Here is a 137,696-nt window from a genome sequence, read left to right on the forward strand (position 1 = left end):
CTTAATTCTTCCTAAAGTTTCTAATAGCTTCTCATAATTCTTTGCTCCAAGAGGCCGACTAGCCCCCTGACCTTCCCTATTGCTACACACCTTCACCTAGAACCTCTGGTTATTGCTCTTCCAGGTGGGGGTCCCTTATTTCCTGCATCCCACATCCTCCTCTTTCTAGGCTTAGCCCCTCATTTTTGCTGCAGCATATCATCAAGTCACTCTTTAATAAAGAGACCTTCCTAAGAAGAAGGTAAGCTTTCTGATTAATCTTTCACTTAAATAGATCTTTATTTTATTCTTACACTTGCTTGATATAAAATGCTAGGCTAGGGGCATCTGGTTGGCTCAGTCAGTTACGAACACTAGGGTAAAAATTATTTCCTTAGAGTCTAGAAGAATTATCTTATTTTCTTCTAGGATCTGGATACTTGATTTTGCTGTAATAGTTTGATGCTAATCCAAGAGTTTTTCTCAAAAAAGAGGGAGGGACTTGAAAATTCAGCTTCTGAGTTAGAAAGCCCTACTCTAGTACCCAAAGTCCCAGTTAGTGCTTTATTAGCTTACTCTGAATGATGAAAGGACTTTAAAGAAGCCTTGCAAGGTGAAAAGAAAGCACCAAAATTAAACAGACTCAGCAACCATTCTGCCCCCCTCCTTCCTAACAGAACCCCAATTTGTTCAGAGGCCCGCTCTCCATGCACATCAGGGGTGCTGACCCTTCCTTCAGCTCTGGATTAAAGTCTGGTTAGAGGCGCCTGAATGGCTCAGTTGGTAGACTGTGCAATTCTTGATCTCGGGGTTATAAGTTTGAGCCCTATGTTGGGTATACAGACTACTTAAAAAAGAAATACATTAACTAATTAAGATTTTTAATTTTTTAATGTTCATTTATATTTTTGGGGGGAGAGAGAGAGAGAGGGAGACAGACCATGAGTGGGCCAAGGGCATAAAGAGAGGGAGACACAGAATTCGAAGTAGGCTCCAAGCTCTGAGCTGTTAGCACAGAGCCTGACGCAGAGCTCGAACTCACAACCCATGATAAGATCATGGCCTGAGCTAAAGTTGGACACTTAACTGACTGAGCCACCCAAGCACCCCTAATTAAGATTTTAAAAAAAGAAAGTCTGATTAATCTACAGGAATACCCTCATTTTTGCCCATGATTGGAAAGAGAAATGTGACCCAATTCTAGTCCACTAAAATGAAAGAAGAGAAGCTTCTTGGGAAGTTCTTCCTTCCTTTCCTTTTTCAACTTAAAAAAAAAAAAATGTTTATTTTAAGAGAGAGAGAGAGGATGCAAGCAGGCCCCACACTGTCAGTGCACAGAGCCCAACACAAGGCTTGATCCCACAAATGGTGAGATCATGACCTGAGCTGAAGCCAAGAGTTGGACGCTTAATAGACTGAGCCGCCCACGTGCCCCAGAAAGTTCTTCCTTACTTTTAAAAGAAAACCAGGGCGCTGACTTCTCTCTCCCATTAGACATGATTAAGGACACATCCAACAACTCTGAAAGGAACCAACCCTAAGGTGATGAGTGTTGTGAGTGGCAGGGCAGGGAGACAAAGAGCATGGGGTCCCTGAGGCATTGTAAGAGTTGGATCAGTGGGCCCTGAATACCACCTGTCTCCTTCCGTGGTCTTCCTGGGAGTTGGATCTTTAGTTATTTGTAGTTTAGAGCATCATAAGTATATAAACAAAATGAAAAATAATCTTTGAGGAAACAGTAGAAGTTATATAGGAAGAAGAAAGAAAGAAACAAAGAAAGATCTGATATTCTTGGAGAATTTTGAGAAGATATTGCTTCCTTAAAATAAGAACAAGATGCTATTAAAAATAAATAATTAGAGTACAAGACTGAATTCTTAGAAATTAAAACTGTGAGAGGCGCCTGGGTGGCTCAGTTGGTTAGGTGACCAATTGGTCTGTGAGTTCGAGCCCCACATCAGGCTCTGTGCTGACAGCTCAGAACATGGAGCCTCCTTTGGATTCTGTGTCTCCCTTTCTCTCTGCCTCTCACCTGCTTGCACTCTGTCTCCTCTCAAAAATAAATAAACATTAAAAAATTTTTTAAAGAAATTAAAACTGTGATACTGAATAATAAAAGTGTTAGAATATAAAATCAAGAAGCGCACCTGACTGGCTCACTCAGTAGAGTATGTGACTTTTGATCTCAGTTGTGAGTACAAGCTCCACACTGGGTGTAGAAATTACTTAAAAATAAAAACTCTTAAAAATAAATAAATAAATAAATAAAATACAATCAAGAAACTATCCTAGGGGAGCCTGTGTGGCTTGGTCTGTTGAGCATCAGACTCTTTTTTTTTTTTTTTAACTTTTTAAAACATGTTTTATTTATTTCTGAGAGAGAGAGAGAGAGAGACAGCATGAACAGGGGAGGGTCAGAGAGAGAGGGAGATACAGAATCTGAAACAAGGCCCAGGCTCTGAGCCAGCTGTCCGCACAGAGCCTGACGCAGGCTCGAACTCACGAACCATAAGATCATGACCTGAGCCGAAGTAGGACACTTAACCGACTGAGCCACCCAGGTGCCCTGAGCATCAGACTCTTGATTTCTGCTCAGGTCATGATCCCACAGTCGTGGGATCGAGCCCCGCATCAGGCCCCACACTGAACATGGACCCTGCTTAAGATTCTCTCTCTCTCTCCCCCTGCTCTTCCTTTCTACTCATACTCTCACTCTCTCTCTCTCTAAAATTAAAAAAAAAAAAAAAAAGATTAAAAAAAGAAACTATCCCAGAAAATAGAAGCCCCTCAAAGTGGAAGGTAGGGGAGAAGATATGAGAGACAACATATGAGATCACATTATTTCAGGTAAATCTACCGGCTCTAATAAAGAGATCCAGTAATGTAGCCAAAAGAACAAAGTAGTTTATTTCTCTTTAATGAAACAAGTCCAAGTTAAGTGGTGGTGGTTGGTGATATAGCTCTGTACCTTGCATCATTCAGGAACCCAACTCCTTCCTAGTCATTTTTCTGCTGTCCACTGTTGCCTAGATTATTCTGCTGGCTTGATGAAAAGAGAGTATGGAGGAGGCATGCTTTGCCCACCTTCTTAGACTTATGCCTAGAAGTCTTAAACATCAGGGCGCCTGGGTGGCTCTGTCAGTTGAGTGTCTGACTTCAATTCAGGTCACGATCTCACAGTTCGTGAGTTTGAGGCCCGCGTCAGACTTTGTGCTGATGGCTGGGAGCCTGCTTCAGATTCTGTGTCTCCCTCTCTCTCTGCTTCTCCCCCACTCACACTCTGTCTCTCTTTCTCTCAAAAATCAACAAAACATAAAAATATTTTTAAAAGACCATCAAAATATTTTTTTAAAAAAGGTCTTAAACATCAATTTCAAAATATTCTGTTGGTGAAAACTCAGTTGAATGAGCATACCTAATGAGCAGTGCTCACCACAGAGACACAGTCGATCAATCCAAGAGGCTCAAGCCAACCAAACCAGGAAGAACAAAAAAAAAAAAAAAAAGGAAGGGGGATGATTATTCAAGAAATAACGTAAGACACTCATTCAGCTGAAAAACATGCATCTTCAGACTGATATGCCCATCCTGATAAAAGACTACTTGGTTAAATTTATTCCTATGTATTTTACTCCTTTTGATTCAATTTATTTATTTATTTATTTTGAGGCAGGGGGAGAGAGAGGGAGAGAGACAGCAAGCAAGGGAGAGAGAATTTTAATCAGGCTCCAACCCCAGTGCAGAGCCTGACACAGGGCTTGCTCTCACACTGTGAGATTATGACCTGAGCCGAAATCAAGAGTCAGACCCTTAACTAATTGAGCCACCCAGCCACCCAATAAAAGAAGACTCATGCCCAGACATTTCACAGTCCCAAAGATACCACTGATGGCTTACAGCTTTCCTAAGGAATGAGAGGAGGCAGTTGAGTCCCAAAAACATAGATGAAACCAGAAATGAAAAAGGAGACATTAAAACTGATACTACAGAAATACAAGACATCTTGAAAGACAACTATGAAAAATTATATGCCAGCAAATTGAACAACCTAGAGGAAAGAGATAAATTCCTAGAAATATACAAACTATCAAGATTGAATTGTGAAGAAATAAAAAATCTGATCAGACTGATCACAAGAATGAGATTGAATCAGTAATTAAAAACCTCCCAACAAACAAAAGTCCAGGATCAGATGCCTCCACTCCTGAATTCTACCAAGCATTTAAAGAAGAATTAATACCAATCACTCTCAAACTCTTCCAAAAAATAGAAGAGGAAAGAATACTTCCAAACTCATTTTACAAGGCCATCATTACCCCAATACCAAAATCAGACAAGGACACTACAAGAAAAGAAAATTATGGGTCAATATCCCTGATGAACATAGACACAAAAATCCACAACAAAGTATTAGCAAACTGAATTCAATAATACAATAAAAGGATCATATACCATCAACAAGTGGGATTTATTCCAGAGATACAAGGATGGTTTAACATACACAAATCAGTCAATATGATACACCGCATTAACAAAATGAAGCATAAAATTTTTTGATCATCTCATTAAATGTGGCAAAAGCATTCAACAAAATTCAACATCCATTTATGATAAAAACTCTCAATAAAGTGAATATGGAACACAATATCTCCACACAGTAAAGGCCATAGATGACAAGCTCACAGCTAATATCATACTCAATGGTGATAAGCTGAAAGCTTTCCTTCTAAGATCAGGAACAAGGTAAGAGTGCTCATTCTCACCACTTTTATTTAACATACTATTGGAAATTCTATACAGAGAAGTTAGGCAAGAAAACTAAATTAAAGCCATTCAAATTGTAAAGGAAGAGATAAAACTCTCTATTTGCAGATGACGTGATAATATGTCACATATGGTCACACATATGGTCACACATATGGTCACACATATGGTCAATTCACTTATGAAAAAGAAGCCAGACTATGCAAATGAGGAAAGGATAGTCTCCCAATAAATGGTATTGGGGAAACTGGACAATCATATTAAAAAGAAAAAATAGGGACACGCAGGTGGTTCAGTCAGGTTGAGCATCCAACTATTGATTTCAGCTCAGATCATGATCCCAGAGTCATGGGCTTAAGCCCCGTGTCAGGTTCTTCACTGAGCATGGAGCCTCTCCTCTTGATTTCAGCTCAGGTCATGATCTCACAGTTAGTGAGATGGAGCCCCATGTCTGCCGCTGTGCTGACAGCGTGGAGCCTGCTTGGGATTCTCTCTTTCCCTCTCTCTCTGCCCCTTCGCCACTCATGCGTGTAGGTGCGCGCTCTCTCCGTCTCTCTCTCTCTCCCTCTCTCAAAATAAATACATAAACATAAAAAAAGATTCTCTCTCTCTCCCTTTGCCCCCCCTCACAAGCTCTCTTTCTCTCTCTAAAATAAAAATTCTAAAATAAAAATGAAAGAAAGAAAATAGACCCTGATCTTATACCATACACAAAAATCAACTCAAGGGGCACCTGGGTGGCTGAGTTGGTTAAGCTTCTGACTTTGGCTCAGGTCACAATCTCATGGCTCTGCTTGTGGGTTTGAGCCCTGCATCAGGCTATCTGTTGTCAGCACATAGCCTGCTTTGGATCTGCTGTTCCCTCTCTCTCTGACCTGCTCTCTCTCTTTCCCTCCTTCTTTCTCTTGCTATCAAAAATAAACAAACATTTTTAAAAATTAAAAATTTTTAAAAATAAAGAACTCATACAACTCAATAGCAAAAACAAAACAAAAACAATTCAGCTAAAAATGTATAGAGGAGCACCTGGCTGGCTCAGTCTGTAGAGCATGCAACTCTTAATCTCAGGGTCATGAGTTCGAGCCCCACATTGGGTACGGAGCCTGCTTTAAAAAAATGGACAGAGGATCTGAATAGACATTTTTCCAAAGAACATATACAGATGGCCAATAGATTCATGAAAAAGTGTTCAACATCACTAATTGTCAAGGAAATACAAGTCAAACCCACAATGAGATATCACCTTGCACCTGTTAGAATGGCTATTATAAAAAAAAAAAACAAGACAAAGCAAAACACCAAGAATTAACAAGTGTTGGTAAGGATGTTAAGAAAAGAGAATACTTGTGTGCCATTGGTGAGAACATAAATTGGTGAAGCCACTATGGAAAACAGTACAGAGATTTTTCAAAAACCTAAAAACAGAATTATCATGTGATTCACCAACTCTTCTTCTGGGTATTTATCTGAAGGAAATGAAGACACTAATTTTAAAAGACATCTGCACTGCCATGTTTATTGGAGCATTATTTACAATAGGCAAGACATGAAACCAACCTAAGTGTCTGTCCATTAATGGATGAGTGGGGAAAAAAAGTATTACATGTATCACACACACACACACACACACACACACACACACGAATATTATTTAGCCATAAAACAAGAAGGAAATCTTACAATTTGTGGCAACACGGTTGGACCTTGAGGGCATTATGCTAAGTGAAATAAGTCAGACAGAAGACAAATACTATATGGTCTCACTTATAGGTGGACTCTAAAACAAAACAAAATAAAACAATGAATTCATTGATACAGAGAACAGATGGGTGGTTGCCCAGAGGTGGGGGAAGGAGGCAGCAGACTTGTGGTAGTTTCACAATATATAAAAATATTGATTGACACATTATATTGATACAACTATGCTGTACACCTCAAACTAACATAATATTGTATGTCAATTTTGTTTCAACTAAAAAAAAGAATAGATGATGAGGTTAATGAGAGAAAAAAAAACTGAGCCTAATAAAGCACTAATAGAAAGACCAACAGCGCATTTGACTAGCAGCTTCCTGGGGCTAACCCAGGAAGGGACAATTTACATGATGAGATGGTTAATCAGAAAGGGGGAAACACAGTAGTTAGTTCCTCAGAAGAGTCCAGTGTTTTCCTGGTACTCACTTTTAAAATTAGTTTTCTGGGTGCCTGAGTGGCTCAGTTGGTTGAGTGTCAGACTCGACTTTGGCTCAGGTCACAATTTCACAATTTGTGGGTTTGAGCCCCATATAAGGCTCTGTGCTGACAGCATGAAGCCTGCTTGGGATTCTCTCCCTTTCTCTGCCCCTCTCCCACGTGCTCTCTCTCTCTCTCTCTTTCTGAAATTAATTAATTAATTCAAAAAATAAAAATAGTTTTCATGTGAGAACATACTTCATGCCAGTTGATGTCATGGTTGTAATGGCCAATGGACGATGCATCAGTCATGAGTAAGGGCCTGGGTTTTGGAGTCAGACAAACTAGCTCAAAGGCGACTCCGCCAGCCAAAACTGTGTGCACCAGGCACGTTTCTGGGTCTAAGTCTTCCTGTCCTTTAAAGCGGAAATAAAGGATCTATGTCACAATATTTGTTCATTTATTTCACAAATATTTGTTGAATACTAACCATGTGTCAGACATAGGGTATAGTAATGAACTAAATAAAGTGCAACTCACGTGTCTTCCTGGAGGTGACCTTCTCCTGAGGTGAGACTGACTCTAGAAAAATCCATACTGTTAGGTATTATGGAGGAACATAAAGCAGTAAAGGGGTGATAGGAATCACTTGTTTCTATAGGAAAGCCTCTCTGGGAGGATGACATCTAAGAAGAGACCTGTGGGCAGTGGGGGTCCCAACCATGTGATCCCTGGGGAAGGGAATTCCAGGGAAAGGCAATGCCAAGTCAAAGGCCTTTTTTTTAAATATATATATAGTTTATTGTCAAGTTGGTTTCCATATAACACCCAGTGCTCACCCCAACAAGTGCCCTCCTCCATACCCATCACCCATTTCCCCCTCTCCCCCACCCCCCATCAACCCTCAGTTTGTTCTCAGTATTTAAGAGTCTCTCATGGTTTGCCTCCCTCCCTCTCCTTAACTATTTTTCCCCTTCCCTTCCCCTATGGTCCTCTGTTAAGTTTATCTTGTTCTACATATGTGTGAAATATATGGTATCTGTCCTTCTCTGCCTGACTTATTTCACTCAGCATAACACCCTCAAGGTCCATCCACGTTGCTACACATGGCCAGATTTCATTCTTTCTCATTGCCATGGAGTATTCCATCGTATAGATAAACCACATCTTCTTTTTTTTATTTTTTATTTTTACAAATAGTTTATTGTCAAATTAGTTTCCACATAACACCCAGTGCTAATCCCCTCAAGTGGCCTCCTCCATGCCCTTCCCCCCTCCTCCCCACATCTATCAGTCCTCAGTTTTTGTCAGCATTCAAGACTCTCTCATGGTTTGCCTCTCTCCCTTTCCCCCACCATTTCCCCCCTTGTTCCTCAGTTAAGTTCCTCCTAATCCTCCTATACGTGCAAACATATGATATTTGTCCTTCTCTGCCTGACTTATTTCACTCAGCATAACACCCTCAAGGTCCATCATGTTACTACACGTGGCCAGATTTTATTCTTTCTCATTGCCATGGAGTATTCCATGGCATAGATAAACCACATCTTCTTGATCCATTCGTCTGTTGATGGACGCTTAGGCTCTTTCCATGTTTTAGCTATTGTGGAGAGTGCTGCTATGAACATTGGGGTACATGTGCTCCTATGCCTCAGCATTTCTGTATCCCTTGGGTAAATTCCTAGCAGTGCTATTGCTGGGTTATAGGAGAGTTCTATTTTTAATTTTTTGAGGAACGTCCACACTGTTTTCCAGAGGGGCTGCACCAGTTTACATTCCCACCAACAGTGTAGGAGGGTGCCCATATCTCCACATCCTTGCCAGCATCTATAGTCTCCTGATTTGTTCATTTTAGCCCTCTGACCAGCATGAGGTGGTATCTCAGTGTGGTTTTGATTTGTATTTCCCTGAAGATGAATGACGTTGAGCATCGTTTCATGTGTCTGTTGGCCATCTGGATGTCCTCTTTGGAGAAGGTCTGTTTGTGTCTTCTCAAAAGGCTTTTTTAAAACTGGGTCATGCTTTGTATCCTCTGAGAACCCAGAGGAGGCCAGTGTGGCTTGAGCAGGGCACACCACAGATGGAGGTTAGGAGGGGAAGCCAGAGAGGAAACAGGGCCATATCCTGTGAGGTTATCTTTTTCTTTTCATTTTATTTACTTATTTTGAGGAGAGAGAGAGCATGCACACAGGCATGAGCAGGGAAGAAGCAGAGAGAGAATCCCAAGTAGGCTCTGCACCGACTCTAGGCTCGACCTCATGAAACATGAGATGAAATCAAGAGCCAGCGGTTTAACAGACTGAGCTGACCAGGCGCCCCCTGTCAGGTGATCTTAAGGACTTTGCTCTGAGTCAAAGGAGAGATGTTGACAGGCTCCATCTTTGAAAAGGCCTCCTCTGGGGCGCCTGGGTGGCTTAGTCGGTTAAGCGTCTGATCTCGCGGTTCATGGGTTCGTGCCCCGCGTCGGGCTCTGTGCTGACTGCCAGCTCAGAGCCTGGAGCCTGTTTCGGTCTGTGACTCCCTCTCTCCCTGACCTTCCCCTGCTCACGCTGTCTCTCTCTCTCTCCTAGAAATAAATAAAACATTAAAAAAAAAAAAAGGCCTCCTCTGGCTACCTCGCGATGTGGGGTCAGGAGGGCTGTGGGAGCACAGACTGCCAGGTCCAAACCAGGATGATGGGGGATGTGGAGATAAGTGGTCATTGCCGAATATCTTTTGAGTTAGAAGCAACAGAGTTATTTTTAACATGATGGATACGGGGGTGCAAGAGAGCGGATCAAGAACAACATCAGGGTTTTTTGGCCTGACAAACTGTAGGAATGGAATTGCATTTTCTGATATGGGAAGCCTAGGGTGGAGCAGGTTTGGAGGAGAAGATAAAGAGTTTATCCGGGAACATATTAAGTTTGAGAAGCCCATTAGATATCCAAGTGGGGGGTATCAAGTAAGCAGTTCCAAAGCTCATAGAAGAGGCCTACACCGCAGATGTAAATTTGATGAACATAAGCATTTGTGTGGTGTTTAAAGTCATGATCCTGAACGAGTCCACCTTAAAAGTGAGTGTGGCTTAAGAGAAGGCCCAGCATTGACATGTGAGATGGGTACTGCTCCAATTACAGAGAGGATCATAGGGGCTCAGAGAGCTCATGTGATTTGTCTAAGGACACACAGCTTGGAAGGGGTAGAAGCTTTGGGGCTTGTTGCCCTAGGCTGGTTGTCAGGTACCTTCCACCCCCCAGATGCGTCCTCTGCTCTATTCCATGCCTCCAGGTTCTTTGGCGCTCTGGCTTCCATTTGAGTTTGGCTAATGGTAGGATGGGCTGGAGATTAGAGGGATAGCAGAGCAAAGACAGGACATTTCTTCCCTGCTTCCTTCCTAATTGAGTCACATCTCTGGCACTGGCTTCATCACCAACCCATGTCTAGCATCTGTCAGGTGGCCTCCTGTGATATTGGGAATTGTAATAAGGAATATATATGTAGTCTCCATCCCCATTTCTGGCACAAAACTCCCCAAACCACACACACACACACACACACACACACACACGTGCGCGTGCACACACACACTGGAGTTGATGATCAGGATTTTACCCTCTCCTCTGCATCTCCAGCTTTCATGATTTCCACCCTTCCCAGACAGCCCTGGGGATAGTAACGGCTCTCCATTGTGACTAATCCCCGAATGCTTCCACATTCCTTGTAGGTTCTTCTAACTATCCCCACCTCTACATAGAGTCCTAATATTAAAGCCTCTAAGAACTGTGTTGCCCAATATGATAACCTCTAGCCACATGTGGGTATTTGAATTCAAAGGACTTAAAATTAAATACAATTTAGAATGTGTTTCCTCCATTGCACTAGCCACATTTCAAGTGTTCAATAACCAATGTGGCTAGTGGCTACCATTTTGTTTAGTGCAGATATAGACATTGCAGTCATTACAGAAGGTTCCGTTGGATGGCACTGCTCTAAAAACCATAGGAATTGGATTCTGTCTCCTTCTGGAACTAACTGGTACATGCCTCACGTCTGTCAAAACCAAGGCATTTTTATCCAGTTTACATATTTGCAAATCCACTTTCAATTGTCATTGACCCTCAACCATTCTAAGAGCTATTCAAGGCATAGTGTTTAACCCTCATACACTGCAGAAGGAACCTGTAATTGTCCAGCTGCTCAAAATGGTAAAATGTGCTTTCCTGTATGGTCATGACCATATATGACCCAAAAACTCCACTCCTAGGCATGCACCCATGAGAACTGAAAACATAGCAACTTATACACATATGCAAACTTGTTCACAAAGCAGCATTATTTATCATTGCAAAAAAAGTGGAAACAATCTACGTGGCCATCAACTTATGAATGGATAAACAAAATGCAGTGTTGCCATACAGTGGGACATTATTCTGCTTTAAAAGGGATGAGGGGCGCCTGGGTGGCTCAGTCAGTTAAGTGTTTCACTCTTGATCTCTGCTCGGGTCTCTATCCCAGGGTCATGAGTTCAAGCCTTGTGTTGGGCTCCACAATGGGCATTAAGTCTACTTATAAATAAACAAACAAACAAACAAACAGATAAACAAACTATAAAAGGAATGAAACACTGATACCTGCTACAGCATGTATAAACCATAAAAATATCATGACAAGTGAAACAGGCCAGGCACAAAAGACCACGTATTGTATAATTCATTCATTTGAAATGTCTCAAAAGGGCAAATCCATAAAAACCAGGAGTAGACTGGTGGTTGCCAGTGACTGGGGAGGTAGGAGAGAAATGGGGTACAGGATTTCTTTTTGCAGGGATGGAAATGCTGTAAAATTATTTGGTAATGACTGAACAGCTCTGTGAATGTATAAGATAATCATCGAGTATACACTTTAAATGTGTGAATTACATGGTATGTGACTTTAGCTCCATAACGTAATTATAAGAAAAAGGCACAATGTCTAAAAGCAATGAAGTAAAAACCAGTATATTATTAGAAAACATGGAGGTGTGGGGCCCCTGGCTAACTCAGTCTGTGGAGCATGCAACTCTTGAACTCAAGGTTGTGAGTTCAAGCTCCACATTGGGTATAGAGATTACTGAAAAAAAAAATTGAAAGAAAGGAAGGAAGGAAGAAACATGGAGGTAAATACCAGTAGAAACAGCTCGAGAGAGTTTTGAGTAGTTGTACAGGAGGGAGATTGGTGGGAGAAAGTGCAAAGAATTGCTTTTTTCAACGTAAGCCTTGGAACGCTATTTGAATTCTTAAAACTATATGTATTATTATTTAGATAGAAAAACAAACCTCTTATTATTTTATTTTATTTTATTTTATTTTATTTTATTTTATTTTATTTTATTTTTAGAGAAAGAGTGAGCACTCAAGCAGGGTGAGGGGCAGAGGGAGGAGAGAGAGAATCTCAAGCAGGCTCCACACTCAGCGCAGAGCCTGACAATGGGGCTCAGTCCCACAACCCTGGAATCATGACCTGAGCTGAAATGAAGAGTCAGATGCTCAACCAACTGAGCCACCCAGGTGCCTCAAAAACCATAATTTTAAAATAAAACAAGACTTTTAAAAGAGGAGTTTGCATCAAAAACAACTCCTTTAAGGAGTTAGCTCAGAAAACAGTATGGAGGTTACTCAAGAACTTAAAAATAGAATTACCATATAATCCAGTAATTGCACTCTTCAGTATTTATCCAAAGAAAATGAGGACACTAACTGAAAAAGACATATGTACCCCTATGTTTACTGCAGTATAATTTACAATAGCCAAGATATGTAAGTAACCCAAGTGTCTATCGATAGATAAATGGATAAAGAAGATATACATATATTTTGCTGCCAATGGCAAGATTTCATTTTTTTTAGCCATAAAAAGCAATGAAATCTAGCCATTAGCAGCAACATGGATGGATCTGGAGGGCATTATGCTAAAAGAAATAAGTCAATCAGAGAAAGACAAATACCATGATTTCTTTCACTCATATGTGGAATTTAAGAAACAAAACAAGTGAGTCTGAGTGGCTCAGCTGGTGGAGCATCTGACTTTGGCTCAGGTCATGATCTCACGGTTCGTGGGTTCAAGCCCTGTGTCGGGCTCTGTACTGATGCCTCAGAGCCTGGAGCCTGCCTTGGATTTTCTGTGTGTGTGTCTCTCTCTGTCCCTCCCCTGTTCATGCTCTGTCTCTCTTTGAAAAAACAAAACATTTTTTTAAAAAATTTAAAAAAAGCAAAGCAAATGAACAAGAAAAAAAGAGGCAAACAAAAACAGAGAACAAACAGATGGTTACCAGAAGGGAGGTGGGTGGGGGATGGGTGAAATAGGTGAAGAGGATTAAGAGTACACTTACTGCTATGAGCACCGAGTCATGTACAGAATTGTTGAAGCACTATATTGTACATCTGAAACTAATATAACTCTGTGTGTTCATTACACTTGACTTAAAAAAAGAAGAGCTTAGTTCATATCAACGCCCACCCCTCCTTGCCGGGTTTAGATATCTATGTACCCAGAACAGTGGTTTTCACACAAATAACCTAATGTGAGTCAGTAGCCTGCCTTGTTTCCACTGAGGGACAAAACCATGCTCCATGAGCCTAAGAAAAGGTCAAATAAGTCTTCATCAGACAGGGCAGAAGGACAGTACGTGGGAGGGCTCCGTGGGAGAGCCTGGAGTGGGTGTTCCAGAGAAGGAAAGAAGCCTGAACACAGCAGAGGCAGAAAGGGGCCAGGGCTGGCTGGGCTGTAGCATGGGGTAAGGAAGGGGTATAAAGAACAGGTTGGAAACAGGCTGAGCTCAGAGCTCATGACATTTGGAACAAGAAGAGGCTTATTGAGATCCCTTGTATCCCAAATCTCAATTTGTCCGGTCCCTTTGACACCAGTCCTCAATTCCCTCCTTGGGGCTACTGAGATTCTGGGGCTCTAAGCAAGTGTGGTCTCCACTTCAAACCACCCTTCCAAGCTCTTTCAAAGAATACTTTTTGGGGGCGCCTGGGTGGCTTAGTCGGTTAGGCGTCCGACTTTCGCTTAGGTCATGATCTCGCGGTTTGTGGGTTCGAGCCCTGCGTCGGGCTCTGTGCTGACTGCCAGCTCAGAGCCTGGAGCCTGTTTCAGTCTGTGACTCCTTCTCTCTCTGACCTTCCCCTGCTCACGCTGTCTCTCTCTCTCTCTTAGAAATAAATAAAACATTAAAAAAAAATAATACTTTTTTTTTTTTAATGTTTACTTATTTTTTACATAGAGAGCATGAGCAGAGGAGAGGGACAGTCTGAAGCAGGTTCTGTGCTCACAGCAGACAGCCTGATGCGGGGCTTGAACCCACAAACTGTGAGATCATAATCTGAGCTGAAGTCAGATGCTTAACCAACTGAGCCACCCAGGCGCCTTCAAAGAATAAGTATTGAGCACGTACTGTGTGTGCCAGGTACAACACTCAGTACTGGGGACACACGGGCCCCCAGTTCTCACGGAACCTACTGTAGCCATTGATAAGGTTATGAAGGAGGAGCAAGGACCTATGGGACACATGACAGAAGCCTCTACTCAAATCCGGAGAAAGTCTTCCTAGGGGCACCTGGCTGTCTCAGTCAGTGGAGCATGCAGCTCTTGATCTCAGGTTGTGCGTTCGAGCCCCACCTTGGGTGTAGAGATTGCTCAAGAAATAATAATAATAAAATCTTTTTTTTTTTTTTTAAGGAAGAAAGAAAGTCTTCCTAGAGGAAGAGAAGCCTATGCTGTTGCCTGAAGTTTAAATAGTAGAATAACTTCTACTATCCAGGCAGAGAGAAGAGGGAAGAGGAGTCAAGAAGGTGAGAAGAGCTTTCGTAAAGGCCTAGAGGCAAAAAGAGCCTCTGATGTGGAAAGTGCTGGAAGGAGCTCAATGTGGCTGAAGTTTGGGGGCTTGGGAAGTGGTGAAAGACGGAAACACAAGCCTGGAGACCCTTGTTGGGAAAGGTGAGAGCCAACCCGCCAGACATCCTGTTCTATGTCAGGCTCAGGGCCCACACGCAGGCTTGTCAGTAATGACACCCCAGGCATTATCGTGCTGGTGCCTTCCTGCCTACTGCCCATGCTAGAACTTGCATAGCCCAGAGTCTTCCTGATGTCCCTACAGGAGTCAAGTTCATTTGGCATATACTCGTCTTGTTAAGATATGAAATAGTTCTGTGAAGAGCTCCTGGCCCAAGACATCCCTCCAGTATTCCCTGTGCCAGTCACTCTGGAGTTTCCTTTGGGAAATTCCAGAAAGCCTCACTTTCCAGGTACTGACAGGTTTATACCTGGAGAACAATAGTATACCTCATCCCATGATATCATGTAAGAAGCATGTATATTATGAATACATCTTGTATATAAAACTTAGCGAGGGTCACCTGGGTGGCTCAGTTGGTTAAGCATCCAACGCTTGATTTTGGCTCAAGTCATGATCTCCTGGCTTGTGAGTTTGAATACCACGGCAGGCTCTGTGCCGACAGTGTGGAGCCTGCTTGGGATTCTCATTCACTCCCTTGATCTCTGCCCCTCCCCTGCTCAAGCTCTCTCACTAAATAAACAAACATTTTAAAGAATAAATAACCAAGACTCAGCCTAGAGTCTAAGTGCACATCATTAGTGTTTAATAAATTTGGAAGTTTGGACATCTCCAGTGGGCTCCAGGTAGATGCCACGTGACCAGTCTCCTCGTGGATCCTAGATTAGCTGGTAGCAAGTTCACAGGAAGCCCATGGCTGTGACATTGACAACCGGGTTCTTGCTGCCTCTCACCCACACTGCTCATAAACACAGAGAGTAGTGCCCTCTGCTGACCTCCCTGGAAGACATCAGGTACCAGAGGCTGCTCACTTTCTCTACTGCCACTAATATGGGGGCACAAGATGAGGTTGGGTTGGGGCACAGCATCAAGTAATCAAAAAGCCTCAATGGCTTCTGACCAGAATGAAGTAATAGGTAGGTATACCTACCTACCTTAAACAAGAAAAAATAACTGGACAGCAAGCAGTGCGGGTTGGAAAGCCTTACAGCACCAGAAGAGGGGGCTCAGATAGACCCCAGCAGTCTCCCTGAAGTGAGGAAGCAGAGTTCTACAGGCAGGGTCCACAGGCCCAAGATGAGAGGAGAGAACTCTAGCCACACATCTTCATCTGAGTATTGAACAGAAGAAACAACCCCCAGAGCTCACACACGGTGGAAATAGCTCATGGCCCCACCAGCCAACGTGAAAAGATCACCAAACGCACAGACATCTAGTAGAGGACTCAGAAGGGCATAGCCTCAGCAGTGGGGCCAAGTTAACCCCAGGCTGAAGACTATTTGGGTCCCGCTTAACATGTAAAGCCAAGCCTAGAGAGGCTCAAAGTGTTTTCAAGGCATTCCGACCCTCCAAACTTCTTGGCCAAGTGGTAGAACTATTTCCTAAAACAAAGTTCAAAGCATTTAAAAAAGGAGAGTTCCACCCATGGTTGAGTGAGGAGGTCAGCAAGTCCTCTCCCCAAAAGCCCCTATAAAGCTGCACAAGATAAACAAAACAGCCACTTCTCTGAGATCCGCCAGAGGCATACTACAATCTGAGAACCGCGCTCAACTTGGAGTTTGAACAGGAATCGGTGATGTATTCATTGGGGCTGCTCTCTCTCTCTTTCTCCATTTCCAGCTTGGGAGGTGCAGGAGTTCTGCCCAGGTGGGGGCGGGGCTTGAGGACAAGCAGCTTCACTGTTGAAGGGGGTTTATTTGATTGGGACACCTGGATGATGCTGGTGCCCAGGATCTTGCCACCAGCTCAGTGGCAAGTGAGTGGGGAGAGCAAGGGCTCTATTAGCCTGATGGTGTGGCTGTGGTTGAAGGGAGCGCTTTCTTAGCTAAGGCTGTGTGCATTTGCAGCAGAGAGTCCACGTCAGCCGTACGTTCTTGACTAAAACCCTTGGGCTGCATACACAGAGAAGGTCCAGAAGGGCCCAGGGAAAGCAAAGCTGCGGTCAACTTGAAAACAGCCAGAACTTTGTACTCTCCGACCCACCCATATATCCCCTGGCAGAGGACAGAATTCGCACTGGCTCAGTGTGACTGAGTACAACCTCTGTCCAATAATTAGCTGGCCATTAAGCTACACACACAGGGGTATTGTTAGGAATCCAAGCTTAAAAATAAAAGCAAGTATTATTTTTAAAAATTTTAAGGTTTATTTATTTTTGAGAGAAAGAGAGAGAGATCGTGAGTGGCAGGGGACGGGGGGGAGCAGAGAGAGAGGAAGACACAGAATCGGAAACTGGCTCCAGGCTCCAAGCTATCAGCACAGAGCCTTATGCAGGGCTCGAACTCACAAACTGCGAGATCATGACCTGAGCTGAAGTCGGACACTTAACTGACTGAACCAGCCAGATGCCCCAAAGCAAGAATTATTTTAAATGAGGCAGAGACATCAATGGCATCCACCATGAGTGAGGCAGATTTCACAGATTAAGCAGAAGCAAATTATTAAAGAAAAACAAACAAAAAACAATGATAGCACTGACCTGTAGGGGGCATCAGAATCCAATCTAAACTCTGGGAAAACAAGTAGACCCTCCGAGTGTCCCCAGATATTGCATTTAGCAGACAAAGACTTTGAAGCAGCCGTTACAAATATGGTCAAAGAGGGGCGCCTGGGTGGCTTAGTCGGTTAAGCGTCCGACTTTCGCTTAGGTCATTATCTCGCGGTTCGTGGGTTCGAGCCCCGCGTCGGGCTCTGTGCTGACTGCCAGCTCAGAGCCTAGAGCCTGTTTCAGAGTCTGTGACTAACTCTCTCTCTGACCCTCCCCTGATCACGCTGTCTCTCTCTCTCTCCTAGAAATAAATAAAAATATTAAAAAAAAAACAAATATGGTCAAAGAATTAAAATTAAAAAAACTCAAAGGAAAGTGTGACAGAGAAATAGATCACCTTGATAAGAGGATAGAAATTGTTTAGTTTATTGTTTTTTAATGTTTATTTACTTTGACAGAGAGAAAAAAGGAGGCAGTGAGCTGAGGAGGGGCAGAGAGAAAGAATCCTAAGCAGACTCCATGCTGTCAGCACAGAGCCTGACACAGGGCTCGAACTCATGAACCATGATGTGGGTCGAAATCTAGAGTCTGTCCTTAATCAACTGAGCCACCCAGGCGCACTAAAATTATGTTTTTAAACTTATTTTTATGTTTTAAGTTTATTTATTTTATTTGAGAGTGAGAGAAAGTGCGAGTCAGGTAGGGGTGGAGAGAGAATCCCAAGCAGGCTTTGTAAATCAGTGCAGAGCCCAATGTGGGGCTCCAATCCACAACTCATGAGATCATGACCTGAGCTAAAGTCGGATGCTTAACCAACTGAGCCGCCCAGGTGCCCCTGAGCTGCCATCTTTGATATCCAGGTCTGGACTGGGACATGAGCAACCTTTCTCATTCGATCTGTGATCTCCTTTATGACTTTTTCTTCATCATCTATCTGTAGGCAGCATTGCTAGAGTTAAATTTTCCACAAACACCTCCCTCAGAAGCAAGCAGGTCATCTAAGGGCAAGCGATTTTGATAGATGGCATTGCGCATTTTGGTTTACTACTTGGCTGGTAAGTTAAGAACTCTGGCAGCTTCACTGGTTATAATTTCTACAACTGCTTGCAGTCTGATTATGTGGTTTAGCGTGTAAATGGGAGTATGGTAGCCCCAGGACCCATCCTTTGCCCAGGAGGCAGGGCCATAATATTGGATTATACACTCGGGCGGCCACTCTTCATCTTTCCATTTGCCAATTTGCAAGGCACTACAGCTTTCTTTGAGCCTCTCTATCTCTGTACATTGAACTCTCAGCTGCTCTCCTCTTGCTATGGGAGTAGGAGGAAAGATGGATGGATAGTCCCCAGCACACACGACCCTGACCAGCCCCTGACCAGCCTGAAAGAAATACTGTATAGGCTGGTCTCCCAAATATCCAGTATAATCCACCTGGGGCCTGCCATTAGATGGCTGCATCAATGCTGTCCCAGACGTCTCGGAGATGAGAAGTTAAACAAGGGCTGAGGGTCTGGCTCAGGGTGACCTGGGAAACCCCACCATTGGGTTTCCCAGGTGGCTGAATTCTAAAACATTCGCCCTAAGCACGTTAAGTTTCCAACAGGGATGGTAAACCTTTTTCCTCATCAGGCAAGACAGTTCTTCCCAATGACTGAGGCTTTGAGGGGCCAAACCCCAGTAGTGGAACTGGGGTATTTTGTTCCATTAGAAGACTCGAGGGGATCTAATTCCCTGGCCTCCCATGACCATTGATCCCCCATGTTGGCTCATCCCCCACATACATAGCAAGAAGAGATCTTTAGGGTCAGGGCTATAGCCTCTGCCAGGGCCAGAAACAAATTCCTTGCTGGGACTGAGACAGGAAGGGAACTACTTATTTCTTCATAGAAGGAGTGGAAGACTTCATAGGATGTGGTTGGCTGGGTGGTAGTGACCCTCTTGAAATATGGCACAGTCCCTGGGTCTGTGCCTTGCCCATAGATTTGGATGTCAATTCGGGTGCCCCATGGCCACTTGCAGCCTTCTTAGTTCATGATGTTGAAATTAACAGGGTTACAGGCTTTTGCTTGACAACCTGACGTGGCAGCCCCCTTCTGAAGGAGCGCTGCTGTGCCTTTTTTTTTCTAGGTAGCCCATGAAACACAGCTCCAACTGGGGCATAAAAACTCAGGTGTATAGACACATAAACCATTTTCCTCACACAGGTATTTGTCACTGAGTCAGTACTTTAACTCCCAATCTAAGCCTCCACATGGTATATCAAGAGTCCTCGCGTCCTCCGTGACAAGTGCCCGCTCTTCTCATATGACAAATGCCTCTAGGTCTATACCTATAACTGCACATACATCAAATGGTATTGGCACCGGACGCTTAGGGTTAGTGATTTGTGTCCGGCTGATCAAGGCCCCTGCCTCCTGGTAGGATCGGACTTCTAACCAGTCTTCATTTGGGGAGTATTGGGGTCAAATCAAGTGTATGGACTCCCCCATTGGCAGATGGAATAGGTGGTCTTATTGTGCATGCATGTCTCCAGGGTCTTTCCCTGGTATAAGAAGTGGGTATGGTACAGTAACTCCCCCAACGTGACTCCCTGGCCTGACCTGGTTATGTGAATACATGGGTCACATGACGAAAGATCTAGATTTACAAACGGGGTCCAGATTAAAAGTAACCAATACCGGGGCACCTGGGTGGCTCAGTTGGTTAAGCGTCTGACTTTGGCTCAGGTTTTGATCTCACGGTTCGTGGGTTCGAGCCCCGCATTTGAGCCCCGCATCGGGCTCTGTGCTGACAGCTAGCTCAGAGCCTGGAGCCGGTTTCGGATTCTGTGTCTCCCTCTCTCTCTGACCCTCCCCTGCTCACACTGTCTCTCTCTCTCTCAAATAAATAAAATATTTTAAAACTTAAAAAAAAAAGCAACCGATACCAACAAAACATCCTACCCACAAGAGGAAAGTGAGTGCTAACAGCAACCTCTCCTCACATTTCCAGCTGCCTGGGGCAATTTCCGCCAATCTGATAGCTAGAAGTAGGGCAAAAATTACAATGACAGTGAGAGACAAGGTGTGGCAGTGCATCGCAGTAAGAAGACAGATACAGAAAACAAGGACAGTCTGTTTATTTCACCAGCCCGGTGATTCCTCAAGCTTCTGCCTTGTGGTGTGTAGATTAGTCAGCTTCCCGAGTGACTAATGCAGGGCTGCATCTCCCAGAGTCTCTGGCATTGCAGAGTGCTTCTTCCGTATGGTCAGCTTGCACGACGTGGATGGATCAGGAATGTACTCCCAGTCCCGGGATGCTGGCTTAACTCTGCTATGGTGAATTCAGGGACCCACTTTGGCTACTTCTACTGCAGTAGGGGTGGACAAAACTCAAAGGGGTTTAAGTGGTTGGATATTTCACCCCTTTACTCATACAGCATCTCCTGGCTCAAAGGAGTGAGCATCTGTGGTCAGACTCACAGGCAATCACTCTTTAACCCATCAATGTAGGGTGGTTAGAGTAGAGCCCAGAGCCAGCATCTCCTGCCTTAGGGTTACATTGCCTATCTCATTTATTTTTTTTTAATGTTTATTTATTCTTGAGAGAGACAGAGTATGAGAAGGGGAGGGACAGAGAGAGAGGGAGGCACAGAATTCAAAGCAGGCTCCGGGTTCTGAGATGTCAGCACAGAGCCAGATGCGGGGCTTGAACTCACGAGCTCAAACGACTGAGCCACCCAGGTGCCCCGAGATTGCCTATGTCACTTAAATCCCCCCTATGCCCTTGATTATTGGGGGAGGGTACCCATAAAGGAATTTCATAAGGGGAAAGCCCTGTTTGCTTATTGGGGCTACACCTGATTCTTAACAAGGCTATTGGCTATTCTTAACCTGGTTCCGGTGCAGGTGGGGTTCTTGGCACAGTTTGCTTAATTGTAGCTTCAGGAATTGTTCATTCATTCCAACTTCCTGGAGCCCTGGGATCGGTGTGCCGCGAGTAACTTCCCGGTGATCTTTAGCCCTTTTGCGACCAGCTGCACCACCTCAGCCCAAATGCTGGCCCATTAATCTGAACCCATAATGATAGGAATCCCAAATCGTGGGATAATTTCTTTTAGAAGAAGTCAGGTCACTCCATCCACCTTTTCTGTTAGAGTAGGGAAAGCTTGCACCCAGCCTGGGAAAGTACACACAAAGACCAACAGATATTTACAGCCCCAAGCCCGAGGGAGGTCAGTGAAGTCCACCATCACATTTTCAAATGGGGCTCCCCTGACACTCTGTACCCCAGGAGTGGCCTTGGGTCCCTGACATGGTTTCGGGCACAGGTTTCACATGGCTCACATACCGCCCGGGGCCATGCTGGAGAGTCAAGGGAGGTAGAAATACCGGCTTAACATCATCTCAAGGGCTGTCCGGCCAGTGTGAGTTTCCTGATGGAACTGCTTAACAAAGACTGGCTCCAGGGTCTCAGGAGTGGCTACTCGGCCATCTTCAAATTTTCCCCGTCCACCTGGAAGGTAGTTTCCATTTTCAGTGTTAAACCAAGTACTTTCATGGTGTGAGTAACTAAGGTCCCATTGTGCGAGTGGGTTAGGGAACAGTCCAGCAGTTAAAGCCACTGATTCCGCTGCTCCTTTGGAAGCTGCTAGCTTTGCCTCTCTGTCTGCCTTACGGTTTCCCTGTGCAGCCATGGTGTCTCCCCTTTGATGCCCCAGCAAGGCATGACTGCCACACTTTTTAGGGGCCCACACAGCGTCTAAGAGTTCAAGGATTTCCTTACCATATTTTATGTCCTTTCCTCCTGAGTTTATTAGAGCCTCCTCTTTGTATAAGGCCCCACGTACGTGCAGGGTGGTGAAGGCATATTTAGCATCTGTGTATATATTAACACGTATCCCTGCTGCCATTTGGAGGGCTCCGGTTGGAGCAATTAGCTCTGCCTTTTGTGCCAAAGTCCCCTTCAGCGGGGGCTCCACTTCAGTGACAGAGTTCAGGGTCACCACGGCATAACCTGCAAGATTCTCTCCCCTCTTTACAAACTGCTACTGTCAGTGAAATATTCTGACATCCTGGCGCTGGTGAGCCAGTATTGTCCCTTGTAATCCATTAATGTCCCTTGTAATCCATTAATGTCAATACCGAATGTGGCACTCGGACTGTCAATTCCTGTCCCATAGTTAATTTGTCAGCCTCAGACACGAAGAGGACTTGTGGCTGCCAGTGCCCACAGGCAGGGGCCCAAACTTGGGCCAGCGTCAAGTAGCTTGGAGAGATATGCCACCGGGTGATGCCACGATCCCAACATATGAGTCAGGACTCCCACCGCAATATCAATGCCCTCATGGACATACGGAAAGAAAAGCTTGGTTGTGTCTAGGAGTCCCTAAACCAGGCAGACTAGTAAGGGCTCGTTTTATTTCCTCGAAGGCTTTTTGCTGTACTGAGTCTCACATCAGGGGTTCCCTCTCTCCTCACTTTGTAGCCTCATAGAGGGGTTTTGCCAGGACTGAAAAGTTAGGTATCCAGATCCTACAGAAACCTGCGGCCCCAAGAAACTCCTGAACCCGGCGTCTGGTTGTTGGGGTCGAGATCAAGCAAACGGCCTGCTTCCTCTCTGGGCCAAGCTGACGCTGCCCCTGAGACAGGTGGAAGCCAAGATATTTAACCTTCTTTTTTTTTTTTTTTTTAATTTGCACTTTTTTTTTTAATGTTTTTATTTATTTCTAGGAGAGAGAGAGAGAAACAGCGTGAGCAGGGGAGGGTCAGAGAGAGAGGAAGTCACAGACTGAAACAGGCTCCAGGCTCTGAGCTGGCAGTCAGCACAGAGCCCGATGCGGGGCTCGAACCCACGAACCGTGAGATCATGACCTAAGCGAAAGTCGGACGCTTAACCGACTAAGCCACCCACGCGCCCCTATTTAACCTTCTCCTGACAGATTTGGGCCTTTTTCCTCAAGACCTTCTAACTAGTTTTCCCTAGGAGGGTAAGGAGCTGCCGAGTCCCTTCCATGCAACCCTCCCAGGACCTCCCAGCTAATAGCAAGTCATCCACGTACTGAAGCAGGACACAGTCATATTGATCCTCTGGGAAGACTTTTAAGTCAGAGGCTAATGCAGTGCCGAAGACCCTTTGGGAGTTTTTGAACCCCTGAGGCAACCTGGTCCAGGTTAATTGGCCCTTGTCACCATTTTCAGGATCCTCCTATTGGAAGGCAAAATCCTATTGGCTCTGGGGGGCCAGGCGGATGCAGAAAAAGGCATCCTTAAGGTCCAAACAGATGAAGAAGGTGGCTTCAGCAGGAATGAGTCCCAAAAGTGTATAGAGGTTCGGGACCACTGGGTGTATGGTGACAGTCACCTGGTTTACTGCTCACAGGTCCTGAACTGGCTGGTAGTCATCTGTGCCCAGTTTTCGGACAGGCCAGAGGGGCGTGTTCCACGGCGACTGGCTCGGCCGGAGGACCCCATACTTTAAGTCTCTCCAGGTGTTTTTGGATCCCGACCTGTGCCTTGCGAGGAAGTAGTGTGTCTGGTGGGTGGGCCCTGCCCCGGGCTTCAGTTCCACAGACACAGGGGCTATGTTTCGACCAGTCCCGGTGGGTTATCTTCAGCCCACACTTAACAGGGACCTTAAAGGGAAGCTCAGACACCGGTTGTGGTTTCTCCTGGAGACGACAGAGATGCCCCTCCTCCCCCTGGGGAATCGTGAGAGTCATAATCCTTGCTTCTGGTTTCCGTAGGGTCAGAGCAGCCTGTTCCTGAGAACTGAAAGTTTTCTGGGCTGCAGCTTTCCCAATAGGTCATGGCCCATTAGAGCCACGGGGCAGTTAGGAAGGTACAGGAATTCATGGATGACTTCACGGCCCCCTAAATTGCATCACCAAGGCACCAGGAAGGGACAGTGTGCCTGACTGCCTGTGGCCCCCACCATGGTGGCTTGTCTCCGTGAGAGGGGGCCAACGGGTTGGGTCGCTGCTGAGTGTTGTGCTCCAGTATCTACCATAAAGGCAATGGGTCGGCCTCCCACATTCATTAGGACCATGGGCTCCTGGGAGCCTAACAAAATAGAGCCCGGTCTGTCCTAGTCTTCCTCATAGTCCTCCATGGCGGCTAGCCCCACAAAATTGTCTTTGGGGGCCCATGAGACCGTGCGGCCCTGGACCACATGGCCCCCCCTTTTTTTTTTCCTGCCTGGGGCCTTACTGAGAATTATCCAGTCGCTGGGGGCACTCACTCTTCCAGTGGCCCCCCTGACGGCGGGATGCACACTGATTCCAGCCTATTTTTGGTCTAGGGTGAGACCTTCCTCCCCACCGCTCCTCTTTCGGGCCTTGGTCCTTTCCCTGAGGGGCACTCTTATGGGGGTGTCTTGACTGCCCCACCAAGGTGACAGCTAACAAGACTGCCTGTTTTTGCATCCTTCGGCGTTCTTCCTTCTGTGCCGCCTGGTCACGGTTAATGAACACCTGCGTCGCTACTTCTAGCAACTGACTGGTATTCATGCTAGTGAAACCTTCTAGTTTCTGCAGCTTGCGCCGAATACCTCCCTGGGCCTGACCTACGAAAGCCACATTAATCATCCGCTGGTTAGCGGGTGCTTCTGGATCAAAGGGAATGCAGAGACGAAATGCCTCACATAGTCTCTCATAAAACGGGCTCGGGCTTTCTTTGGGTCCCTGGAGCACTTCTGATGTTTTACTCATATTTATGGCACTCCCCACCCCCACCCCCGGCTTTCTTTATGCTATTCAGAAGGGCTTCTTGATATCGTTCAGTCCTTGCAAAGCCTCACCAATACATGAGTCATTTGGATCCCATTTGGGGTCCTCCCCAGGGAAGTGAGCCCGAGCGTAGGTCTGTGGGGTCTAGTGTCCCAGCCGGGGCATTTTCCTCTAACTGTTTTAGGGCTGCCTGAGCAATTTGGCAACACTCCTCCTAACTGAAGAGAGTCAGAAGAAGTTGGTGGCAGTCTGCCCAGGTAGGTTTGTGGGTTTGAATTATGAACTGCAATTAGGTCAATCATAGCCTGGGGTTTCTCCGTATAGGAGGGGGTATAGTGCTTCCAGTTTAGGAGATTCACAGTGATAAAAGATGGGTACATAAAAACATGCTGGCCTTCTTGGATCTGGCCTTCCTTTTTTTTTTTAATTTAATTTTTTAAATTTATTTCAGAGAGAGAGAGAGAGAGAGAGACAGCGTGAACAGGGGAGGGTCAGAGAAAAAAGGAGACACAGAATCTGAAGCAGGCTCCAGGCTCTGAGCTGGCAGTCAGCACAGAGCCCAACGCAGGACTCAAACCCACAAACCATGAGATCATGACCTGAGCCGAAGTCGGACGCTTAACCAACAGAGCCACCCAGGCATCCCTGGATCTGGCCTTCCTGATCATAATAGATGAGTCGCCTGGTTTCCCTCACTGGCATCTATAGGGCTCGCTGGTGTGGCTGCAGGGAGGCGCTGCCTCTGCTGCCCTGATTCTCTAGTCCCCATTCAGGAGGCATGTTCAGGAGGCATGTGCGGAGTTAGGACTCGTGTTCCGGGGGAGTCAGTCACATTCGGGGAGGCCCATGGTGCTAGGGGTGGTGAGGCCTCAGGGCTGGGGGCAGATTCTGATGAAGTTTCCGCAGTTAGGGCTGCTGGGGACACAGGTGGCAGTGAGGCGTACAGTGGGACATATGGTGGGGTTTCTTCAGGTTCTCCGGACAGCATGGGCTTTTTAATTTCCAGCCGGTATTTGGAGGAAGCCGTAATGCAAGCCTTCATAACGTTACGGCTGTCTTAGCCACAGCGGCCAGGATAGGACCAATGTAAGGAAATTGGTCAGGGTGGCTTGAGTCCCCCACAATGACCCTGAACACTCAGCCAACTAGTTCCTTACCAAGTGAGCCCTTGGAGGGCCAGGCCACGCCAAATGATGGCCAATCATCTTCCCAGAATGTTGGGAGCTTTTCAGGAGTTAATTTCACACCATAATTTCCTGAATATCCCTTTTGGAAATTTCTCAACATACACTCTAGGGGAGTCAGTTTACTCTGCTTTCCACCCATTTCCTCCCCCTAACAGATGACTTTCACGCACACGAGGTGGGGTAAAAAAGGAAGGAGAGTGACTAGTTTGGAGAAGACTCACACTCGCTTTGTCCATTTCCAGCTGCTCTCCTCTCAGAGATATTTCAGGTGCCTCTTAGCATTGGTGGGTTCCGTTTCAATCCTTGACCCGGATCAGACTCTCAAGGAAGTCTGATGCCACCTTAGGCTGTATGAGGTCACCACAGAACCGCGGATCAGGACTCAACACTCGCCTCGTCCCGTGGCCAGGTTGGAACCTTCCCGAGGCTCGTACCCAGAGGCAAAGGAGGTGGAAACGCATCATCTCTGAATCTCAGACGTGAGCCCCCAAGCAATGTAGCAGGATTCTCTCACAGAGAGTCGTGACACTGAGGCTTTTTCATTTCCAGGAAGCAACTTTATTCCTGCCGGCACCGCTCAGTTGGGTTCATACCCGAAGAACTGAGCACCGAACATCACGTGGCATCGTTTTTTATACACTTTCTATTTCTTCATCTCCTTTATATGGTAACACACACAAACATGTAATCTGATAAAGTAGTCTCAGTTTACAAGATCATGAGGGATGTTGTCATGTAGGCGCATTGCCAGGTTACCTTGAAGTTTTCTCTCCCTTTTTTCTCTCTCCTTAGGGAGGGGACCCTACCATAGGTTAAGCGTCCAACTCTTGATTTCAGCTCAGGCCATGACCTTGGGGTTCCATGGGTTCAAGGCCCGCGTCAGGTTCTGTGCTCACAGTTCGAAACCTGCTTGGGATTCTCTCTCTCTCTCTCCCTTTTTCTGCCTCTCCCTCTGTCTCTCTCTGTCTCTGTCTGTCTGCCTTTCTCTCAAAATAAAGATAAATAAGCTTAATTTTTAAAAAGTGTCTAATTCTTGATCTTGCTTCAGGTCATGAACCAGTGGTTCATGAGATGGAGCCCCAAGGCAGGCTCTGTGCTGACACCATGAAGCCTGCTTAGGATTCTCTCTCTCCCTCTCTCTGCTCCTCCCCAGCTCATGCTCTCTCTCTCAAAATAAACAAACAGAGTTTAAAATGACAATAAATAAGGGTGCCTGGGTGGCTTAGTCGGTTAAGCATCTGACTTCAGTTCAGATCATGATCTCACAGATTCTGAGTTCAAGCCCCACGTCGGGCTCTATGCTGACAGCTCAGAGCCTGGAGCCTGCTTCGGATTCTGTGTCTCCCTCTCTTTCTGCCCCTCCCCCGCTCATGCTCTCTCTCTCTCTCTTTCTCAAAAATAAACATTAAAAATAAATAAATAAACATTTTTAAAAATTTCTTAAAAAGGACTCAAAGCATGAAATGACTTGTCCAGGCTCACGCAACTAATAAGTGATAGAGCTGGAATCCAAACCTGGGACTCTGACTAATAAACCAAAATCTTAAGCATTTTGTCACAGAATATGTCACCAGAGGCATTCATAGAGTACTTTCTCAGGGGAAAAGGAAAATATAAAGAGAAACAATGGCCCAAAACTTCCCAGATTTGTTGAAAAAATAATCTACACGTCCAAGAAGCTCGGGGAATACCAGGTAGGATCACCGGAAAGGGATTCACGGTCAGACACATCATAGCCAAACCACTGAAAGACAAAGAGAAAATAATAAAAGCAGCAGTGAAAAAAGACTCATCACGTGCAGAGAAGCCTCAACACGGATCCATACAAGCTTCTCACCTGAAACAATGGAGGCCAGAAGTCAGTGAGTAGAATGACACATTCGAAGTGCAACAGACCAAAAATGAAATTAAGGAAGTAATTCCACGAACAACTTTGGGCCTGCGAATTCAATCACATGGATGAAATGGACAAATTCCTTACAAATAACAAACTGCCAAAGCACACTCAAGAAGAAACGGAAAACTTAAATAGCCTCACATATAATTAATGAAATTGAATTTGTAGTTAAATCTTCTCATAAAGTTAATTGCAGCTCTGTGCCTAAAACAAAAACATTCTCTTTGGAGCCAGCACAGACCTCTAGGCACTAAGAGACAAGGTTTTTCTCTTTCAATCCCAGAAATGCTTTCTCATCACACAATTTTATTTTATTTTATTTTTTTACAATTTCTTTTTAGATTTTATTTATTTATTTCTAACTAAACTCTACACCTAACGTAGGGCTTGAACTCATGACCCTGAGATCAAGAGTCGCCCGCTCCACCGACTGAACTAGCCAGGCGCCCCATACAAAGGTGTTGTTGTTTTTCAGGAACCAACTTTCCAAACATTTGGAAGCAGAAAGAATTCACTCTCAGGTTTCTCATTGTTGCTTTGCTGGTGAACTTTTTTTTTTTTTTTGCTTTGCTGGTGAACTTGATAAAACCAATAGAATTCCCCATAAGCTGGGAATAATGGAAAAATTCAGGGGGAAAAATTTCCCACAAAGAAAATTCCAGGTACAGAGATGGCTCCATTGATAAATTCCACCAAACATTTAATGAAGAAATAATATCAATTCTACACAGATTTAACATTGTTCATTTCAAATCCCAACGAGGTTTTTTGAGACAATGACAAACTGATTCTAAAATTTATTTAGAGTTGTCAAGAACATAGACTAGTCAAAACAATTTTTTTTATTTTTTTATGTCTTTATTTTATTTTGAGAGACAGACAGAGAGCGAGTGGGGGAGGGGCAGAGAGCGAGGGAGACACAGAATCTGAAGCAGGCTCCAGGCTCTGAGCTGTCATCACAGAGCCCGACGCAGGACTCGAACCCACGAACAATGAGATCATGACCTGAGCCGAAGTCGATGCTTAACCGACTGAGCCACCCAGGCACCCCAAAACAATTTTTAAAGAGAAAAAAGTTAGAAAATATTCACTACTTGATGTCAAGACTCACTATAAAGTTACACAGTTATTAGGGTGCCTGGGTCGCTCAGTCGGTTAAGCATCTGACTCGATTTCAGCTCAGGTCATGATCCTAGGGTCGTGAGATTGAGCCCTGCATCAGGCTCTGCATGCCTGTTTAGGATTCTCTCTCCCTCACTCTCTCTGCCCCTCCCCCTCGAGCATGAGCACACGTGCACTCTCTCTCTCTCTCTCTCAAAATAAATAAATAAACTAGAAAAAAGAAAAAAATAAAGTTACAGTTTTCAAGACAGTATGGTATTGGGGGGCACCTACCTGGCTTAGTCAATGAAACATGCAACTCTTGATATCAGGGTCGTGAGTTCAAGCCCCATGATGGGCTGATTTAGAGGTTACTTTTTAAAAATGAGAAGAAAAAAGGGGACACCTGGGTGGCTCAGTCCATTGAGCATCCGACTTTGGCTCAGGTCATGATCTCGTGGTTGGTGGGTTCAAGCCCCACGTCGCGTTCTGTGCTGACAGCTCAGAGCCTGGAGCCTGCTTCGGATTCTGTGTCTCCATCTCTCTTTCTGCCCCTCCCCCTCCCACACTCTGTCTGTCTCTGTCTCTCAAAAAATAAATAAAATGTTAAAAAAAACAACTTGTTGGGGCGCCTGGGTGGCTTAGTCGGTTAAGCGTCCGACTTTCGCTTGGGTCATGATCTCGCGGTTCGTGGGTTCGAGCCCCGCGTCGGGCTCTGTGCTGACTGCCAGCTCAGAGCCTGGAGCCTGTTTCAGAGTCTGTGACTCCCTCTCTCTCTGACCCTCCCCCTGCTCATGCTGTCTCTCTCTCTCTCTCCTAGAAATAAATAAAACATTTAAAAAAAAAAAAACAACTTGTTTTAAAAACAAAAATATAAAAATGAGAAAAAAAGACAGTATAGTATTAGTATAGAGATAAATATAGAAATCAATGAAACAAAATGTGTAACTCAGAAATAGATAGATGAACATATATATGGTCAACTGATGTTTTGGAAAGGTGCCAAGACAATTTTTCAATGGCGGAAAGGGGAATCTTCTCAACAAATGTACTCACACAACTGGCTAGCCACACACAAAAAAAGTGAAGGTCATACAAAAGTTAACACAAAGGTATCATAGACCTAAATGTTCAAGCTGAAACTATAAGACTTCTAGAGGAAACAGAAAATGTTGGTGACTGCATATGATGAAGATTTCTTAAGTAGGACACAAAAAGGCACAAACTGTAAGAGAAAAAAATCCAAAATTGAACTTTATCAAAATTTAAAACTCTCACTCTTCAAAAGATACTGATTAAAAAGAAGTTAAAAAACAAGCCACAGACCGAGAGAAAAGGTCGCAAAATATGTATCTGACAAAGGACTTGTATCTGGGATGTGTAACTGTCTATTACAAACTCAATAATAATAAGACAAATAATCCGATTGTATAATAGACAAAAAATAGGAACGGGATGCCTGGCTGGCTCAGTCAGTGGACCATGTGACTCTCGATCTCGGGGCTGTGAGTTTGAGCCCCAGGTTGAGTATATAGGTTACTTAAAAACTACATCTTAAAAAAGCCCCCACTTGGGGCGCCTGGGTGGCTTAGTCGGTTAAGCGTCCGACTTTCACTTGGGTCATGATCTCCCCGTTTGTGGGTTCGAGCCCCGCGTCGGGCTCTGTGCTGACTGCCAGCTCAGAGCCTGGAGTCTGTTTCAGTCTGTGACTCCCTCTCTCTCTGACCCTCCCCTGCTCACGCTGTCTCTCTCTCTCTCCTAGAAATAAATAAAACATTAAAAAAAATTAAAAAAAAAAAAAAGCCCCCACTTGGCCAGAGGGAGATGTGTGCTGGGATGGCCCCCTGGCGGGGTCTAAAGGAAGTCTGGTGGCTGCTGAACCTCCCACAGAAAAGCATACCCTTGAACCTGGGGGATGGCCGAAAAGGACCAAGGGGCAAGCCTGGCCTCCGTGTGGAGTTCAGAAGTGGCTACTGACCTGAAGAAACATATCCATCCTTGGGCCTCGTCCAAAACATCCGCAAATCCACCCTTGAAAGAAATTCCTCTTGGGTCTCAGTGTCAGGAAGAGCCGGGTGTCTCCAGGACTTCAACTTGGTTCTGGCCGGGAGCGGAATGGAAGGCAAGCCGCTCAGTCTCAGGCCTCCCCGCTGCCTGGGAGCCTGGCATTCAGCAACCCTGCAAAGAGGCATCAAACCAGCCAGGTGGGTCTGGAAGGGGTGACAGACGTGTCAAAGGCATCTGTCCCCCTTATGTGGAGCCTGACTCTGCTTATTTTAACTCCTTTTTCAAGTCCTCCACGGTTCTTGACTCCCCCAAGATCCTACCAGATGCCCAGGGCAGAGTGTGACAGCCTAAGCCTGGACTCGCCTTCGCCCACTCTTGCTAGTCTTCTGGAAAATGGCCTGCCAAAGGCAAAAGGCTGCATTTCAGAGGCTCTGGTGTCCCGGATATAGTGATGACATCTGCAGCTTTGACCTTGAGCCCCCCTGTAAATTTGCCCATGGCCTCAGTAAGAACAACCCTACTCCTTCAGCCCTGCTCCCTGAGAGATCATTGGGTCTAGACAACTGTACACTGCCCATCCAGGTCAGACCTCACCCCTTCTGGGACAGCAAGGACAAATAGTCCCACCAGCCCCCCCAGTTTCTGGTCTTGTTCAAGAGTTGGGGGTGCCTGACACACAGGACCAGGAAAGACTTGGCTCATTCCCTATTCATTCATCAGAACTGAACCCGCCTCAGGCTTCCTGGTGGAGACAGACCAGCAAAAACTGCTCTGGGTATGGAGCCAGACATCTGTGCTATTGGGCACAGGGGAAGAAACAATGACCAACCAGGGGAGTGGGGAGTGGGTTAGGAAGCCTGTAGGAAAAGGAGACCTCAGGGCGCCTGGGTGGCTCAGTCGGTTAAGTGTCCAACTTCAGCTCAGGTCATGATCTTGTGGTTCATGAGTTCGAGCCCTGCATCATGCTCTGTACTGACAGCTCAGAGCCTGGAGCCTGCTTTGGATTCTGTGTCTCCCTCTCTCTCTGCCCCTCCCCTGCTTGTGTGCATGTTCTCTCTCTCTCTCTCTCTCTCTCTAAATAAGCAAATAAATATTTTTTTAAAAAAAAGATGCCAACAGATCTATTAATTGGCCTTTCCTGGACAGAGAAGAGAAAGGCATCGCTGGCCAGACCTGGAGAAATTAAATTGCCCTGTTCTGGGAGAAGGCTGGAGCTTGGAGTCAGGGAAGAAAACAGAGTAGAAAAGCAACGGCAGATGTGTAGCTGGAGGGGTTGGTCAAGCCAGGCCCTGGAAGACCTTCTTAGTCAGCTTCAAGCTTTTGAACTTTATCTCAAGGGAAATGAAGCCATTAAAAGTTTTCAGTAAAAGGGAAGGGACTTCACCTCCATGGCCTTCCTTCCCAAAACCATAACTCAAATCTAATCATGAGAAAAATATCAGACCCAAAAAAGCACCGAAATTTGAGGAATATTTTTACAAAATACCAAACCAATTCTCCTCAAACTGTCAAAGTCAGCAAAAACAACTCTGAGGAACTGTCAGACCAGAGATTAAGGAGACATGATAATTAAATGTGAAAGGGTGTCCCAGAAGAGATTCTGGAACAGACAAGGGACATAAGGGAAAAATTAGTAAAATCCAAAGAAAGTGTGAGGTTTAGTGAATGGTAATATACCATACATTCATATGGTGGAATATTACTCACAATAAAGATTACTATTACATGTTACATGGCTGAATCTCAAAAACTAAGTAGACACAAGGAGACACAAAAGACCACATATCTTATGAGTCTATTTGTACGAAACGGCCAGAATAGGCAACTCTACAGAGACAGGAAGTGAATTAGTGGTTACCAGGGACTGGAGGACACAGAGGGTGGGGAGTAAAGGGAGCAGTTTCTTCTATGGTGGACAGAAATGTTCTAAAATTGGATTGTAGTGATAGCTCCACAGCCTTATGAATATTCTAAAAAAAACTATTGAACTGTACAAACGGGTGCACTACATCTCAGTAAAGTTTTTGGTAAAAATAGTAATTGTATGTACACGCCCAACAGTTTTAAGAAAGGCAAAGGGGTGAAGTGCTGATAGGGGCTTGAAACAGGGGCATGGCCAGAGACAGAGAACTTAAGTCATGTTTGTGGGAGAGGAAAGGCATTCAGCTAGGTGGGGTATGTGTTAGTTTCCTATTGGGGCCATAATAAATACCCACAACTTGGTGGCTTGAAACACTTTATTACATTCTAGAGGGCAGAAGTCCACAATGGTTTTCACTGGGTTCAAATCCTCAGTAGGGCTTTTTTCTGTAGCAGCTCTGGGAGGGCTGTTTGCTTGCCTTTTCCAGTTTCTATAGGCCACCGCATTCCTTGGCATATGACCTGGTCTTCCATCTTCAAAGCCAGTAACTGTGTTTGACCCTCCTTTCACTTTATAGGATCTTTGTGATGACACTGGGCCCACCCACCTCCATACTCCAGGATAGCACGGCCCCCTGCCCATCTCAGTCATTAATCACATCTGCAGTCTCTTTTGCCACGTAAGGTCCCATATTCACAGATTTTGTTGAGGACATGGACATCTCTGGGGGACCATTCATCAGGGAGGTGACCACAGGAGGCGGCTGTGAGGGGTAGATGGGGTGGGACCTGGATAGGTGGAGCCTGAGATGCCAGTGGTACATCCAAGGGAACTGCCCCCTTGGCTTTCATCTATTCACCCAACAGTACACACCTCCCATGAGTCCGTCTGTCACTGGGATTATAAAGGTGACCAGCTGTATTGCTTTTCACTTCTGAAATCCAGACGAACCATTTAATCAATGACATCTTACAAATGCAATTAGCAGGGTTTTCTTAATGATACCTGAAGACTTACAACTGAAGACATCTTGGAATCAACGACTACCGAGTCTGGGCTGGCACCGGCACGGACCCAACTAATACAGAAGTTGGAGGCCTCGCTAGAGCATCAAGTGTCCCCACTCTGCTGTCGTTCCTACTTCCAAGCCTGGCTCCTTCCACCTGCAGCCCTGGTGCCCAGCAATCCTGTAACAGACCGGCAGAGCCCTGGCCACCACATGCTCAGCTCTGCCACCACAGCAGGATCTGGGAAGTGGACCCTCCAGGTGTAACCTCAGTCCTGAGTCATGCCCAGTGGTTCTCCACCTGTCCACACACTGGAATCACCTGGGAGCTTTCAAAAAGCCCCAACCACTGAGCCACTCTCTAAACTAACTCACTTGGAATTTGAGTAATTTTATAGCTCCCCTGGGACTCCAAAGGACAGCCAAAGTAGAAAAGTGGAGGGTTCAACCTAATTTGGTACAAGAGGCATAAGGCAGCACTGGTGAGAGGTGGGAGGTGCTAGGTGCAGACAATACAATTATACCTGTCCCCTCCCAACCATACTCCCCCCAAAATCTGAATTCCTGGAAGAAGACTAATCCAGTTATCCGGTTCCTTCACGGCACCAGCCTTTGCACACCGGGAGCTCAGGAAATGTGAATTTCAGAGAACTTCAAGGGTGCCAAGAAAGGTCTGGGAAAAAAGCCCGCTGGGTCTGGGCCAGCTCTCCAATTCACTGTGTGAGCTCCAAGGAGGCACTGCCCTTTTGTGCCAGTTCAGTGGCTGCCCAGATGGCCTTGAAGGGCCATCACTGTTCCCCGAAGAAGCCTGAGACAGTGGGGAGTCTGCGGATAGCAGGCTTCCTCCTCCCTCCAAACAGATGTCCCAGCCCCCAAGCCCTAAACTCTCCACTTCTGGTGCTCTACCTACACTGGCTGTGAAGACAGAGGCTCTGAGGTTCCAAAGCCCCCTCCGAGAATACTGGAGGACAGCATGTGAGTGAAAGGGAGTTTTAGATGGTGAGCAGACTCGAGGCCACCTGACAGCTCTGGTTCCACCCCAGGAATGATAAACAAAGGTGAAATGGTTTAGGTAACCAGAAACTTCCACTCATGAGAGGAGTTCGAAGGGGTTATGAAGGTCCTTGGCTTCTGGCCATTAGCACAGCCAAAGCCCTAAATATACAACCAAAGGCTTTTATTGGGAAAGGGAAATTGACTGAAAAATGGCCCCTAAAGTCCTCAATGCCTGAGGCAGCTGGGGCCTCCTCCACAGAGTTCAGGAAAGAAGGGGCCACCAAAACAGGGCCCTGAGCAGGCTCAGGTATAGAGGTCAAAGTCAATGCGTTTGGAGTTGTAGAACTGTCCGCCAGGAGGGTCCAGCTTCCGGCAATAAACACCATCTGCGAAGTAGCCTTCATTCACCCAGGTCTGTAGGAAAAGAGAGCAGAGCTGGGAAAGGACTGATACGGGTGCGGGGAGGGAGAGAAGCGGCAGAAGAAGTAGAAAGGGACTTACCTGCATCTGGGTGCTGGTGAAGGGCCCGTACAGCTCAGCATCCCCCGTGTTCTCCCACTTATATTCCCACATCACGTCCACCAGTCCATCTCCTGGCAACTCTGCTTCTAAAACAACATGCAAAGCCATCTGGGCCTCAAGTTCCCCGGCCCCTGCCCACAGCACTCCTCCTCTGCCTCCAGTCTTACCTCCCCTCTGCGTAGGGGTTGGGGTCTCCAGCTCCCCCTCTGCCACTTCTTCAGCAAACATGTCCAGAGAGGGTGGCGGTGTGGGCTCAGGGGGTCCCTGGGTCCGGGAACCCAACCCCTTCAGCCGCATGGCCAACCGTTCCCTTGTCTCCTGATACACACCAAGGTTGCCCCGGGCCACCATCTGGTCGGCCAACCCAGAGAGCCGATCCAAGCGTTGCGGGGAACTGGGCCGCCCACCCCCTTTGCTGCCCCCTTTGCCTCCTCCTCTGGCTCCCAGACGCCTCAGCGCGCCAGCCACTGTCTCTCTTGGCAACAGCAGCTCCAGAAGGCCCTCCAGGAGGGCTTGGGCACTCATTGGTGTCTGGCCCAGGCTGTCCTCTTCCTCTGAGTCTGACGGTGGGCGCTGATCAGGAGGCCGCTCCCTGATCTTCACCTGTGATGTGAAAACAGGGACGGGTTATCTCCTCCAAACTGCGGGAGGGCCCAGGCCCAGCACCTGCTGCCTCCAGGCCGCCCGCCATGTCAGCCCCTCGGCCACACCCAGTCAATGTTGTCCAGCCAGCTGTCTCGGATCTGAGCATCCCGGTTCAGGAAGTAGTTGCCATCAGCATCAAAGTGGCCTTCCTCCATCTCTTCCTGTAGGTTGAAGGGTGTGATCCGCACACCTCCCTCACTGGGGAGTGTGGCTGCTTCCTGACCTGCACGAAAGACACAGGCATCCCATGCTGGGTGCGCGCACACACACGCAAAAGACAAAGAGCTTCCTTGCCCCACGTTCCTAAAAGCTCGATCTGTTCGTCCAGCTGCATCAATTCTTGGGTTTAGCTCACCTTCCACATCCTCTGAGGCCAGGATATCATATTTGCTGGACCCCTCCTCCTCCTCATCATCATCCTCGTCACTGTCCAGAGAGTGTTTGCCTTTGAATCGGCTCCCAGGACCCCCTGCCCCAGCTACAGGATCCACCAGCTGTGAGGAAGGGCCGGCAAGTTGAGAGATGCAGATTACTGGCTATTCCTCAAGATACTTGACGTAGATTTTTCTTCAAAACCTTCCCCAACTGAAAATTCTAGGTAGGTTCTTCTTCAAAACCCTCTCAAACTGAACCTTCTCCAAACCCATTTCCCAGAGCACATGGAAAAGCCAGCCCTCTCTCTGCTTTCTTTGCCACCTTCCCTCCCCTCCCGCCCCTCTCTTTTTCTCTTCTGGCTTCTAGTTCTTTCCCTCCCCTCCCTCCTCCTCAGAATGCATGGGTCTGGCCCCCTCACCTTCTTCTTGGGAACACTGATTTCATCCTCATCATCTTCATCTCCCACACCTTGGAAGGTCACTTTCCTCTTCGGCATGACTGGACTGAGGAGCCTTCCCCAGGCTGGGTCGAGAGAGGATGCAGATTAAGGGAAGCGGGCGCGGCTACTCACCGCGGAAGTGCCCCAGCACAACAAGCCATCACCTGGTACGCACTAGATCCAGCTTGGGAGGAGAGGGAGCACACAGTGAGGGGCCGCGAGGGAAGCTGGCAGCCAGAAGGCCCCCGGGACTTGGCTCGGCCTCCAACAGAGTTGCTGGAGCGGGGGCGGACAGGCGGTCGCGCGTAGGGGCTCCCCACGGGCAACCCCCATCCTTGACGTAAAGAGACAGGCTCCCCTCCCCCATACCTCCCCATTCCTGGCCCCAACAGTTCTGGCTGCGACGGGGATCTGCGGGCTGACACCCTCTCCTCCACCCCCAGTCCCCTCAGAGCCCGCAGGGCCTGGGTGGACCCAGGACCTGGCTTGCTGGCCACTCCCCTCCGGCCCGCGCTGAACTCTCAACTCCGCGGGGTGACCGCCAACTGTCCCGGGCTAAGTGTACAAATCTAAGTGTACAAAGAGAGGCGGCAGAGCCGCGGGGATTCGAGCAGCCCCACTGGCGCGCGCTCACCTCAGGATCCACGGGAGGCCGTGGGGGAAGAAAAAGAGAAAGACGCTCACGAGGACTACATCCGGGGCACCGGCCGCCATCACCCGGAAGAGAACTGCGGAAGGCGCCAGAGAAGGCCGGAAGTGGCTTCACTCGGGTTAGACGACTAACTGGAAAACCGGGCGGAAGTACGCAGAGAGCTGGGAAGACAACCCCGCCCTCCCCTGAGTGACGTGACCAGTGTGGGGCGACAATGGCGAGAACAGGCGACGTATAAATGCCTAGACCCTGATCAAACGATAGGGATGGCCGGATACAGTTTAGATTCCCTCCTACAGCAGTTAGAGGCTCTGAAGAGAAAGTGAAGCACACTACTTAAAAGGGCGCCCAGGATCATGATGGAGGGGCAAAGTGGGACAGCGGGTTTCGGCCCGTTTCCCTTTACAGAGTTAAGCCACCATTCCCCAGGGTTGGCCAAGGGCTTTGCGCCCCTCACCGTCTCCTTAGGAATCCTGCCTTCCCACTCAGCGTCCAGTCCTGTCCTCTCCTAGTCCGAGGTGCGACCTTGCTCTTCTCCCTGAGGAGAGACCCAGTTCTGATGATGGCCCGCTTGGAGCCCCCAGCAGGCTTTGGGGGCACTTTACGAATCCGGCTCTCTTTAGGACCCAGGGGAAGTCATTCACCCCACGCCTATCACCTGGTTGAGTTCCCGGTTTCAGAGGTGGGAAGAGCCATCCCCGCAGAGGTGACAGTGGTACCTGTGCCCAGTATCCAGGCCAGAAGCTTCCTGTGCCCCGATCTCAGGTAGGCTGGAAAGGAGCAACAATGCCTCTCTCTCAGACCACAGCCTCAGGATAAAGCCCCTCTCAGCAAGTAGGGCCCCAGTCCAGCGGCCCCAGACTAGAATCTGTAAGTTGGCCCAAGGAATAGAGCTAAAGCGGGGGAGGTATGGGTCACTGTGGTATAGGGACAAGACCTTTAGCTCTTCAGGACAGTCTTGAATCCCACTAGACTAAGGCTGTGCCCAGGAAGAACCTACTGGAGTCACTGGAGGGCGGCATGGGGTGCCCAGCAGAACAAGGAGATCACCCCTCCTCTCTCCTGCCTGCCCCCAGGGTTCACGCTCGGATTGGACTACCATGAAACTGCACCGAAAGTCCGTGCTCAGTTTCTTCCACGGATACAGAACACAGGCTCCAGACCGGGAGGGCATCTTGCTAAAGAAGGGAGCCCGAAATACCAGCTATCAACGCCGCTGGTTTGTCCTCCGGGGAAACCTCCTCTTCTACCTGGGGCACCAGGCTGACCGCACACCCCTGGGCCTCATCCTCTTAGAAAACTGCCAGGTGGAGCCACGCCTTGGGGCCACAGAACCCTATGCTTTTACCATCTTGACCCCCGGGGTTGAGGGCACAGAAGGTGGGCGGGCCTACAAGCTGGCAGCAGAAAACCAGGAAGAGCTGGGAGCGTGGTTGAGGGCACTGGCTGGGGCGAGCTGGAGGCCGCTGGTGGTGCTACTACCCCCACTGGAAGCCCAGTACCGGGAGCTGTGCCAGGCAGCTGGCCAAGAACCCAGCTCACCCCCAGAAGACTGTGGCTTCCTAGCCACCCTCGGCCCCCCCTCCAGCTTCCAGGAGTTGCACGAGCGCTTTGGGAAAGAGATCCGGGTGCTGCAGGTGGTGTGTAGAGGACTCCAGTCCAGTGACGACAGAGGCGGCAGATCCCAGGCAAAGGGGGCGCAGGCGCTCAACAGTTGTTGATGAGCGACTGAAAGATGGACCAAAGGCCAAAAGGTACCTCCCTGCCAAGACCAGCTGAGTGCTTCAGCAGACACCCAGGCAGATCCTGGCCTGCTCCATTGTTTTCCCCCCACCCCCACCCGGCCTAGCTTTTATTCTAACTTCCTTTATCAAATAACAAGGCAGGAGACAGGCCCAGGTACAACAGCAGGTTCTCTTCCGATTCCGTGAAGCGCCGCACAGGGTGGGAGCAAAGACAAGAGAATGTAAACATTGGGTTCCACCCCCTGGAGCTCAGGGGAAGACCCCTTACCCAGATAGGGGCTGGAGGGGAAACAAGGTGACAGGCGGGGGCCCTGGTGAGACAAAGCAGGAGAGGCCTGAGAACATAGAGGAAGGTAGGTGAAGAGGAAAGAGAACAAGGAGAATGGCAGGTGGGGCAGGGGGAGACATTTCCTGTTCCAGTGCATGTCCCCTTAAATAAACAGGTGCAAGAACATTATGGAAGGAGAACCAAAGGACAGAAGATAGAGCGAGCACCCCCACCCTGGGCCGACCAGGTCCTCTGTACATAATTACAACACAGAGATGTCCAGAAGTAGAGCAAGGAGAGCCCTGGCCCCCGACCAGGAAGTGGGGGAGACCAGCAGGTCTGAAGAAGGGAAAAAGGAACCCAGCTCCACTCATGGATAAAGGGAGCAACTGGAGTGTAAGAATCTGAAAACTGCTGATTCCCATTGCCAAGTCACCCCTGAAGTGACAAAGGCCAATCAGGACTGCACCTGGGAAAGAACCCCAAAGGGAACTGGGGCAGGAGTGACAGAGACCCCCGGTGGGCCTAACTGGAGGCGAAGGGGCTCCAGACTTGTTCACACCTGCCCCGAGGAAAGGCAGCTGCCCCATGCACTGTCACTGTCCCAGCCGTGTAGGGATCAGCAGCTGGCAAGGAGATGGGGGAAGTCAAACCACGTTCCCCCGAAGGACAGTCTGTCCAGGAAGCTCGCGGCAGCACCCCAGGCCAGGCCTGCTCCCGACTGAGGGGAAAAAAAGGGAGGCCGTGCAGTCCAGCCCCGGGGACAGAGGTCAGAAGTAGGCATCCTGCCGGGCCTCAGATGCCGAGGGCCCGTCCCCACCATCCTGGGGCGCTGGGGGCCCGTCTGCCTTCCGACGCAGCGAGAGCTTCCTGCCTTGGGCCTTCTTTTCCTGCTTCTGCCGTTCCTTCTCCTGCTTCTGTTGCTCCTTCTCCTGCTCTTTTTCCCATTTATGCCGCTCCTTCTCCTGCTTCTCCCGTTCTCTCTCCTGTTTCTGCCGCTCCTTCTCACGTTCCTTCTCCTGTTTCTGCCGTTCTTTCTCCTGCTTCCGAGTCTCCTTGGTGGGACCCAGTGGGGTGCTGTTGCCAGTAGGCGAAGGAAGGGATGGATGCAGTCCCTCAGCGGTGACCACAGGCCCTGGGGCAGGCCCAGCACTGGCCCTGCGGGCAGGAGGGGGTGGGGAGGGGGCCCCTCCGGCTGCCCGGGAGCCTCGGCTCTTGAGGCCAGGGAGGCTAAGGAGGCTGGAGGAGGGGCCCAGGGGTGGCTGCTGCCGCCGCCGCTCCTCATGGATGGCCCGGGAGCCATGGAGTCGCCGAGAGGGCCGATACTGCAGCTCCCCCCGGGTTTCTCGCCACTTCTTGAGCTGGGCTGTGTTCTCTCGCTCAATCAGTGCTTCTGTCACTGGGAGGTTGGTCACCTAGACAGAGAAGCAATGGGTACCAGAATGAAGGTGAGGGCGGGTATGGCCTGAAGCAGGTGTGGGTGTGCTCAGGCCACAGCCTACCTCATGCACCAGGAAGTCCTCCTGCATGCACTGCTGGGGCAGGTTGCGCAGCTGCTCCATGGTCTCATACATGCCCTGGCAGGAACGAAGCTTCTCCACCGAGCCCAGTGTGTGACGCAGCAGCACCAGGGCCACCCGGAAAATGATCTTGACGCCTGCAAGGTCAGAAAGAAGAGAGCATGGGTGATCAGGGCTGGGATCTCAGTGTGTCCCATTCAGAAGGGACTCATAGGCTCCATCCCTGTCTTACTGCCACCCATACAGATAAGGAAACTGAGGCCCCATGAAGGGAAATGAGCTGCCATGGGTTTCAGGTTCCTGAGAGGAAGAGTAAGCTCTGGATTAATAGCAGAGTCACGACTAGGCCCCAGTTTCTCCAGCCCCCAGACTGCTTACAGGGAAGCCTAGGCCCCAGAGGTACCTTCTGGCAGCAGGCCACTCTCTGGCAGCCACCATGGAAACCCTGGCCCCCTCGCGGCCTGAATGGCTACAGAAGTACCTTCACAGAAGAACATATCCCAGACACGTAGCACTGAAGCCCAGGGCAGGGTGCGGGCAAAGATGCACATGAACCATTCTGTCATGTAGAGCACGGGGTCAATGCGTTGCCGCCGCAGGTGCCGGTGTGCCAGCGGGGAGGCCCGGCGCAACAGCGCAAAAAAGATTTCTCCGTCCAGCTGAATGGCCTCCTGGAAGTGGGATGAGCCATGAGAAGAGGCCTACTGTGGCCCCCGTCAGGCAGGACTATCCCTAGTGGGGGATCCTCACCTCCGGGGGAGAGGCCCAGAGCAGAGGGACTAAAGGGCAGAGGGTGGGGCAGGACAAGGACCTCCCTGCAGCCTCAGGGGAAAGTCACAACCTTGGGTGCACCCAGCTCCCAGACACTCACCAGCCCTGCACTGTAGTAACCGGGGAGGTACTTGTCGCAGATCTGCACCAGGCACCAAAAAGCTTGCTGAGAAGAGCGAGAACAAGGAGGGAGGGATGGGGCCTGAGAAACCGAGAACAGAGAGCTCCCCCATCACCACTGTAGGCCAAGGTCCTCCCAGTCCCTCCCCAACCAGGACCAGCGTATGCTGACCTCAGCAGGCATGTGCATGAGCAGCACGGCGGCCACTGGGGCCTGGGCCTGGCAGTAGCCCTCATCGGGCCGGTAGATAGTGTAAGCCTTCAGGATTCGATACAGGTCCTGTTGCCTGTGGGTATTGGGAAAGACCATGAGGGCAATCACAGGAGTTGGGGGCTCGTTGCCCCAAACTAAGCCTGCCCCCACAACCAGCCCCAGCCCAGACCCCTCCTAGATCCAGTTCCAGGTTAACCTCAGAGGTTCACCACCACACACCTCCACCGACCTTCCTAGCGCTGCCCATCAAGGTTAAGCCAACAACTCAGACCATAATCAAAGCATTCCAGGCTCCAGCCTGAGCTCCCTACCCATTCCCCAGCACAGGCTGTGTGTTCTCTCCCTCCTTCATCTGCCACCATCCCATAGACCTTCAAGGTCACCTTCTTCAGAAAGCTTTCACTGTCCACAACATCGGATCTCCTGTAGCACTGTCTGAGTGCTCTGATCACCCCAGAGCAGGGCCTGCCTTATCGGCCTCAGGGGATTCCATCAGTTCTCTGCCAGCATGTCCACTGGGCCCTGGTTCTTGGTGAAGGCCTGGGAAGCCAGCTGTGCCTCAGACCTTTCTCTTGTCTCTGTATCCAAAAGAATAAAATCTCTGCCCTAGACCTGCTCCTCTTTCTTAAGGGTGCCCATCGCTCTGTCTGAGAATTCCATTCACTTAGCCCCACACTGGAAAGGCTCCTCCTCATGGCTAATCGCCAAGTTATCAACACTACATCTTGAATTTCATTCATGCCTGTTCCTTCTCTCTACCTCCACAGCCATTCTGTAGCTCAGACATTCATTTCTTACCCAGAAAAAAGTAAAAAGTAATAATCTCTCACATCCCCAAATTCAGTCATTGAAGTGTGATCTTGTCCTGTACCTGCATACCTCCCCACTATTATTTACTGAATATTTTTCCCTACTTTGCAATAGCATCCATCAAATGACAGCTTTGCTATATATATTAGTTATTTTATCTAATACCTATGAAACATACAACTCCCACAAGCTCCCATGCTATTTTTACCTCCCTACCTGCATCTGTGTCCCTGCTTTCTCCCTGTTGCTGTCGGTGAACTGTCTGTGGTCCTGGCCAAACAAAGCTTTTCCACTTGAGTACTGCATCCCATCCCCTCTGCCCTACACAGGCCATCACTCCAGCAAGCCACCCACCTCTCCTGCATCATCAGTTTTTCTCTCCCTACTAGATCATTCTCATTGGCATACCAACATCTGTTATTTCCTCTAGCTTACAAAAAGTCTCTTCACTACCCCCCTTCCCCTCCAAACACTATGCCATTTCTCTCCTTACCTAGTCAGAAAAACTTCAGAATACAGACTTGCTGTCTTTAATCTCTTTCCTTCCATTCTCCAGTCAGGCTTAACCCTACTGCCCCTCACAAACTGCCTTTATCAAGGTCACCAATGACCTCCACTGTGCTGAGTCCAGAGGTCAATTTGCAGACTTGACTTTACTTGACCCATCAGCAGCATTTCATACAACTGGTCCTGAAACCCCTTTGCTTCCAGAAATCACACTGCCCTGGTTTTCCTTCTGCCTCTCTAGTTTCTCCTTCCTGAGCTGGTTCGTTCTCATCTTCCCATTCTTGAAATGTTAGAGCTGCAAGGCTCAATCTGAGTTTCCTTTTGTATCTACACTTGCTGCCTTGATGATCTCATCCAATCCCACAGGTGAAATTCAGTCCCATCTAGAGGCTGATAACTCTCAATCTCTAGCTTACCTCCAATTTAAACTTCTCCCCAAATTCCAGATTTATAAAGGTCGTACATTCAACTTTCTTGACATCTCCATCTGGATGTCCAATTAGCATTTCAAATTTCACATTCCAAAACTGATCTATTAACATACCCCTCTAACCTCCTTTTCCCATCCAAAACAGTATACAATATATAAACAACTCCATTCTTTTAGTTTCTCAGGCTCAAAACCTTCAGAATCAGCCTTGATTCCAATCTCTGTCTCTGTCTCTCTCTCTTTCTCTCTCATACACACACACACACAGTTCACATCTAACCTGTTGGCAAATCCTTTTGGCTCTACCTTCAAAATATAGCTAGAACCCAACCATTTTCCCCCATAGTTCCACAGCTACCATTCTATGGATAGCTATCATCGTCTCTCTCCTCAATTATGGAAATAGTCTCCTAACAGGTCTCTCTGCTTCTGTCCTGGTCTCCTTATACTATCCTCAGCACAGCAACCAGAATGATCCCTTTAAAACACAAATCAGTTCACTGTAACCCCATCCCCATTCACATTCTCTATTCCCCTTTCTGGCTTTAAACTCCTCTTTAATACTTACCACCTCTTCACATACAACACACTTTCCTTCTTTGTCTTATTTACTTATTGTCTACCTCCACTAAAATATACTAAGCCCCACAAGGGCAGGAGTTTTTGTCTTGTTAAGTGCTGTCATCTGTGACTAGGCCAGTTCCTGGCAGATAGCAGTGTTCAGTTAAATATTTGCTGAAAAGATGAACTGATGAAAAATGTGCATCTGAGAGCCACCTAATACCATCTTTCATGTTACTAAGGAGTGATATATATATATATACATCTTGGGGAAGCCTAGCATACAGAACAAAAGTACAAGTGCTTGGAACAATTTTTAAGGGCCTCTGGTGATCTGGCTCTAAATTGCTTTTCTAGCCTCAGCCACACCACCCCACACCCCAGAGACGGCTTCCATAAACCCCCAGCCAGGAAAAACCTGCCCCCAGCTCTGCTCCCATCTATCCTTCAAGACCCAATTCAAATGCGGCCTCTTCAGTAAGTCCTTGTTGTGCCTCTTGTCTCCCCTCTAACACCACCCGGCCCCAAGTCAGAATCTCCCTCCCGGGACAAGTCCTTCAATACGGCTTGACACTTAATCCATTAAGGACCACTCTCCTAGGAACCCTGGACGGTAAGAACAGATTCCAACCCAGCTCTGTATCTACCTGGAGCCTTCTACAGACTGACCCACATGATCAGGCCATCTTACCCATGCCCTCCTCGAGCAGCAAACATCTCATGGAAAGGGAACTGGCGGTGCAGGTCCTTCTCAATCACATCCAGCCACTTGGGGTCCCCAGGAGCCCGTTCCAGCTCCTGTAGTGGGACAGCAGGAATTATCTCAGGATCTAGGGGGACTGATGATAACCTTCACACAATATCACATGTCCCCATACCCTGGACACACCTCAAACTTGCCAGGGTTCTGCTCCAGGAGTTCCTTGCTATTGGACAGGTACTGCCAAGCCTTGGCTCTGAGGGAGGAGGGGATCCCCTTCCGACAGCGCAGCTTCACCTAAGGCAGGGTGGCAGGCGGGACGACAGCTTCAGGGGCTGGCAGAGCCTCCAGGCCTTCCCTAAGCAGTCCTCAGGCTTCCTGAGACAGCCCTCCCACATCCCTTGGCTTTATTCCACTGGACCTGGTGTGGCCTTCTATCTCTTTTTTTTTTTTTTTTTTTTAATTTTTTTAATGTTTTTTATTTATTTCTAGGAGAGAGAGAGAGACAGCGTGAGCAGGGGAGGGTCAGAGAGAGGGGGTCACAGACTGAAACAGGCTCCAGGCTCTGAGCTGGCAGTCAGCACAGAGCCCGACGCGGGGCTCGAACCCACGAACCACGAGATCATGACCTGAGCCAGAGTCGGACGCTTAACGGACTAAGCCACCCAGGCGCCCCTGTGGCCTTCTATCTTTAAAGCTACTCCTCCCCACCGGCCCCCCTGGCCCAAGACCCACCCCCCCATCTCCCCCAATGTGGTCTAGAGAACAAATACTATCGTGGCTTCCCTGGAGCATATGAGCCCACCCTAAGCCCCTCCCAACTTGTCCATTGCCCTGCCCACCACTCAGCCTTCCAAACCTTCTGGAAACGCCGTGACAGCCACTTATCCCAGTTACTGAACATCTCCAGCCATTTGAGTTCACGCTGCCGAGCCACATCTACAGGAATGGAGCTCTCTCTGCAGGATGAAGAGAGCATGGAAGGGGTCAGTAGCAGTAGTATAAAACATGGATTACTGACAGAATCCACCTCCCCAGGCTCAAATGAGAGACTGGCTGTAAAAGCATTTTGTGAGCTACCAAATATCAGGATATCTGGCCACTTAGGCATCAAAGGGCCTAGTTCACCACACTGAAAGGACATCTTCCCCTTGGAAGGAATCTCTGCCACAGAGATGGTGTTCTCATGTTCAACCTCTATACATGTTGGGTGTGTTCAAATCCTGCTTATGGCGCTTACAAGTTTGGGGAGAGGGTACAGAATATTTAAAAGCCATATTCTGCATTAGACCTGGGTCCAAGTTCTAACTTTACCACTTATTCATTGTGTGACCTTGTGCAAGTCATAAAATTCCTCTCAGCTTCAATTTCCTCATTTGTAAGATGGAGAGAAAATAGTATCTACTTGAGAGATTATATAACAAATAGCACTTGCTATTAAAAAAAATACAAAACAAATAAAAATATACTTCTCTGCCTCCTTAGAAACAACTGAGTTTCCTCCTATCAGACTCTTGAGATCCCCTGAGCCACCTGCAATTCCCTCTACCTCCTCTTCCCTGAAGTCACCCTAGATTCCCAAGCAAATGAAGTTTTCCTTGTACTGTTTGCCCATTGTTCCGTCGCACCTTCACACTCAAGATACCCCAAGAGTCTTGAAAAGTGTAGGAACCAGTACCGGGAAATGAATGGAAGAATGAGATTGAATTTCCAGACAGACCTGAACTCAAATTCCAGTTCTGTCCATTAGAAATGGAGGGATCTTGGCAAGTGATAACCTGAATCTCTTTCTCATCTGTTAAAAAGGGATGCCACCACCTACATCACAAAGGTATGAGAGGACTACTGAGAAACTGCATATAAAGGACTGGCAAATGGATGGGCTCATTAACTATTAGCTTCTTTTGTCTTAGAACCACTTAATCATTGCTCATTAGTTTTTTTTAACGTTTATTTATCTTTGGGATAGAGAGTCAGAGCACAGGTAAGGGAGAAGCAAAGAGAGAGGGAGACACAGAATACAAAGCAGGCTTCAGACTCTGAGCTGTCAGCACCGAGCCTAAATCAGGACTCAAACCCAAGGACTGCGAGATCATGACCCAAGCCAAAGTTGGACGCTTAACCAAATGAGCCACCCAGGCGCCCATAAAAATATTTATTATTTTATTTTTGAGAGAGAGAGACAGAGAGTTAGCAGGGGAGGGGCAGAGAGAGAGAGGGACAGAGAATCTGAAGCAGGCTCCCGGCTCCAAGCTGTCAGCACAGGGCCCGACATGGGGCTCGAACTCACAAACTGCAAGAGCATGGCCTGAGCTAAAGTCAGACGCTTAACTGACCAAGCAACCCAGGCGACCCATCACTGTTCATTAATTTCTACCATAAGTCACTTTCAAACTCTAAGGATCAGGAAGAATAAGATAATCCCTTTCCTGCCATCAAGAAGGTCACAAGCTTGCAAGGGAGAGGACTGCAATGTGGTGTGGGAAATGCAATACCAAAAATGCACAGGAGAGGCACAGACTGGAGTAGGGGCAGTGGATATCAGGAAAGGCTTCCTGGAGGAGGAGACATCTGCATTATAAGCCAGGAAGGACTGAGTAGAACATACCAAGACAGGAGGAGGAGAAAGGCATTCCTGGCAGGTGGAACAACCGGAGTATGAAGGAAGAGAGACTACAATCAGTTCAACAGGACCACAGAACTAAGTGCATGATGAGGAATGGTGGGACAGAAGACCAGAAAGGCCAGCAAAGCCAGATAATGAGTCTATGTGCAAAATAAAGCACGTGGGACTTTATCCGGTGGCCAGTGGGGAGCTACTATAAGCTTTTAAGGTAACATGGGCCCCAGTCAGCCTTGCCTCAGAAGTATATTCTTCCAGCATGGAAGACAGATTTTAGAGGGACAAAATTACAAAACAGAGAAACAGCATCGACCACAGTGCCTGGCACACAAGAGGGGCTCCCTGAAATCCAATTCAATCCAAGTTCCTTGGAGACAGCAGAGTATTGAGAGGAAGCCACTGGTGGCACAGATACATGTGGAGTGTGGCAATTCATTCAGCTGCTCTAATCCTGTTTCTTCGCCTATACGTTGGGTACAAAAATGCAACCTTCTGGCATGGGAAAACACCAAGGTCAAACTTCAGTTGCCTTCCTAGGACCATGAACGTTGGTGCTCAATCAAAGGTTTTCTGTCTTTTGTTGGATTATAAAACACCTAGACTACCTTCCCATAGTGCTTCCCCCAACCCCAGGCAGGCGCCCCCACCCCAACACACACATACACTATTAGACAAAACCCTACTCATTCTTCAGGTTTTGGACCAGACTCAGTTGAATTCTAAGCGGGCAAAAGATCCCCTCCCTGGGTACTCACAAAATCCTGTGCTGATCTCTAGGCTAAACCTAACATATATGGAAACCAACTGGTTAAGTGTTTGTTTCTCCCTCTAGATGACAAGCACCTTGAAACAACTACTTTATCCCTAGTACCCAGCACAGGGTCTGGCACTTGGGTGCTCAGGTGATGCTGCAGGTTGAACTGACCAGCAGGTTAAAGGGGTACAGGAACAATGGACAGGATCCTTCCCAGAGAGAGGGAAGGAAGAAGTCAGAGGCAATCACACCCCCACATCAGGAGTGACTCAGGCCCCTGGAGGGAACTAGGAAAGAGTAAGCCCGGCTGGGGAGATGAGGAAATGGGGAAGAGGCCTCCCCCAACCCCTTCCTTCAGTAAAAACACAAGACTGCCCTTCTCTGTTTTGCAAAGGAGCCTCACCTGCAGGGTCTCTCCTCCATTGACCAGCCCCCCCCCCCCCCCCCCCCCCCCCCCCCCCCCCCCCCCCAGGTCATCACCCCATCAGACCTAGGGCTATAGGGGAAGGAAGATGACTGTCTCCCTCCCAGACTCCTCCTTCAGGGACCAAATATCTCTACCAGAATCCCTCCCAGCCAACCTTCCAGAACATCTGGCCCACAGTTGAAGTTTTTCACATTAAGGAGCTGGGACGACCTTACTATCACCTCATTCAACCTTTCACTGTGTAGAGAAGGAAACTGACACGGAAATAGGGAAAACACTAGAGCAAGGGCACACAACACACTAAGAGCAAAGCTCAAACCCAGAACTCCTGACACCTGGTCTGCACCTGGTTAGAGTAACATGCAAGTGCCACCAAAACCTCAGGATGCTCTAGGCCTGACAGGGATCAGCAAGTGTCTCACTCCTGCTGGAGCCACTCCCCTGGAGCCTCAGAGGAGGATGAACTGCCAGGATCTGGGCAAGGTGTGTCATTTCCTCCTCCCCAACCTCTGCTTCCCTGAAGCCCCACTGGGTGCCCACTGGGTACTCACAGACTGCCCGAATACTGGCTGCCCCCAAGGAAGCCATACTTGTCCGTCTTGCGCAGGGCCAGCCCATTTATCTCCGAGTCTGAACCCATGGAGCTCACATCATCTGCCAGGGACTCCAAGGTCCCAGACATGAGGCTTACAGAGTCCAAGTAGCTCAGAGTGTCCGGGGCCTGCCCTCGAGGCCCAGAGATGCCAGGTCCCAGGCTGGACGTGGAGCCTAGGTCCTGAGAGTTTTCAGCAGGCTCCGGAGCTGGGGTGACCGTCACGACAGTTACCAGAGCCTCACATGTCCCTGAAGGGCCTGTGCCAGACCCCGAGGGGTCCTCTGGAGCCTGTGCGGTTGATGCTGATGTTGCTGCTGCAGCTTCATGTCCATCTGTCACCTGTCCTGATGTCATTGCTGCAACCCGCGCGGTCACTCCTGAGGCAACTGTGGTTCCCGGCTTGGGGGCAAGCGGGGGTTTGGCGGTCAGAGCCCCAGGAGCTGTTCTGGAAGGGGTCCTGGTGGGGGTACCTGGTCCAGGGGGGGGTGAGGTTCTAGCCTCCTCCGTCTTCGGAGAATCTGTTCCTGGGCCCAAAGCCATGGACATCTCGGTTCCTGCCACTGCCGCGGGCACCAGGGGGTCTGGGTCAGCGGAGACCTGCGCCCTCGGGGCTTCGGGTGAGGCCTCCAGAGTCAGTACCACCACGGTGCTGCCCGTGACAGCCGAGGCCGGGGCCGAGGTCTGGGTGGGCCCCGGGACCCAGGCGGGCTTCGCCTCCCCGGGGGCCACCAGGGTGACCGGGGCCGAAGTGGCCGTGGTCACTGGCGGCCCCGGAGCCACCACCACGACGGGCCCGGCCCGGGAGCCGCGGGGCGGCGGCGAGGGGGCCGCGGGGGCGCCATGACGGCGCGGCGGGGCCACTAAGGGCGCCGGGCCCGTCTCCATGGCCGCGAGCCACCCCTCACATCCCCCCGCCGGGGCGGCCGCAGAAGGCGCCGCCCCTCAGGCCGCTCCGCGCCGCCCGCCAAGGAAGAGGAGAAGACTAAGGGCGCGGCCCGGAGCGCGTCGCAGATGAGGGTGGCGCGCGGGCCGCCGCCGGGCGCGCGGAGGCGTGGCAAGGGTCCTGGGGTGCCAGGCGCTGGGGTCTCGCTCGCGCCCTCTCACCCCTGGCGCTCTCTCGCCGCCGCCCCCTCCCTCCAGCTTCGGGCTAGCGGCCGACCTCGCGCCTGCGCACACGCCCCAGTGCCGGCAAAGCGGCCAGCGTTTCGGCCTTTCACGCCTGCGCGGAGACAGGCTCGTCGCGCTCCTTTTTTTTCTCCCGCCTCTTCAGAGTGTTTGAGCGAATAATAGGAGAGAGGGAACTGGGTTTCTGCCAATCGTTGGAAGGGTGGGTGGGGTTGGAGGTGGGAAGGGGCTGGGTAATTTGGAAAGAGGAAATGGAGCAGGCGGAGGGCTATAAGACGACCAATGAAAGGGGGGAGTGAAGGCAGGAGGAGGTGGAACGAAAGAAGTACCTAATAGAAAAACGGGAGGCTGAAGTCCCTGCCCAATAAAAATGGCTACAGAGCGAATGACCGCGGAAGGAGGAGGGTGCTGTGCGAGCCTGGCCAGTAGGAATAGTAAAATGGGAGCCAATGAAAAGGGTGAGTAGGTGGAGGGCAACTTGACAGACAGTGGTGTCTATTTGGGCAGTGACAGACAGCATCCGCAGTCAATAGGAATCGCTGAGGAATTCTTAAAGTCTCCCAAGAAGGTCACGAAGGAATGACAGCTGGGGAGGGCGGGACAAATTTGCGATTAATTTGCATTGTCAGCCAATGAACGCCTTTCCTCGCTTAAGCAACTGGGGAGGAAGATAGACGGCTGTCTCAGCCAATGGAAGCATCCAAAGGGTAGGGGTGCTGCCAGCAGGCGGTGCCAGCCCCGGGATATCGGTGACAACCAGAGACAAGCGCAGAAGTGGGGTGACAGTTGGGGATAGCGCTGTGAGGGGGCGGGAGCCAGGGACATTAATGCAGCCCTTAGCCAATAAAAGTGCGGCGCTGCTTTGCTTGAGTCCTTTCTGGGCTCCCATTCTGCCTGTCTCTCTCTCTCTTTTTTAAGAAGGCTCCACACCCAACGTGGGGCTTGAACCCACGACCCTGAGATCAAGAGTCGCATGCTTTACCAACTGAGCCAGCCAAGCTTCTCCTAGGCTCCCATTCTCCATCCAGCTCCAGAGCCACCTCACTCTCGTGGTCTGTGAGATCCCACCACAGATCCAATGCCTTGATCAAGTACTCTCAACCTCCACTCCGTCTCTAATTCTCATCTCGGTCTCACAACCAACTTCAACACTCAACGCCCAGAGCTCCAAAATCCTCTAAACGACCCATTTCTCTGGATCCTCCATTTCCTATGAAAATCCCAAGCCCTAAGTCCCTCTCATCAGCTCCCCATCTATCCGAGCTCCTCCCCAAAATCTAGGCTCTAACTCCTTGGACCTCATCCTCTGTGTACCCCTCCCATTCTAGTGGGCATCCTAGACCCCAAACTATGAATTCTCAGTAACAGGAACTCCCATATCTGTGTTCTTATTATTTTGGGGATCCAGGACCCTCACTGCCACACCTCTCTGTACTCCTCATTTTCTAAGAAACCAGACCCCAATCTCCTGAGTCCCCCCTGAGCTACCCTAGACCACAAACACAAAGCCCTGACTTTAAGAGCCTCTCCTCTCCCTGACCCCCATTCTTCTGAGCCTCCGAGTTAGAAAGCCCCAATTTCCATACAAGAGTCCACCATCCTGAAATTTCAGTCAGGCCTCGCTCCCAATGCCCAGGTCCTCCTTGGTTTCTGAGTTCTCTTAGGCTACTCACTCCCAGCTCAGACTGAGATCCTGTGTATTCTCACTCAGTGTGTGAGTTAGACATACAGCTCCTGATCTCCTCCTCGACTTCCCCACTTTTCATTTGACCCAAGCTACCTGAGCACTTTATCCTCTTCCCCTCTTTGGAGTTTTCCACCCCTCCCAGAATCCAAGAATAAGGTTCCTCCCTGGGCCTAGACCCCCATGGTAACCTTATAAGGTGAGGCAGCTGTCGATTGAGGCAGGGAGGGGCCCGTGCAGGAGGCCAAGGGCAGCTGCTAAGTTTAGGGTGGCTCCTTCTCTCTTCTTAGAGACAACAGGTGGCTGGGCCCCAGTGCCCAGAAAAGAAAATGTCTTAGAGGCATTGGCATGAGGCTGGAGGAGGGAGAAGGGAGGAGGCATCTTCCTCAGGACACTGGGTCCTAGAGGGAGCAGGAGAAGAAGGAGATGGGTGTCCTTGCCAACCATGGCCTCCTGGGGCTTCCTCGGCCACTATTTCCCCAGGAGAACATACCTCAAAGTCACACAGTCAGCCAAGCTGGTTCTTGCCCGGAATGGAGAAAGGGGCCACTGGCCATCCCCGCCCCCCAGGAGGAGGTGACCAACTAGCATCCCTCTTGGTGCTTTGACTCCCCTTCTCTTGGTTCCAACTTTCACAATAGGATCCAAAGAAGAAATGATTACAGACTCACATTCCATTATGTTTTTCCTGTTTCAAACCTTTCCAAGGCTCCCAAGTTCTCAACCCTCAGCCTGGCATTGAAGACTCTCCAGTCTCTGGTCTCCAGCCCCTTGCACCCTCTGCTCAAACCCCATTACCAATCTGGCAACCTGATCTTTCACTTCTCCAGGCCTTTGCCCATCTGTGTTCTCTGCTTAGCATACCTGCCCCTCCATGTCCACCTGACCCACATCTCCTGGCCTTCATAAAGTCATCCCCATACTTCCAGACATGGCTGCTATGCTCTCTACTTCTGTGCTCCTAACCAGCTGTGAAGTCATTCTCTACATTTATCCTGTCTCCACAGCTAGACTGTAAGTCCACCAAGACAGGGCCTAACTATTAATTGTAATGATTATATTTCCCTAAACTGTTTCCAAATCGTGTTCATATCCACAAGTTGCCCATTTTATAGAAGGGGAAAACAAGGCCCAGGGAGCACAAAGCCCAAGATCACAGAGCAGGCTTTCTGTCTAGTGTCTTTATACCTGGTCATTCCATGCTTGGCATCTTTTCTTGAACCACCTCCCCACCCCCATGAAGGGGATGTAGAAGACTTTCTTGATTCTTCAGCTTCCCGCCTTTCAACTCTGCCACTACCCGACATGCATACGTACACTTGACTATGAACTCCAAAATGGGAGTGGGGGAGGGGCACCTGGGCGGCCCAGTTGGTGAAGCATCCGACTTCGGCTCAGGTCATGATCTCACGGTTTGTGGGTTCGAGCCCCACGTCGGGCTCTGTGCTGACAGCTAGCTCAGAGCTTGGAGCCTGTTTCAGATTCTGCATCTCCCTCTCTCTCTGACCCTCCCCTGCTCTCTCTCTCTCTCTCTCTCAGAAATAAATAAAAACATCTTTTAAAAAAACCAAAATGGGACTGAGGGATTGTGCTTACCAAAATGAACCCATGAAGCACACAGCCCAGTGCCTGGCACACTGTAAGTGCTCAATAATTTTACTGGGTTTAAATCTGGAGGGGTGCCTGGCTGGCTCAGTCGGTAGACCATGAGACTCTTGATCTCTGGGTTAAATTCAAGCCCAACATTGGGTGTAAAGATTACTTAAAAATAAAAAATATTTTTAAAAAAATAAGTAAAACCATAAAAAATTAATTTCAAAATATGGAATGTTTTAAAAGTAAATAAATCTGGACCCACCCACTCAGGGGTACAGGGCCCTGGTTCATATATTTCCCAGTACTGTCCCTCGGTTTGGGTCCTCTCTGAACTCTGGCACATTCCAGCCCCCTTTGGGGAAAAAGAACATCCCTTCCTGCCCAGGTCCTAGTGAGACATGCATCCCAAGACCCACTCCCTCCTCCCTCCCTGGGCTCCAGCTGCTGCTTGGCCCTCCAAGAAAGGAGAGGCCCTGAGCTGGGCTATTTTGGTATCTGGGGTGGGCACCGACAGGGCTAAGGTTACCTTGGTATGTTGAGGGCTCCCTGGGGCAGGACTATATAACCCCAGAGGGACCGCCCCAGGCTGACTCTGCTCCTCTCCAGCCAGAGCCACTGCCTTGCCCCCAGGAGACCGAAGACATGGTGAGTGAGAATCCCCAGACCCCCCAGACCTCAGGGCAGCTTCACTTTTTAAAAGAAAGTAGCTGATTCCCAGTCCAGTAAGAGAAAAAAGATGAATCCTCCCTTTCTCGTCATTACTAATGGGGATCATACAGAATGATGGCCTAAAGGACCCAACCAAGGATAATCTGCCCAGACTCTCCACTCACAGACCTGTCCCTCTCAAAGCATGTTCTGTACCTTTCTGCGCTCCCTCTTCCTAAAACCCTCTGGGACCAGCCAGGCAAGAATTCCAACTCCCATTTTATAAATGAGGAAGTAGAGGTTCAGATAATCTACTGTCAGAGTAGATTAGGGTCACAAAGCAAGTCTAGGACTCAGAGGAGGCAGGCTCAGGGCACCAAGAAGGGACTTGCCGAGAAGTCCCACTTGTTGCGTAGGATGGAGGACAGGAATTTGGGGATACAGCTTTAACTAAGTCCTCTCAGCAGAGGTCATAAGGAAGGGCAAGCCTAGAGCCAGAACAGTTGCTTTAGAAAAATGACCCAAAGAACCCTGAATCTAATCCACTGTCTCCAGAGAGGAGTAGGGATTGACCCATAGACCCCTTTGCCCATCCCTCACACCCCCCCCCCCCCAACAGGCACCCAAGAAGGCCAGGAGAAGGGCAGCTGCAGAGGGCGGAAGCTCCAATGTCTTCTCCATGTTTGACCAAACTCAGATCCAAGAGTTCAAGGAGGTGAGAGGAGAAGGGAGACTGAAGGCTGACCAAAGGCACTCCCTGCTGCTCCTCTCCCTGCCATAGCCCCTCCCTGGAATGTGCACCTGTTTGGGTGGGGGAGGGGAAGGGTTTAGAATTCCTTGCTCCCCTCCCTGCTTGGCATGTAAGAAGACAGCTGGCTGGGGGCCAGAATCTCCTCTGCCTGGGGTAGGGATGCTGAAACCTGGCCATAAGGGACCTAACCCCTCCCTGCTACTACCTTTCACAGGCCTTCACGGTAATCGACCAGAACCGTGATGGCATTATCGACAAGGAAGACCTCCGGGACACCTTCGCAGCCATGGGTGAGCCCTTTATCCTACCCATAAAGATTCAAGGCTGAGGAGTCCTAGGAATTCAGAAGCCTTGGGTTTCAGCCCTGCTGGCCCCACCCTGGGCGGCCTCAGTCTGCCCAGATGAAAAATGGGTGGGATGATCTGAACTTATGGGAAGGATCAACCGTTGGCCCCAGGACCCCACTCCAGCTTCCCCCACCCTGCTCCAGGGCGCCTCAATGTGAAGAATGAGGAGCTAGATGCCATGATGAAGGAAGCCAGTGGTCCCATCAACTTCACCGTCTTCCTGACCATGTTTGGAGAGAAGCTCAAAGGTGAGTGAAGTGTCTTGGGTCTAAGCCCCCAGCTGCTCCTCCCCACATCTTTCAAGGACAGACCCTTCAAGGCCCCTTCCACTTCACATGCCCTCTGACCCTGCAGGTGCCGACCCTGAGGACGTGATCACCGGAGCCTTCAAGGTCCTGGACCCTGAGGGGAAGGGCACCATCAAGAAGCAGTTGTAAGTGACCCTCTCCAGCTGCTCACACACAGAAAGCCTCCTTAAATTCTTACCAAGGGTTAGGTGTAAGGGAGAGAATAAGGGAAAAATTAGGACTATGGAAATGGGCAATAGGAGTACATTTTCATAGCACGTATGGGAGGGGAAAAGCAAAAGCAGGGAGACCAGACTGGGAGACCAGTGACGGATCTACAGTGACTTGGGTTTTGAAGATGATACTAGGAATGGAAACAAGGATGAGGTGGAAGGGAGTGGAAAGGAACCACGAAGCCCAATCTCAACTCCCCATATGTCACCTCTCTCCAGCCTGGAGGAGCTGCTCACCACGCAGTGCGACCGCTTCTCCCAGGAAGAGGTGGGTTGGGGAGGGGCCCGGGAGACGCAGAGGGAAGGGGGAGGGGAGAGTACGCAACCGGTAGGAGACGCCCTTGAATCTTTCCCCAGATCAGAAACATGTGGGCAGCGTTCCCCCCCGACGTGGGAGGCAACGTAGACTACAAGAACATCTGCTACGTCATCACGCACGGCGACGCCAAGGACCAGGAGTAGGAGACCCTCTTAGGCCTCTGCTGGCCAATGCCTCCTACCAGTCCGACCCCCCACCCCGACTCCTAATAAAACTCAACTGGTCTTTGTTTCTTAGTTGCTGCGCCTTCGGTGCATTTGTGGGAGAGGGACTCAGGTGGGATGCCCCGGTGAAACACGGCCTGGCACCAAGGCAGCGTCCAACAAATGAATGAGTAAATAGTGGCCCGGAGGCGTAGGTGGGGCGGTTTCACCCGCTTACACCGCTACTTATTCCCGCTGGGAAAGCGAAGACTCGAGTGGCTTCAGGGGAACTTTTTATTGAAGTTACAACTTGGGTGAAGAGGGGCGGAGGTGGGAGTCATGGGGCGGGGCGGGGCGGGGCCAAAGGCGGGGCTACAAACTCAGTGTGCAGGAACCTGTTAGCCTTCGAACCCCGTGCCCGGGCGGACTTCTCAGGCTGGGGCTCCGGGATTAAGCGCCCGGCGGCCAGAGGCTTGGGGATTGGACAAAAGACGGACTGAAGGCGGAGCCGAGGTAAAGCAGGGCCCGGGCAGGGGCCTCAGAGAGCGTCCGACTGCTCGCCCTGAGTCTGGCCCTGTTGCATCTGGGCCTGCATCTTCTCCAGCATCTCTTGCATGCGGCGAAGCTGTGAGGGGCAAGATTGCAGGCGGTGGGACCGGACGAGGCCAGAGAGGGACTTCGAAGAAGACTTGGGGCCTTGGTCGGGGGGGAAGCGAGGTACTTGCTCACCTCTTCATCTTTCTCGCGGATCAACTTCTCGGTCTCGGCCAGAGGCAGCATTGGCAGCGGGATCTCTGTAGCGCTCTGGCGGGAGAGCTTACTAGAGGGCGGGGGGATAAAGGGACAGGGAATCAGGGACGCGACCTTTGGTTGTGGGTTACAGCCGCAAAGCAGGGCGTGGGGCGAGGTTGGGGTCTAGGAGGCGGGGCCGTGTCTTTCGTTGCGATCAGCAAAGTGGGTGGGGAAAGATTCTGGGGGAGCGGTCTGGATGGTGAAGGCGGGGTCCGGGATAGGGAGGGCGGGGCCTTGGGAGCACCTAGGACAGAGCTCGGGCTCTCACCTGCGGCTGGCTCGATCACGCGCCCCAGGCCGGGCCAGGCTCTGTAGGCAGCTGGCCCTGTAGCCCTCATAGAGAATATCGTGGGTCACCTCCTTCAAGTCCTGCAGGTGTGTCTGCACCAGCATCCGTCGCAGGTTCAGGAAATCGCAGTGATGTGGGTTCTCCACTAAGGGGCGGACCGGCGAGCGTCAGGGGGCTTCTTGGCCGGGTCGGGTCTGCCAGGAGTCCTGCGCCCTCTCTGAGTGAGGGTCTGCAGTTCAAGGACCCCTCTTTTGACTTTAAAACCCGCGGGACCAGAGATCGCCCCAACTTCCTATGTTGGGTGCTGTTAACTCAGCGGCGTTCTGGGCTCCCTGTTGGCCTCAGAAAGCGTGCCCCACCTTACTCACCCTCCACAGTACCCCAGGAGTAGCGGCGCCCCCTCACGGGACGGGTCCCGCCGTCCCTCACTACCTCGCAGGAACCGACGACTGCGAAAGGGATGCTTTCCTGGAGGGCAGGAGTCAGGGATCACCACCGTTGGCCCCTCCTTGCCAGAAACCTCGTTGTCAGCCTCCACCTCCATATCCGCCTCCCCTGCTTCTCTGCCCCTTCCTCCTTTGCCTTTGCACCTTCATCTCTGCATCCTGCCTCTTGAAGTCCTCATCCTCATCAGAGTCACAGTCAGGAAACTGGTAGATGTTGATCTCCTCCTCCTTCAACTGGTCCCGGATCTGGGAGCAGACACAGAGAGAAACACAGAGGCTGTGAGCAGCAGATATTGCATGGTGGGAGACGGTGAGATACAGGTACCAGGTGGTCAGAGACAGAGAGGAAGACATGAAAGACAGAGATGGTGAGAGGTGGACATACAGGAAACCCCAAACCAAAATGTCGGAGGGGTGCCTGGCTGCCTCAGTCAGGGGAGCGTGTGACTCTTATTCTTGGGGTTGTGAGTTCCAGCCCCATGGTGGGTGTAGAGATTACTTAAGTCACTGGAGTGGAGGTCATTATCCTGGGGCTGGAGGGCTATCAAGAGTCATCACAGCTTTGCTGCCACTCGTATCCAGCCCAGGGATTCTATTCTGAGCCTCCAGAGACATGGCTCCTTCCTCCAGCTTACTACCCATCTTTCTCAGAAACTTTCTCCCACAGACTAACCTGAAACTAGCCAAAAAGGTACCCCAAGATCAAAGAAGTTAAACCTGAGTTCAGGTTTGATGACAACTTGTGGTTTCATGTAGAGCCAAAGATCAGAGGTCACCAAACATACCCTCTGCTTGAGGGCCTGGGTTTCCTTGGGCATTAGGGCATCTGCTTTGCCAATGACTGGGATGATGTTGACCTTTTCGTGCACTGCCCGGAGAAAGGCCACATCTAGGGGCCGGAGCCTGCACAAAGGGATTGGTCAGGGTTCAATCTTAGGCCACAGAAACCCTCCCACTCCCCTCCCCAAATACCCCAACCCCCCAGGGTATCCCCCAGACCCTCGGCCAAAGGGTGAGATGAAGTAGAGGCAGCAGTGGACACGGGAATCCTGAATGTTCTTCCGGTTCAGGCCACTCTCATCCCTAAGATACTGCTCAAATTGCTCCTCAATAAAGCGCACCACAGGCAGCCAGCTGGGATGTGGGAGGAGAGAGTACGGTCAGAGATGAGGGGCCACAGCATAGGGAAGGCCACAGCATAGGGAAGGGGCCAAGGCTAGCCAGGACTGAGGGTAGGGACTGGTTTCTTTGGCTCCAATCAAAGACATCAGAAGAGATGGGCAGTGTGTAGGTCAGGTGTCCGGGAAGCACAGGGCACTTTGGGCTACATGGACACCAGAAACAGGCCCCACCTTTTGGAGAGGGCAGGGGCAGAGCAGACCAGCCCTGTAACTGATCCCTCCGTCTTCATAGATTAGCCACATCGGGAAGCTTAGCCCCCGTTCCTTCCCCTGCTCCTCACCAGTCTGAGCAATCCACGGAGTCCCCAAAGCCAGGTGTGTCCACCAGGGTCAGTTTCACCTTTATACCCCCCTCCTCGATCTCCACGCCCCTGCGCTCAATGGTCAGCGTTTGTGTCAAGCGAGCTGTGGGGACAGGGAGAGGTCAGGGAGCTGGGTAGGGGTCTGAGACAGGACTGATAACCATTCTCAGAATCACAGTTGCCCCACCCGTTTTTCAGGGGAGTCTCAGAAAAGCAGCAAGCTGCCTGAGTTCCCCAGAAAGTCATGGGAGACCCAGATGAAAAGAAAGAGAGGGCAGGCCGGGGATCGGACAGACAGAGCACCTGAAGAGGAGGGGGTTGGGAGAGTGGGGGGGGGGGGATGGGTCTTACCACTGGCCTCTGGCAATTGCCGGTCCTCATAGAGATTCGTCAGAAACAGGCTGTTGATGAGCGTGGATTTTCCCAGGCCTGACTCCCCTGTAGGCAGGACAGACCCTCCTGGTCAGGTGAGGAGACAATCACGGTCTCTTGAGGACCCCCCTCACCCCCTATACAAAACCCCTCAGACCTGCCACCATGAGTGTGAAGTCAAAGCCCTTCTTGACGGACTTGCGGTGCAGCTGGTTGGGGAGGGCGGCGAAACCCACATACTCCTTGTCCTGCTGGTGGGGGGTGGACAGTATGAGGCTGCTGGGAGCAGCAGGCAGGGCCCTCCAGTATAATCTGACTTCAGGAGCGAGGAGAAGGCAGCCTACTGTGGGTTGGCCTGGGCCTGGCTACTCTGGGGGCTGGGGGCTGACGGCAGAGATGCCTGTATTCCCGGGCATAAGGACTCACCATGGCCCTGCTAGCTGTTGCCGCACCTGCCGTCTCTCCCCACTTCCTCTGGTGAGGCAGGAAGTTGAGTGTGGCAAATAAGGGGGCGGGCAATGTAGGAAGCTGAGATGCTCTAACTGGGCCAGAGAGGTGGGGAAAGCCAAGACCAAGAATACCTGGAGTTCTCACTTACGGGATTCCTTTGGCAATCCCTTCTCGCCGCCCCCCCCCCCCACCATGGGAAGCTTCAACCCTTCAGTTCTCTGCACACCCTTTCCCAAGCCCCCACTGTAGCCCCATCACCTTGGTAGGAGGTGGGGTGTAGGCAGAGAGGAAGGAAGCAGGTTGGTGTCTCTAGTAAGTGACATGAAGGCTTTGACTGGTATGGGTAAAATTAAAAATAATGTTCCCACGGTCTAAGTGGACCAAAAGTCATAACAGGGTTAGAGGTGGGAGGGGCCATCAATCTTCCTTACCAGCTTATACAATTGATTCTCAAAAGGACTTCAAGTCTTTGGATACTATTACCAGAGATACCTTCCTTTAGAATCCTGGCCAAGGCACCCCTCCCTCCTCTAGCCCCTTCAGGGGCTTCCCAGTGACCTCAGAATTAAGTCTGAGTTCTGGCCTGGTAGTCAGAGCCTTCCACATCTGGCCTCATCACCCCATCTCTCACTCGCCCTTGGAGAGTGCCCACATCCTTTGTTCTGCCCACGTTGAGTTCCTTCTGCTCTTCTTGATCCTTCAAGGGTTTGATTCAAAGATCTCTTCTTCCTCCTCTAAGAAATCTTACGCAACTATCCCAGGTGGAGTCATTTTCCCTCCTCCAGACTCTAACCCCTTTCACTGGCCTTTCCAGTGCTCGCATTTGTTTATCTGGCTATCTTTTCTACCGGCTGAACTTTCTCAGCCATGAGAAATGACTATGTCCTCTTCATTTCTATGTCCTTGGTGTCTTACACAGGGTCTGGCACAGAGAAGGTGCCGATAAATAATATACTAGATGAATGAGTGCTTAAAATAATGAGTGAATGAGGTTGGTCAGGGCCAAAGGCTGGGAGGCTGTGGAACATGCAAAAAGAGCCTTGCTTTGGAGGCAGAAAGAACTCCGCAAACCTCAGTTCTACCACCTACTATATGACCCTTAGGCAAGTCGTTTGACCTCTCTAAGCTCCATTTTCCTCATGGTAAAATGAAATACATCCATTTCCACTTAGTTATCAGGACTCCAAGTAGTTTCAGATGACATGTGCGTTGGAGTCAATCAGCTAGATACACAAACCCTGGCGTTAGCCTTTATGAACAGAGTGACCTCTCTGAGCCTTTACAACTAATCTCCTTCCTATTGGGCCCTGCTTCATATGGATCCTGTCTACTGCTCCGGCCTCATTTTCTTTTTCCATTCCTTGGGGTTCTATTTATTATTTCCCTGTGAACTCAATTGTTACCCCCCACCACTCCAAATTCATGTGACGGAGCCCTAACCCCCAATGTGACTGTATTTGGAGATAGGGCCTTTAAGAAGGTAATTAAGGTTAAATGGAGTCATAAGGGTGGGACTTTAATCCAATAGTTGGTCTGGAGTCCTTATATGAAGAGACACCTATGATCTCTGCGCAGGCCCAGAGGAGAGGCCATGTGACCATGTGAGGACACAGTGAGAAGGTGGCTCTCTGCAACCCAAGGAGACCAGAAATCAACCTCGCCAGAAACCAACTCTACTGGCACCTTGATATTGGACTTCCAGTCTCCAGAACTATGAGAAAATCAATGTCTTTTGTTTAAGCCTGCTAGTTCATGGTATTCTGTTATGGCTGCCGGAGCAGACTAATGCAACCTCCTAGCTCACTCCTAACCTGCGCCCTAAGGCAACCACCCTAATGTGGTTCGTGTGGAAATTTTTGGTTTGTATACATTTTGAAAAATGTGTAGTATGCAGTGCATGTTTACACAGATGGTTATATATCTATGAATACATATCTGTTAGCTTTCTCATTTAGCACTATTTAAAAAAAAATTTTTAGCTTTTTTTGTTTACACCCAACATGGGGCTCCAACCCATGACTCCGAGATCAAGACTCGCATGCTCTTCTGACTGGACCAGCCAGGCGCCCCCCGTTCAGCATTATTTTTAAGATCCATCCATGTTGCCATGTGTATAGCTGATCCTTACTTCAAACTCGTTTCTATTACTGTCCCCTTCATGTAACCTTGGAGAAAACCTCTCTGCACTTTATCTATCAGATGGGATGGAAGCTCCTGCCACACTAAACTCAGATGTCATGCAAGAGTCCTAAGATTATAGGGAAATTATGATTAAGAGATGTGTGATCTTGCTGTGTGATTTTGGCCACCTTCCTTTAATTTCTCTGTGACTTAGTTTATCAGTTAAGGTGAAATTAATAATTCTATTATTAATGGGAATTAATGGGAATTCTATGGCCTAATCCACATTAAGCTCTTAGTTGAGTGGCCAGTATATGAGACGCGCTCACGCAGAATGCTAGTTATTGCTAGCATTGCTGAGCGCAGGGGTGTGACATGCCACCATCTCAAATCTGCTCCTTGCTGAGGATCCAGACGGTGAATCAGTCAGGGTTTTGGCCCTCTGGGGAGACAGGACAGTCATAAGTAAGTGTGTCACAGAGCACTGGTGCTAAAAATGTAGTGTAACAAGGAGATAAACAGGGTACTTTGAGAAGCCAAGGGAAGGGATAATTATACCCCTCCTCACACCACCCCAACTCTTCCTCCTACATTTCTTAGCCACCACAACTCTTCCTCCTACATTTCTTATCGCTCGGAGCAGCCTTAAGGTCTTAATTAAACTCTGAGCTCCTCCCCCCTGCTCTCCACAAGTGCAGCCGACCCTTGAACAATGCAGGTTTAAACTGCGCAGGGCCACTTATATGCAGATTCTTTTCAATAAGTACAGCACAGTACTATAAAGGTATTTTCTCATGATTTTCCTTTTTAATTTTTTTTTTTTTTATTTTGGAGAGAGAAAGAGAGTGTGAGGGTGAGGGAGGGGGCAGAGGGAGAGAGAGAGAATCCCAAGCAGGCTCTATGCCCAGTGTAGAGTGTGATGTGGGGCTTGACCTGAGCCAATATTGAGTCAGAAGCTCAACCTACTGAGCCACCCAGGTGCCCCTCTTATGATTTTTTTTTTTAATGTTTTATTTATTTCTAGGAGAGAGAGAGAGAGAGAGACAGCGTGAGCAGGGGAGGGTCAGAGAGAGAGGGAGTCACAGACTGAAACAGGCTCCAGGCTCTGAGCTGGCAGTCAGCACAGAGCCCGATGCGGGGCTCGAACCCACGAACCGTGAGATCATGACCTAAGCGAAAGTCGGACGCTTAACCGACTAAGCCACCCAGGCGCCCCTGATTTTCTTAATAACATTCTCCAACTTACTTTATTGTAAAAACACTGTATATATACAAAATGTAGATTAACTGTTTATGTTGTCATTGAGGCTTCTGGTCAGCAGTATTAGTAGTTAAGTTTTGGAGGAGTCAAAAGTTGTATATGGATTTTCAAACTGTGCAGAAAGTTGGCATCCCTAATCTCTGCATTGTTCAAGAGTCAACTGAATATCCAACTGGTTTCCAAGACTTTCCTATCACTTAGAGAAATTCGTCTCCCTCCCTCTATACCTTCCACCCCCCCTTTAACCCCCCTTCAACCCCTGCCCTGGGTTCAAAATGATCAGGTCTTCCCTGAGTGATTCAACAACCTTTAAGAAAATAACATGGATATTCATTTATTTGCTGTATAATCAACACATTCTCACAGAAAAAAAAAAAAGAAAATGCAAATAGAATAGAAATATATGCATTTAGGGACACCTGAGCGGCTCAGTTGTTTAAGCATCCAACTTTGGCTCAGGTTATGATCTCACGGTTCATGAGTTCGAGCCCCACATTTGGCTCTGTGCTGATAGCTTAGAGCCTGAAGCCTGCTTTAGATTCCATGTCTCCCTCTCTCCACTGCTCACCTGTTCACACTCTGTCTCTCTCTCTCTCAAAAGTAAACCTTAAAAAATTTTTTTTAAAGAAATATATACATCTAATATCACTACCATGATATAACCCCATTTTGATGTTGATCCTTCTGGATTTTCTCCTATCTATATAAATGTGAGTAAACATATTTACAAAACTATGATCATACTATAACTTTGGAACCCTGTTTTTGTCACTTCATATGTTTTGTACATTGTTCTATAGTAAATACACATTTATATTATTTCTTGACATGTTCATTTATTTTTAGAATGACATTTAACAATTTGATGAGTGCTTTTTCTTTTTTTAAAGTTTTTATTTTAATTCCAGTTAACACAGTGTTATATTAGCTTTAGGTGTACATAGTAATGACCCAACAGTGCTACACATCAGCCAGTACTCATCACGACTCCTCCATCCCATCACCTGTTTAGTCAAATTCTCCACACTCCTCCCCTCTATTAACCATCAATTTGTTCTCCATAATTAAGGGTATGTTTTTTGGTTTGTCTCTCCCCCACCTCCCCACCTTTGCTTGTCTGTTTCTTAAATTCCACATATGAGTCAAATCATACAGTTTTTATCTTTGTTTTGACTTCTTTTAGCATCATACTCTAGCTTCATTCATGTCATTGCAAATGGCAAGATTTTCTTTTTTATGAGTGAGTAACATTCCATTGCATAGACATACCACATCTTTATCCATTCATCAGTTGATGGACATTTGGGGTCTTTCCATAGTTTGGCCAATGTTGATGATGCTGCTATAATGTTGGGGTGCAAATATCCCTTTAAATTAGTGGTTTTGTACTCTTTGAGTAAATACCCAGTAGTGCGATTGCTGCATCCTAGGGTTTTTTGAGGAAACTCCATACTGTTTTCCACAGTGGCTGTACCCATTTGGATTCCCACCAACAGCTCACAAGAGCTCCTTTTTCTCCATATCTTAGCTACCCCTGTTTCTTGGGTTGTTGATTTTAGAGCTGACAAGTGTGAGGTGAAATCTCATTGTAGTTTTGATTTGCATTTTCCTGATCAGTGATGTTGAGCATCTTTTCATGTGTCTATTTATAGATATTTGGTATTTAGGTTGATTCCCACTCTTCCCAGTGATAAACAATGCTGAGCTGGGATGGACATGTTTGTGGTGCCATCACTGTGTACTTGTCCCATTTCCTTAGGGGAAGGGGAATTATTGAATCAAAGGAAGTCACATATCTAAGGCATTTATGCATATTAACAAATTGCCCTGCGGGAAAGCCTCTTGACTTGTCTAGTATAGAGATGACATGAGTTACTAGTGACGTAATATTCCATTTACATGCTTATTATTCAAACAAATTTGACTAATCATTCATGTCATATGGTTTGGGGCCTGTTCTGAGGAAGGAAGATCTTGCCTTGAGATTCCTATGGGGCAATATATGATGGACGGTTTTCCCATTTAATTATCTAGGTTAGTTCTTTTTCACCTTGCCATCAAACCTGCATAGCTACCTATGGCCCTACCTGGTGACCCTAGAAGGGCTTCTGTATCTTTAGACCCGAGTTCAGGTTCAGACTTAGTAACTCCAGGCTTTCTCTTCTCAGTCAAAGCTAGCTCTGAGAGCGAGTATGATGTGTGGGCTTGGCCACCTTTCAGGGGAAGGTTCCACCAAGAAGGGCTAGCTCTTTGCCACGTGGTACCCTCTTACCTCTGTTTCCCAGTACAAGTGCCTGGCACATGGGGGACCCTCAGGAAATGTTGGTGGAGGAAATGAATAAACATACCACTCTAGCTTCCACTGCTTTCCTATTATGTAAACTCATGACACATTAAAACAGAACTATTCTCTATTCTCCCTTTAAGGGTAGGTCTTAGCCATCTTTAGATCTCCAGCTTCGAGCACATAGGTTTTCAATTAGTGTATAGGCAATTGTTCATTTCATTCCCTCTGCCTGGAGTTCTTCATTCAGCTCCCACCTCAGCCAGCTCTGGACTTTGCCAAAATCTTAGCTGTTCTGTCAGGACTAGCTCAAAAATGCTACCTTCTTTCTTGGTTACTCCAGCCAAAAGAGTAAAAGCTGATATTTTTGGCTAAGTGCTTTACACATATTACATGTATTAATCCTCAACCATTCAATTTCGGTATCATAATCCCCATTTTACAGTTTAGGAAACAGAAGTAATTTCTGCAGGCTCAAGCACTAATAAGTGACAAGGTCAGGAATCAGATTCTGCATAAATGGCCTTAAAGACAAAGTCCACAGTCACTAAACTCTACAGAAGATATCTCTCTGCACTACATTTTTTAAAAAATGTTTTATTTCTGAGAGAGAGAGAGAGAGCGTGAGCAGGGGAGGGTCAGAGAGAGAGACACACACACAGAATCCGAAACAGGCTCCAGGCTCTGAGCTGTCAGCACAGAGCCCGACATGGGGCTCGAACCCATGAACCGTGAGACCATGACCTGAGCCAAAGTCAGACGCTTAACCGACTGAGCCACCCAGGCGCCCCAGTGCACTGCATTTCTATTATATTTTATCGAATTGGTATAGATCTGTCTCATCATCTGCACATCTCCATACTCTACTGGATCAAGAACTCCCTGAAGAGTTTAAGTCTAGGGCCTAGACGGTGTCTAGATACTGATTCGTGATCGGTAAGTATATGCTGATTGATCTGTGGTCCTAGTTTCTGTCAGCGTCTAATATCTATGCATACTAGGCATCTAGAACCATGCAGTCTCACTCCCACAGTTTAGAATTCTTCCTGCTCTCCCACACTATCTTGAACTGGTGCATGTAACTCATGCTCTTACAACTCTTTTTCATGGTTTGTGTACTTGTCCCTTAAAACTGGTAGCATCATGGGTAAATTTTACACGTGTTTCATCTCTTTATCCCAAACCCTTGACTTAGCATTGAGCTAAGTGAATATACAAACCTCAGTCACCCCTCCCTTATCATCAGATAATAAACAATACCCTTCCAAGAACTACCCCTCTTCCCCAAAGGCAAGCTTGCCCAGAGTACAGATACTGGGGATCATGGCCCAGGTCCACTTGAATGGCCCCACCAAGCTGGGAACCAGAGTTTACTGTTTTAGCCTCTCCCTGGGTGTGGCCTTTGTAGGGTTGTCGACCTGTCCCTAGTCTCCTTATGGCCTATTTCTTTATGTTTCTTTGTCTCTGCCAGTTTCTCTGTCTTTTGTTCCTTTGCCTCTGGACCTGATTCTCTCCAGATTCCGTTCCTTTTCTTTTAGCTCCGGTCATATCTGTCTGTTTCTACATCTCTTTGTCTCTGGAAGCCAATCTTTTGCTCCTGTATTTTTGGTCTGCCGCTGTCTCTCAGTCTCTCTCGGCTTTTGCGTTCTGACTCAGTTCTTGGGTTACGATTTTGCGTCTGGTTCAGGGTCTCCGCCCCGGGGCCTGATTTCAACGGCTGCCTCTCCGCAGCATTTCCCCGGCGTCCGCCTCTAGCCTCTAGCTGCTGCTCTGGCCTCGGTCTCCCGCAGCCCAGCCCCCATCCCCACCCCATCCCCACCCCATCCCCGGCCCCAGGCCTCTCGGACCCGCCGCGCTTTGTTTCCTGTGTCTGGGCGCCCCGCCCCCGCCCCGTCTGGGGTCTCCGCCGCCCTTTGTTTGCCTTGGTCTCTCCCCCAACCCTCTCCCTGGGTCAGTCTTCCATCTCTCTTTGTCTCTCCCGGCCAGGGTGGCTGGCGCAGTCGGCCAGCCCCGGGGGGTCGGCGCAGGTGGCCCGACACAGCGACAATTAGGAAGCGTCTTCGGCCCTCATCACCCGGCTCCAGCCCAGGAGGTACACGGTTAATACCACCGAGTTCGGGCAACTGTCCTCGGCTTAGAGTAGCCCTCTCCGCGGCACGGGGCCTTCCGCTGGCCACCGAGCGCCGGAGGACGCGGGCGGCCTCCACAGGTTTGCAGCTCCTCCTAAGTCCTAGAGCGGCTTGGTGCGGCCTAGCGCTTCCGCTTCCCGTCCCCGCCCCCGGCGGCCGCCCCCGGGACGCCTGGGTCCGAGCCCCCTCCCCATTTGGCGCGGAGCCCGCAACCCCCGGCCGCCTGCGGCTCCGGCAGCAAAACCCCGCCAAGGAGCTCGTGAGGGCGCCGGTGTGGCACAGCAGGAGGCGGCTGGGAGGAGAAGGGGGCGCTCCGGGCCGGAAGGAGCAGCAGGTGCAGGGACCGCTGGCGGCGCGGGCGGGGGTCACCGGGAACCGCGCCCCGCACCTCGGACCCGGCCGCTGCCCGGTGCCGGCGCTGGCCGGCAGAGGGCAGCGACAGGGCGCCGCGGGCCGCACATGGCCGGGTGACCGTGGGATTGTGTCTGTCCCCTTGCTCAGGGCGGCGTGCGGGCGATGGAGCGCGCGGTGGAGCCCTGGGGCCCGGATCTCCAGGGCGCAGAGGAGAGGGAGCAGCTGAGAGGCGCCCGCACAGGTGAGGGCCGGGGCGGCGCCCCGCCACGGGCAGGTAAAGGCTGGGTGGGGACTCCGGTGCTGGGCTGTGTCTGGCCAGAACCAGAAAAATCGGACGTGAACCTTGCTTCCAGGGGGAGGGGGAGGGGAGCAAAAACCGAGGGAGGGAGCCAACGTTTCTGAGCACCTACTGTGCGTCAGGCCGTGAGGGGCATCAAGGCTAGGACTCTTCCCCCCCGCTCCTGGACTCTGCCCTACTTCAGGCCTCGTTCTGTCTCATCTTGAGAATTGCAAAAGCCTCCCCACAGCCCTTTTCTCTTCAGCGCTGCACCCCGCAGCCCCATTGATCCAAGTCCAGATGTAATCCTGTTTGCCTTCTCAAAAACCTTCCCTAGTTCCCTTCTGCCTACTAATTAAAAGCTTTAACGTAGTGTTCCATGTAGGCCTTACATGCATAATCTAGTCCCCACATCCCTTTCCAGCTTTATCTCCCATTCCTCTCCATGTTTTCCTCTTTTCTGTGCTGTGAAAGCTTGGCCGTATCCCCTTATTTCCACTACACTTATTCTGAGCCCACAATTATAATTATTTGTGCTTGATCTTATCTCTCCTACTAACCCTAAGCATTTTGAGGAACAGGTGCACGTCTGGGTCCTCTCAGATACATTCAAGGTAATTGAAGTAATACATTACACGATGGGCTAAAATAAGAACATTAATAGAAATAGTAAATACTAGGCTTTCCAAATAGAGACAGTATAATGTAGTGGTTAACACAGGCTTTGGGAATCAGACAGACCTGAGTGAGAAACGTGGCTTTAATACCTTCTAACCCCATCCCTTCTTGGCCTTTTGGTTAAGATCAAGTGTAGTATCTGTTCTTATCAGTGTAATACTTCATAACCTTAAGCAAGTGATGTAAATCCTCGGAATCACCATGTCTGTAAAATGGGAATAATAATAATATTGTATCGATAGGATTGTGTGCAAGGATTCAGGGATGCTTAGTTCAGTGACCAGCACGTATTAAGGGCATGTTAAAAGGAAGTAACATTGTTGATGAGAGGCAGCAATAATAAGTGTTTCAAAAATTCAGAGGAGAGAGCGGGAGAGACATCCTTGTGACCACAGATTGTCAAGGAAGCCTTCCTGGGGAAGTTGCCATCCAAGATAGGAGCTGAGCCAAAGGGCAGGGTCTACTACTCCCTTTTGTTTCCCCAGGTATAGGGAGTGAGAATGTGGAGATTTCTCAGCCGGATGAGTTTGAACATACCCCCCGGGAGGATGACTTGGGGTTCAAGGAAGAGGAAGATTTGGCTCCAGGTCATGAAGTAGGAAATGCCTCTCTCAAACCTGAAGGCATCCAGACCTGGGATGACTTGTGGGTCCAGAGAGAGGGACCAGGAAAACCTCAGGCTCGGGACAGAGGTCCCCGGCTCCTGGGAGAGCCACGCTGGGGCCAGGCTAGTGATCGGGCTGCTGTGTGTGGTGAGTGTGGCAAGAGCTTTCGGCAGATGTCAGATCTCGTAAAACACCAGCGGACCCACACGGGGGAGAAACCCTACAAGTGTGGGGTCTGCGGCAAGGGCTTTGGGGATAGCTCTGCCCGTATCAAACACCAGCGAACTCATAGTGGCGAAAAGCCCTACAGAGCCCGACCACCAGTCCAGGGTCCCCCAAAGATTCCTCGGGCCAGGATCCCGGCTGGTGAGCGTCCCACTATCTGCGGCGAATGTGGCAAAAGCTTCCGGCAGAGTTCTGACCTGGTGAAACACCAGCGGACACACACGGGTGAGAAGCCCTACAAATGTGGCATCTGCGGCAAGGGCTTTGGTGACAGTTCTGCTCGCATAAAGCACCAGCGGACACACCGGGGGGAGCAGCCGCCCCGGCCGGTGGTGCCTAGACGGCAGCCTTCTCGAGCAGCCACAGCAGCCCCCCAGGGACCCAAGGCCCAGGACAAGCCATACATCTGCACCGATTGTGGCAAAAGATTTGTGCTCAGCTGCAGCCTTCTGAGCCACCAGCGCAGTCACCTGGGGCCCAAACCTTTTGGCTGTGACGTGTGTGGAAAGGAGTTTGCCCGGGGCTCAGACCTGGTGAAGCACCTGCGGGTGCACACAGGGGAGAAGCCCTACCTGTGCCCTGAGTGTGGCAAGGGCTTTGCCGACAGCTCTGCCCGGGTCAAACACCTCCGCACTCATAGTGGCGAGAGGCCTCACGCCTGTCCGGAATGTGACCGTACCTTCAGCCTCAGCTCCACCCTTCTCCGCCACCGCCTCACTCACATGGAGCCCCAGGACTTCAGCTTCCCAGGCTACCCCTTGGCCCCCCTGATCCCCAGCCCACCCCCCAGCTCAAGCCCACCCCCACCTCCTCTTGGCACGAGCCCCCCACTGACACCTCGAAGCCCTTCACACTCAGGTGATGGGCCTTTTGGCCTGCCTGGCTTAGAGCCAGAGCCTGGGGGCCCTCAGGCGGGGGAACCACCCCCACCACTGGCGGGTGACAAGCCCCACAAGTGCCCTGAGTGTGGCAAGGGCTTCCGCCGAAGCTCGGACCTGGTGAAACACCATCGTGTGCACACAGGGGAAAAACCCTACCTCTGCCCTGAATGCGGCAAGGGTTTTGCTGACAGCTCCGCCCGAGTCAAGCACCTCCGCACCCACCGAGGTGAACGGGCTCGGCCACCACCACCGTCCACTCTCCTGAGGCCACATAACCCCCCTGGCCCAGCACCCATGGCCCCTCGACCCCGAGTCCGAGCCCAGCCCTCCGGACCCAGCCAGCCCCATGTTTGTGGCTTCTGTGGGAAGGAGTTTCCCCGGAGCTCAGATCTGGTCAAACATAGGCGAACACACACTGGGGAGAAGCCATATAAGTGTGCAGAGTGTGGCAAAGGCTTTGGTGACAGTTCTGCCCGAATCAAGCACCAGCGTGGGCACTTGGTCCTGAGGCCCTTTGGGACAGGGGATGGTCGGGCAAGGCCCCTCAAAGAGGAACCGCCAGCAGGACTGGAATGATGGGGTCCAGGGAAGGTGGAGGCCCAGGAGACCAAAGGGAGGGTATCTGCTGCTTAAGCAGAGAAGAAAGGGCCGGGGAGGTGGTGGGAGGGAGAAGAAGGGGAAGAAATGGGAGAAAGGAGTGAATAGATAGAAATAGAGAATGGAGACAATGACCTTGAAGCTCAGGAAACTGTCCTGGCTGGGCTCAGTCGGGATCTTGACAGTGTGGTCTATACCCCCAGCTTCTAAGAACACTGCCTTGTACTCTGAATAGTGTAGGCACTCAATAAATACTTGTTGAATGAATAAACAAACTGGCCTTAGCCTGAGGGCCCTTAAAGAACTCTAAATTCCTGCTGCCTCTTACCCCATTAAGAATTGCTCTACCTACCCCAACCTTGCCCCCAGGAGACCAGCACCCTGGCCAGCACCAAACAGGGTTTGACTTTGAGTTTACAACAGTGAGACTTCCGGAGTTTTGGGTGGTAGAGAGGCAGGAGCATCTTGAACCTTCTGAAGGGGAGAGTGTTGCTGTGCGGACTGCAGTACGCAGGCTCAGGCCCTTGGACACGGTCTTAGCCAGGAAGGGCGTTCTTGGACAGCCCAGACCCATCTGCCCTGAAGAGCCCCAACCTGCCCCGACACACCTGGACACTGGCAGAATAGACCACAGACAGCAGAAGGAGCTCTCATACACTCGATGCCAAGCCCACGTCCTGGTGGACGTCAGCAGGGACAAACTGGCTGGGAGAAGGGCAAGACTGGAGTGAGGGGAGGCCAGGGAAGCTCCAAGGCAGGACAGCCACATTTCCATGTATCTCCTTGCCAATAAACTTTCTTGTCTGCTTGGACTCTGCTTGTGTGCGCGTGCAGGGTGAGGGGTGGAAAAGATGTCAAAGCCTCACCGCAGGTGAAGCCCTATGTAACCTTGTGAGGGTCTCTTACCCTCTTTGAGCCCATCCAATGAAGAAGTTGGGATAGCCTGCCGCTATCTAGCTGTGACATCGGGGTGATAGAACCACCACCAGGTTTGTCAGCTGATGCCCCCCGCCCTCCCCAGATCTGAGTTCTGGCTGCCCGCAGGCTCCACCTACACCACAATGTCGAGCGCGGCCCCTAAAAGGAAAAACACTTGGCGCCACAGGGTGGGCTGGGGTAGGGGTGGAGGTGGGGTTCGGTGAGCGCCGTTGCTATGGCGACAGGTAACCAGGAGGAAGGTGGCCGTCTGTCCAGTACAGGCACAGAAGTCCTTGGCACTGATGCTCTGCCTACTGGGAAACCCCGCCTTCCGAAGCCTTTTTTTTATTTGTCGGGAAGCCGGTCATTTGACCGCATAGTCCAAACGGAGGGTGGGGCGCCTGGGTGGCTCAATCGGTTAAGCGTCCGACTTCGGCTCAGGTCATGATCTCAGGGTTCGTGGGTTCGAGGTTCGCGTCGGGCTCTGTGCTGACAGCTAGCTCAGAGCCTGGAGCCTACTTCAGATTCTGTGTCTCCCCCTGTCTCTGACCCTCCGCTGCTCATGCTGTCTCTCTCTCTCAGAAATAAATAAAACATTAAAATAGTAATAATAACAAAGGGAGGGCAAAGGGGGTGCCTCTTTATCCCCTGTAAAAAAACAACCGTATTTTTCTCAGCGACCCATGCGTCATTAGGAGCAGGACTACAATTCCTAGCTTTTTCCGAGGAGGGCGCCAATGGGGAGGAAAAGTGGAACTGACCTGATTGGCCAGGGACAAAGAACCCGAGGGCAGTTAACCCATCTGAGAAATGAAGTACAAGATTGCTTTGCAACTTCGCGGGTTGGGCGGCTCCGCTATTCTGCTTGGGGGAACGGTGCCCCGAATAGAAGCTCTCGCGAGATCATATCCATCCGCCAGGCTTCCCTAGAAACCAATTAAAGCTTGCTAGAGCGCCCTTCCTCCCACTCTTCCCACCTCTGCCAAGTCGTTAAATACAGTCTTGAAACCCCAGAATGTTGCATTCAGGCCTGGGGTTCTTGGAGACTTCGGTCCTTAGTGCACACACACCCAAAGGTCTGAATGAAGGCCTTTGGGGGCTTTCGGAAGATCGCCCCTGCTGGTTTTGTGTTTCCCCTCCCAACCAGTCGACCTCCAAGCCGGCCTGCAGTGAACTTTGTAAAATTATATCTGTGTCGCTCCCCTATTAAAATCCCTGCCGTATTTCCACATTTCTCCTCTGTAAAACGTAACTCCCTGGCATTCAAGGTCTTCCATTTGTGTGGTTTCAGCCCTGTGCCTCTCAAATATTACTTGTTTTTTTAAAATATTTTTAAAATGTTTTATTTATTTCTGAGAGAGAGAGAGAGAGGGAGATACAGAATCTGAAGCAGGCTCCAAGCTCTGAGCTAGCTGTTAGCACAGAGCCGGGCGCGGGGCTTGAACCCACGAACTGTGAGATCATGACCTGAGCTGAAGTTGGACGCTTAACCGACTAAGCCACCCAGGCGCCCCTCAAATATTACTTGGAATGCTCATCCCCACCCCCACTCCCTCTCACTTGTTAACCTCTCCAAGTCAGAACACTTCAAGCATCACTTTCCCCCACAAGCCTTCCCTGAACCTCCGGCCTGGGTTAGAATCTACTTATTCTCAATACTTAACACATCGAGAACTTCTTGAGGACAATTAGTCACTCAACAGTATTACCTACTGTGTGCTGAGTATGGGGGATGGGAGGATAAAAAAGACAAAGTCTCTGCTCTCAGTTTCATTGCAGAAGATGGGCGTTGGACAAATAATTGCAAGTGTAGTAAGGACTATGCAGGAAACATACGTACAGAAGAGAATCCTACCCGATTCAAAGGCCTCTCCAAAGAAGTGGCAACTATGTTATGACCTGGAGAAGGACTGACCTGGAGTAAGCTAAGAAAATGAGTGGGGATGGGATAGGAGGTGGAGTCTTCTAGGCAGAAAGAAGAGTATGCACCAAGTCCTTGGGCGCTCAGGAATGGAAGCAAAGTTCTAGTGAGTCTGAAGGCAAACAGTGAAATACAGAGTGGGGAGGCGTGAGATGAAGACTTTTCCACATTCAACTTTCTACCTCCCAATCCTAACAGCAGCCTGGTGCACAACAGGCCTCACTAAATACTTCGGTACAGTGTCCTTGGAACACGATGGGCTCTTCACAAGAGTTTACAATCCCATAAACTGCTACTTCCTTGTCAATATGGCAAACTCCCACTCATCTCTGAAGGTCCTTCACATTTACGTCTTCAGCGAGGGCTGCACCCAATAATCCAAGGGGGGTTATTCAGTGATCCACCCATTTTACTATGCTGCTAAAACACTTAAACACCTATTGTTTTCCCTTTCATATGTGTATATTTATATTCGTTCATATATATCTCACAATCTCTTTTTACTAGACTATGAGATTCTCAAGAACAGAAACTAGATCTGAGTTCAGGTATATGTTCGTACATATTTGTAGAGCAAATGGACAGAAGTCTTCTCCTTTTTGCAAGCATCTATTCCAAAGCCTTCCCACAGCAGGAGACCCTTCCGGTGGTGACTTCCACTGTTCCCGGCAGAGTCTCCCCACTGACTGAATCAGGGCAAACAGGACTTGCCTTTTGCTAGAAGTGGGGTGTCAGCCATAACCTCCCTACCTCTTCTCCATCACCCATGTTAAATTTACCCTTGCTAACTCACTTGGCTCCAGTCACATGAACCTTCTTTCTTCCTCAAATATGCCAAGCTTATGCTCACCTTAGACCTCTGCAGTTCTGTCTAGAACACTTTTCCTCTGGATTTTCTTTTTTTTTTTTTTTTAATATTTTTATTTATTTCTAGGAGAGAGAGAGAGACAGCGTGAGCAGGGGAGAGTCAGAGAGAGAGGGAGTCACAGACTGAAACAGGCTCCAGGCTCTGAGCTGGCAGTCAGCACAGAGCCTGACGCGGGGCTCGAACCCACAAACCGCGAGATCATGACCCAAGCGAAAGTCAGACGCTTAACCGACTAAGCCACCCAGGCGCCTCCTTCCTCTGGATTTTCAAATGGCTAATCTTTTCTCCTCATTCAAGATTCATCTCAAGTATTATTTCCTCAGAGATGCTTCCCCTATCCACATGAAAGAAACCCCCAACCACAGCGACTCTCTATGGATCACCTTGCCCTATTTACTTCATTAACTGAAATTCTCTTGTTGACTTACTTGTTTACATTTTTTGTACTCTTACAAATTCCCTAGCAGCCAAGATTTTTGTCCGTTTTGTTCACTACTGCACCTCCAATACCCAGAATGGTGCCAGGCACGTAGTAGACCCCAAGAAATACTTGGTAAGAGAATGACCACAGCCAAAGTGGGTCTTGGTGATCTTGAGTGTGAGTATCCAGGCATTTGCCCCCTTTCCCTTGCTCTGAGGAAGAGCAAAAGCTTGACCAGATGTAATCCCAGCATCCAAATTATGCCCTGGCCTCTGAAGACTGAGACTCAGGTTTGAGTCCTACCTCTGCCACCAGTTTCCTCATGTAACTTCATTTCTGAAAGTAAATTTGGTGCAGGAGAAAGGACAGAGAGCTTTGGAATCTGCTACTTACCAGCTCTGTGACTTTGAGCAAATTATTTAAGCTCTCTAAGCTTTGGTTCCTTCGTTTGTCAGAGGGAGACATTATTATTGATTCCCACTGGGCTGTTATAAAGAGACAAAGATTAGAAGCAATTACTGAATGTTATTTTTTTCTTTCCTTTCTGAATCTTAGTTCCCCCATTCATAAAAGGGGGGAAATAAGTATCTTTTTCAGGAGAAGTGGGAAATACAGCTCTTTCTACGAAGTATCTTAGTTTTTAAAAATTTTATTAGTTTTTTTAAGTAGGCTTCACACCCAGCAGAGAGCTTGAACTCAAGATCATGAGAAGCTGAGATCAAGCGTCGGAGGCCTAACCAACAGCCACCCGTGGCCCCATAAAACATCTGAATTCTTAAATGTAGCAAATTAAAATGTGTAAAAGCTCTCTATTTTTTTAAAACTAATAATAAAAAAAAAAAGTAAAAACACCCTGAGGGTCAGACAAGATACTTCTGTGGACTGGGTTTGACCCGTGGGACTACTAATTTCCCACTTAGGCTATTAGTAGTCAGGGATGCTATGAGAACTCTTACTGTATAACTTAGGCAAATCAGTTTTGTCTCTCTCAAGTCCAGTTAGCTGATCTGTAAAATGGACCCACCTTTGTGTGGATCAAAGATCATGTGTGTAAAACACTTAGCATAATGCTGGCGCATAGTAGGCACGCCGCACCCCAAGTGGCAGCGGTTGCTTTGGTGGCTGTTGGTTTGGGAAGTACATACTCAAGGGGCAAGATATCCCAGATACCAGGAGACTCGTAAGGCGACTCTGGGAAAGGAGAAAAAATAGGAGAGAAGGAAAAAAGAGGGAAGGGAAGAGGTGAGCAGGCAACCGGGTCCGCCCTCCAGGCGGGGCGCCAGCGAGAGGCCCAGGCCGGGGCGGGAGCGCACGTGGCCTATTTTGGGCGGAGCAGACGCGCTTGGCCGCAGCGGAGACCTCCGAGGCGGCCACAGGAGACGATCCTTGAAGGTAGGTAACAACTGGACTGCGAAGACCTTGGACGCTGGGATGGGGCGGCCAGGGGTTCCTGCGAGTTGGGGTACAGCGGGGGGCACCACATCTGGGCTCGCCATCCTCCCGGGGCAGTTCTGGCCGGACGCCTGGGTCCTCTGGGCCCCTCCTCCTCGAGGGAGGGGTTAGGTGACCTGACCAATGACTGGCCGTCTGCGAGGCCCCGCCCCACCCCGCCCCCGGAGCCGCGGCCTCGCAGAGTGCCCAACCGCCCGGCGCCCTGGCCAGGGGCTGCGCGAGCGCCGAATCTGCGGCTGGTGAGTGCGCACCCCCCGAGGGTCTCCGCCCCGATCCCGCCCCCAGACCATGCCCTAAAGCTCAGGGCCTCTGGCCCAGGCGCCGGGGAGTGACTCAGCGTGGGGAGGGTGGCGACTTGCTGGGGCTGGAGATTTAAACTGTACAGGGCCTTGAATGCCAGGATGAGTGGGGAGAACGAGTGCCTTCGGAGCTGGTCCTGGAGCGTGGGGCTGGGCTGGGGTGGAGGGAAGAGAGTAGACCCAGAGACCAGGGCAGGGTGGGAGAAGCCAAGGCTTCACCGCCTTGCTGGGGTCAGGGCCCTGGCGCGGGGTGGGGGTGGGTGGGAGTGGGTGCACGTCCTGAGCTTTTGACCCAGCTCCTCGCCCCAGAACACCAAGATGCCTGGTGAACAGCAGACAGAGGAGGAGGAGGAGGAAGAGATGCAAGAGGAGATGGTGCTGCTGGTGAAGGGTGAGGAAGATGAGGGTGAGGAGAAATATGAGGTGGTGAAACTCAAGATCCCCATGGACAACAAGGAGGTACGTGTCCCACACCAGGGGGCCTGGTTGCTTTTATGTCTGGGCAGGTCCAGCCACCCTCAGACAAACCATCAATCCAACCTCAACTTTTCTCTGCATCTTAGACCTAGAATCTGAAGTTGGTGGCCCATCCTTCTGTTCTACTGCTCATGCTGCCATCAGACAGATGTCACACCTGCTGTGCCAGCCTCTGCTGGGTGCTGGACAGTGAATGGTATCCTTGCTTCCCTTGGCTCCCCGTGGAGCTTGATGTCTCCATGGGATTAGACTGACAAGTAACCACGCAGCTACAGTCTCGTGTGATGGGTGCAGGCACAGGGGGTGTGGACGCCCAGAGCTGGGAACTTAATGCACACTAAGGGGTGAGGAGAGGGTGGTTAGGTAGGCGACAGCAATAGGAACACCTGACACTTAGTAGCATTTGCTATGCACCAGACACTGTTGCAAGTACTGAAATCTATACAGTAGTTAGGATTTGGTCCATTTTACAGGCAGGGAAACTGAGGCCCAGGAAACTGGACAGTTTGGTGACTGGCCCAAAGTCTCAAAGTTAGTAAAGGGATGGTTTAGCTGAGGCCAGTGAGGGTCTGAGATTTAAAAGGAATGGCCCCTTACGTGGCTCAGGGGAGCGGGCGGGGCACCAGGAGAAGTGAAGGCACTGGAAGTAGTTCAGTCATGCTGTAGCACGGATGAGAGTAGGGTGGTTGGCAGGCTGGGGCCGGGGAACCTCTGGGTTTTATCCCGAGGGTTTTGAAGGTTTAAAGAAAGGAATTTTAAGGTGATCTCAGTATGAGTTAGATTTCCCCATTGGAGATCCTAACTGCCACCAGGTATATTTCCACTTTCCAGAACCCTAAAGGACTCACCCCAAGCCAGAGGAGCCCTGGGCCCAGGCTCCCTCTCATTTCTTCCTGCTAGGGGCCAGTTCTCTGGGAAAGACAGTTCTGCTGCCCCCTAGTGGGGGTAGTGGGCCCTGGGGGGGGTGCTGGCTCCTTTGGCAATTGCTTCCAGTCAAAATAACTGTTTAGTTCCGTTTTCCTCAGGCCTCCTTGGCCTGTCATCCTAGTTCAGCCTGTGTCTTCTGGCCCTGTGGATCCCCTGATATCCACCTTTGGCCTATAATTTAAGAACCCAGACTCCAGAGCCTAGAGTGGACTCCCAACTCTACCATTTTCCAGCTGTGTGACCTTGGGCAAGTTTCTTAACCTCTTTGTGGCTCAGTTTCCTCATTTGTAAAAAGGAAATCATAACAGCACCCACTTCTTGAGGTCGTGGGGACTAAGTGAGTTAATACATGTAAAAAGTTAGAACTGTGTCTGGTGCATAATAAACACTGCGTATATATTTGCTGCTGATATTCATTCTTCTCCCTAGGGTTCAGGACCTTACACTAGGTCATCTTTTTGGAGGTTTTTTCAAGTCATTTCTATCAAAGAACTTTGTGGGCTGAAACCTGGGGCTAGAAGTGAACAGGGAAGCCAGTGTGGAGGCCTAGACAGAGGATTGCGGGCAGGCAACTCAAGGCAATGGGGAAGGTTTCAGGGAGATGACTTGGTCCTTGAAGACTTGGTGATTGGTAAATGGAGGAGGAGAAAGGGCATCCCAGAAGGACATAGCTAACGCAGAGGCTCGGAGGAGATGAGGCCAGAGAAGTAGGTGGAGCCATAGTGTAAAAGGCATTGGAAGCCAACATAGAAATTTACATAGTCTCAAATCGGAGGAGGGACATGATTGATTTTCTGTTTAGAAGAAACATTGGCTGCTTGGGGTACCAAGCCAGGTAAGGCTGGTAGCCTGCTCTAAGGTTTTGATAGCAGTGGAGAAAAGATGGAGAGAAGGGGACATTTGTGAATCCTATTGGACTGGCGGGAGGTAAGGATGAGGATGTGGGGAGTGGGCATGTCCAGTCATCAAAGGTATATAGCACTAGATTCTAAATGGTATCATGTAGCAGTGAAAAGCATTGGTTCAAATCCTAACTGTACCAGTTACCACCTTTGCCTTGGCTTTCTCATCTGTATAGAGGAGTAATGAGAGTTAAAATCTTTGATTGCCAGCCTGAAAAGTATCATCTGGGTTACTGGATTTGGGGGAGGAGGTTGGAATTGAGGATTACACACAAACATCCCATGAACTGTGCCCACAGCATAGCTCATTAACTTGCTGTGTGGTCTCCCTGAGTCTCAGTTTCTGTGAAATACTGACCTTAAAAGCTCTTTCCAGTGCTAACATTCTGTGACTTTTAGCTGTCACCCAGTCCTATGGCCAGTCATTGTCCAGAAGAGGCCTTAATTGTGCTGCACTCAGGGGCTGGAGTATCCTGTCACTGCCCATCAAAATCCAATCTATCTTTAATGAATAGAAAAGATTTTCTCAGCTCTATGCACATCCAATCCTGCGTCTCTTTGCTTAAACCCTTGAGTGGTTTTCTGTTTCCTCCAGGATAAAGTCTCAGCTCCTAAGCCTGGCATTCAGAGCTCCTCACCATCTGACCTCATGTCCTGGCTTATCTCTAATCACTCCGCTCCTATCCCATGCCCTGGCTTCAAACACACCTGACCCTTTCTCATCTCTAAGACTTTGCCCATGTGGTCTTTCAGCCTGTAAAACCCTCTTCACCTTTTCTACCTGCTTTCTCCAGGAGCAGCTCTTGTCTCTTCTAGGCCAGATTTCCTAACTTTTAACATGCATACAAATCACCTGGTGATCTTGTTAAAATGAAGATTTTGATTCTGCAGGTCTGGGTTGGGACTTGAGATTCTGCATTTCTTTCTTTCTTCTTTTTTTAAAAAATTTTTTTACCACTTATTTACTTTTGAGAGAGAGACACACACACACAGAGTAAGAGCGGGAGAGGGGCAGAGAGAGGGGGACACAGAATCTGAAGCAGGCTCCAGACTCTGAGCTGTCAGCACAGAGCCTGACATGGGGCTTGAACCCAAGAACTATGAGGTCATGATCTGAGCTGAAGTCGGACACCCAACTGACTGAGCCACCCAGGCACCCCATCTTTTTTTATTTTTTAAGGTTTATTTATTTGAGAGACAGAGACAGAGTCAGAGGGTGAGCAGGGGAGGGGCAGAGAGGGAGACACAGATTGAGAAGCCGGCTCCAGGCTCTGAGCTGTCTGCGGAGCCCAGTGCGGGGCTCAGACTCACGATATGGGAGATCATGACCTGAGCCAAATTCGGATGCTTAGCCACCGAGCCACCCAGGCGCCCCGAGATTTTGCATGTCTAACAAGGTCCTACAGATGCTGATGTTGATCTGCGGACCACAGTTCCTGTAGCTAGGAGCAAGAGGGTAGGGTCGTATTTTATACTTTCTACCAAAAAGAGGGGAGATTCTGACTGCTGAAAGAGTCCAGGGGAGGGGGACAAGCTGTGTAGGTGATCTCAGACTTGTCAGTGAGATAGAATTGCATCATGGCAGAGAATGGGTATTTTGGACAATGACAGACTTTCAGTTCAAATCCTGGCTCTGCCTTTGATTAGCTGTAGGGCCTTGGGTAATCACTTTACTGCCAAGTCTTACTTCCTTATTCAGAAATGGAGCAGTTGATACCCAACCCAAAGGGTTGTGAGAGTTTAAAATGAGAATGTGGATGGAAAGCACTTAGCACAATTCCTGGCATATAGGGAATGCTCAATGAATGGTAGTTCCGGTTGCTGTTATTGTTAATTAGGAAAGAAATGTCTGAGGAGAAAGTGGAGATGTTTGCCCTGATTTCAAAAAAAATTCTTACACAGGAAGACAAATCATAAACTTCAGATACCTGGATTTTCATATTATTATATTTATATCCTTATCATACCCTCTTATTATAGTGCAAATACCGTTCTAATGTCTAAGTCTACTAGTTGTCGAATTAAAGGCATGGAAAGGCCTTTAATGATCCCCTAGTCTGGTATTTGCCAAGTTTCAAGTGACCTGTGTATCGCTCACCTGTCGTGCTCATTTATTTACTCTTTTCTTCAGATAGATTCACATCATTTTGTTAAATAAATCTGCCTTCATCTAAGTAATAATATTGATGGAATTGTGGATTTCATGTGATCTATTGTTTTCTAATGTCCATGAAAATAAATACATAATGATTATAATACATAATAATAGAAAATACAAAATAAATACATAGTTTCCCTACATAACACCTAGCGTACTCTTTGCATCTTGGGGCGTGCAAGCCTCAGGTTGGGAAAATATCTCATGTAGCCTGTCTCACCTTCCTTGGGACACTGAGGCAGGGGAAGGGAGTGACTTGCTTGGGGTCTTAATGAGCTAGACCCTGCCCGTCTTAACCAAGATTCTTCCTGGAGGGTTCCTGGCTGGCTCTGTCGGTAGAGCGTGCAACTCTTGATCCCAGGGTCATGAGTTTGAGCCCCACGTTGGAGGCAGAGATTACTTTAAAAAAAAAAAAAATTCTTCCTGGGGCCCTGCGTCCTGAAGCTGGAGATACTAAGGGCACTCACGTGAAGATTTTCTTTCACCTAAGTCAGTGAACCCAGCATAAGAAAGCCCTCAGGCTGGTCAAAGTCATCCTATAGAAGGGTGCCAAAAAAAAACGGGCCAGAAAAATGTAAATATGATGAGAAGAAATTCTTTCCACAATGGCTGATGTGTTTAAATCAACACAACAGATGTCAAAACCAGGGCGAGACTGGAGAGTATGACCTTGAATTCAGACTGTGCCAAATCTGCTGTGGGGAGTTTCTTGATTTAAAGTTATCAAGTTGTATTTTAACCTTGAATCCCTCTTGGAGAGCACCAGAGGCCCGGAGTCCAGCCTCTGTCACATCTTGGCTATTCTAGTGCAGGGAAGCAATATAGCTACTGGTTAAGGGCGAGTGCTCTAGAGTCAGTCCTGACTCCCTCTGGCTTTGTGAATCTTATCTCAATGAGCCTCTGTTTTCTCAGCTATCAAAAGATAAGCTTTGCGCTGTGGCAGTATCGTAGGAGGTTTATCCAAGGCGCAGTTATTGCTAATCCACTATCAAAAGATAACACCCAATTCAAGGGGATGACAGGAAGATGTAATACAATAATGTACATAAAGTAGCACTGTCAAAGCCTTACACTGTATTGTTATCACTGTTATCATTACATGTACTATTTACACCAGAATTCCCGTGGCTGATCACTAATTTCCCAAACTGCCCTGTTTTCCAGTTTCTGAGTTGGTTACAGAAAAGCTACTGACTTTTTATAAAGGATCTTGAAGGACTTGAAGTTGTCATCCTTGCAACTTCAGAGAGAAAAGAGCCTCACTGTTCTCGTCACTCACTCTCTTAAGAGAGTTTCTTTATGTATAAAATGAGAATAGTAATAACTACCTTGTGAAAATTGAATATGGGGAGAAGCTAACGCTTCCTTGTCCTTACTGTGTGCCAGGTATTTCATTTGGTCATGAATTAATGTGCCTGTTTGGGTCACGGTAGGTGCTCAAGACCACTTTTATTGGGATGAGCATTCTCTTTTCTAAGGAGGGAGCACTGTGCCCCCCAAATTCCTCTTCACTCGGCTGTTAGTACAAAGTTTTCTCTTCACCTGCCTCTTACAAAGCATTTCTTCTTATTCTGATTTTATCTCTAGAGGCTCAGACCTCATGAAACTGGCTCATTGTCACAGTTTTCTGCTTCAGGCCTTGCCTTCACACCTTCAAAAATGATCGGTGCTTGCTCTGAAAGGTTTATGAGAGAGCCTGGACTTGGTCTTGGCCTGGCTTCTGAGATGCCACGCTCTCCCGCCTCACTGACTGACTGCCTCACTCACTGCCTGCCTTCTTTGCTCGCTGCTCATCTTGCCCCAGGTTCTCTCTTCCTATTTCTGGGGTGATCACCTCCAAACTCGGCTTTAAAAACCACCTGTAGGCTGACAGCTTCCCAATTAACATCTCCAAGCACAGGCTTCTTTCTTGAGCTCCAGATGTGTCAAGGAGGACCGAAAATACGCTCCAGAACGGATTTCACCTACCACCCTGCTCTTCCTATCGCCCTCATCTCTGTAGATGGCCACTCCGCCTTTGCAGTGGCCCAACTCAAAATCTTTGTGGAGCCGTTTTGACCCCTCTCTTTCATTACACCCTCCCGGCCCAATCGTAGTCAAATCTGTTGTCTCAAACTGCAGAATCTACCCAGAAGCAGACCGCTTCCGCGTTCCACCTGTCACCTGGGTCTGAGCCACTGTCCTCAGAGATGGCTGCGGTATAGTAGCCCCCTCACTGCGCTCCTGCTTCTGCCCTCTCCCCTCCTCCGTTCTGTTCTCAACCCCAGCAACCTGAGTCCTATCTGTTCCAGGTCCCTGCTCCCAGTCACCTGACATCTCTATTGGTTCCCCATCTCATTCGTATTACTTGGCCCTAAACTGAGCGATTCCCAGCGAGACCATCCCATCCATCACTGCCCCACCCCCCACCCCCAAGCATTCTGCCCTAAGCACTTTTTCTTGCCCTTCTGGGAACTCAAGTGGCAGACTCGCTGCAGGGCCTTGCTGTTGCTTGCAGAGCCTCGTCTCTCACCTTCTTTAGGTCTTTCCTCCCGTTTTATCAGTAAGGTTCCTTAACAGTCCTATTTACATTAAGCGTCCGCCTCCCTGCCCCAGCACTTCTTAGCCATTCTTCCTGAAGCGGGAATTTTCCAAAATTAATGTGTAATCCCCAGAGCCTAAACAGAGTCCGGCACATTGTACGCGCTCAATAAATATTTGTCGAATTAATAACGAGGAGCTAGAGCACCGCTAGGCCTTGTGATACGGGCGTTAATACTGCCTCGTTTCAAGCGCACCACCGTCCTGGGGCGGGCGCCGTTGCTTTTTCGGTTTTACAACGGGGAACTGGAAGGCTGCAGCTTGCGGAGACCCGGCGCTCGGGCTCCCGCGCCCGGCAGTCAGGGCTGACGTGTCCCCCCCCACCCCCTCTCCCCGCAGGTCCCGAGCGAGGCGCCAGCGCCGTCGGCCGACCCGGCGCGCCCACACGCGTGCCCGGACTGCGGCCGCGCCTTCGCGCGCCGCTCCACGCTGGCCAAGCACGCACGCACGCACACGGGCGAGCGGCCCTTCGCGTGCACCGAGTGCGGCCGGCGCTTCTCACAGAAGTCGGCACTGACCAAACACGGCCGCACGCACACGGGCGAGCGGCCCTACGAGTGCCCCGAGTGCGACAAGCGCTTCTCGGCCGCCTCGAACCTGCGGCAGCATCGGCGGCGCCACACAGGCGAGAAGCCGTACGCATGCGCGCACTGCGGCCGCCGCTTCGCGCAGAGCTCCAACTACGCACAGCACCTGCGCGTGCACACGGGCGAGAAGCCGTACGCGTGCCCGGACTGTGGACGCGCCTTCGGCGGCAGCTCGTGCCTGGCGCGCCACCGACGCACGCACACGGGCGAGAGGCCGTACGCATGCGCCGACTGCGGCACGCGCTTCGCCCAGAGTTCGGCTCTGGCCAAGCACCGGCGCGTGCACACCGGCGAGAAGCCGCACCGCTGCGCCGTGTGCGGCCGCCGCTTCGGCCACCGCTCCAACCTGGCGGAGCATGCGCGCACGCACACGGGGGAGCGGCCCTACCCGTGCGCGGAGTGCGGCCGGCGCTTCCGCCTCAGCTCGCACTTCATCCGCCACCGTCGCGCGCACATGCGGCGTCGTCTCTATATATGCGCTGGTTGCGGCCGGGACTTCAAGCTCCCCCCTGGCGCCACGGCCGCCACTGCCACCGAGCGCTGCCCAGAGTGCGAGGGCAGCTGAGGGCAGCCGTTCTCGTCGCTGTGGTGCTGCTAGCGTCCGGCTGGGGGCAGGGGCACGCCGGGACCCCAACCTGGGGGCTGGATTGACCTGGACCTCCCCGCCCCACTGGGAAAGGGGCGGGACAGCAGGCCTACCTGCGTTGGAACTGGGAGGCCAGGAGAATCCCCTGCTGCGATCCCAGGAAGCAGTGCCCACTTCCCCTCACTACAACCCCTTGGCCCGTGTTAGTGAATAAAGTATTAAATCCTCGTCCCACCCGTGCCTGTGAGTGAGGTGGGGGAGGGGAGGAGGAAAGTTGGGGTTTTTCCCAGGTTTAAGTGACCTGAATTGAGTTATCATGGAGCCAAGTGGTTATAAGCCCCAAAGGATTTCTTGAGCGGCTTTATTGTAGGGAGTCCTCCCACACTTGGCCCCCGATTGTCCTCATAACTTCAGGTCTGGAAGGGTCCACGAATCCTGCACATCCTAGACAGCCATCATGTTGGTTGGTGGGCAAGCACGAACTTCAGTCCAGGGGAGATGGGCTGATTTCATCTCTTAGCTGGGATGATCGGGGCAGAGTCAGAGACGGCACACGATGAGGGGCGGAGTGGAGGCAATGGTTACGCCCCTGACGTAAACGCAGAGGGGTCGGAGAGGTGACTGGAAATAGTAGTTTGGGGATATCAGATCTGGAGTGGAGGATACCATGTCCAGAAGAGGGTACCCAAGAAGAGTCTGAAAGGGCAGCCACAGCTAGGAAGAAAACCAGAAGTATCTTGTCTGGGAAATCCAGAGGAAAGTGTTTCACGGAGGGAGTGGTCAGCTCTCTCAGATGATGTATTTGTAGCTCTGGAAAGTGGTGAGAAGAGGCGTGGGGGGTGAATGCCATCCTTAAGTGGGTTAGAGTATAAATAGGAGAATGAGGAAGCCCAGCGGAAGGGTGTAGACAACCGATTTTAAAGGCTTGGCCGTGAAAAGCAAGAGGGAAGTGGCTGGAGGTTAATAGGAAAGAAACTCAATTATGCTTTTTATCTGCTGGTGGAAGAGCTGATGGAGAGAAATTGACTAGATAGAGGAGATAGGAGAGAACTCATCATGGAGAGGAAATGCAGGAAGAGATCAGTAAGGATGGGACTCCTGCTGGCACTGGTAGGGAGAGGAAAGGTGGGTTTGGAAACACAAAACTTTCACTTTTTCCAGTTTCACTCTGGATTGTTTTACCTGGGAAGTAAGAGGTCACTGGTTAAAGGAATGAGGTCATTAGTAAAAGGAATGCCTTATGTTGCTGATGTGGAAACAGGCTCCTAGGGGCAGCAAAAGTAGTTTCAAGGTTTTTTTTTTCCCCCCCAGCGTTACTCTGCACTGTGAGGGAGGGAGGCTGTGGGTATCCAGAAAGGGAAGTGATATGCCTGAGGTCACACAATGAGTAAATCGTACACACCCACCAGTGTCTTTAGGTATACCAGTGGAAATTGGCCTTGGGAGGATGGGAGGAGGCAAGAAGCCCTCTCCAAGAGGGGGACCCCTGTCGTGGGGGGCCCATGAAGAGGGGCATTCGACTCTCACAGGGCTGGGGTCCTGATGGATGGGGGTGGGTTTCAAGCCCAGGCTCATCTTAACTGTTGACATTTCCTGCTCTGGGCCCCTGAACATTTTGAGTTGAAAAAGCAAACAGGTAACTGCAGACTTACAAAGTCCCTACGAGGTGCCAGGCACTGTCCTAAGCACTCTACTTAATATAGCTTGCTTAAACCTTACAGCCCTATGAGGTAGATATCAGTATTTCCATTTTAGATGAGGAAACCAAGGTGCAGAAAGATGAAGTACTTTGCTGAATGTCACCCAGCTCTTAAGTATCAAAGATGGCGTCTGAACCCAGACAGCCTCGCTCCAGAATCTGGGCTCTTCACCAACTCTACATACAGCCTCCAGTCCCCTTTAGACGCCCAGAAAGGGTCAGGGAATTGCATGACATCAGCGATCTTGCTCGAAAACAGATCTCTCTGCTCTGTAGGTGGGAGACACACTAGAGAAACATGGGAGCTAGGCTCAGAGGCATCCCTGGGGCCCTTCTCCAGTCCTTGCTGAGATAGGGCTTCCCCAGTCACTCCAGAAAGAACCTAGAAGTTGCTAACCAAAACTTTTATTGAGAGAGAAAATATCAGGAGGCTGTCTTCTGGAGGTTCTTGGGCCTCAGGCCTTAGGAAGTAGGGCCCCTCTGCCCATGATCTATTAGGAAAGGACTAGAAAAAGTTCCATCACCAGGCCACTCTCTGCTTCTCAGATGCCATGCTGAATTCCAGGTCCTGTGCACCTGGTTCTAGGTTGAGGCCTGGCTTGTGGACTCACAGGCAAGGTCTGCAGGCCCCTCAGCTTGGTCTTCAGAGGTGGCACCATGGGGTAAGTCTGTATACTTGAGGGCAGAGCCACGGGACAGATGGGCTGGGTAGCGCCGCCGGTTGATGTCCATCTTGGAGAGCACCGCTTGGGGCAGATCCACATGGCAGCGGGCTGCTAATGCTACCAGGTAGATGAGGACATCACTAAGCTCCTCTTGAAGGGCTGCCCGCTCCCTCGGGGGCCAGGCTTGGGGGCCAGGCTCCTCATCAGGCTTCCACTGACTGGGGGCAGAAGAGACAGGCACAAATACAGATGCTAAGACAACAGGCTCTGCCTCTCTCAGGAGCACCCTAGTCCTTGCAGCAGATGAACTCCCATCTCTTAGGAAGTTCCTTCAAGGACAATTCAATCCACCTGGGCCCCAGGCAGAGTCAGGGTGGGGAAGAGATCCGACAGATGACTCATCCAGACCTGTGTGTCCCAACCTAGTCGAGAGAACGTTTCACTTGCTAAGACCCAATTCTACTTCGCTCTCTGGCCCTAGCCCCCCCCCCCCCCCCCCCCAGACTAATCCTCAGACCCGTGAAAGCTTGCAAACTCATCTTCTACTCTTGCCCAGTACCAGCTTTTAAAAGGCAGAAAGTACACTTTGTCCTTCCCCTGCTAAAATCCCCCCAACTGTGCTTAAGATCCAAACTCCTGATCATGCCCTTTAGGTCCTGCAGGAGTGGTCTCCTGCCTCTTCCAGAATCATTATCCACCACTTTCCCTCCCACCCCCCACCTAAAGCCACTCTGGCTTGTTCTGTCCAACAAACAGGCCAAACTGTCACAGGGCCTTTGCACGTGACTGCTCCCTCTGCTTTAAATGCTCTTCTCCCAGGGCGCCTGGGTGGCTCAGTCAGTTGAGCATCTGACTTCGGCTCAGGTCGTGATCTCGCGGTTCATGGGTTCAAGCCCCAAGTTGGGCTCTGTGCTGACAGCTAGCTCAGAGCCTGAAGCCTGTCTTCATATTCTGTGTCTCCCTCTTGACCCTCCCCTGCTCATGCTGTCTCTCTCTCTCTCAAAAATAAATGAAACATTACAAAATTTTTTTAATTAAAAAACTTAAAAATTAAAAAAAAATAAACGCTCTTCTCCCTGCTCCCCCTCCCCCCATCTTTCCTGTGGCTGGCTCCTTCCTAGCTCCTTCCTGACGTCTCAGCACAGATGTCACCTCCTCAGAAAAGCCTTCTCCTTCTGTAACTTCCTTTCTCATCACTTCGTATTGTTTTCCTCACAGAACTTTATCAAAATGATCTTTTGAAATTAGTTTATTTATTGTTAGTCTCCTTGCACTCTGAAGGCAGGAGCCATGTCTATTATTATTTTTTTTTTTTATCCCCAAGATTTTAAGTCATCTCTATACCCAACATGGGCTCGAACTCACAACCCTGAGATCGAGTCGCATGCTCCACTGACTGAGGCAGCCAGGCACCCTAGGCACCATGTCTAGAAGACCTAGCACATAGCTGATGCTCACAAGACTGTAATGAATGAATGGCTTGCCCTTCATCTATGTGCTCTCATTTCTCCATTTCCAACGTTTAGGCCTCAGTTTTAGGCCTTATGACCTCTTGACTGGTGTGTATCAGCCTCCTCTCAGGTCTCCCCTGCCCCAATTCTCTTAGTGACCCAATCCACCCTACAGACACAGTGACCTTTCTACCACTCAGATCTGTCAGGTCTTCTGTTCAAACTCCACTTCTAGCTCCAGCTTTGTCACTCTGGGTTCATATGCCACCTCTGTCTTCCACAGCCCACCACTCATTCTGTAAATATTTACTGAGTGCCTGTCGTGTGCTAGGCACTCGGGATATATGAGACAACAAAATAGATACAAAATCCTGAAAAGCTTTCTTGAAAAGCTTACCCTGGAGGAGTCTCGGAATCTCCCTGAATGGGGTGCCTGGGTGGCTGTCAGTTGAGCGTCTGACTCTGGCTTAGGTCATGCTCCCAGGGCTGTGGGATCAATCTCTGTGTCCAACTCTGCACTGAGCATGGAGCCTGCTTAAGATTCTTTCTCTCTCTCTCTCCCCGACCCCTCTCCCCGGCTTGCACTCTCTTAATTTAAAAAAAAACAAACCTCCCTGAATTTAACCTGCCCTTTCCTACTCACTACCTTGGGAAAGGATTCTCAGGTCTGGAATGCCACAGGCAGGTCTCCTAAAGCATACCCTCCCGTCCACCCCAGAGGCAGAGGTCAAGGTAGGCTGTCACCATCCCTTAAGACATGGAGCTGCCTTGCTGTTTTCACATCTTTCTTTCCCAGAAGAATAGATGCCCTGAGAGACCAGGGACAGGTGAGTCATCTCTGTATCCCCAGACACAGAGCCTGGCATGGATATTTAATGATCAGATAAATGTTCCCCTCCCCCACAACACAGACTCTTCCAAAAAGTCTTCCATCTACTCACAAGAGCTCTGCCAGCTCCCCCACTTCCCCCACCAAGGCTAGTAGGAGGTTCCGGGGCTGGTGGAACTGGCCCCAGTCTCGTTCAGCAGCAAATTCAGCATGGAGGCGGCGGCTGGAATAGAAGAAAGGGGTAGAAGCCCAGGTCCCAGGGTTAGAAGATGAGGAAGACACAGAGCCCAGGCGGGTATCCCAGTGATACGCAATGGGGGCATTAGTTCTGCATCTAATTCCTTGGATGGACTTAAGCAAACCATTTCTTTTCTGTGGGACTTGGGCTCCTTACCTCTCAAGTGGGTGCGCCCTACACAGACCCTGAACTCTATCAAAACCTAACAATACCATCTTTTCCGTTATTCCACCTCCTGATGCCACTTATGCAGTTTCCTCTGCCGGGAATATTCCTTTCCCTGCATATTGAAAGACTACTTATTTTACAAAGTGCAGCTCCAGGGACACTTCCCCTAAGAAGCCCTCCTTGATTTCCTCTAGCAAAAATAATGTAACCATCTCTCAGCACTGCATTTGCCCCCATCCTACCACCCACTCTTAGAGGGTGGGGGCTGGGAGGAAGCAGCATCGGAAACTGCCGTATTTCCCAGAGCTGGTTCTAATATCACTCACCGGGCATCACCATTTCCCCTGCCTCAGATGTGCACCGCTAAGCCCATTTTGCAGATAAGGTGGTTAAGATGGCTCGCCCAGGATCAGCCAGCCGAGCTGGGCCCCCTGCATAGCCTTCTTCCAGACCACGTGGAGTGACCCGTCCCAATAGGAGGGGAAAAGGGGGAACCTCCCCAGGCTGGGGCAAGGACGGCTTACATGTCCTCAAGCGTGGGCTCCGGGCTGAAGCTGAAGGGGCGGGCAGCAGCAGTGCCGTCTCCCCCAGTGTCCCCACGCGCGACCCCATTTGCCCGAGACATGCCACCCACCACGCAGCAGCATGGATGCACTGGAAAACACCGCGCCAAGCTCAGAACCTGCCTCCAGGACCCCTGACCAATCACAGGCGTTCATGGCTACTTCCCGAGGCGGAGCCACAGGAAAGGCCAATTACTCGTGTGGACTTTACCGCACCTCGCCCCCTACCCAGAGGCCCTAGATTCCTCTGTGTTGGCCTAGCATCTTAAAGGTATAAGGACCAGATTTGACTGGAAAGAGACAATGGTCAGAGGGCAAGGAGAGCGCAGGCGCGTCACTTCTCTCGTGGACGCCAGATGGCGCCAAAGAGAAATGATGGGGTAGAGGTGAGCACGGGGCGCCCTGGGGAAAACTCCAGAAATGGAGCGTTTAAAGAAAGGGAAATTTATTTAAAGGATACAAGAATGTCACCAGGATACAGGAACTAGGGTAGCCGTTCTAAGCATTTTACATATTTAATCTTTATAGCAACCCTATAAGGCAATAGGATCGTCATCCCCATTTTACAGGTAAAGCTACTGAGAGATTAAGTAATTTTTTTAAGTTTATTTTTGAGAGAGAGAGCGAGAGCGCACAAGCAGGGCAGAGGCAGAGAGAGAGAGGAGACAGAGAACTCCAAGCAGGCTCTGCTCACTGACAGTGCAGAGCCCCATCCAGGACTCATACCTATTAACTGTGAGATTATGACCTGAGCTGAAATTAAGAATCCCAGGCTTAACCCACTGAGCCACCCAGGTGCCCAGAGAGATTGAGTAGTTTAACTCAGCAGCTAATAAGGTGGTGGCCAGGTTTCAAATCCAGGCAATTTGGTTTTAGAGTCTGTTTTATTAACGCCTACACTATATTGCCTCAAATGACAGGTACTATGGAAAAAAAAAAAAGTATTTAAACACTATGGAAAGTGGGGGCAACTTTAGGGTGCATGGTCCAGGGATGATGCAGTAAGCGTGTTGGTTACCAGCTCAACTGCACTTTCCTCTCCTCCATGCTTGCATGATGGTGATTTTATTCTTCGGGTTCACCCTCCTCTACTTGATTGATCATGTGGTCTCATTGCCCTGGCCTGATCAGTTAATGGGTGAGCATGTGGCCTAGATCTTGACAATGAGAAGTTAGAGGCAGTCTACTGGAGACTTCTGGGAAAGATCCTCAGTTCTTTTGTTTAAAAAAGCACAGGATGTTTCTGCCTTTAGATGTTCGTATGTGAAGAAATCTCTGTATGAAGAGCTAGCCCACAAACAGGGATTGGCAAGTAGGAGGTTAGAAGGGACCTGGATCCTTAACAACATTATTGGGACACTTATTTTTACAAGTTAGGACAGAAAGGTCTTAATTTAGGATGCTGGTTATATAAGAAAATAAATCCTTTTATTAGTTAAACCACTTTTAGTTGGGTTTTCTGTTACTCGTTTTTAAGAAAGTGACTTTTAATCTGAGTCAAAATCAAGGGGAATAGAGTTCTAGATAGAGGGAACACCAATGCTTAAAGCAGGAAAGTCTTGGCATGTTCTGGAGACAAAAGGAATTCCAGTGTAGCGGGAATGTAGTGAGCAAGAGAGAGAGCGGTTGGATATGGCATTAGGGAAGTGACAAGAGGCTAGATCAGATCAATCAACCATGGATTATATTCTATATTTTATTTTATTTTGGATTTTAAGCATTCTGGAAACCCTCTGGAGGGCTTTGGCAGGGGGGTTATATGATGTTGACTCTGGGCCAGGTTGATGATGAGTGAAGATGGAGAGAAGTGGATGTATTGGGGAGATATTTTTGGAGGTAGATCTATAGGCTTTGTTGATTTTGAAACAAGAGGTATGGGAGAAAGGGCAGAACCAAGTATGGCTTACAGGTCTTGAGTGTTGAGCAACGTGGTGGACGGATGGTGACTCATACTGGGATGAGGAAGGTCAGGAACACATGTGGCATCAGGAGTTTGGTTTAAAACAAAGCAAATTGAAGCTACATATCAATTTGGCAGGTGGATTTAGGAGCCTAAGTTTTAGAGGAGAGATCAGGATTAGAGATTCAAATTTGGTAGTCTCAATCATTAGCACTTAAAGTCACGGGCTTGAAGAGGAATAACTAATACAAGAATCTGGGTAGACAGGACCAAGGTTTGGGGGACTCCAGCATTTAGTAGTTGAGCAAAAGAGAAAAGGCAGGTGAGACAGGAGAAATATCAAGAGAGTGTGGTGTTAGGGAGGCTAAGAGAGAAAAGAGTGTTCCAGAATGACTAAACATCTGATTTGGATGCTACTGAGATGCTGGGTAAGATGAGAGCGCAGAAGTTGCTGATGGATTAGGCAACACAGAAGTTGGGTATGTGAGTTGAGAGGAAAGAGGAAGTTCTGGGTAACTCCTGGGTTTCTGGCTTGACTAAATGGATGGTTAGTTTTGCCATTTGCTGGAATGAGGACACAGAAGACCCAGGAGTTGGGGTTGAAAGGAAGGTAATGTTCAGGTTAAGATGGCTCTAGAGCATCTGGATGACGTCCAGTAGGCAGGTGGACATACAGGTCTGAAGTTCAGAACATTGAGCTGCCTATGGATCTAGGAACTGAAAGTACCTTCCCCAGCACCTGCCCTGATGGTTGCTAAGCTGCTCTGCACAAGAATCCAGTCTTTTACTGGAATATAAAACACAGCTTTCTTAGGAGTCCTCTGCATCTCAGATTTTTGAAGAGTCAGGGATCAGAACTTCTAGAGCTCACAGGTGAGATGGTCCTTCGTGGTCGACAGGAAGGAGGAGACTTTTTGTGCGACTGCCTCTGTCCTCCCAGGAGATTCCTGACTGAGCTGTAAGGATTTTGCAAGCACCTTGTGGGGACATCCCAATTTTTTGCTCCAAGGCATTCTCCTTGGAAGACCAAGCAAACCCAGCTCCAGCACAGCAAAGTGTTGGGGGGGTTGGGGTAGGCTCTCATGCGGGAGGGGCATATAATTGGACCCCTGATCTGGATGCCTTATCCAAACTCTTTCTGTACCCTCGCCCCTATCTTCATTCCATTTTCTCCCTTCTCCTCAGACACATCTTAGCAACCCAACCTCCCTGTTTTAGTCAGGGCTTCAATGTGCTTGGCTTTTGGTACATGTTTGTGATTAGCCTTTTACGTGCCTATCCCTCCAGGGACTGGGTGCCCTAATCTTCAAACCAAAGGTGTTTTCCCAGTGTCGACTAATAAGTGTTTAATGACGGGATGAGCAGGTGCGGACACGCAAACACGCACATGCACACACCACCCTTCTGCTACTCAAGAGTTTGGCCACCTTCCCCACTAGTGCCAAGCCGGTGCAACTGGTCCCAGTAAGGCCTTTGAGAAACCCTGGAGTGGAGGGGATGACGGTGACTGGAGAATAAAGTAACAGAGACCCATGGTGGCGTTGGCATGGGGGAACCGGGACTGCTGAGGTCTCAGAGACAAAAGAGTATCCTGGCAAACCAAGAGTCGGGTGATTGGGAACCCATGCACCAATGCTCTGTGGAAGATTGTTTCTCTTCTCTGAGCTTCGATTTCCTTATCTATGCAAGGGGCTCTGGCCTAGGGGGCCTCCAAGAACCCTTCATGTGTGTGCTGGAAGGACTGGGACAATGTGTATTTCATTTGTATCGCAGTGCTGTTCTTATTGGAAGTAGAGCCATAGACCTTGTTGGTTTCAAACTGGGGGGATGGCAGAAGTGGTGCTACTATAATTATAAGTATTGGCTCTTATTAAAATTTCCAGGGGGAGTCATGACAGAGGCTTTGAGAAATCTGTAGCCTACCCCATTTAAGCCGGGGTGTCCCCAACACCTTTAGAAGTCCTTCCTGGGGCATCTGGCTGGCTCAGTTGGTAGAGCATGTGACTCCTGATTGTGAGTTCAAGCCCCACGTTCGGTGTAGAGCTTACTTAAGAAAGAAAACAGAAGCCCTTCCCCAACCTACATATCCAACATTATCCCCTTACACCCATGCTGAAATCCAGTCAGATGATCCCCACTCTCCTTCTCCCTAACTTTGCTCACATCTGGAATGCCCATCCCCCTTCTCTGCTTTTGCAAATCCAAAACTAGTCATTCTGCAGAGCTCTGGTTCAAAGACACCTCCTCTGGGAAGCCTTCCTAAACTTCCTCCAGAACTTAAATAATTTGGCCTTCTATAGCACTCCATCCACTCTAGCCCTTATGGCACTTACCACTCTGTCTTGATTTTGGGGTGATGGATGTCCCTGTTCTAGATCTCCTTTTAGACTGAGTCTCCTGGGGAACAGAAGCAGTGTCAGGCTTTTATTTATCTGGGGCTTGGTACTTAAATAGATCTAATAAATACTAATTTATAGGAGCATGTCTTATGGAATTCCCCTCCATGACTTCCTTGCTGTAGGTGGATATGGCTGTGCCTATTTTACAGGTGAAAAAACTGAGGCCCAGAGACTTATCTGAGATCACCCAGGAAGGTGAAGGCTGAAACCCAGCAGCACCCCCCAGTGCTCCTTAGCAAGTGAAGGTAGTCTCCCTACCTGCCTGCAAGGGAGTAAAAGAGGCAGCTCTATATACTTGGTCTTTCCTATCTCTATCTTCTTCTTTCTCTTTGTCTAGCTTCAACTTCCGCTCCTTTTTCTTTTTTTCCTTTGGCTTCCATTCCCTTTTCTTCCATCACCTTCCTTACCTCTGTACCTGTGATTCTGTTAAGATTTCTACCCAAGGCCCTGACCCCTCCACCACCTACTGGCCTCTATTTTGCTGCCCAGCTCCTCCCCAAGGAGAATTTCGATGCCTATCTTGCTCTCCACCCCTAACCCTTTCTAGATTAACAAAGAGGACTCAGGCCAGGGAAGCATCCAATCATTTTCCTCCCCTTTTTGTGCCGCCCCCTCCAACCAGTTGGGAGAGCCGTGTTTGGGAGCAGACAGAACTGAGGCCTGAATTTGTCCTCCAAAGCCGTGTCTTAAGAGCTTGGTGGTACCAGCTTCTACCACTAGGAGACACCAAGAGCAAGGAAAGTGTGGACATAGAGGGTGCTAGGGTCCCCATTGTGCCACTCACTCACTCACTCACTCACTCAATGTATTCTGTGCACTAACTATGGACCAGACAGTGTTCTAGGTACTGGGGATACAGAACATCCCCTGTCATCTTGGAGCTCACATACTGGCAGAAAGGGACACTTAAAAGTAAACGAACACATTCTCAAAGATAATTACAGATTAGGTTGAGCGCTATGAAGCCAATAAACAAGGTGATGGGTAGGAGAGTAGCTAGGTGTTGGCTGATGTCAGAGGTGGCTTTTAGGAGGTTTTATTTGAGCTGAGACAGGATAGACGGTAAGCCTGCCAGGTAGCGAGCCTGAGAGGTGAGGTTCCAGACAGAAGGAACTGCAAATGAAAAGGATCCTGATTTGTTTGTACCTCCACAGAAAGGCCAATGGGCTAGAGTTTAGTGAGAGATGGCGGGAGAGTTCCATGAGATGAAGCTGGAGATACGTAGCAGGGATTTTATGGAAAGCGATGTAGGAGGCTCAGGCAAGAGAAAAAACCGACGGAATGTTTTAAATTGCTTGTTGTAGTTAGTATGTACATTACAACTAAGTAAATATTCATCACTGAATACTATATATGATTACATTTCATTTACCACACAGGGTTTCGTTTTTCATGGACACTGATAACTGCCTCATTCTTTTATTTCATTTGCAGTTTTTCTATATAATTAGCATTAATTCATTTTACATCTTCCATTAACCTCATCAATTTTTCACAAAATTAAATGGATCAATACTCTTATAAGGTCCCTGTCCCCTTTCCTGGGAGCCTTCAGGCTCCTTTTCCAGTGTGCTGTGCCTATTCTGGACTCGCTTGCTCTCTAGGCCTGCTGTGGAGCTATTACCTTGAGACCTCCCTTCACCTCTGTGCTGGCTTGGGATTCCTGGACTCCATGTTTTTTTCTTTCCTGGTTTGCCCCCATGTATTCTTGGAGAACATCTTCCAGTAGTTTATGGAGACAGCCCCTTGATATGAAACTAATTTGATACTTTGCATGTCTAAAAATATCTTTATTCTACTTGTTTGAAAAAACGTGGCTAGGTATAGAATTATACAGAGAGAAAATCGTTTACCCGCAGAATTTTGAAGGCGTTAATTCATTGTCCTTTAGCTTCCAATTCCCTTTTGAAAAGTCTGATACCATTCTTATCCCCAGAACTTTTTTAAGTTTTATTTATTTGAGAGAGAGAGTGAGAGAGAATGAGAAAGCAAGCAGGGGGGAGAGGGAGAGAGAGAATCCCAAACAGGCTCCACACTGCCATTCTGATGGGGGGCTCAGACTCACGAACCATGAGGTCAAGACCTGAGTCAAAACCAAGTCAGATGCTCAACTGACTGAGTCATCCGGGCACCCACCCCCAGACCTTTCTACGTGTTCTTCCCCTTCCCCAGAAGAATAGACTCTGGAGTCACACTGCTTAGCAGATGGCTTGTGCAACTTTAGACAAATTTCTTAATCTCTCTACACCTCAGCTTCCTTGTTTGCAAAATGTGTTGGTGGTTCAAATGAATATATATATATATGTATATATGTATATGTATATATATATGTATATATATATAAAATAGTTCTCTTTACCACTGGCATATTAAGGTTTAATAAAATTAGTGTACGTCATTTTTCATTCACTATGGAGGGAAGCCAAAAGATGTGTGATATTTACAACTTTTTCAATTTTAGAAATCTTTTTGTATGATTTGCTTTATTACTTGTTATTTGCTTTATTACCTCTTGCTTTATTTGTATTATTTGCTTTATTACCTCTTTTTGGAATCCTAGATGTTGAACCTCCTGGCTTACCTCTAATTTCCATTACTTTTTTCTTCTATTGTACATCTTTTTGTTCTACTTTCTAATAAACTTACTCAACTTTTTAAAAAAGTTAAAGTTGGGGCGCCTGGGTGGCTTAGTCGGTTGAGCGTCCGACTTTCGCTTGGGTCATGATCTCGTGGTTCGTGGGTTCGAGCCCCGCGTCGGGCTCTGTGCTGACTGCCAGCTCGGAGCCTGGAGCCTGTTTCAGTCTGTGACTCCCTCTCTCTCCGACCCTCCCCTGCTCACGCTGTCTCTCTCTCTCTCTCTCCTAGAAATAAATAAAACATTAAAAAAAAAAATTAAAAAAAAAAGTTAAAGTTTTCTAAAACTTTCTAAATTCTTTTTATGGACACTTTATATTCTTTTACCTTTTTTTTTTCTTCTGCTCCCTGTATTGTCTCTTTATTGAATTATTTTTCTTTTTGCTTTGACTTCTTTCAAGTTAGAGGCTTGCCTCAAATGTCTGCTGATCCTTAACTGCTTATATTTAAGAATGAGGCATTAAAAAGAATGTGCTTGGGTGAAAACTTTCCATATGGGAGTCTTCCTGGTATAGGAATGTTCACTGGGGGCTCCCTAATGTTTTTAGGGTTTTGTTTTTTTTTTTCCTGGGCACATTCTTTTTTCCAGAGGAGCGTAAGTGGTATAAGCTTCCTGCTTCCTGGACAGTGTTTTTAATAGCTAAGGTGAGGGGGCCGAGACAGTCTCATTTTTTTTATTCTTGTTTTTGGCCAGGCCTCTGTTCTCTACCGTGGTGTCCCTGACTATGCAGTATTTTTAAAATTTATTTTTCAGAAAGTAAACCTCCCTTTACCTACAAGTGAGAGGCAGTCATCTGGCTATGTGATATGGGGGAAAGGTTTGAGAACTTCAAAGATCTCATTGTAATTGTTTTATATATAAACTTTCAAAAAGTATCTGTCTTTATCCCTACCCTCAGAACAGATCTCCTTGCTTCCTATTAGTATTCCCCAACTCTGAAGGCATTTACTTTGGGTTCCTCTATTCTGCTAAGTCAGTTACCCTTCTTCCACCTACTTCCAGTTTTTTAAGAATTGTTGATACCTTTCTTTTGCTATTTCCTTTTCCACCCTCTGGTCCTTGGGCTTTATGCCTTTTGGGCATAAAGCTATCAGCTGAGGGGGAGGGTGTAAAACTAAATCTAGATGTTAAATCCCCTGGTCCAGGATCAGGGAAAACATTCTCCCTCAACTTGCCTGACTCTAAATGTATCAATTGGCTCATTTTATAAGACTGTAAAAGATTCAGAATTCCAAGAATCCAAACAGCAGTCAGGAGAATTTTTCAACAAAGTCCTTTTTATTTATTTCACTAGAAATTACTCTTTATTAAATCACCAGAAATTTTCAGTGTAAGATTTAACATCTCAGTGACCATCAAGGCTTGGGCTCTGGGGCTTGCTCTGCCTCTCCCAGTCCTTAACGGGGTTTAGAGGGAGAGACGTCATTAACAGAGACCAAATCAGATGGCTGCAGGTCCTCCTTTCCCAGTCATTGGACAAGCTGCTCAATTCTTGCCCAGAGCAGGAAAGAGCCAGTATTTCTGAAAGTTCTAATCAGGAATTTGACATTGCAATGTAAGATCTCTCTTAACAATTTAGATTTATCAATGGTGTTGGTCCAAACTCATTTGCTTCTGATCTAAATCATTTTGCAATTTACCTTTTTTTGGGCATATATTTAATGTTAATAATCTCACCCCTTGTGCAGACGTGAATCGACCCAATGCTATGAAAAATCCCTCAAACCAGAAGAGCCTCATCTTGCTCTTGGAAAGAAGTAACAAGAGGTTTTTCTGCTGCTCTTCCATGTAAGAGATGAACAAACGCCACCTTGAAGTTCAAAATGTTACTTCTGGCCTTGGAATGTGCAGCTTGTAATGAGCTGATTCAAATCACCTAGAAGGGGCAGCTGGAACTACTACGCAGGCAGTCTTCTTTGGAAATTTCTTCTTAAAATAAAGTTTTGAGAATCGTCCGTGATTGTGTACAAAGGCTCTAAGGTCCAAACAACTTCTGCTATTCCATCTCAGGAGCTAGGCTCAGAGGCGGCACTGGAATTGTCAGGAACGAGAGCAGTGGCAGTGGCCCCACGAGGTAGGACCTCAATAACCCGAGGCTTGTCAATGATCCTAGCTGTCCGGTTTCCCTTTTCCACAATACCAACGATCCATGCTTGGTGACCCTCTCCATACTTGGAAGATTTGATTTCAGAACAAAAGCGAGCTGCCTGTTCTCTTGGCAGACAAATCAGTAATCCCCCAGAAGTTTCTGCTGAGGTTCCTTGAAGGAGCCCAAAGCGCCCACTGGCCTTGCTGATGGCAGCCATCTTGGCAATGATTGGCAGATTATGAATGACAAATGACACCTCATTCCTTTGCTGTTTTGCAAGGTTCTGAGAGTGTCCTAGGATGCCAAAGCCTGTGATATCTGTGGCTGCGTGTGCATTAAACGTGTGCATTAGTCCAGCAGCAGTTCTGTTTAGGGTAGCCATATTGAACATGGCTTCCTGATAAGCTAGCTCTACCTCTTCTCTGGAGACCACCATATTTATTTTATTCCATCTTTCAGGATTATCCAGCCATTGGTGGGCATTGACAGCCACTTGGGTTCCTAAGGGTTTGGTTAACACGAGCACATCCCCAACAACTGCACTGTCGGGCATTATGAATTCATTTGGCTGACATACCACAGTGGCAACCCCTCCGACGATAATCCAAGGGTTTACTACCGTTTGTCCACCAGTCACTGCAGTCCCTCCTTCCTCAGCAGCATCGCGAAAGCCTTTGATCATGAGCGGTGTTACCTTTTCTCGTTCCTCCTCAGTCATACTCTGGCTGACACTGAGTAACATCAACATGTTGTCACATTCAGTAATACCCATAGCGTAGAGGTCACTCAGCACGTTGGCACACGCTATGCGCCCCATCATGTAGGGATCTTCCACTAAGGGGTAAAAGAAGTCCGTGGTCTGCACCAGTGACAGGCCCCCGTGCCTCAGGGGTATGACGCAGGAGTCCATCCCAATGCCCAGGGCTGGAAAGGTCGGGTTGGGTTCCGCCCCGGCCGGCAGGCCGCCTTCCTGGGCCGCCTCTTCATGGCTTCCGACCAGGCCCAGACCCGACGGGGGCCGAACGTCCGGCCGCGTCAGTCCCGCCAGGAGTTTGAGCAGCGTCTCCTGGGGGACTTTGCAGCCTCAGCCCTTCATGCCGGAGAAGCCCGTCAGCCGCCAGCTCGGGCTGAGGCCCAGAGCCTGGGGCTCGAAGGGCCGGTAGCTCGAGAAGCCGCGGCCCAGAGACAAGCCGGCGGAGCCCGAGCCTTCCGCCGCCGCCACCGCCATCACCTCTCCGCCGGCGCCCGGCGCCGCCGCTTCCGCCATCACGCCTGCCCCGCAGGGAGGGGAAAAGAGGAGAGGAGCGCTCCCTTTTATTTTCTCCTCCAGTTAATATGGACTAACAGTCAGATATTACCGCAGAGAGTCTCCACAGCCCGACTCGCGCAGTCCGCCTCACGCCACACCGCGCGCTCCTGGCCTTCCTGGGGGAGGAGCCGTCGGCCTCCCGTACTTATAGCCCTGGTGATTGACAGTCGCCCCATCCAATAACGACTTCGCAACCGAGGGCGGGCTTCCTTTCGTCTAAAAGATAAATTACAAATCAACCAGCAGTTTGCGAAATCCGTCTGGGCTAGATTACCGGTTCGCTGTTTGGTGTGCTCCTCTAGTTGTAATTTAAACGATCTCTTGGGAGGGACTGGCGGAACTTGCTCCTTAGAAGCAGCTGAGCCAGTGCAGCATTTTCAAAGATGAGGAAGATGGGGGTCAGGTGGTAGATCTATTGCAGGTCGGATATGTCCAAGTGTCACTTGACAGCGCACGTGACCAATCCAGGAGAGGAAAATAACCAAAGGGAAAAATTCGGAAATAATAATGAAAAATTAGATATTAGGTTACAACCATTAAGCAAGCAAACTGCAGGGGCGCCTGGGTGGCTCAGTCGGTTAAGCGTCCGACTTTGGCTCAGGTCAGATCTCATGGTTCGTGGGTTTGAGCCCAGCGTCGGCCTCTGTGCTGACAGTTCAGAGCCTGGAGCCTGTTTCGGCTTCTGTGTCTCCCTCTATCTCTGCCCCTCCCCCACGCATGCTCTGTCCCAAAAATAAATAAACTATTAAAAAAAATTTTTTTAAAGCAAGCAAACTGCAGCATCAAAATAATAAAATGTTAAAATGGGCTTCAAAGAATTTTAAAATTCAGTGGCGGCTGGCCGGCTCAATCGCAAGAGCTTGCGGTTTTTGCTCTCCCGGTCATGAATTCAAGGCCCACATTGGGGGCAGAGATTACATCAAACAAATAAAAAATAAGAATAAAATCAAAGTCTTTTAAGGCTCCTAAGTCCAGGCACCTGCTTGGGTTCTGGTGCTGCCTCCAGCACAAACTGCCTGTGTGAGTCACTTTCCCTCTCTGGCAGCAGTGACTTACCTGGACAACAAAGTAGCTTACCTTCTTCTGTTCTAAAGTTTCTATATGTCTTTAAGTTAGTGTATCTGAAAATCTGTGATGTATCCATGAAGAGCAGTTTGCCAATATCTATTAAAATTATAACTGCACATAATCCCAGCAGTTCTAATTCTAGGACTTTATTCTACAGATGTACTCATGAGCTGAGTAGGAAATGATAGGGATGCTTTGTTTTGTTTTGTTTTGTGTTTTACTTTGTTTTGTTTTCTGTGCTGTTTGTAATATCAACATACCAGAAACAACCTAAATATTTATCAGTTAGGATTAAAATAAATTGTGGTACATTTATATAATAGACTATCCAAGCAACTGTAAAACAGAATGAGAAAAAAAATTGATGTAATTATATTGATAATAGTTACAGTTCTAATAGGCACAATCCTAAATGCTTTATGTATATTAACTTAGTCCTTATAAAACTCTTTGAGTTACAATTCTTTCCACATTTTACAGATATGGAATATAATGCACAGAGAGATTAAATGCCCTATTCAAAGCCATAACCAGTTTAGAATGGAGCTGGATATGAATCCAAGCAATCTGTTCCAAAGACTACCAGGCTATACTTACTTTCGTTTGTTAGGAGAAACAACCAAGCTTCATAGCAGTATTTATACAATACTACTATTTGTTGTAAAAGGGGGAAATACATATAATAGTATATTTCTGGGAGGGTAATCACCAAAAACCAGTAAATTGATTGCCTCTGGGGAAATAATGAGGTGGTTGGGGTGGGAGAGCCTTCACTCTATTGTCTTTTTGTCCCTGTGACATTTGGAACTTAAAATTGTTTTTAAATATTTGAGTGTATTACATACTTTTAAAAAACTGCCTATGGGAGTATAAATTGGTACAACAATTTTGTAAAAAAGTTTGGCCTTAACTGATTAAGTCAACCTTGTGCAAACCCATGGACTCCACCCATAGGTGGAACTTCCCAGCAATTCTACCCACAACACTCTTGCAAATGTGCCCCAGGAGACACATGCAAGAAGGTAGGAGCTCTGGAGACTGATTACACAACAATGTGAATGTACTTAATGCTTCTGAACTGTACACTTAAAAATGGTAGGTTGGTGAATTTTATGTTATGTGTTTTACCATAATTAAATGTGTAAATTAAAAATATCACAAATATAGGAGATACTTATAGCTCTCATAGGAAGTCATTACATTTAGTTTTTATTATTCTGCAATATGGTATTAAGGCATGGAGTAAATTGGAAGAAACTTGAAGGTTAAAATTAGACTGAGTTGCAGTCTTGGCTCTCCTGAAGACCTCGGGTAAATGTCTAACCTCTAGGAAGCTCAGTTTCATTGCCTATAAGATAGTCCTTTTACCTGAAGATATATACCAGATAGGAGTGTTTATGAGAGTTAAATTTTTTTAATGGGTGTAGGGGGCGCCTTGGTCACTTAGTTGGTTAAGCATCTGACCTTGGCTCAGGTTATGATCTCACAGTTTGTGAGCCCCGTATCAGGCTCTGCTCTTAGGATCCTCTATCTTCTTCTCTCTCCGTCCCCACCCCCCACCGCTTGCACGTACTTGCATGCTCTTTCTCTCAAAAATAAATAAAAATAAAATAAAATGTGTGCAAAGCACCTAATACAGTTCCTGGTTGATGGTAAACTCAACATAAATGATAGAACCGGTTTACCGTACATTACTGTTAGTGTGGATGTAGAGGCTGGAATTTAAATTCACAAAACTTATAACATCTTGGAAATTTTTTTATAAAAACAAATCTATTTATCTTCCTAAAGAAGATGACCTTAACAAGGGAGGTCCTGACTGGCTCAGTTGGAAGAGCTTGTGACTTTTTTTTCAAAGTTTGCTTATTTTTTGAGAGAGAGAGAGAAAGAGAGTGGGGAGGAGGAGAAAGAGAGGGAGACACAGAATCCAAAGCAGGCTACAGGCTCTGAGCTGTCAGTACAGAGCCGAACGTGGGGCTTGAACCCACAAACTGCAAGATCATGACCTGAGCTGAAGTCGGATGCTTCACCAACTGAGCTTCACCAACTGGCGCCCCATAAGCATGTATGACTCTTGATCTCAGGGTCATGAGTGCAAGCCCCACATTGGGTGCAGACATTACTAAAACTAAATAAACTTAAAAAAAAAAAAAAGAAGACTGTAATGACAAAAAGCTGGAAACAACCCATGCATCTGTTAACAGGGAATGCATAAACAAATTGTGGTATTATCATACATGGAATATTATTTATCTGTGAAAATGAATGATAGGTATAGGCATCATCAATATGGGCAATCTCAAAAACAAAATGTTGGGAATAAAAAGCAAGTTGCAGAAGTATACCTAAACTAAGATGCCATTTTTACAATAAAATTCAACACCAGGCAATGCAATAATATATTGATATGTAAAATGATAAACGCTTTTTTAAAAGGTAAGAGAGTCAATGATTAACAAAATTTAGCCTAGGGCTTACTCCTGGGTAGGGTGCATAGGGGGCCTCTGGGCTAGATTAACTTCTGTTCCTTGGGCTGGGTTATAGTTACATGATGGTCTTTAAACTGTACACATTTATTTTCCCATGGTCTTTGTGAGTTATATTTCAACATTAAAAAAAAAGAAAGTGTGCTATATTTCAGAATTAAAAATACTAAAGGAAAAACAAAATAGTGAAAAAGCAATAGATGTGGAAGCAAAAGACCTCTGGACTTGGACCTTTGGATTTGTCGTCAATGGCTGTCTGGCCTTGAAGAAGTGAATATAAACTGTTTACACCTTAGTTTCCACTTCTGTGAACTGAAGGTTATAATCTCTGCTTAGGATCTGGTATAAGGATCATATAAAAATCTCAACTATGAAGATTTCTTTGTAAAGTATTCAGTACATTGTACATGTGAAGGATCTTCCTATCACTAAAGGAAAAATGAAAACATTCCAGTACATCTGGAGTCACCTCACCTGGGTTAAAGAGTGACTAGATCAGGTGCCCCGGTTATATGCTCTCTTTGTTCTTTGGACTTTCTCCTCTAGGCATTTAGAACAAGTTGTAATTCTTTATTCACATGATTACGCCATGACTATCGGCCCCGCTGGGCTGTAAACTCCACAGGCAGGGCTGCCCTCTTTCATCCACCCTGGCTTCCCTAGCACCTTACATGGCAATGACATTTGATACATGAATACACCATTTTATACAATACAATTTTCTGGGCTCTATGATGACCAGTGCTGGGCATTTTGTACTTATTCATCTCTTTTATTTTTTTTTAAGTGTATTTATTTATTTTGAGAGGGAAATAGAGAGAGCAGGGGAAAGGCAGGGAGAGGAGGAGATAGAGAATCCCAAGCAGGCTCTGCGGTGCCAGTGCAACAGTGCAGAGCCTGGCTCGGGACTCAAACTCATGAACCATGATATCATGACCTGAGCAGAAATCGAGAGTTGGGTGCTTAACCATCTCCTCTTTTAATCCACATAGTGGCCCCAGGGAATTGGCAGAATTATCTCCATTTTAGGGATGAGGAAACTGAGGCTCCGGATAGGTCAGGAGTCCTGCACAGGGTCACCAGCTGGAATCAGCCTAAGGAGAATACAAACCTAGGTCTGTTTGGCCTGAAGCCTGGTGCTCTATCCCTCATCTTGAGGCTCCCCCATGAGAATACTACCAATCCCCAACATGCCCCTGGAGAAAGCAGGACTCTGAAGGGAAGGTTTCATGCCTATAGTTCCCTGTTGCTTCTATTTGGAAGAAATGTTCACTCAGGCCAAAAAAAAAAAAAAAAAAAAAAGTCATGAATTTGTTTTGGTCAGTGACCAACCCACTAGGCTCAGAACAAGTTCACGTGCCTTTGTGCAGGTGATCCACATGAGCATCTGGAGGGTGATCCTTGTGACTGTATCATGAGCATTTGAAAGCATCCTTTTTAATCTTTTTCTTGTTTTTCACTGAAAGATCCATTGAATCACATTTACCACCTGGGTTAAAGCATTGGGATCAAAGATTACAAGAGTAAAAACCTGGAGGTGGGGTTGGAAAAGCAGGCAAAGGAGAAGAGACATTTTTATTTTTGTTGTTGTTTGTGTGTTTTAAAGCAGGCTTCACACCCAGCATGAGGTTTGAACTCATGACCCTGAGATCAAGACCTAAGCTGGGGGCAGCTGGGTGGTTCAGTGGGTTGAGCGGCTGACTCTTGATTTCGGCTCAAGTCAAGATCCCAGGGTCATGGGATTAAGCCCCTCCCTGGGCTCTGCACTGAGTGTGGAGCCTGCTTCTCTCTCTCACCCTCACTCTCTCCCTCTGCCCTTCTCCACCCTTCCCAAAACAAACAAAACAAATAAACAAAAACCTAAGCTGAGGTTAAGGGTCAGACACTTAACCAACTGAGCCACCCAGGCACTCTGAGAAGAGTGGTCTTGAAGAGTAAGAGGGTCTGGGGGTACCTTTGGCTCAGTCAGTTGAGTGACCGACTTCAGCTCAGGTCACAGTCTCACTGTTGGTGAGCTCAGGCCCCACGTTGGGCTCTGTGCTGACAGCTCAGAGCCTGGAACCTGCTTCGGATTCTGCGTGTGTGTGTGTGTGTGTGTGTGTGAGTGTGTCTCACTGCCCCTTCCCCACTCATTCTCTCTCTCAAAAATAAACATTATAAAAAAGAGGAATGAGAGGGTCTGAATACCAGCCCCTCATTTTTTTCTCACATACAACAAAAGCACTGAGGCTAGTGCTAGTTTTTCTCATTATGAAAATTTAGAGTTATAACACTACACTTAAAGGTTTAGCACACTTTATTTTTTAATTTTTTTAAGATTTAATTTTAAGCAATCTCCATACCCAACGTGGGGCTCAAACTGACAGCCCCAAGATCAAGAGTTGCAGACTCCCCCGACAGAGCCAGCCAGCTGCCCTAGGTTCAGCACACTTTAAAGAAGTTTTTAGGGGCGCCAGGGTGACTCAGTCAGTTGAGCGGCTGACTTCAGCTCAGGTTGTGATCTCATGGCTTTTGAGTTCGAGCCCTGTGCTTGCTGACAGCTCGGAGTCTGGAGCCTGCTTCAGATTCTGTCTCTGTCTTTCTCTCCATCCCTCAAATATAAATACACATAAAAAAATTTTTTTAAGAAGAAGTTTTTAAACTTGTAAATTGTAACTGGTAAAATGTACACTTAGTATATTTCTAGTACACTGAGAATATGTCAATAAGTTTAGGATGCTTTGAAAACTTTTTGAAATGTTTTTTACTTTTTGAGAGAGAGAGACAGAGCACGAGCAGGGGAGAAGCAGAGAGAGAGGGAGACACAGAATATGAAGCAGGCAGGGCGCCTGGGTGGCTTAGTTGGTTAAGCGTCCGACTTTCGCTTAGGTCATGATCTCATGGTTCGTGGGTTCGTGGGTTCAAGGCCCGCATCGGGCTCTGTGCTGACTGCCAGCTCAGAGCCTGGAGCCTGTTTCAGAGTCTGTGACTCCCTCTCTCTCTGACCCTCCCCTGCTCACGCTGTCTCTCTCTCTCTCTCTCTCCTAGAAATAAATAAAACATTTAAACAAAAACAAAAAAAATTAAAAAAAAAAAAAAGAATATGAAGTAGGCTCCAGGTTCTGAGCTGTCACCACAGAGCCCCACACAAGGCTCGAACTTACAAACATTGAGACTGTGACCTGAGCCATAGTCAGACCTTCAATCGACTGAGCCTCCCAGGTGCCCCTAGTATGCTTTTTGTTTTTTTTAAGATTTTATTTTTAAGTAGTCTCTACACCCAATGTGGGGCTTGAGCTCACAACCCAAAATCAAGAGTCACACACTACTGACCGAGCCAGTAAATTTACCACAAAATTATTTTGTTGTCACTGGAAGAAAATCACAAAATGCAGCTTAGTAAAAAGGGAAGAAAGTTAAAATAACTTGAAATCCTTCTTCCCAGAGAGAAGTACTAGTTACAGCTTCACAGAGCGAATTGTAGACAATTTGCTGCGTGGGTAAGGAGGGCCACCACCCCTCACTGAACTCCAGGAGGCGCCCTGTCACTTCCTCCAGGCCATGTGGGGCAGGGCGCTGTGTGCTCCGTGTATTTGCAAACCGGTTTTCATTTTTTAAAACAAAAATGGGATCATTCCAGATGTTTCTAGTAAGAAATAACATAATGGATGGAAATAATCTGGCAGGTGATACACCCTCAGCACTCCGGCTGGGTTCATCCATAAATATTTGTTGAAAACTTTTGTGCACTAGATACTAAAGCTATGGCAATGAATGCCAGACAAAAATCCCTGTCCTCATGGAGCTGACCTACTAATGGAAAGAGACAGCGATAGGTAAGATCCATCATTTGTTAATTAGGGATTGATGTTGAGGAGGGAAGAATGAAGTCTGGAGACAGCGGGGTAGGAAGTCTGATATGTGTTTTACTTAATTGTCACTAGGGAAGGCCTCACTGAAAAGGTGACTTGGAATTAAAAGCCTGAATAAAGAGGGGCGCCTGGGTGGCTTAGTCGGTTATGCGTCCGACTTTCGCTTAGGTCATGATCTCGCGTTTGTGGGTTCGAGCCCCGCGTCAGGCTCTGTGCTGACTGCCAGCTCAGAGCCTGGAGCCTGTTTCAGTCTGTGACTCCCTCTCTCTCTGACCCTCCCCTGCTCACTCTGTCTCTCTCTCTCTCCTAGAAATAAATAAAACATTTAAAAAAAATAAAAAATAAAACCCTGAATAAAGAGTAGTATGCAGATATCTGGAAAAGAGTGTTTCAGGCAGGGAATGGCCCAAGTGCAAAGGCCCTGAGGCAGCGGTGTACGTGGGGTGTTGTAGGAGAACGAGAGAGCCAGGATGACTGGTACGTAGTGAGTGGAAAGATCTGTAGGAAATGAGGTCAGACAGATGCATCACACCGTTGGTAAAGACGGCACAGGACTTAGGGCATCACGGGACTGATACAATCTGACTCTGCTCTAGCTTTGAATCTGCATTCAAACCCCAGAGGTCCAAACCATTCCCCCTTGGTGTCAGCCCCCACCACTCTGGCCCAACATCCAGGTCAGTGTCTCCATTGCTGGTCCCTGAACCTGAACCTGACCCAGGCCAGGCACGGCCTTGATTCCCAATCCCCACCTCCCCTGGGTTTGCCCCGTGGGGCTTCCAGCAATAGGCTCTGCCTCAGGAAATTCGAGAAATGAGATCTATGTCCGTAGGCCCACACACTCTTAACCATCTAACATCAGCGTGTGGCAGGAAATTTCATCTTAGTATCTGAGGTAAATGTGAGAAGCTCTAGTGAGTCACTTCTTGCCGTAAGGAGGAGAGAGAGACACACAGGACAGAAAGAGAGACTCCGAGTGATGGCAGAACTCAGAATGGAGGGTCTGGAGACAGAGATAGAGTGGGAAGGTGGCTTGGAAGGTGCTGAGGGAAGGAATCATGGGGCAACTTGGGGGAACAGCATTCCAGGCAGAAAAACACTCGTGGCAAAGGGCCCGAGATGAGCACACTTCATGCGCAGGAGCCACAGTAAGGAGGCCAGTGTGGCTGGTGACAAGTGGGTGAGGGAGAGAGGAGGAGGAAGTGATGCCAGAGAGGCAATGAAGGACCAGACGTGCAGGGCTCGTGGGCCTTGGGCTTCGGTACGGCCTTTCGATTTAGCTCTGGGTAAGGTGGGAGCCATGGGGCAGTTTGGACCAGAGGAGGGGCATGGTCACTCTGGCTGAGGTGAGGGTAGACAAGGTTGGGAAAGTGGAGGCAGAGAGACAGTGTGAAGGCTCCTGCAAAACCCAGGGGAGAGACGATGGTGACTTGGTTACACTGGAGATGGGGACAGGTGATCACATTCTGGATATTTTTTTTTTTTTAATATTTATTTATTTCTAGGAGAGAGAGAGACAGCGTGAGCAGGGGAGGGTCAGAGAGAGAAGGAGTCAGAGACTGAAACAGGCTCCAGGCTCTGAGCTGGCAGTCAGCACAGAGCCCGACACGGGGCTCGAACCCACGAACCGCGAGATCACGACCTAAGCGAAAGTCGGACGCTTAACCGACTAAGCCACCCAGGCGCCCCTATTCTGGATATTTCTTAAGGCGGAGCCAACAGATTTCCTGATGGATTAGATTCAAGATCTGATGGGCCATGGGGGAAGGAATTTTGGACTTTTTGTCCTAAGAGAAAGAGGAAGTCACAGGATTGGTTTTAAGCAGGGGGATGACATGGTCGTATTTGTGATTTTGAAAGATCACTTTAGGTGCTAGGTCAAGAACACATGGCAAGGGAAGGGTGCAGCTGAGGACCAGTGAGGGATGACAGTGACTTGGACTAGGGTAGAGTAAGGTGGGGGGTGGCCAGAATACAGCACAGTTCTCTCTGCCTCGGGGCCTTTGCACTGGCTATGCTTAATTACCCAAAAGCCCTTTATGCGAACAAACAGCTACAGTTTTCAAGACTTCAGGAGGTTCCTCCCCTGTGATTCCATAATCCTGAAACTTTCTTGTTTCAACAGTTATCCTGCTAGATTTTCTCTGACATCTGTGAGCTCCTCACAGCTTGGACCATACCTCATTGGGTTCCTTCTGCTCAAGGTCCAGCATGAGCTCTGGCACAGAGAAGCCCCTCAAGAACATTTGTTGAATGAATAAATGGGAAGAATGTGAATGAGGTAAGAGATCAACACCCTGACATTTGGAGCTCACAAAAGCATTTTAAAAATCCCTTATTATTGCTATTTTCTGGTTAAAAAAGTAATCTGTACCCTTTATTAAAAACCCAGGGGCGCCTGGTGGCTCAGTCAGTTAAGCGTCAGACTTCAGCTCAGGTCATGATCTCACAGTTTGTGAGTTCGAGCCCCGCGTCTGGCTCTGTGCTCACTGCTCAGAGGCTGGAACCTGCTTCAGGTTCTGTGTGTGTCTCTCTCTGCCCCTCCCCAGCTTTCACTCTGTCTCTCAGTCTCTCTCTCTCTCCTAGAAGTAAATAAAACATTAAAAAAATAAATAAATAAACATTTAAAAAAACTAAAAAACCCAAACACGACATAATAAAAGATCTCTAAAACCTCATCTTCTATACTCTAGAAATAACTCAAGACATCTAGAAATAACTATGTACAGTTCATTAAATATCTTCCCCTCAATTTTTAAAAAAGTTTATTTACTTAAATAATCTCTACACCCATCATGAGCCTTGAACTCCCAACCTGGAGATTAAGAGTCACATGTTCTTCCGACGGAGCCAGGCAGGCACCCCTTCTCCCCCCAACTTTTTAAATGTAGACACCAAAAAATGAAGTGTTTAAGAGGTAGAGATGTGGGAGAGAGACAGGATGAGAAAGGCAGACTTCCTTCCTAGCAGACAAGGAAGATGTAATGCACGCTATTTTGTAATTTGCTTTTCTTCTACTTACATCATGACAATCTTTCTATGCTAGTACTTGTAAATCTACCATATTTTGTTAAAGGCTGGATACTATTCCATAAAATGGGTTTATTTAATTGGTACAACCAACTTCCTATTATTTTTAGATACCCCCCCTATTTTTTTAATTAAAGGATTTCCTGGAAGATCCTTGTTGCATTTATTTTGAGTCACCAGATTTTAGAAAGATAGTAGAAACAGGTGTTCATCCTGGGGCAGTTGGAGGACTTGAGACTTTGTCTTATGGGGAATGTTAGGTATAACTGAGGATGTTCAGTCTGGAAGAGACATGTCAGCCTTGTCTGTATTTCTGAAGGGGCTTCCAGCTGGGAAAGAGAACAGATTTGTCCCCATGCATTTCTGCAGAACAGAACCCGGTCTAAAGCATAGAAGTCACAAAGAGGCAAACTGGCTTGTAAATAATACAAGAAGGCATTCTCAGGGGCACCTGCGTGGCTCAGTTGGTTAAGCATCCAACTCTTCATCTCAGCTTAGGTCATGATCTCATGGTTGGCGGGATCGAGCCCCATGTGGAGCCCCATGTCTGGCTCTGCGCTGTCAAAGCCTGCTTGAGATTCTCTCTCTCCCTCTTTCTCTTCCCCTGGCCTGCTCTCTCTCTCTCAATAAATAAATAAACTTTGGGGAAAAAAAGTATTTTCCTACTGGCAGAGCTTCAGGAGACGCTGCAGATCTCCTTGGGAAGTCACGAGCACCCTGTCTCTGTAGGCATGTAAGGGGAATTTGACTGAAGATTAGTAGGAAGTATTATATAAGGGATTTTTGTGTAGCAGGTCAAAGTTCAATTAGGCGACAGTCAAGAGTCCTTGCAGATCTGAAATTTTGTTACTACACTTCTAATCGAAAGTTCCATGAAGGATGACACAAAGAAGTTGGCAGGGTGCCTCAGGGCTGCGATGATTTTGACAAGTGGTGATGGAGATGCATCTTCCAGGCAAAGGGGATAGGCTGATGAGAGATTGAGGGGGAAGGTAGGGCATGAAGCTAAAGAAAGTTTGGGCCAAGTTATGGAGGAAGATTGGGCTTTACCCCAGGTAGCCAAAACGCAGAGGTTGAGGGTAAAGTGGCCACATGCCGATTTGTGTTTAGGACCCTGTTCCCTTGGCAGTAGCTGATTACTGTAGGGTGGACATTTCAAATCCTCCTTCCTTTTTTTTTTTTTTTTTTTAATGTTTTATTCACTTCTAGGAGAGAGAGAAAGAGACAGAGTGAGCAGGGGAGGGTCAGAGAGAGAGGGAGATACAGACTCTGAAATAGGCTCCAGGCTCGGAGCTGGCAGTCAGCACAGAGCCCGACGCGGGGCCCGAACCCACGAACCGTGAGATCATGACCTAAGCGAAAGTTGGACACTTAACCGACTAAGCCACCCAGGCGCCCCTCAAACCCTCCTTCCTAAGAGTGTGGGAACTCAGAGTATATGCGAAGTGGGGCTGAGCTTGGCACTGGATAACAACCTTCTTCAAATTTTGTTGAAGAAGTGGGGAAAGGTGGCTCACAGGGAGAAGGATGGGGGGCACATTGTGCACTCTTCCAGCTACCCAGAACACCTGATCGTATTTGGTTTCTTCTAAGGGCTTTGCGATATCCTTTAGACAAATATATTTGTTTGTGTTCAGTAAGCCCAAACTGGTTCCCGTGACTTGTCACGATGTGACATTGGGCCAAGACCCTCTAAATTAATAGGGACTCATCCATAGCCCCTGACGGAGCTTCAGGAACCTTCAGCTGGAGGAAGAGTGGCAGAAAGGTTGAAAAGAGTCTGACTGGTGGTGAGACAAGGTGGGGGAAGTCTCCCTAATCATTTAGATAATCAAGAGAACTTCTGCTTCCCCCAAACACCCCACCTCATTGTACAGAGCAAACTCATCATGCAATGACAAGTCTCCCAGGTTGTTTGACTTATTTTCTAGATGGACTCGAGCGACCTAGTTGGAAGACAGGAAATGTTTTCCTTCTTTCCCATTGGGTACAGTGACGGCAGGGAGTTCACTTCCCGTGATGTAACAAAGACGACAGCCCGAAGTTACCAATATCCCCACTGTAGGCCAAATGTGGATTTTGGTCATTTCAGAAGTTCGAGAACAAATGGGCTGTGTCTGGAAAACTAATGAGGAGACTGTATAGAAGACCAATTCAAGAGGGGGCCTAGGAATGCCCTGAGGGTGGGGGAGGCTCAGACCAGAATGAGCTGGACCCAGGAATGAAATTTTAGTTGTCAGATGGGAGTAGTGATGCCTCCTGTACATAGTAGCTATTATGCAAGTGTAAGTCTGGCTCAGCCCCCTGAACATAAATCTGTGTTTGAGTGAGTGAGAGAGAGAGAGAGAGAGGGAGAGACATAAGTAAAACTTGAAAGAGCTGCTTTACTAGGCTACACACTCTGGAGTCCAAACAGTTGGAGCTTGGGGTAACTCAAAGCAGAGAGAGGGGTTCTTCCCGACTCTACCACAGTCTTGGTATTTCGAGGGTTTGGGGCTAGTAGCCAATTGTTATAGCTCCAGTTTTGGTTAGAACAACAGCCAAGATGTGAAGCCTGGAGCAGCTCCCATACCAGGGAGTGGAGCACAGGTGAAATACCTCCACAGGCTTTCTGAAATAGCAGAGACTTTGCAGGGAGCTGGAGACCTTGTCCTAGCAGGTAGCGGAATACGGCAACAACATGGGAGTATTAACATTAATATGCTCTTGTTTGAACTCACAGACTGGTGAGTCCTGCAGAAGCCTCAGATCCGGGTATGGAGGACAGAACAAAGGCCCAGAGAGGTATTGGCACAACACAGCAAGACAGTACTGCTCAGAGCTGGTTCCCACGTTTCTGGCCCTGAACGATTATGCTCTTTTGGCTACAACCAACCACATGCCAAGGGGGCTGGAAAGAGAGGCCCTGGAGTGAGGTCACCTAGTGACATCAGGGCCCCCTGAACTGCACGTGAATACCCAAGAGTGTCACCTGTAGGGAACCCGTACCTGTGGTGTGTTCAGCTCAGCCCTTCCTCAGAAAATCCAGGTAGAGTTTCTAGAACTTTAGAATGCTCTGGTGTGCCTGGCCATGAGATCATAAGGGCCTTGGAATAGGGTGGGGGCCTCTGGGCCCCTCTGGGCCTCCATATCTTCCCCTCCCCTGAGGCCCCCTCTTCTTCCTGTGGGTAGTTTCTCCTTCCCACCTCCTGGCAGGTGGGAAGAAGGGGAAGGAGCCCCGTGGTGACCCAGATATTTCTGTCAGAACCATCCTGACCAAAGTGGCCCGTGTCACTGTACCCAGGAGGAAGTGGTGGGTAGGGAGGCTGAGCTGGGAGTTAGCAGCTGGGCAAGAGCACCATTTGCACCAGCAAATCTTCTGTGTGAATCTGAAAAGAGAACTTCGCCCTGATTGGTCCTGGGTTTGTAGGCAGGCAGGCTTGGTGGGTTGGCGGGTAGGGTGGGCAGAGAGGCTTGCTTTTCCTGCTGTCATCTACATCAGCCAGGGGCCCATTTGTCCCCAAACGGCCCAGAGGCTCCCTGCTGCCACACCCTTGCTTATGCGACATTTTATTCATTTAAGCACAAGAGAAAGGGTTCGGTGTGGCCCTACTGTGACTGGAACTAGAGAGGCCATCAGGAATGGAGGTAGCCTTCCGGTTGTCACCACTTGCTGTTCGTAGACCTCATGAATTCTCTCTCATGACGTCTATCTCTCTGCGTATCTGCCCTGTTCTCCCATCACTAATGACTGTCCCCTCTGTGTCCTCCAAGGTTCTGTTCTGGAGGGACTCAACTTCTTGCTAAACCTGCCACCAGTTTATTATTTAGTTTTAAATATTAAGTAAATTCCTGACTCTGGGTATTCAGCCCCCTTCTTTTCACTCCTTCTACCTCTCCTTTTTGGACAATACAGCTTTTTGTTCCTAAGAGTCTAGACCCTGGAAAGCTTATTTATTCTGAGGGGCAAGGGAAGCCCCAAGCATTCACTCCTCAGTGAATATTTGCTGACTATATATTTACCTGCTCTGCTGCAGGCAGAGCACTTTCAGGTACTGGGGATACAGCAGTGAACAGCAACAACAATATTTCTGCCCTGGTGAAGTTCATATTCTAATAGGGAAAGTGGACAGGAAACCAGATGGATAAGTAAATCAGATAGTATAAGCAGAAGCCTGTGAGTGCTAAGGAGAAAAGTTCAAAGAAGAGATCCAGGAACAAGCCATGAGGCTTTCTTGGGAAAGCCAAGCAAGAGAAGAGCAAGTGCAAAGGCCCTGAGGCAAAGGTGTGTTGGACAGACTGAAGAGCCAGGACAGCAGTGTAGTTGAAAAGGAGTGAGCAAGAGGGAGACTAGATTTCAGAAAGATAGTACGATATATCTGACACGTTAAGGCTTTCTAGGCCACAGTGAGAACTTTGGCTTGTATTTTGAGTGAAATGGGGAGCCACTGAAGGGTTTTGAGCAAGAAAGTAACATGATCTGACATCTATTTTTATTGTTATTTTTATTTTTATTTTTTTTTTTCCTTTTCAGATTGTTTATTATTAATGTATAAAAATGCAACAGATTTTTAAGTGTTTACTATGTATCCTACTTTTCTGAATTCATTTGTTTGTTCTAATAGGTTTTTGGTGGAGTAATTAGTGTTTTCTTTATTCCCCTCCTCTCTCTGCCCCTTCCTGCAATATTATGCTTTGTCCCTTCCTATTTAGATAACCTTTATTTTTTTATTGCCTAATTTCTCTAGCTAGAACTCCCAGTGCTATAATAAATAATCTTTGCTTGTTCCTGATAATAAAGAAAAAGTATTCCATCTTCATTATTGAATATGAGGTTTCCTGTGGATTTTTCACATATTAGTTTTATTATGTCAGGTAGTTTTCCTTCTATTCTTGGTTTGTTGTGAGTTTTATCATTTTCAGTGATGGATTTTGTCAAATGTTTTTTCTGCATCAACTGAGATGATGTGTTTCCTTTTCCTTCATTCTGTTAATGTGGTGTATTATATTGATTGATTTTCATAGATTGAACCATTCTTACATTCCAGGAATATATCCCACCTGGCCATGCTATATAATTATTTTAATATGCTACTGAATTATGTTTGCTAGCATTTGGTTGAGAAGTCTTGCTTCAATGTTCATAAAAGTTGTTGATCCGCAAGGTTTTTTTTTCTAAATTTCCTTTTTCTGGTTTTGGTATCAGAGTAATTCTGACACCACAGAATGAGCTAGGAAGTTCTTCCTCCTCTTCATTTTTCTNGTCTCTCTCTCTCTCCTAGAAGTAAATAAAACATTAAAAAAATAAATAAATAAACATTTAAAAAAACTAAAAAACCCAAACACGACATAATAAAAGATCTCTAAAACCTCATCTTCTATACTCTAGAAATAACTCAAGACATCTAGAAATAACTATGTACAGTTCATTAAATATCTTCCCCTCAATTTTTAAAAAAGTTTATTTACTTAAATAATCTCTACACCCATCATGAGCCTTGAACTCCCAACCTGGAGATTAAGAGTCACATGTTCTTCCGACGGAGCCAGGCAGGCACCCCTTCTCCCCCCAACTTTTTAAATGTAGACACCAAAAAATGAAGTGTTTAAGAGGTAGAGATGTGGGAGAGAGACAGGATGAGAAAGGCAGACTTCCTTCCTAGCAGACAAGGAAGATGTAATGCACGCTATTTTGTAATTTGCTTTTCTTCTACTTACATCATGACAATCTTTCTATGCTAGTACTTGTAAATCTACCATATTTTGTTAAAGGCTGGATACTATTCCATAAAATGGGTTTATTTAATTGGTACAACCAACTTCCTATTATTTTTAGATACCCCCCCTATTTTTTTAATTAAAGGATTTCCTGGAAGATCCTTGTTGCATTTATTTTGAGTCACCAGATTTTAGAAAGATAGTAGAAACAGGTGTTCATCCTGGGGCAGTTGGAGGACTTGAGACTTTGTCTTATGGGGAATGTTAGGTATAACTGAGGATGTTCAGTCTGGAAGAGACATGTCAGCCTTGTCTGTATTTCTGAAGGGGCTTCCAGCTGGGAAAGAGAACAGATTTGTCCCCATGCATTTCTGCAGAACAGAACCCGGTCTAAAGCATAGAAGTCACAAAGAGGCAAACTGGCTTGTAAATAATACAAGAAGGCATTCTCAGGGGCACCTGCGTGGCTCAGTTGGTTAAGCATCCAACTCTTCATCTCAGCTTAGGTCATGATCTCATGGTTGGCGGGATCGAGCCCCATGTGGAGCCCCATGTCTGGCTCTGCGCTGTCAAAGCCTGCTTGAGATTCTCTCTCTCCCTCTTTCTCTTCCCCTGGCCTGCTCTCTCTCTCTCAATAAATAAATAAACTTTGGGGAAAAAAAGTATTTTCCTACTGGCAGAGCTTCAGGAGACGCTGCAGATCTCCTTGGGAAGTCACGAGCACCCTGTCTCTGTAGGCATGTAAGGGGAATTTGACTGAAGATTAGTAGGAAGTATTATATAAGGGATTTTTGTGTAGCAGGTCAAAGTTCAATTAGGCGACAGTCAAGAGTCCTTGCAGATCTGAAATTTTGTTACTACACTTCTAATCGAAAGTTCCATGAAGGATGACACAAAGAAGTTGGCAGGGTGCCTCAGGGCTGCGATGATTTTGACAAGTGGTGATGGAGATGCATCTTCCAGGCAAAGGGGATAGGCTGATGAGAGATTGAGGGGGAAGGTAGGGCATGAAGCTAAAGAAAGTTTGGGCCAAGTTATGGAGGAAGATTGGGCTTTACCCCAGGTAGCCAAAACGCAGAGGTTGAGGGTAAAGTGGCCACATGCCGATTTGTGTTTAGGACCCTGTTCCCTTGGCAGTAGCTGATTACTGTAGGGTGGACATTTCAAATCCTCCTTCCTTTTTTTTTTTTTTTTTTTAATGTTTTATTCACTTCTAGGAGAGAGAGAAAGAGACAGAGTGAGCAGGGGAGGGTCAGAGAGAGAGGGAGATACAGACTCTGAAATAGGCTCCAGGCTCGGAGCTGGCAGTCAGCACAGAGCCCGACGCGGGGCCCGAACCCACGAACCGTGAGATCATGACCTAAGCGAAAGTTGGACACTTAACCGACTAAGCCACCCAGGCGCCCCTCAAACCCTCCTTCCTAAGAGTGTGGGAACTCAGAGTATATGCGAAGTGGGGCTGAGCTTGGCACTGGATAACAACCTTCTTCAAATTTTGTTGAAGAAGTGGGGAAAGGTGGCTCACAGGGAGAAGGATGGGGGGCACATTGTGCACTCTTCCAGCTACCCAGAACACCTGATCGTATTTGGTTTCTTCTAAGGGCTTTGCGATATCCTTTAGACAAATATATTTGTTTGTGTTCAGTAAGCCCAAACTGGTTCCCGTGACTTGTCACGATGTGACATTGGGCCAAGACCCTCTAAATTAATAGGGACTCATCCATAGCCCCTGACGGAGCTTCAGGAACCTTCAGCTGGAGGAAGAGTGGCAGAAAGGTTGAAAAGAGTCTGACTGGTGGTGAGACAAGGTGGGGGAAGTCTCCCTAATCATTTAGATAATCAAGAGAACTTCTGCTTCCCCCAAACACCCCACCTCATTGTACAGAGCAAACTCATCATGCAATGACAAGTCTCCCAGGTTGTTTGACTTATTTTCTAGATGGACTCGAGCGACCTAGTTGGAAGACAGGAAATGTTTTCCTTCTTTCCCATTGGGTACAGTGACGGCAGGGAGTTCACTTCCCGTGATGTAACAAAGACGACAGCCCGAAGTTACCAATATCCCCACTGTAGGCCAAATGTGGATTTTGGTCATTTCAGAAGTTCGAGAACAAATGGGCTGTGTCTGGAAAACTAATGAGGAGACTGTATAGAAGACCAATTCAAGAGGGGGCCTAGGAATGCCCTGAGGGTGGGGGAGGCTCAGACCAGAATGAGCTGGACCCAGGAATGAAATTTTAGTTGTCAGATGGGAGTAGTGATGCCTCCTGTACATAGTAGCTATTATGCAAGTGTAAGTCTGGCTCAGCCCCCTGAACATAAATCTGTGTTTGAGTGAGTGAGAGAGAGAGAGAGAGAGGGAGAGACATAAGTAAAACTTGAAAGAGCTGCTTTACTAGGCTACACACTCTGGAGTCCAAACAGTTGGAGCTTGGGGTAACTCAAAGCAGAGAGAGGGGTTCTTCCCGACTCTACCACAGTCTTGGTATTTCGAGGGTTTGGGGCTAGTAGCCAATTGTTATAGCTCCAGTTTTGGTTAGAACAACAGCCAAGATGTGAAGCCTGGAGCAGCTCCCATACCAGGGAGTGGAGCACAGGTGAAATACCTCCACAGGCTTTCTGAAATAGCAGAGACTTTGCAGGGAGCTGGAGACCTTGTCCTAGCAGGTAGCGGAATACGGCAACAACATGGGAGTATTAACATTAATATGCTCTTGTTTGAACTCACAGACTGGTGAGTCCTGCAGAAGCCTCAGATCCGGGTATGGAGGACAGAACAAAGGCCCAGAGAGGTATTGGCACAACACAGCAAGACAGTACTGCTCAGAGCTGGTTCCCACGTTTCTGGCCCTGAACGATTATGCTCTTTTGGCTACAACCAACCACATGCCAAGGGGGCTGGAAAGAGAGGCCCTGGAGTGAGGTCACCTAGTGACATCAGGGCCCCCTGAACTGCACGTGAATACCCAAGAGTGTCACCTGTAGGGAACCCGTACCTGTGGTGTGTTCAGCTCAGCCCTTCCTCAGAAAATCCAGGTAGAGTTTCTAGAACTTTAGAATGCTCTGGTGTGCCTGGCCATGAGATCATAAGGGCCTTGGAATAGGGTGGGGGCCTCTGGGCCCCTCTGGGCCTCCATATCTTCCCCTCCCCTGAGGCCCCCTCTTCTTCCTGTGGGTAGTTTCTCCTTCCCACCTCCTGGCAGGTGGGAAGAAGGGGAAGGAGCCCCGTGGTGACCCAGATATTTCTGTCAGAACCATCCTGACCAAAGTGGCCCGTGTCACTGTACCCAGGAGGAAGTGGTGGGTAGGGAGGCTGAGCTGGGAGTTAGCAGCTGGGCAAGAGCACCATTTGCACCAGCAAATCTTCTGTGTGAATCTGAAAAGAGAACTTCGCCCTGATTGGTCCTGGGTTTGTAGGCAGGCAGGCTTGGTGGGTTGGCGGGTAGGGTGGGCAGAGAGGCTTGCTTTTCCTGCTGTCATCTACATCAGCCAGGGGCCCATTTGTCCCCAAACGGCCCAGAGGCTCCCTGCTGCCACACCCTTGCTTATGCGACATTTTATTCATTTAAGCACAAGAGAAAGGGTTCGGTGTGGCCCTACTGTGACTGGAACTAGAGAGGCCATCAGGAATGGAGGTAGCCTTCCGGTTGTCACCACTTGCTGTTCGTAGACCTCATGAATTCTCTCTCATGACGTCTATCTCTCTGCGTATCTGCCCTGTTCTCCCATCACTAATGACTGTCCCCTCTGTGTCCTCCAAGGTTCTGTTCTGGAGGGACTCAACTTCTTGCTAAACCTGCCACCAGTTTATTATTTAGTTTTAAATATTAAGTAAATTCCTGACTCTGGGTATTCAGCCCCCTTCTTTTCACTCCTTCTACCTCTCCTTTTTGGACAATACAGCTTTTTGTTCCTAAGAGTCTAGACCCTGGAAAGCTTATTTATTCTGAGGGGCAAGGGAAGCCCCAAGCATTCACTCCTCAGTGAATATTTGCTGACTATATATTTACCTGCTCTGCTGCAGGCAGAGCACTTTCAGGTACTGGGGATACAGCAGTGAACAGCAACAACAATATTTCTGCCCTGGTGAAGTTCATATTCTAATAGGGAAAGTGGACAGGAAACCAGATGGATAAGTAAATCAGATAGTATAAGCAGAAGCCTGTGAGTGCTAAGGAGAAAAGTTCAAAGAAGAGATCCAGGAACAAGCCATGAGGCTTTCTTGGGAAAGCCAAGCAAGAGAAGAGCAAGTGCAAAGGCCCTGAGGCAAAGGTGTGTTGGACAGACTGAAGAGCCAGGACAGCAGTGTAGTTGAAAAGGAGTGAGCAAGAGGGAGACTAGATTTCAGAAAGATAGTACGATATATCTGACATGTTAAGGCTTTCTAGGCCACAGTGAGAACTTTGGCTTGTATTTTGAGTGAAATGGGGAGCCACTGAAGGGTTTTGAGCAAGAAAGTAACATGATCTGACATCTATTTTTATTGTTATTTTTAAAATATTTATTTATTTATTTTGAGAGAGAGAGAGAGCAGGGGAGGGGCAGAGAGAGAAGAGAGAGAATCTCAAGCAGGCTCCTTACTGTCAGCACAGAGCCCAACACGGGGCTCCATCCCACAAACCCTGAGATCATGACCTGAGATGAAACCAAGAGTCAGATGCTTAACCAACTGATCCACCCAGGGGCCCCATGGCTTATATCTTTAAAGGATCCTCCTGGCTGCTGTATGGAGAACAGACTATCACAGGGGCAAGATTGGAAGCAGAGGGACCAGTTAGGGGACTGCCACAAAATCCAGGCACTAGGTAATGGTGGCTCGGACCAGGGAATGAGCAGTGATGAAGATGAGAAATGGCTGGACACAAAATCTTGTTTAGTCTCCTGCGTGGAGCAAGAGAAAATTCTCTCTCATCGTCTACAGATGAACCTGTAGAAAAATAAGACATACTTGAAATCACTTTACCTTACACCAGACACAGAAGAGCTAAGGCATCCAGGCTGCTGGCTTCATCTTAGATGCCCAGATCCTGGGTAGCCCCAGAACTTCCCAGCATAGGCTCTCATGTCTCACTCCCTTGTGAGATGATATGTTTGAGTCCATTTTCATGGAACCATGAATCAATTGGTAAGTGGAGCAATTGAGCCATCCTGAAGAAAGCTGGCATCTTTTGGGTTCAGTCTGTCTGAGGCTACCTTGCCCTTGGCCAGCTGTCTCATGCCAGTACATCAGTTCCTTCCCTTCCCTTCCCTTCCCTTCCCTTCCCTTCCCTTCCCCTTCCTTCCTTCCTTCCTTCCTTCCTTCCTTCCTCTCGCTCTTTCTCTTTTTCTCTCTTTCTCTCTCTCTCTCTCTTTCTTTCTTTCTTTCTTTCTTTCCCTCCTTCTCTTCTTCTTCCTCCTCCTCCTCCTTCTCTTTCTTCTTTAGAGAGAGAGAGGGTGCAAGTGAGCAAGGGGCAGAGAGAGAGAGAGAGAAGTGGGGCTCACCCAAAGCAGGGCTCACCTCCTGTGCACTTGATGCGGGTCTCGAGCTCACAAACCGAGAGATCGTGACCTGAGCCGAAGTCAGATGCTTGACCGGCTGAGCCACCCAGGCACCCTTCTTTTTTGTTATTTTTTAAGATTTAATTTTTGGGGCACCTGGATGGCTCAGTCGGTTAAGTGTCCGACTTCAGCTCAGGTCATGATCTCACGGTTCGTGGGTTCGAGCCCCGCGTCGGGCTCTGTGCTGGCAGCTAGTTCAGAGCCTGGAGCCTGTTTCAGATTCTGTATCTCCCTCTCTCTCTCTGACCCTCCCCTGCTCATGCTGTCTCTCTCTCAGAAATAAAGAAAACATTTAAAAATTTAAAAAAAAGATTTAATTTTTAAGTAATCTCCACACCCAACATGGGGGTCGAGCTCGCAACCCCGAGGTCAAGAGTCACATGCCCACTGACTAAGCCGACCAGGCGCCCTGGGCACTGTCAGTGTCATACTGCTAATTTGATGCAGCCAAGATAACATCAAGCAGAAAGCACATTCTACTGCTTTCCTCAGAAGTGGGTGACAGCATGGCCAATGCTTTGAGTTTCATCAAGTCCCTCTCTAGATGCTTCGTCTGTTTGCACACTGATGAGTCATTTGCTAAGTAAGAGTGCAGAGTATAGAGAGGCGACAAGGCCCTTGAAGACCATGCCAACAAGTTTGGAGATGATCGTGTGTATGCAAAAGGAGAATCATCAGAGGTTTTAAAGCCTGAGAAAGACATCATCAGGTTTCTCAAGGTTAGTCTGGAATTCCCCAGGAGGTGGAACCTTCTCTAGAAGCAGGAGAGTGAAGGAAGGAAGAGCCGTAGTGGCAGTAAATTGTTTCCGTGAGAACTGATGGGAGTTTGAACAAATGGAATGGAATTGAGAGACCCCAATGGGCCCTCAGAGAACAATTTGAGATATGATGGAGGCCTGCGACTAAGGAAGCAGTGTGTGTGTGTGTGTGTGTGTGTGTGCACGTGTGTGCACGTCCACAAGTGTGATCAAGGAACATCCTGCCTCAGGACTTGTCCACAAGGTCCCAGCCTCAGATCTCTGCTCTCCCCCCAGCTCTTCAGGGGGTCACCTGCTCTCTCCAACATAGAACTCCTGACTCCCTAGAAGACTTGGGGCTTACTTGTACTTTTGAGGCTTCCTCAAACTTACAGTATTCAAACAGAAGGGGGAAAAATGTTCTTTTGTTCTTTTAAACTGAAAACCAGGGACACCTGGGTGGCTCAGTTGGTTGAGTATCCGATTCTTGATTTTGGCTCAGATCATGAGCCCAGGGTTGTGGAATGGAACCCTGCGTCAGGCTCTGTGCTAAGATTCTCTCTCTCTCTCTCTCTCCCCGCCCCTCGCCCCCACTCACTCTCGCCCTCTCTCAATAAATAAATGAATTAACAAACAGAAAGTAAACGGTATACTTACCTGCTAAATCATACACATAGACTATAATCCAAGCAGTAGAGACTTTGAGATCATTTCCTGAATTCCTTCTATCCCAGGGGTTATTACTGATACACTTGAAGTTTCTGTAAACATAAGCCCTGATTCAAGAATCTAAATTTTGCAGAGGCCTAAAAGGTGGCCTCTTTACTCTGGAGAGGGCCAAATTGGCTATTAATTCTGGGTTATAAGTTCTGTGGTAGGATAATTAGTTTTTCCAAACACGTCCAACCTGTATGGTTAATTACTAGAACTAATAATTTTTTGTCACAAAGAATGTATGGCTCTAAATTGTTACCAATGGTTATTTTTGAGATTTAGGAGTTGGGGTGGATGTTAAAAGAGAGTCTTTATCTTTTTACTTTACATGCTTCTGTAATGTTTAAATTTTTTAAAAAATATTTTATTTATATTTGAGAGAGACAGAGAGTGAGTTGGGGAGGGGCAGAGAGAGAGAGAGGGAGACACAGAATCCCAAGCAGGCTCCAGACTCTGAGCGGTCAGCACAGAGCACTACAGGGGGCTCAAACTCATGAACCATGAGATCACAACCTGATCCGAAGTGGGACACTTAACTGACTGAGCCACCCAGGCACCCTGAATTTTTTAAAATTTTACACTTTTAAAAAATGTTTATTTATTTGTGAGAGAGAGAGAGATTGAGAATATGAGTGGGGGAGGGACAGAGAGAGGAGACACAGAACTCTCTAAACTGAAGTGGGTCGCTTAACTGATTGAGCCACACAGGCACTCCTATAATGTTTGAATTTTTAAATGTATTTTCTTTTTTGCAATCTCAGAACAATAGAAAAGAATTTGGTCAGATGTAAATTTTAACAGCTGTAGAGAGGATCAAAGGAATCAGTCTGAATGATCTGATTTTAACTGAATTTGAAAAAGACTATCTGATGTTATTTAAGTACCAGGAGGCCACTTGTCACATTGTAGCTGCCTAGCAGCAGATTATAGATTATAGATAATCTGTCTGCAAAAGCCTTCCCCAGGGGCAGCTACTGGAAGTGGCTTTGCAAATTGAGCAGGATTTCCTCACAACAGAGGGAGAATCTAAAGGTCCTTCCCATTTTCCCATAAGCAAAGACAAGTTCCTCAATTCTGTTGTGTTTTTAACAATTTTTATTTTTTTAAATTACATAATTTATACATCCTCATTGTAAAAAAAAAAGATCCAACAATACAGAAATATGTAAACCTTATTCTTCAGTGTTTGGGAGTTTGGCTGTGTGTCTTTTCAGATTTTTTATACGTGCATGCACGTGAACAATTTCAACTTCCGGTTTTCATTTTTTATTTTTATTTATTTATTTATTTTTAAATCATTTTATTATTTTTTATTTATTCCAATCAATGTCAAATAATTGTGATTCTAACATCTTGACCCAATTTCTGATTTTATTTATTTCTAGGAGAGAGAGAGCGAGACAGCGTGAGCAGGGAAGGGTCAGAGAGAGAGGGAGTCACAGACTGAAACAGTCTCCAGGCTCTGAGCTGGCAGTCAGCACAGAGCCCGACGCGGGGCTCGAACCCAAGAACCGCGAGATCATGACCTAAGCGAAAGTCGGACGCTTAACAGACTAAGCCACCCAGGCGCCCCCGGTTTTCATTTTTTAAAGATGGAATTCATCTTTAACCTCACCACTTATTTATTTATTTTTTAAATGTTTATTTATTTTTGAGAGAGACAAAAGGTGAGCAGGGGAGGGGCAGAGAGAGAGGGAGACACAGAATCCAAAGCAGGTTCTAGGCTCTGAGGTGTCAGCTGTCAACCTGATGACCTGAGTTGAAGTTGGACGCTTAGCCAACAAGAATAGACACCTAGGCGCCCCTTAGTTTGATTTGCATTTCCCTAAAGACTAATGACATTGAGCATCTTTTCTATGTTAGTGGCTATTTATATGTCATCTTCAGAGAAATGTTTATTTAAATTTTTTGCCCATTTGAAAAGCTGGGTTATTTGACTTTTTACTGTTGTGTCACAGGAGGTCTTTGCATATTCTGGATACAAGTCCTGTATCAGATATGTGATTTCCAAATATGTTCTCCCTTCTGGGGATATTTTTTTTTTTTTTGAATGAAAATAAGTCACTAAATACACTGTCTGTAACTTGCTCTTTTTCTTCAACAGTGTATTATGGGCATCTTTCAACGTCAAGAGAGCACGATCTCATTCTTTTCTTTCTCTTACCTTATTTCTTTCCTTTCTCTCTTTTTTTTTCCCCCCGGTGGCATTCCATTAGGTTTGTACCACAGTTAATTTGACCAGTCTCCTACTGAGCTTTACAGAGTCTTCAGTTTGTGTGTTGGTGAAAGACAACAAATCAGCAGCTCTAGAGCAGAAGACGCAGTCACCTACCTACTGTGTTGTCTGCTCCTGGATGATGTGAAAATGCAAGCAGGCACAGGAAATGTCTCTAACCTGCTTATACTTCCTCTCAACCATGCGGTTTCACAACCCTTACAGGCTCGCCCCCACCCAGTGTCACCAGCCTGGCGCCTCTGTGAGAAAGTCCCACTGCAAGAGGCCCCGGGGCATTATCATTTTCCTCTTTCACCCTGTCTGGGCTGTCAGCAAATCCCAAGGGCTCTCTGAACCTGGAGCCTTCCTTGGTCGGATCCCTCCAGCCGCTTGAAGGATGAACTCCTGCATCATCATAATGAGGCTGCTGCTTTCTGGGCCCTTTTTCTTTGGTAGGCAAGGGGAAAACGGGGGGCAGGGGAGAGGGGACATGTGTCTGTGGCCAGGGAAAAGGTGGAGCTTTGTGGAACTGGAGTAACTGAGGAGCTACTTTAAGCTTGGGAATGAATGGTCACAGGCGACATGAGGGTTAGGAATCTTGGAGGGAGAAGGGGGAAAGGAAAGAAAGAGTCCAAAGGAGAGGCGAGGTGTAGAGGGAAAGACAGAGAAGGGAGACACGGGTGGCAACAGAGATGTGGAGTGAGGCCTCACGAAGAGGCAGACGGCTAATGGGTACCGGGAGCTGGGCTGCGGTCTGGTCCTGCCCATGGCACCACCGTGCGCCATCTCAGCCCCTCGCCCTTTCTGGAGGTCAGTCCATTCACCTGCCACCCTAGGGTGCTGTGGAAATAAGCCTGATGCCTGGAAAGAAAGCAGGGACAGAAAGGACACTTAGGGGCTCGCAGAAGATGCCTTGGCTGCTTGAGGTGGGGGGTGGCATGGGGGAATCTGAGAGCTAACGGCTAAGGAAGAGCCTGGGGCACGGTGGGGTGGGCAGGAAGGGAGCATTAGATGAGAGGCAGCTTCACAGAAATCAGGGGATCCTGAAGCTCTTAATTATCCTGGGCCACAGGCCCAAGGGAGAAGTGGGTGCGTAGGGAGATGCACCCTGCTATGGGGCAACCGCATCGTTTTGGGGGCACCTTCCATCTGCCACTATCTCACGGACCTCCGCCTTATCCTTCCTTCTTTGCTGAGAGGTCAAATGGGCTCCGGGTAGTAGGGAGTCGCTCCTTTCAAATTTCCCCAGAGTCAAGGCCATCAAAGGGGAAGCCCAAGGGGCAAGGTCGGGCTCCTCCCGGGGTGTAGGCAGCTGGCCGCGGAGGCTGCGGAGGACTTTGTGGGTGGCCCACCCACTTAGGGCACGTGGGCGCCGGCCAATCGGTGCCCGCGGCTCCGGGGGCGCGTGCGGGGTCGCTGACCGGCGGAAGCGGCTGACCGCACCCCCGGCCTCCCTCAGCCCCGGCCTTCTGCTACAACCTGGAAGTGCGACACGTGCAAAACTTCTCGTTCCCACACGCCGGGAGACATTTCGGGTACCGCGTTCTGCAAGTTGGAGACTGGTGAGCTGCCTCCCCAGGCCCTCCCTGCCCTGCAGAGTCCAGACAGGCGGGCCAGTACCCCAGCCCCCGGTGGGCAGATGGGGAACCCGCTGGTCCCGAGGCGGCGGGGGGGGGGGGCGCGGGGTGCTGCGTCTCACGGAGTCGTGGTGAAACAGAGGACGAAGACGGTGCATCTTTAAAGCTCCACATAAGTGCCTGATGGAAGTATCACAGCCCCTAAATATCTTTGCAACACTTCCTAGACTCCCCACTCGCGCTCTGACTGGGCAGTGAGCCCCATGAAGCTGGGATTTTGTTTCTCTTCCCCACTCCCCAATCCCCACCCCCACCCCCGGCTCATCCCTAGCACATATATACCCCAGCCCAGCACATAGTAGATATGCTGTAAGTGACTTTTGAATTGGTGACTGATTGAATGAACTCATAATGTGACATTGTGCCACACCATTCTCTGGACCTGTTTTTCTAGACTATAAATGGAAAAAGATCCTTAACATTCTAGAATTTTGACATATTGGGTTATTTATCTGGGATTCGATAGCGAAGAGGTAGGGGCTGAGGAGCCTCCCTGAAGGGGAGTGGCTGCATTGCTTTGAGATCTGAATGGATCTGAACCCTCCCTACCCCGGGGTGGGAGTGGGTGGGTAAAAACGGGACAACTCCATCTCACAGGTGAGATTTCTCATCAGGGTTGTCGTGGGAGCTCCAGGTGAGGGGAACAGCACAGGAAACCTCTATCAGTGCCAGCCAGGCACTGGCCACTGCGTACCACTCAGCCTGCATGGTGAGTAGCTGGTGACAAGCCTGGGAGGTATGGTGTCCCAGGGAGATTGAGGCTGGCCCACCGTACCTGGGTTGCCTCAATTGCTCCAGACCAATCTCCTGGTGTCTACAGGTTCCAACTATACCTCCAGGTACTTGGGAATGACCCTGGCAACAGACTCCACACAGGGAAGCCTTTTGGTAAGAATTTTCTATAGTGTGGGGCGCCTGGGTGGCTTAGTCGGTTAAGCGTCCGACTTTCGCTTAGGTCATGATCTCGCGGTTCGTGGGTTCGAGCCCCGCGTCGGGCTCTGTGCTGACTGCCAGCTCAGAGCCTGGAGCCTGTTTCAGTCTGTGGCTCCCTCTCTCTCTGACCCTCCCCTGCTCACGCTGTCTCTCTCTCTCTCTCCTATAAATAAATTAAAAAATTAAAAAAAAAAAAAGAATTTTCTATAGTGTGACATCAGGGCCCGTGAAACTTGATGCTAAGAAAGAGAGATTGAAAAAAAGGAAGGGAAATGGAATAAAGATCCTATAGATGATTAAAGGCAATAGAGATTCTGATTCAATCAGTGTTTGTTAAGAACTGAGTATGAGCCAGCTATTTAAAAAAAATTTTTTTAACATTTTTGCTTATTGTTGAGAGACAGAGTATGAGCATGGGACGGCAGAGAGAGGGAGACACAGAATCTGATGGAGGCTCCAGGCTCTGAGCTGTCAGCACAGAGCCAGACACGGGGCTCGAACTTGCAAACCGTGAGATCATGACCTGAGCCAAAGTCGGATGCTTAACTGACTGAGCCACCCAGAAGTCGCTGAACCTGCTATTTTTGAGACCTAATATCAGTTTTTCTCCAAATATGAAATACCTATGGCCACTGATATACAAAGATGATTTTTGGTGGTACACAAACTGTTAATGTTTTATAGTTATATTTGTATTTAATGATTTTTTAGGAACATCAAATTCATGATTTCTTGGATTGAATTGCTGGGGATGAAGCTAAGGTTTAAAAAAAGTAAATTTAAAGTAAATAAAATATCAAATAAATAATAGTATGCCCGAGACACCCACATGACAGAAATTGTCCTATGGTACACAAATTCCTGAAGTTTGGGAATCACTGCTTTATCTTTTTTAACCCTTAAGACACTCGGGTGAGATAGGCATCAGCACACACATTTTACACATGAGGAAGCAAAGCCAAAGCGGCTAAGAAACTTGGCCAAGAACACATGATTTTATTTTTTTTAATTAAGTTTATTTATTGGGGGGGGAGGGCAGGGAGAGAGAGAGAATCCCAAGCAGGCTCCACATGGGCAGCACAGAGCCCAACGTGGGGCTCGAACTCACAAACCACGAGATCATGACATGAGCTGAAATCAAGAGTCAGGCGCTCAACCAACTGAGCCACCTAGGTGCCCCTAGGTCACATGGTTTTAAAGAGGTAGAGCCAGGATTTGAATCAAGTTCCCATTTGACTGTAAGCCCATTGGTCTTTACAGTTCACCTCAGCAGCATCTTCTGACACAGGCATATGAGAAACAGAAGGCTGGCTGAGTGAAATATTTATCCAGCATTTAATTTGAGTTTGTTTAATTAGCTGTTATTAACATGCTAGCCAGTGTGTTGGGTTCTGATGGGGTCAGAGGAGTGAGATACAAAGATGACATGTGCTCTGACTTTCAAGAAAATTGCAGCTTGAGAGATAGTCATAAATGAAAGAAAGAACATTGTATATTCTGAGAATAGTGAGTGATTTGGCTTAAACACAGAATGTGGGATTGGGAATGGAAGAAGAGGGGCCTGCAAATGTAGGGCAGTGCTCAACTGTGAACAATGTGCATGCCAAACTCAGGAGTTTAGACTCTGTCCTATAGGCAGTGAGCATCCACTGACATATAGCGTTAGTTAGAGGAAGGGCGAGGTGGCTATAAATAACCTGGAGGCAGAAGGATGCCTCAGTTGGCTCAGTTGGTTAAGCGTCCAACTTTGGTTCAGATCATGATCTCGTGGTGTGTGAGTTCAAGCCCCGAGTCAGGCTCTGCGCTGACAACTCCAAGTCTCCTCAGATTCTCTGTCTCCCTCTCTCTCTGCCCCTCCTCTGCTCTCTCTCTCTCTTTAAAATAAATAAATACTTATTAAAAAGAAAGAAAGAAACCTGGAGGCAGAACTCCCTTGCCTTGTCACCTGTTGGATGTAGGGAGTGAGGTTAGGGGACGATGACTCTGCAAGTTCTTGTTCTTGGCTGAGATGATGCCCAAAAGATACACAGGAAAAGGAAGCCCTAACCTTTCTTTTTTTTAACCTTTGCTTCCTTCAGGCCTGTGACCCTGGGCTGTCTCGGACATGTGACCACAATGTTTATCTAAGTGGCCTGTGTTACCTTTTCCAGCAGAATCTGAGGGATCCTCCGCTGCAAGGGCGCCCTGGTTATCAGGGTAAGGAGCTGGGGATCCATTGGGTAAAAATCTCTCCCAAGTGGCTGCTCAAAGGAGGGAACCAGCATGGGCAGGCCAACCCATGGAGCCACTTCACCAAGTCCCCTTGTGTCTGGCCTCTGTAGAGTGTATAAAGGGCAACGTAGACTTGGTATTTCTGTTTGATGGTTCAATGAGCCTGCAGCAAGATGAATTTCAGAAAATTCTGGACTTCATGAAGGATGTGATGAGGAAACTCAGCAACTCTTCCTACCAGGTAAATATATTCATTTGTTTTTCTGTTTGTGGGCCACGCGTGCCTGCTTGAGCTAGCTTAAGGCATAAAAGAAAAATTTGGTATGAGGTGTCTCCAGAACCGAAAGCCATGCTTGTAACTGGACCTCTGGAAGAGTCAAGAATCAGGAAGTAAAAAGCTTCCAGGATTTTCATTAGTTCTTCTTTTCTGTTTCTTTTTGGCTTTTGCTTCCCTCTTCTTTCTTGCAGACTAGCTCCCTCAGCTTCTTTGGATCACATGAGCCTGTGGAAAGCTCCCAAGTTCATGTGCGAAGGTTTCAGGATTTTTTTTTTTTTTTTTTGGTCCTCTCAACCAACCCCTCCCTCTGCAGATTACAAATTTCTGGAGAATAGATTCTGACTGGCCTAACCTCAGTCAAGTGGCCCTCTGTGGCCCAACCGGCTGTAGCCGGTTTAGCAGGGTCATTCAGCAGAAATATGGTTACTAAGGGGCGCCTGGGTGGCTTAGTCGGTTAAGCGTCCGACTTTCGCTTAGGTCATGATCTCGCGGTTCGTGGGTTCGGGCCCCGCATCGGGCTCTGTGCTGACTGCCAGCTCAGAGCCTGGAGCCTGTTTCAGTTTGTGACTCCCTCTCTCTGACCCTCCTCTGCTCACGCTCTCTCTCTCTCTCTCTCTCCTAGAAATAAATAAAAAATATTAAAAAAAAAAAAAAAGAAATATGGTTACTAAGAACCATCCCCACTGGTGAGGCAGGCTGACCCAGACGATAGGAGTTCAGCAGACAGCACTACGTAAGGGATCAGAGGTTTATTTAATTTTATTTCTGTGTTTGTGTATATATTACCTCATTTTCAAAAGAACGCTCTGAGGCAGGAATGTGGAGTTGGGTTCCCCAGATCTCAGATAAGAAATAGACTGGAGGGACGCCTGGGTGGCTCAGTCGGTTAAGCGTCTGACTTTGACTCAGGTCATGATCTCATGGTTCGTGCGTTCGAGCCCCGCGTCAGGCTCTGTGCTGACAGCTAGCTCAGAGCCTGGAGCCTGCTTCGGATTCTGTGTCTCCCTCTCTCTCTGACCCTCCCCTGCTTGCTCATGCTCTCCCCCCCTCTCCGAAATAAATAAAAAAACATTAAAAATTAAAAAAAAAAGAAATAGATTGGAGCACACTCGGCAATCAAAAAAGCATGACATCTTGCCATTTGCAACTACATGGATGGAACTAAAGGGTATTAAGCTAAGCGAAGTTAGTCAGTCAGAGAAAGACAAACATCACATGACTTCACTCATATGAGGACTTTAAGATACAAAACAGATGAACATGAGGGAAGGGAAGCAAAAATAATATAAAAACAGGGAGGGGGACAAAACATAAGAGACTCTTGAACATAGAGAACAAACAGAGGGTTGCTGGAGGGGTTGTGGAAGGGGGGGACGGGCTAAATGGGTCAGGGGCATTAAGGAATCTACTCCTGAAATCAATGTTACACTCTATGCTAACTAACTGGGATGTAAATTAAAAGAAAGAGAGAAAGAAAGAGAGGGAGAGAGATCGGAGTAGACAAGTGGGAAGGGATATGTAATGACATTTCATCTCTTCCTTCTTTTTCTAGTTTGCTGCTGTTCAGTTTTCCACGGAGTGCAAAACAGAATTTAATTTCTTGGATTATGTTAGGGTGAAGAACCCTGATATTCTGCTGGGCAAAGTAGAACACATGCGGCTGTTGACCAATACCTTTCAGGCCATCAACTATGTCATGTGAGTCCTCTCATCATTGGCTTCTTCAGGCCGCAGGGTGTAAAAACTCAACAGGTGGGCTCAGCAAGGGGCAGGCTATTGTAGGAATTCAAGTGGAGCTATTTTAGTACAGTTTATTTTCACTTCTTTCTGTAAGTAACAGAAATCTACTTTATACTAACGAAATCCCCGAGGTCACTTCTTGGGAGGATGCAGGGAGAGCTCATGAACCTCTAGGATGGGAGTATTGCCAGACCTCAGGAGGAACTAGAATCAAGACTTGATTCTGAAAGTGGGGCGCCTGGGTGGCCTAGTCGGTTAAGCGTCCGACTTTCACTTAGGTCATGATCTCACGGTTCGTGGGTTCGAGCCCCGCGTCGGGCTCTGTACTGACTGCCAGCTCAGAGCCTGGAGCCTATTTCGGAGTCTGTGTCTCCCTCTCTCTCTGACCCTCCCCTGTTCACGCTGTCTATCTCTCTCTCCTAGAAATAAATAAAAATATTAAAAAAAAGAAAGACTTAATTCTGAAAGTGATTGTGAACATGGCAGCCACGGTAGAATCCCATTGTAGATGGCGATCAGCTTCTAAAGTCTGCTTGTGAACAAAAATCCCTGGTAGTCAAAATTGTCCTTGACGATTTCCTTGAATTGTTCTAAAATTCAACATATTCAAGTCCACCTTGGACACTAGCATATCCTGATTTCCTAAGTCTACTATAGAAGTTTTTTCCCCCAGAGTTGAACCAGATGGCTTTGTTTATTGCTGTTGTTGTTTTTGGTGCAAAAAAGGTGGTTTTATTAAAGCATGGGGACAAGATCCATGGACAGAAAGAGCTGCCAGATGGCTGTGTTTAAACTGAGGCCTAGATGGGAGCATCTAGGTGGCTCAATCAATCGGTTAAGCATCCGACTTTGGCTAAGGTCAATCTCGCAGTTCATGAGTTTGAGCACCACGTCGGGCTCTGTGTTGACACCTCAGAGCCTGGAGCCTGCTTTGGATTCTGTGTCTCATTCTCCCTCTGCATCTCCCCTGATCGTGCTCTGTCTCTCCCTGTCTCTCAAAAAAACAAATAAACGTAGAACATAAAAAAATAAAAATAAATAAATTGAGGCCTAGATGAATGTAGTTGGAGTGTGTTGAAGAGCCATACTATATACTCTATTCTATTCTATTCTATTCTATTCTATTCTATTCTATTCTATTCTATTCTTAAAGATAATAAACAAGACATTTACTTTTCATACTTGCCTGGGGGAAAGGAGAAAAGTCAGTTTCTTTCCCAGACCACCCAGTGATGGTCTTTTTGAAGGAGTCACCCTCCATCCCACAGAATTGGATAGGTTGCCTGATCTGAGGGCTTTGTACTTTTAATTCATGAAGAGAACTTCCTTTGACGACAGTGATCAAAGGGTGAGTCTTTGTGGGCGCTTTTGCTGGTGCACAACCAGACTCCCCCTCTGAGTGAAGCTTTCCCCACCCTGGCCACACAGATAGGGTGTCTCTCCTGTGTGTGTTTTGCCGTGCAGGGTATGATTCCCCCTGGCATGGAAACTCTTCCTGCACTGTATGCATCCTAGGGTTTCAGGTTGGTGTGAACTCTGGTGTGAATGGTGTGAACTCTGGTATGAACAATTCAGCTTCCTTTCTGACTGAAGGCTTTTCTACGCTGATAACATCTATAGGGCTTCTCGCTGCTGTGGACCCTTCATTGAACAGCAAGGTTACTTTGATTCCTGAGGCTTCCCTGACAAATAGCACACTCGTAGGGTTTCCATCCAGTGTGGAGTCTTTCATGAACGGCCCCAGACTACCTCTTCCTGTAGAATCTTCCAGCAGTGTCTTTGACTCTGGGAATTTTTGTTCCAGCTTCTCTCTTCCAAAAGGGCCCGGGAATCCCTTTCAGAATCCTGCAGCCTCAGAGTGAACAAATTTGTGTTGGCCTCCTGTCTTCACGTGCACTGAAAAATGCTACACGTTGGGCATATCCTCCATGGCAGTCCATCAGGGGAGCTGTTGGAAATCCAAACATGTCTGTGCCTGTTGTATGACCTGCATTTCACCTCTTCGAGTGATTCTTCCGTGGGTTGTTCTCAGACACCACAGTGGTGCACGCCCACAGACAGACAAAAGCTAGCACACAGCTGATAGCAGCACCAGCACAAGCAGACCAAACTACAACTCCCAGGAGCCCATTTGTTTGTTTCATTCATTCATTCATTCATTCATTCAACTTAATTTTTTTAAGTAGGCTCCATGCCCATCGTGGGGCTTGAACTAGCAACCCTGGGAATTCAGTTGAGATTTGCATGCTGTACCAGCTGAGACAGCCAGCCTCCCCCCGTGTTGTATAATTTAAAAATATCTATCTTGGGGCACCTGGGTGGCTCAGTCGGTTAAGTATCCCCCATTGGCTCAGGTCATGATCTTGTAGACTGTGGATTTCACGCCCCACGTTGGGCTCTGTGCTGACAGCTTGGAGCCTGGAGCCTGCTTCGGATTCTGTGTCTCCCTCTCTCTCTGCCCCTCTCTGCCCTTGCACTCTGTCTCTCTCTCGAAAGTGAAGAAACATTACAAAGAAATTTTAAGGCCTATATTTATTTTTTTATTTTGAGAGAAAGAGACAGCAAGAATGGGGAAGGGGGCAGAGCGGGAGGGAGAGAGAGAATCCCAAACATGCTCGGCGCTGCCAGCACAGAGCCCGACATGGGGCTCAGACCCATGAAACCGTGAGATCATGGCCTGAGCCCAAACCAAGAGTTTGATGCTTAACTGAGTCAGCCATAAATACCCATCTTTAAACATTAAAGTGGCCGTGGAAACTGGAAATGTGGAAAAGTGGAAGCAATTTGGGGAATAAGAGAGTTATGTCTTCCATCTCATGCTCCCCCTGGGCACACACTCAAATTGAGCGAAAGAGCAGCATGGACCTCCTGTTCTATGGCGCTTGTTTTTCACATTTTCACTCCTTTGCTGGGTACGTATAGTTGAATTTGCATAAGTTAAACATGTGTGTGATGCGTGTCCTTAAGACTCTACAGATGTGTGTCCACCTCTTTTCTTCTGGGGCTCACTTGACCTGTTCTGTCTGCTTCATTCTTCCCTGTCAATAGACAGCTTTGGCAGGTACATGGCAAGCCGTGTCCACGGACAAAATGGCAGCCTCAGTTCCTTAGTTCGGATGAGCTTCTGGGAGAGAAAATCTGATTGGCTGAACCTGGGTTAGATGTCCACAGGTCCATCCAGCTCTGCTTTATGGTATAAATCACAGCACAGATGTGGATTCTGGGGTCCCATCTCTGTGGGAAGGGGCAGTTTCTTAGAGAAAGAGGTCAT

The 137,696-nt window shown here is 48.2% G+C and overlaps 10 protein-coding genes, 1 non-coding gene and 1 pseudogene across 22 annotated transcripts in view; 6 read left to right on the plus strand and 6 right to left on the minus strand.

Moving 5' to 3' along the window:
- Window positions 1-33,555: 33,555 nt before the first annotated feature.
- Window positions 33,556-37,904, minus strand: CD2BP2 (CD2 cytoplasmic tail binding protein 2). 5 transcript variants are annotated; one of them, XM_039247740.1, is made up of 7 exons: window positions 37,811-37,904; window positions 37,156-37,259; window positions 36,718-36,856; window positions 36,428-36,585; window positions 35,885-36,320; window positions 35,697-35,803; window positions 33,556-35,609 (listed from the first exon to the last, which is right to left on the minus strand). In XM_039247740.1, the coding sequence occupies exons 2-7, from the start codon at window positions 37,231-37,233 to the stop codon at window positions 35,499-35,501; spliced, it is 1,029 nt and encodes a 342-aa protein (XP_039103671.1). In that variant the 5' UTR covers window positions 37,234-37,259; window positions 37,811-37,904; the 3' UTR covers window positions 33,556-35,498. The 5 variants fall into 5 exon arrangements, with proteins under 5 accessions (XP_039103671.1, XP_039103670.1, XP_039103673.1 ...); XM_039247739.1 differs by having other exon boundaries at window positions 37,156-37,360; window positions 37,811-37,902; XM_039247742.1 differs by lacking the exon at window positions 37,811-37,904 and adding an exon at window positions 37,658-37,772.
- Window positions 37,905-37,987: 83 nt separating this feature from the next.
- LOC120242196 (sesquipedalian-1-like) lies at window positions 37,988-39,733 on the plus strand. Of its 2 annotated transcripts, XM_039247746.1 has the most exons (3): window positions 37,988-38,346; window positions 38,452-38,593; window positions 38,905-39,733. In XM_039247746.1, the coding sequence occupies exon 3, from the start codon at window positions 38,929-38,931 to the stop codon at window positions 39,547-39,549; it is 621 nt and encodes a 206-aa protein (XP_039103677.1). In that variant the 5' UTR covers window positions 37,988-38,346; window positions 38,452-38,593; window positions 38,905-38,928; the 3' UTR covers window positions 39,550-39,733. The 2 variants fall into 2 exon arrangements, with proteins under 2 accessions (XP_039103677.1, XP_039103676.1); XM_039247745.1 differs by having other exon boundaries at window positions 37,988-38,593.
- Window positions 39,724-50,758, minus strand: TBC1D10B (TBC1 domain family member 10B). The gene is made up of 9 exons (XM_039247738.1): window positions 49,830-50,758; window positions 46,334-46,433; window positions 45,664-45,771; window positions 45,466-45,572; window positions 42,425-42,539; window positions 42,233-42,298; window positions 41,843-42,032; window positions 41,344-41,498; window positions 39,724-41,256 (listed from the first exon to the last, which is right to left on the minus strand). Exons 1-9 carry the CDS (start codon window positions 50,756-50,758, stop codon window positions 40,612-40,614), a joined length of 2,415 nt encoding a protein of 804 aa, XP_039103669.1. The 3' UTR covers window positions 39,724-40,611.
- Window positions 50,759-51,447: 689 nt separating this feature from the next.
- Window positions 51,448-57,052, plus strand: MYLPF (myosin light chain, phosphorylatable, fast skeletal muscle). Its single transcript, XM_039247952.1, has 8 exons — window positions 51,448-51,456; window positions 54,885-54,923; window positions 55,546-55,641; window positions 55,892-55,967; window positions 56,168-56,272; window positions 56,379-56,457; window positions 56,764-56,812; window positions 56,902-57,052. Exons 1-8 carry the CDS (start codon window positions 51,448-51,450, stop codon window positions 57,004-57,006), a joined length of 558 nt encoding a protein of 185 aa, XP_039103883.1. The 3' UTR covers window positions 57,007-57,052.
- TRNAK-CUU lies at window positions 51,926-51,998 on the minus strand. Its single transcript has one exon. It is a non-coding gene; the product is annotated as a tRNA-Lys (tRNA).
- A 234-nt stretch (window positions 57,053-57,286) lies between the features above and the next one.
- On the minus strand, window positions 57,287-60,898 carry SEPTIN1 (septin 1). The gene is made up of 11 exons (XM_039247716.1): window positions 60,815-60,898; window positions 60,546-60,639; window positions 60,368-60,454; window positions 59,996-60,119; window positions 59,533-59,667; window positions 59,319-59,436; window positions 58,678-58,779; window positions 58,456-58,555; window positions 58,067-58,232; window positions 57,736-57,826; window positions 57,287-57,631 (listed from the first exon to the last, which is right to left on the minus strand). Exons 1-11 carry the CDS (start codon window positions 60,815-60,817, stop codon window positions 57,545-57,547), a joined length of 1,107 nt encoding a protein of 368 aa, XP_039103647.1. The 5' UTR covers window positions 60,818-60,898; the 3' UTR covers window positions 57,287-57,544.
- A 7,659-nt stretch (window positions 60,899-68,557) lies between these two features.
- ZNF48 (zinc finger protein 48) lies at window positions 68,558-73,062 on the plus strand. Of its 2 annotated transcripts, none has more exons than XM_039247781.1 (3): window positions 68,558-68,596; window positions 69,135-69,228; window positions 70,428-73,062. In XM_039247781.1, exons 2-3 carry the CDS (start codon window positions 69,150-69,152, stop codon window positions 72,227-72,229), a joined length of 1,881 nt encoding a protein of 626 aa, XP_039103712.1. In that variant the 5' UTR covers window positions 68,558-68,596; window positions 69,135-69,149; the 3' UTR covers window positions 72,230-73,062. The 2 variants fall into 2 exon arrangements, with proteins under 2 accessions (XP_039103712.1, XP_039103711.1); XM_039247780.1 differs by lacking the exon at window positions 68,558-68,596 and adding an exon at window positions 68,789-68,967.
- On the plus strand, window positions 70,043-70,147 carry LOC120242297 (annotated as a pseudogene).
- Window positions 73,063-77,672: 4,610 nt separating the features above from the next.
- Window positions 77,673-86,576, plus strand: ZNF771 (zinc finger protein 771). 4 transcript variants are annotated; one of them, XM_039247786.1, is made up of 3 exons: window positions 77,673-77,770; window positions 78,426-78,588; window positions 85,513-86,576. In XM_039247786.1, the coding sequence occupies exons 2-3, from the start codon at window positions 78,448-78,450 to the stop codon at window positions 86,323-86,325; spliced, it is 954 nt and encodes a 317-aa protein (XP_039103717.1). In that variant the 5' UTR covers window positions 77,673-77,770; window positions 78,426-78,447; the 3' UTR covers window positions 86,326-86,576. The 4 variants fall into 4 exon arrangements, with proteins under 4 accessions (XP_039103717.1, XP_039103715.1, XP_039103716.1 ...); XM_039247784.1 differs by having other exon boundaries at window positions 78,439-78,588; XM_039247785.1 differs by lacking the exon at window positions 77,673-77,770 and adding an exon at window positions 77,995-78,069.
- Window positions 86,577-88,434: 1,858 nt separating this feature from the next.
- Window positions 88,435-92,077, minus strand: DCTPP1 (dCTP pyrophosphatase 1). Its single transcript, XM_039247788.1, has 3 exons — window positions 91,921-92,077; window positions 91,103-91,213; window positions 88,435-88,928 (listed from the first exon to the last, which is right to left on the minus strand). The coding sequence occupies exons 1-3, from the start codon at window positions 92,019-92,021 to the stop codon at window positions 88,628-88,630; spliced, it is 513 nt and encodes a 170-aa protein (XP_039103719.1). The 5' UTR covers window positions 92,022-92,077; the 3' UTR covers window positions 88,435-88,627.
- Window positions 92,078-100,150: 8,073 nt separating this feature from the next.
- SEPHS2 (selenophosphate synthetase 2) lies at window positions 100,151-102,456 on the minus strand. Its single transcript, XM_039247782.1, has one exon. The coding sequence runs from the start codon at window positions 102,247-102,249 to the stop codon at window positions 100,900-100,902; it is 1,350 nt and encodes a 449-aa protein (XP_039103713.1). The 5' UTR covers window positions 102,250-102,456; the 3' UTR covers window positions 100,151-100,899.
- A 25,396-nt stretch (window positions 102,457-127,852) lies between these two features.
- ITGAL (integrin subunit alpha L) overlaps window positions 127,853-137,696 on the plus strand; it is a 48,567-nt gene continuing 38,723 nt past the window's right edge. For 2 of the 3 annotated variants that reach the window (XM_039247801.1, XM_039247802.1), the window contains exons 1-7: window positions 127,853-128,079; window positions 129,087-129,189; window positions 129,879-129,973; window positions 130,085-130,152; window positions 132,276-132,393; window positions 132,519-132,649; window positions 134,238-134,383. In XM_039247801.1, coding sequence (XP_039103732.1) covers window positions 128,025-128,079; window positions 129,087-129,189; window positions 129,879-129,973; window positions 130,085-130,152; window positions 132,276-132,393; window positions 132,519-132,649; window positions 134,238-134,383 — 716 coding nt within the window. In that variant the 5' untranslated portion in view covers window positions 127,853-128,024. Of the gene's footprint in view, window positions 128,080-129,086; window positions 129,190-129,878; window positions 129,974-130,084; window positions 130,153-132,275; window positions 132,394-132,518; window positions 132,650-134,237; window positions 134,384-137,696 lie in introns of those variants that run through there. The other variant, XM_039247803.1, reaches the window with a different exon arrangement.

The sequence above is a fragment of the Hyaena hyaena genome, unplaced genomic scaffold (assembly GCF_003009895.1).
Source record: "Hyaena hyaena isolate Hyena2069 unplaced genomic scaffold, ASM300989v1 scaffold_306, whole genome shotgun sequence".
Lineage (NCBI taxonomy): Eukaryota > Metazoa > Chordata > Mammalia > Carnivora > Hyaenidae > Hyaena > Hyaena hyaena.

Excerpts from the sequence above, each read along its gene's own strand:
- CD2BP2 (XM_039247740.1), bottom strand. The coding sequence starts at position 37,233 with ATGCCGAAGAGGAAAGTGACCTTCCAAGGTGTGGGAGATGAAGATGAT. Across the intron at positions 36,857-37,155 it reads TCAGTGTTCCCAAGAAGAAG|CTGGTGGATCCTGTAGCTGG; the intron begins GTGAGGGGGCCA and ends CCTTCCTCACAG. Across the intron at positions 35,610-35,696 it reads TCACCAGCACCCAGATGCAG|ACCTGGGTGAATGAAGGCTA; the intron begins GTAAGTCCCTTT and ends CTTTTCCTACAG.
- LOC120242196 (XM_039247745.1), top strand. The coding sequence starts at position 38,929 with ATGAAACTGCACCGAAAGTCCGTGCTCAGTTTCTTCCACGGATACAGA.
- TBC1D10B (XM_039247738.1), bottom strand. The coding sequence starts at position 50,758 with ATGGAGACGGGCCCGGCGCCCTTAGTGGCCCCGCCGCGCCGTCATGGC. Across the intron at positions 46,434-49,829 it reads AGCCAGTATTCGGGCAGTCT|AGAGAGCTCCATTCCTGTAG; the intron begins GTGAGTACCCAG and ends TTCATCCTGCAG. Across the intron at positions 42,299-42,424 it reads TCATGCACATGCCTGCTGAG|CAAGCTTTTTGGTGCCTGGT; the intron begins GTCAGCATACGC and ends CGCTCTTCTCAG.
- MYLPF (XM_039247952.1), top strand. Across the intron at positions 54,924-55,545 it reads CCCAGGAGACCGAAGACATG|GCACCCAAGAAGGCCAGGAG; the intron begins GTGAGTGAGAAT and ends CCCCCCCAACAG. Across the intron at positions 55,642-55,891 it reads AGATCCAAGAGTTCAAGGAG|GCCTTCACGGTAATCGACCA; the intron begins GTGAGAGGAGAA and ends TACCTTTCACAG.
- SEPTIN1 (XM_039247716.1), bottom strand. Across the intron at positions 58,233-58,455 it reads CTCCTGGGGTACTGTGGAGG|TGGAGAACCCACATCACTGC; the intron begins GTGAGTAAGGTG and ends TCCGCCCCTTAG. Across the intron at positions 57,827-58,066 it reads CGTGATCGAGCCAGCCGCAG|TAAGCTCTCCCGCCAGAGCG; the intron begins GTGAGAGCCCGA and ends CCCGCCCTCTAG.
- ZNF48 (XM_039247781.1), top strand. The coding sequence starts at position 69,150 with ATGGAGCGCGCGGTGGAGCCCTGGGGCCCGGATCTCCAGGGCGCAGAG. Across the intron at positions 69,229-70,427 it reads GCTGAGAGGCGCCCGCACAG|GTATAGGGAGTGAGAATGTG; the intron begins GTGAGGGCCGGG and ends TTGTTTCCCCAG.
- ZNF771 (XM_039247786.1), top strand. The coding sequence starts at position 78,448 with ATGCCTGGTGAACAGCAGACAGAGGAGGAGGAGGAGGAAGAGATGCAA. Across the intron at positions 78,589-85,512 it reads TCCCCATGGACAACAAGGAG|GTCCCGAGCGAGGCGCCAGC; the intron begins GTACGTGTCCCA and ends CTCTCCCCGCAG.
- DCTPP1 (XM_039247788.1), bottom strand. The coding sequence starts at position 92,021 with ATGTCTCGGGCAAATGGGGTCGCGCGTGGGGACACTGGGGGAGACGGC. Across the intron at positions 91,214-91,920 it reads GAGCCCACGCTTGAGGACAT|CCGCCGCCTCCATGCTGAAT; the intron begins GTAAGCCGTCCT and ends CTTCTATTCCAG. Across the intron at positions 88,929-91,102 it reads GGGGAGCTGGCAGAGCTCTT|TCAGTGGAAGCCTGATGAGG; the intron begins GTGAGTAGATGG and ends TTCTGCCCCCAG.